Genomic DNA, 118,769 nt, shown 5'->3' with positions numbered 1-118,769 from the left:
AATAATCAAATACATTTATAACATTATAAATAATCAAATACATTTATAACATAAATAATCAAATACATTTATAACATTATAAATAATCAAATACATTTATAACATCAATAATCAAATACATTTATATCATTATAAATAATCAAATACATTTATAACATTATAAATAATCAAATACATTTATAACATTATAAATAATCAAATACATTTATAACATTATAAATAATTAAACACATTTATAACATTATAAATAATCAAATACATTTATAACATTATAAATAATCAAATACATTTACAACATTATAAATAATCAAATACATTTATAACATTATAAATAATCAAATACATTTATATCATTATAAATAATCAAATACATTTATAACATAAATAATCAAATACATTTACAACATTATAAATAATCAAATACATTTATAACATTATAAATAATCAAATACATTTATATCATTATAAATAATCAAATACATTTATAACATTATAAATAATACAATACATTTATAACATAAATAATCAAATACATTTATAACATTATAAATAATCAAATACATTTATAACATTATAAATAATCAAATACATTTATAACATAAATAATCAAATACATTTATAACATTATAAATAATCAAATACATTTATAACATAAATAATCAAATACATTTATAACATTATAAATAATCAAATACATTTATAACATAATAAATAATCAAATACATTTATAACATAAATAATCAAATACATTTATAACATTATAAATAATCAAATACATTTATAACATTATAAATAATCAAATACATTTATATCATTATAAATAATCAAATACATTTATAACATTATAAATAATCAAATACATTTATATCATTATAAATAATCAAATACATTTATATCATTATAAATAATCAAATACATTTATAACATTATAAATAATCAAATACATTTATAACATTATAAATAATCCAATACATTTATACCATTATAAATAATCCAATACATTTATAACATTATAAATAATCAAATACATTTATAACATTATAAATAATCAAATACATTTATAACATTATAAATAATCAAATACATTTATAACATAAATAATCAAATACATTTATAACATTATAAATAATCAAATACATTTATAACATTATAAATAATCAAATACATTTATAACATTATAAATAATCAAATACATTTATAACATTATAAATAATCAAATACATTTATAACATTATAAATAATCAAATACATTTATAACATTATAAATAATGAAATACATTTATAACATTATAAATATTAAATACATTTATAACATTATAAATAATCAAATACATTTATAACATTATAAATAATCAAATACATTTATAACATTATAAATAATCAAATACATTTATAACATTATAAATAATCAAATACACTTATAACATTATAAATAATCAAATACATTTATAACATTATAAATAATCATATACATTTATAACATTATAAATAATCAAATACACTTATAACATTATAAATAATCAAATACATTTATAACATTATAAATAATCATATACATTTATAACATTATAAATATTCAAATACATTTATAACATTATAAATATTCAAATACATTTATAACATTATAAATAATCAAATACATTTATAACATTATAAATAATCAAATACATTTATAACATTATAAATAATCAAATACATTTATAACATTATAAATAATCAAATACATTTATAACATTATAAATAATCAAATACATTTATAACATTATAAATAATCAAATACATTTATAACATTATAAATAATAAATACATTTATAACATTATAAATAATGAAATACATTTATAACATTATAAATAATAAATACATTTATAACATTATAAATAATCAAGTACATTTATAACATTATAAATAATCATATACATTTATAACATTATAAATAATCAAATACATTTATAACATTATAAATACTCAAATACATTTATAATATTATAAATAATAAATACATTTATAACATTATAAATAATCAAATACATTTATAACATTATAAATAATCAAATACATTTATAACATTATAAATAATCAAATACATTTATAACATTATAAATAATCAAATACATTTATAACATTATAAATACTCAAATACATTTATAATATTATAAATAATAAATACATTTATAACATTATAAATAATCAAATACATTTATAACATTATAAATAATCAAATACATTTATAACATTATAAATAATCAAATACATTTATAACATTATAAATAATCAAATACATTTATAACATTATAAATAATAAATACATTTATAACATTATAAATAATCAAATACATTTATAACATTATAAATAATAAATACATTTATAACATTATAAATAATCAAGTACATTTATAACATTATAAATAATCATATACATTTATAACATTATAAATAATCAAATACATTTATAACATTATAAATACTCAAATACATTTATAACATTATAAATAATCATATACATTTATAACATTATAAATAATCAAATACATTTATAACATTATAAATAATCAAATACATTTATAACATTATAAATAATCAAATACATTTATAACATTATAAATAATCAAATACATTTATAACATTATAAATAATCAAATACATTTATAACATTATAAATAATGAAATACATTTATAACATTATAAATAATCAATACATTTATAACATTATAAATAATGAAATACATTTATAACATTATAAATAATGAAATACATTTATAACATTATAAATAATAAATACATTTATAACATTATAAATAATCAAATACATTTATAACATTATAAATAATCATATACATTTATAACATTATAAATAATCAAATACATTTATAACATTATAAATAATCATATACATTTATAACATTATAAATAATCAAATACATTTATAACATTATAAATAATCAAATACATTTATAACATTATAAATAATCAAATACATTTATAACATTATAAATATTCAAATACATTTATAACATTATAAATAATCAAATACATTTATAACATTATAAATAATCAAATACATTTATAACATTATAAATAATCAAATACATTTATAACATTATAAATAATCAAATACATTTATAACATTATAAATATTCAAATACATTTATAACATTATAAATATTCAAATACATTTATAACATTATAAATAATCAAATACATTTATAACATTATAAATAATCAAATACATTTATAACATTATAAATAATCAAATACATTTATAACATTATAAATAATCATATACATTTATAACATTATAAATAATCAAATACATTTATAACATTATAAATACTAATATACATTTATAACATTATAAATAATCATATACATTTATAACATTATAAATAATCAAATACATTTATAACATTATAAATAATCAAATACATTTATAACATTATAAATAATCAAATACATTTATAACATTATAAATAATCAAATACATTTATAACATTATAAATAATCAAATACATTTATAACATTATAAATAATCAAATACATTTATAACATTATAAATATTCAAATACATTTATAACATTATAAATAATCAAATACATTTATAACATTATAAATATTCAAATACATTTATAACATTATAAATATTCAAATACATTTATAACATTATAAATAATCAAATACATTTATAACATTATAAATAATCAAATACATTTCTAAAATTTTTTACTCAAGATAAAAAATATCTTACTGAGTTCATCTTTATCTTCAGGTTCTTCCTTCTTCACAGGCTTCATCTGGAAACCTCCACACTGTTGGTCCTCTGGGGTGAGGTGTTCCTCAGAGGTGACGTGTTCCACAGGGATTAAAGATCCTTCACCTGAAATTCATCAATATGTGAAGAAGAAACTCAACAACTGGAGGAAACTGAAGGTTGTGGGTTTAGTTACCACAAATAAATACTACTTAGATTTAATCCAGACTGGAAGTATCAGCACTTCTCCACAGGACAGTACGGTACAGTACAGGTTCTAATCCCACTATCCACATTCTCTTATTATTTCTACTATACTAACCACACTGTACTGTACTAACATGGCTAATTGCTCCACATTTACTTACAGAAGTAACTTCCATCTTCTTCCTCCTCCTTTTTTATTAGTTTCTCTTGGAATCCTTCATTTTGTAGATCTATGGGGGTGACGTGTCCCTCTTCTGCTGACTGCATTATTAAAAGATCTGACAGACAGACAGACGGACAGATAGACAAATGTACTTTATTCCCTATTAAAGAGAAATCCAGGAAATTTCTTTTAGACTTTTAAACTGTTTATTTTTAATGCTGTGAGGCTGTAAACAGAGTGAAAATGTTGAAACTATTGTGGGACTGAGCAGCATCAGACAGAAAAGACTTCTAATAGAACTTTTTGGGTTGGTTTCACAGACAGGGATTAAGCCTAGTCCTAGACTACACAGCATTTTGAATGGAGATTCTCTATTTAAAGCTAAATGTAGTCCTGGACTATAAGCCTTAATCCCTGTCTGGGAAACAACCCTTTGAGTTTGGTGGAAGTGGTTTTGTGGCCCAAAGTGAAATGATGAAGTCTGATGTTCTTTACATCTAGTTTCTCATCCACTCCCAATAACAGTGCTGTACTAATACTTTTAACTTTTACTATAAACCTGTAAAACAACCTGTAAACAAAGCTACAAGAACTCGCTGTTTCTATCAAACATTACAAACTGTAAACAAAGCTGAAAATGTGACGCGTTTATATCAAAATGTGAGATTTAATAATGAATAAACTCTGAATCCGTTACAATCCACTGATTCATCGGTTCAATGAATCGGTTCATCAGTACTGAATCATGTGTGATGCTAACAGTTAGCGGAGCAGCTAATAGTTTGTGTGTTTAAATAAAACTGGAGTTAAAACTCCTCAAATCCTCACAGTGATGTTTTATTATGAACTCTAGTTTTATTATTAATTAGAATGTGGTTATAATGAAATATAAGGGTTATAATTAAATACATATTTTACTTACAGATGAGGCTCTACAGTACAAACACAGCAGCTTCTTGTTCTTCTTATGATGTTTAATGGCGGTTGGCAGAACAACTTAAGACGCACCAGCGCCACCAACTGGACTGGAGTTGAACAGCAGCTTAGCAGTAAAACATCTCCATTAGCCCTGTATCTCTGAGCTACAGTGTTGGGGGGAACGCGGTACAGTCACGTGATTACTTTTTATCTGTAACGAAGTCATGTAACGCGTTACAGTTACATATTTGTAATGACATTACAGTTACTGTGATGAGTCGTTCGCGAACGAACCGATTCTATTGAACGACTCTTTAAAATGAACTAAAGGAACCGAGTCGCTCCTCTAGTATAAGGACAAATAATTAAGGAATAAACTTGTTTAATGATGTTAAATCTGATTGGTTCATGGCGTGTATGTTTTAAAGCAGAAACAAACACAGGCACATCTCTGTACAAGAGAGGATTTTTTTAAAACTAAATAAATAAAGTAAATAAATGGAATTAGACGAACCGATTCTATTGAACGACTTGAACTAAAGGAACCGAGTCGCTCTTCACAGGAAAAAATGTACTGTAAAGTTTTACAGTAAAACTGTTAAGTTTACAGTTGAACCATAATAGTTAATAGTTCTACTGTCACTTTTACAGTTTGACCATGAGTACAACTGTGAACTCTCATGTTACCATGAAGTACATGGCCACATCTTTCAGTGTTTAATATTATTAATTGTGAAGTTTACAGTTCAACTGTAAACATGATATTGTTGAATTGTGAAATTCAGTCAACTTACAGTTTACAGTTCAACTAAGAATAGTTCATAGTCACCTCTTCTAATGTTTGATGTTTACAGTAATTTACAGTTTAACTATGATCATATAGGTAAATGACAATATACAAATATCAAGACAATAATAATGTATATAATATTTATGTATTATTTAAAGTAGGTATGTGAATGAAGGGTGTAAATGTATGTGTGTGGGGGTAAATTAATTACATGACATGAAAAACATGTCAAAAAGACATTATTTACATCTAAAAAAAATAGATGATTAACAATATTCCAATAAAAAAAGAATACAGCACAGATTTACATATTTATAATATTACAAAAATACAAATAACCTCATGCAGACAGGACAAATATTACATTACATCAATATTACATCAGACAGATGACTTTATAACCTTTTATTCTGCCTGTTCTGCGCAAACCTCTCTTCTACACACATCATGTCACATCATGTCAGTCTGGACATCTGGGCATGCGCACATGCGCACTTGATTTGAGACCGTTATCTCAACCAAGCGTCTCGAGCTTGGCGTCAGGTGAACCGCGGAAATACAAATTTAGTCTCAGTTTCAGTGATTTAATTCTCATAAACGAGTCTGTTAAAGTCCGCGCTGTGTATCTGCTTAAAGATAAAGTTCCTGCCACATGTGTTATTGAGTCAGAACTTATTAAAGGACAAGAATCTGACGACGGAAAATCTCATCAACGGTTAAACTGTTTATCTGGAAAGTGAGAAATGGATAAAAAGACGTTGGTGAAGCGGCGCGCGCTAAACCCTGAAGTTCGATGTTAAGTCATTAACTTAAACAGTTTATAATAATACACAATAATATATTTACTATGCCTAAAATGTTATTAAAAATAAATGGCCATTTTAGAAAGCCGAAGATAACACAGGTCTCAGAATTATATGTCTTCAAATGAGTTACTTGGGACGTTAGCTAAACCATTAGCATTAACAGTCTGTTATCTGACGGTAGTTGATTGTGCTCTTTTTAAATGTGTAGTAATACTTGTAACACGTTAAGACTGGTACAATTACTTAGTTTATAGTGTTGTTACAGTGCTAAACTGCACTATAATAAACCTATCACTTTTTACCATTCTAAGTGTACAGATAATATAAATGCTTTTAATATTTCCTACAAGACAATTCACCTTTTATGTCTTATTTATACACGTCTTAATTAAATGTGAACGTTAACCTGCAAGTTGCTCCTAAAATAGTGGAGGTCCAGCATTTTCTTTGGAATGATGGGTGATATGTGTGCTTTAAATTATTGCTGTGAAACTGGGGCAGTTGATCAAAGTTTATATGATTTATTCAGGAAATGTCTATTAACACACATTTCAGGTTTTCCTACTCTTTCCCTACTCCCTATAAAACCTGGGCACCACCTAAGCCCAAGCCCAGTGACCACACCACGTAAGGTCGCGGGTTCGATCCCCGTACGGGCCACACCCTTCCAACTCAAGGACGGATTAAGGATAGTCTGGGCCCCTGGGCAAAGTCTAAGTGCTATGTAGACATTTGGAAAGGTTGACTGTAAATTCAAATTTATCATGGTTTTGAGCATTTTACTAGGACATTTTTCTTTTTCTGTTATGAATGATTTGTATTGTATCAATTCATCTGCCAGGCTCATGTTCAGATCTGAAGGATATGCTGCAGCGAGTGAGTTAGCCTTTAAAGTGAGCTCACTGTTGGACATATTGTCAGGCATGAAAAGAACATCAAATAGCTCAGTTAAGTGTGTGTATGCATTCAAACGGTGGTTGAGACAGGACACAAGTTTGTCAATGACAACATTGAAAGTTTCGATCCGAAACTTGTCCTTTCCGTTAAATGCTACACCTGGCTCTGCACTATCATCAGACATAATTTTGTGCTTCTTTGTACGCTGGAGGTCATGCCTGTACTCTTGGGAGACAGCAGTGGTGACATTTAAAGCTGCCCCTTCAAACACCTCAAAGTTATTTCTCTGTGCTGCCACAAAGTCTCGTAAAGACAAGAGAAGTTGTGTAGCTGTATATATGTCAATATCATGCTTCTGCAGCTGCAGGCTTGTGGCTTGGAACCTCTGTAGTATTGTGTCCCAGAAGTATGCCATGAAGGCCATCTCCAACGTGTCCAATTTGTCACAGAGTGCAGAGGCTTCACTTCGAGTTACACATTTCTCCTCCATATCTTTAGACATATCATTCAATGCCTCTCTCAGTTGTGCATAATATTTCCAAAGAGCCTTAGTTGACTCAGCTCGTGCGCTCCATCGAGTACCTGACAGTGATTTCAGTGTGAGTTTGATATCAGTATCACGGAAAACCTTTCCCCACCTGTGTGTAGATGATGCACAAAATGTGTACATTGCCTGTACAAAGTCAAAAAAACGTCCAGCTTCTGGGCTACTGTCAACAGCATTGACACCAACTAAATTCAGTGAATGTGCTGCACAGGGGACATAACAAATCAAAGGGTTTCCAAAAGCATGGCTAGGGGCCCCAAAAGCATGGCTAGGGCCCCCAAGAGGCCCTGGGGTCAAAGTCCATAATAGTCAGAGGATCCTTAAAATGGAGGGCCCTCAGAAATAAAAAATATATTGTGTCATAAATGTTGATAGGCATCGCAAAATGTTTTGGGCCAGGGCCCCCCTGGGGCCTCCTGACCTCAAGGGCCCCTGGGCGCTGGCCCCACTGGCCCGGTCAGTAATCCAGCCATGTTCCAACTATTAAAGGTAGCATGACTGAAAGAGAGTCAGGTGAGCATGTGCTGTGTATCAGGACTTTCTAACCTGAGTAATTTAATCACTGTAAGTAAGAATACCACCCTGTTCTTCTGCCATCTTTAATTCTGGCTTCATTTTACCTAATGAACGTGACATGACCTTTATAAATGGTTACAATCAATTTTGTCAATGGCTGCAATCACTGCTGTGTAATTATGTGAATTCTTGCACTGCACATGGCAGAAGACTAAAATAAATTTAGAACGTGTAGAATAAAAGTATTAGGAAAGTATGAGGTTAAAAGCATCAGCTTTTATTTATTCTTAAAAGAAAAATACATGAACCTCAGTCATCTCACACGAAGATCTGTTCTGCTCAACAACAGTAAAGCTCTCCATCGTTTCTGTGTGGCAGCTCCATAACTGAAGGGCTGTCAGTGTAGAATCGGGTATGTGTGTATATGCCCTGCTCTTGTACATCGGCCGTTTAGCTCAGTTGGTTAGAGCGTGGTGCTAAAAACGCCAAGGTCGCGGGTTCGATCCCCGTACGTGCAACACCCACTTTTGGCTTCAAACGTTGTCTCTGACAAGTGTGAGATCTGTGTACTTTGGTCAGTGGAAGTAGTTTTATAGCTTCATAAAAACATTTTACTTACGTGTCCAGCCCTGCTACACAAACTGTCATTTTTGTTCCTGTTAAAAACTTTAGCTTAGTTAAAGCAAATAAAGACACATTTAAAATGTTCATCTTTTATTACAGGTTTAAAGTTGCATAAAACAAATGTTTGTACAAATAATATAAAACCAAAGTACAAAATAAACATTTCACTTATTTTAATTATCTCACAAATCACTTCTCAGTTTTAAAGGTCAAAGGCAGCAGCATCTTTTAGATCAGAACAGCTATTAACATTAAATATCACTAAAGAGGAAATCCTGAAGACAGCAATGTAAACCTACAGCAACAAACCCAACAGCAACAATTAATCATTATAACAATAAAATAAAAATAATAACAATAATAATAATTATAATAATATTGTCACAAATCTAGAAAATAACTGTCATAACTTTGTTTAACTCTTTTTGAAAATCAAATGTCTCCTTGTACTGAATTTATTATTAGCTAAACTTAAAAAAGCCAAATTAAAATCTTTACTGTTTAACTGACTTTTAAAGTGGAGTTTATAATCATGTGGAGATCATCATCCTCATCTAGTGGTACTAGAAATACATTACATCTTGTTCAATAGGTACAGATTTGTGACTTTATTATTATTAATGTATTTTTTTTTCTTTTTAATAGTATTTGCATTATTTTATTTGCATTTTTCATACTGTCCCAACTTTTTCTGATTTGGGGTTATAACAGACTTGGGAAGAAAGAAGTTTAAGGTGAAAATGATCACATTTACCATTTTGTAATGTACAGAAATCTTCTCTTTTATGTTTTTAAATATTCAGTTTGTCTTTTATTTAATTTAGTTTTAATATCTGAATCCATTTAGATGATAAATATTTAAGAAAAGAAGAAATCAGATTAGATTAGATTCAACTTTATTGTCATTGTGCAGAGTAAACAAGTACAGAGCCAATGAAATGCAGTAATACACGCGATGTACACGCGCCGCCATCTTGCCAAATGAGGAAAGGGGGTAAATACTTTTTCACAGCACTGAATAAATGGTGGTTAATAAATTGAAAAAGAAAATCTTCATAAATGTATCACTGCCTCACAGATTCTAAAATCACTCAAACAGTTTAATGTTACACTTTCATGTAAATTTTACATTTAATTTGTTCAATCTGACAGTTTTACTTTTGATCCTGAATGAACTCTAAACCCCGGGTAGAGGAGCTGAGTGAACGTGGTCTGAACTCTGTGGAGGAGCTTCATTCTATCAGAGACGCTGTAGAAGGACAGAGTTCCTGCTTCATAATCCACATACACTCCTATTCTAGAGGAACTCGGCATTATGGGAATTTCAGTCTCTTTGTTATTGTGCCAGAATGAAAATCTGGATGGAGAACAGAACAAACTCCAGGACTGATCATTACGTCCAAACACACACTCACCACCACGTCCCTTCCTGCTGATGCTTTTATATGACACTGCTATATAAACCCACTTATCCCCACTCAGCTCAACCTCCCAGTAACAGCGTCCACTCACACTCTCTCTACACACAACCTGAGGCCAAATATCAAATCTATCTGGATGATCAGGATACGACTGTAATGTTCTACTGCAGGTCACCACTTTGTTCTCCTCAGACAGACGGAGGAATTTATTTACTGTGTTTGGATCCAGTGTGAACCGACAAACATCTGGAGAGGAAACACAAAATAAACCAATTAACATAGAAGAGAGAGAGAGAGAGTGTACAGTGTGTGTGTGTGTGTGTGTGTGTGTGTGTGTGTGTGTGTGTGTGTGTAATTATACATAGCAACACACAATCCAAACACACACAAACCCTACACATACACACAATCACAAACACATTACACAACCACACAAACCCTACACAATCAAACAAACCCTACACAATCACACAAACCCTACACAATCAAACACTACACAATCAAACACTACACAATCACACAAACCCTACACAATTAAACACTACACAATCACACAAACCCTACACAATCAAACACTACACAATCAAACCCAACACAATCACACAAACCCTACACAAACACACACTACACAATCAAACACTACACAATCACACAAACCCTACACATCACACAAACCCTACACAATCACACAAACCCTACACAATCACACAAACCCTACACAATCACACAAACCCTACACAATCAAACAAACCCTACACAATCACACAAACCCTACACCATCACACAAACCCTACACAATCACACAAACCCTACACAATCAAACACTACACAATCACACAAACCCTACACATCACACAAACCCTACACAATCACACAAACCCTACACAATCAAACACTACACAATCACACAAACCCTACACAATCAAACACTACACAATCACACAAACCCTACACATCACACAAACCCTACACAATCACACAAACCCTACACAATCACACAAACCCTACACAATCACACAAACCCTACACAATCAAACACTACACAATCAAACACTACACGATCACAAGAACCCTACACAATCAAACACTACACAAACCCTACACAATCACACAAACCCTACACAATCAAACACTACACAATCAAAAACTACATAATCACACAAACCCTACACAATCACACAAACCCTACACAATCAAACACTACACGATCAAAATATACACAATCACACAAACCCTACACAATCACACAAGCCCTACACAATCACACAAACCCTACACAATCACACAAACCCTACACAATCAAACACTACACAATCACACAAACCCTACACAATTAAACACTACACAATCACACAAACCCTACACAATCAAACACTACACAATCAAACCCAACACAATCACACAAACCCTACACAATCAAATACTACACAATCACACAAAAACTACAAAATCACACACTACACAATCAAACACTACACAATAAAAAAAAACTACACAATCACACAAACCCTACACAAACACTACACAATCACACAAACCCTACACAATCACACGAACCCTACACAATCAAACACTACACGATCAAAATCTACACAATCACACAAACCCTACACAATCACACAAACCCTACACAATCAAACACTACACAATCACACACTACACAATCAAACACTACACAATCACACAAACCCTACACAATCACACAAACCCTACACAATCACACAAACCCTACACAATCACACAAACCCTACACAATCAAACAAACCCTACACAATCACACAAACCCTACACCATCACACAAACCCTACACAATCAAACACTACACGATCAAAATATACACAATCACACAAACCCTACACAATCACACAAGCCCTACACAATCACACAAACCCTACACAATCAAACAAACCCTACACAATCACACAAACCCTACACAATCAAACACTACACAATCAAACACTACACAATCACACAAACCCTACACAATTAAACACTACACAATCACACAAACCCTACACAATCAAACACTACACAATCAAACCCAACACAATCACACAAACCCTACACAATCACACAAACCCTACACAATCAAACAAACCCTACACAATCAAACCCTACACAATCAAACACTACACAAACACTACACAATCAAACCCTACACAATCACACAAACCCTACACAACCACACAAACCCTACACAATCACACAAACCCTACACAATCACACAAACCCTACACAATCAAACACTACACAATCAAAAACTACATAATCACACAAACCCTACACAATCACACAAACCCTACACAATCAAACACTACACGATCAAAATATACACAATCACACAAACCCTACACAATCACACAAACCCTACACAATCAAATACTACACAATCACACAAAAACTACACAATCACACACTACACAATCAAACACTACACAATAAAAAAAAACTACACAATCACACAAACCCTACACAAACACTACACAATCACACGAACCCTACACAATCAAACACTACACGATCAAAATCTACACAATCACACAAACCCTACACAATCACACAAACCCTACACAATCAAACACTACACAATCACACACTACACAATCAAACCCTACACAATCACACAAACCCTACACATCACACAAACCCTACACAATCACACAAACCCTACACAATCACACAAACCCTACACAATCACACAAACCCTACACAATCAAACAAACCCTACACAATCAAACACTACACGATCAAAATATACACAATCACACAAACCCTACACAATCACACAAACCCTACATAATCAAATACTACACAATCACACAAAAACTACACAATCACACACTACACAATCAAACACTACACAATAAAAAAAACTACACAATCACACAAACCCTACACAAACACTACACAATCACACAAACCCTACACAATCACACGAACCCTACACAATCAAACACTACACGATCAAAATCTACACAATCACACAAACCCTACACAATCACACAAACCCTACACAATCAAACACTACACAATCACACACTACACAATCAAACACTACACAATCACACAAACCCTACACATCACACAAACCCTACACAATCACACAAACCCTACACAATCACACAAACCCTACACAATCAAACAAACCCTACACAATCAAACACTACACGATCAAAATATACACAATCACACAAACCCTACACAATCACACAAACCCTACACAATCAAATACTACACAATCACACAAAAACTACACAATCACACACTACACAATCAAACACTACACAATAAAAAAAAACTACACAATCACACAAACCCTACACAAACACTACACAATCACACAAACCCTACACAATCACACGAACCCTACACAATCACACAAACCCTACACAATCAGACAAACCCTACACAATCAAACAAACCCTACACAATCACACATTCCCTACACAATCACACGAACCCTACACAATCACACAAACCCTACACAATCACACAAGCCCTACACAATCACACAAACCCTACACAATCAAACAAACCCTACACAATCACACAAACCCTACACAATCAAACACTACACAATCAAACACTACACAATCACACAAACCCTACACAATCAAACCCAACACAATCACACAAACCCTACACAATCAAACAAACCCTACACAATCACACAAACCCTACACAATCACACAAACCCTACACAAACACTGCACAATCACACAAATCCTACACAATCAAACACTACACAAACACTGCACAATCACACAAACCCTACACAATCACACAAACCCTACACAATCAAACCCTACACAAACACTACACGATCACACAAACCCTACACAATCAAACACTACACAAACCCTACACAATCACACAAACCCTACACAATCAAACAAACCCTACACAATCACACAAACCCTACACCATCACACAAACCCTACACAATCACACAAACCCTACACAATCACACAAACCCTACACAATCACACAAACTCTACACAATCACACAAACCCTACACAATCAAACACTACACAATCACACAAACCCTACACAATCAAACAAACCCTACACAATCACACAAACACTACACAATCAAACAAACCCTACACAATCACACAAACCCTACACAATCAAACAAACCCTACACAATCATACAAACCCTACACCATCAAACAAACCCTACACAATCACACAAACCCTACACGATCAAATATTACACAATCAAACATTACACAATCACACAAACCCAACACAATCACACAAACCCTACACAAACAAACACTACACAATCACACAAACCCTACACAATCACACAACCCTACACAATCAAACACTACACAATCAAGCAAACACTACATAATCACACAAACCCTACACAATCAAACCCTACACAATCGAACAAACCCTACACAATCAAACACTACACAATCACACAAACCCTACCCCATCACACAAACCCTACACAATCAAATAAACCCTACTCCATCACACAGACCCTACACAATCAAATAAACCCTACACCATCACACAAACCCTACACAATCAAATAAACCCTACACAATCACACAAACCCTACACAATCACACACTACACAATCAAGCAAACACTACATAATCACACAAACCCTACACAATCAAACCCTACACAATCGAACAAACCCTACACAATCAAACACTACACAATCACACAAACCCTACCCCATCACACAAACCCTACACAATCAAATAAACCCTACTCCATCACACAGACCCTACACAATCAAATAAACCCTACACAATCACACAAACCCTACACAATCACACAAACCCTACACAATCACACACTACACAATCAAACAAACCCTACACAATCACACAAACCCTACACAATCACACAACCCCTACACAGTCACACAAACACTACACAATCAAACAAACCCTACACAATCACACAAACCCTACACAATCAAACAAACCCTACACAATCACACAAACATTACACAATCACACAATCCCTACACAATCAAACACTACACAATCACACAAACCCTACACAATCAAACAAACCCTACACAACCACAAACCCTACATAATCACACACCCTACACAATCACACAAACACTACACAATCAAACACTACACAATCAAACAAACACTACATAATCACACACAAACCCTAAGCATACACACAGACACAATCACATGCATACACACAGACACAAACATTTAAACTCACACATACACACAAACACATTCATTACACAAATAATACACCATCACACAAACTCACTTACACACAAACACTACACAATCACACAGATACTACACAATCACACACATACATTACACACACACTACACAAACCCTACACAATCACACAAACACACACACATTACACAAACACTACACAAACACACACATACATCACATAAACACACAAACCCTACACATACACACAATCACACAAACACTACACAATCACACAAACACTACACAATCACACAAACACTACACAAACAGTCCACAATCACACACATACATTACACAAACACTACATAATCACACAAACACGACACAAACACACATAAATTACACAAACACTACACAATCACACACAAACCCTACACATGACAAGAAACACACACATACATTACACAAACACTACACAATCACACACAAACCCTACACATGACAAGAAACACAAACATACATTACACAAACAGTACACAAACACAAACATACATTACACAAACACACACATATATTACACAAACTACACAATCACATACAAACCCTACGCATACACACAAATACAACACAAACACACACATTAAACAAACACTACACAATCACACACAAACCATTCGCATACACACAAACCATTCGCATACACACAAACAATACACAAACACACATACATTACACAAAAACACAATCACATAAACTCACACATACATTACACAAACACTACACAAACACACACATTACACACACAATGCACAAATACACACAGAAACTACACATATACACAAATACTACAAAAAAACACATTACACAAACAGAACAAAAATGCATACAAACCCTACACAATAACACAAACACTACACAATCACATAGAAACCTTACACAATCACACAAACACTACACAATCACACAAACACACACACATTACACAAACACTACACAATCACACAAACACTACACAATCACATAGCAACCCTACACAATCACACACATACATTACACAAACACTACACAAACACACAAAAACCTTCGCATACACACAAAGACTACATAAACACACACATGCATTACACAAACACTACACAAACACACACAAACCTTACACATACACACAAACACTACACAAACACACACATACATTACCCAAACACTACACAAACACATACAAACCATACGCATACACACAAACACTACACAATCACACAAACACTACACACACACACATACATTACACAAACACACACAAACCCTACACATACACACAAACACATACAAACCATACGCAAACACACAAACACAATCACACAAACACAAAAACTCTTTTTTTTATGGCGCCCACCGTGGCAGACGTCTTTGTACCGTCCTCCTTACTCAAACACTATTTTTTTGTTTATTTTAGCTCTTTTGCTTGTATTAAACACAAAAAGTTTAGTCACGCACAAATTAGGTATAGCAGAGAAGCACTACTGGATATCGGTAAAGTTCATCATGAACTTTCATTAAGCATTTCGGACTTCGACTTTCTTTTACGTCCACACTCGTGGAATTCGAGCAGCATGGCCCAGCAGCACCGGTATTGGACGAGCGACGTAGACGGCGAACAGAGCGGCCAAAACGGAAGCATGGCAGGAGAGGTGGGCTTCATGCTAGGCTAAAGGCTAGGGCTACACGACCACCGCTACCTAGCCTGTTGCTGGCTAACGTTCGCTCCCTCGAAAACAAGCTGGATGAGCTGAGAACCAGGATAACAACACAACGTGAGATCAGAGACTGCTGTGCTGTAACTGGATACTAGATTTTCTATCTGACCGATCTCAGTCAGTCAGGATTGGCACGCGAACATCCAGCACAAAGACCATAAACATTGGGACACCTCAAGGCTGCGTGCTGAGCCCTCTTCTGTACTCGCTCTTCACACATAACTGTGTGGCCTCTTATAACACCACCAGTATTATTAAGTTTGCTGATGACACCACAGTCATTGGTCTTATTACTGGGGAGGATGAGACGGCGTACAGGAAGGAGGTAGCAGATGTTGTGGGCTGGTGTCAGAACAACAATCTTTCATTAAATATCAACAAGACAAAAGAACTGATTGTGGACCCCAGGAGGAGAAGAGAACAGCATACACCACTGTATATAGGTGGAACAGTAGTGGAGAAGGTGAAAACCTTCAAATTCCTGGGTGTGCACATCAGTGAGGATCTCACCTGGTCCTGCAACACACACCACATCATCAAAAAGTCACAACAGAGACTGTACTTCCTAAGAAGACTAAAAAAAGGCACTCCAGCGTGTAATAAAAACTGCACAAAGAATTTCTGGAACGTCCTTCCCTGCACTACAGGACATTTATCAGAACTGCCTTAGTTTATTTCTATTTTTATTACTTATAATATTATAACATTTTTTTATAGTTTAAATTTAAATATTTTTTTTATTGTGTTAGTTTAATTTTGTTTTATGTACAATACTTATTGATGTTTGGAGGATGAACAAAGTAAGAATTTCATTGTACATTGTAACTGCTGGTTCTTCTGTGCACATGACAGTAAAACTCTTGAATCTTGACTTCACCACACAAACATACATTACACAAACACACACAAACCCTACACTAACACACAAACACTACACAAATACACACAGACACTACACATACACACAAATACAACTCAAACACAAACATTACACAAACACTGCACAATCACACAGATACTACACATACACACATACATTACACAAACACACACAAACACAGACACAATCACACAATCATTAAATAATCACATACAAACCCTACGCATACACACAAACACTACACACACATACATCACACAAACCCTACACAATCACACAAACACACATACATCACACAAACATTACACAAACACATACAAACCCTACGCATACACACAAACCCTACGCATACACACAAACACTACACAATCACACACAAACATTACACAAACACTGCACAAACACTACATATACACACAGATACTACTCAAACACACATTACACAAACACTGCGCAATCACACAGACACTACACATACACACATACAGTATCTCACAAAAGTGAGTATGCCCCTCACATTTTTGCAAATATTTGATTATATCTTTTCATGGGACAAAACTATAGACATGAAACTTGGTTATAACTTAGAGTAGTCAGTGTACAGCTAATATAGCAGTGTAGATTTACTGTCTTCTGAAAATAACTCAACACACATCCATTAATGTCTAAATAGCTGCAACATAAGTGAGTACACCCCACAGTGAACATGTCCAAATTGTGCCAAAGTGTGTCGTTGTCCCTCCCTGGTGTCATGTGTCAAGGTCCCAGGTGTAAATGGGGAGCAGGGCTGTTAAATTTGGTGTTTTGGGTACAATTCTTTCATACTGGCCCCTGGATATTCAACATGGCACCTCATGGCAAAGAACTCTCTGAGGATGTGAGAAATAGAATTGTTGCTCTCCACAAAGATGGCCTAAGCTATAAGAAGATTGCTAACACCCTGAAAATAAGCAACAGCATGGTGGCCAAGGTCATACAGCGGTTTTCCAGGACAGGTTCCACTCGGAACAGGCTTCACCAGGGTCGACCAAAGAAGTTGAGTCCACGTGTTAAGCGTCATATCCAACACCGTCGTAGGAACATGATCAAAAACAAACCAGCAGAATCTTACAATCACATTTATGCTGTCCGTTTTACTTTAAAAATCACAATATTTCATAATGCTTTGCTATAGTTGCAAAATGAAAGCGTACCGTAAACAGCAGAACCGCGACCCAGATCAATCACACAACAGCAGAAAATCATAACCACTTATCTGCTTACCGATCTATATCCATGTGTTGTTCCATTAAATATATAATCCACTTTATATAAGACCATCTTGTATGTTTCCAGAATATATAAATCCATACCCACCTTATAAAAACTATTGTAGATCATTTATTCTCTCGGCTTTTCCAGTAAAAAGCTTACATTGGTTATTCGCTCACTAAACTGTCATTTATACAACAACCAATGAAGAGAGAGATTGAAATTCCACCTAGAATGTGAATTCGGAAGCTCTGATTGGTTTATACATCTGAATCTCTTCACCAAATGAACTGATTCATAGAGTTGTTTATGGATCTAACAGTTTAGCCACCACTGCTCTACATTTGCGCAGGTTTGATGTCGAGTTTTTTATTGTTTTCTTTTTTTTACTCAGTAATGAATGTTATTTAAAATGTAGCGAATTACAGTTCTTAATACAAAACATACTTAAGTAAAAGTAAAATTACTGGCTGTAAAATCTACTTTAAAAAGTACAAGTGCACAAAAAAACTCAATTATAGTAACGCCAGTAAATGTAATTTGTTACTTTCCACCTCTGGTAAAGGTGATGGACTAAATCCAATTGAGCACCTGTGGCGCATCCTCAAGTGGAAGGTTGAGGAGTTCAAGGTGTCTAACGTCCACCAGCTCCGTGATGTCATCATGGAGGAGTGGAAGAGGATTCCAGTAGCAACCTGTGCAGCTCTGGTGAATTCCATGTCCAGGAGGGTTAAGGCAGTGCTAGGTAATAATGGTGGTCACACAAAATATTGACACTTTGGGCACAATTTGGACATGTTCACTGTGGGGTGTACTCACATGTGTTGCAGCTATTTAGACATTAATGGCTGTGTGTTGAGTTATTTTCAGAAGTAAATCTATACTGCTATACAAGTTACATCCAAGTTTCATTTCTATAGTGTTGTCCCATGAAAAGATAAAATCAAATATTTGCAGAAATGTGTACTCACTTTTGTAAGATACTGTACATTACACAAACACTACACAAACAAACACACATATATTACACAAACTCATACAAACCCTACACATACACAAAGACACTACACAATCACACAAATACTACTACAACACAACTACTACTCAAACACAAACAAATGCTACACAAAAGCATGAACACTACACTGACATAGACACTACGCATAAGCACAAATATTACTCAAACACACACATACTACTCAAACACACACAAATACTGCACAAACACACAAATACTGCTCAAACACACACATACTACTCAAACACACACAAATACTGCACAAACACACACATACTACTCAAACACACAAATACTGCTCAAACACACACATACTACTCAAACACACACAAATAATTTTTTTGTTTATTTTAGCTCTTTTGCTTGTATTAAACACAAAAAGTTTAGTCACGCACAAATTAGGTATAGCAGAGAAGCACTACTGGATATCGGTAAAGTTCATCATGAACTTTCATTAAGCATTTCGGACTTCGACTTTCTTTTACGTCCACACTCGTGGAATTCGAGCAGCATGGCCCAGCAGCACCGGTATTGGACGAGCGACGTAGACGGCGAACAGAGCGGCCAAAACGGAAGCATGGCAGGAGAGGTGGGCTTCATGCTAGGCTAAAGGCTAGGGCTACACGACCACCGCTACCTAGCCTGTTGCTGGCTAACGTTCGCTCCCTCGAAAACAAGCTGGATGAGCTGAGAACCAGGATAACAACACAACATGAGATCAGAGACTGCTGTGCTGTAACTGGATACTAGATTTTCTATCTGACCGATCTCAGTCAGTCAGGATTGGCATGCGAACATCCAGCACAAAGACCATAAACATTGGGACACCTCAAGGCTGCATGCTGAGCCCTCTTCTGTACTCGCTCTTCACACATAACTGTGTGGCCTCTTATAACACCACCAGTATTATTAAGTTTGCTGATGACACCACAGTCATTGGTCTTATTACTGGGGAGGATGAGACGGCGTACAGGAAGGAGGTAGCAGATCTTGTGGGCTGGTGTCAGAACAACAATCTTTCATTAAATATCAACAAGACAAAGGAACTGATTGTGGACCCCAGGAGGAGAAGAGAACAGCATACACCACTGTATATAGGTGGAACAGTAGTGGAGAAGGTGAAAACCTTCAAATTCCTGGGTGTGCACATCAGTGAGGATCTCACCTGGTCCTGCAACACACACCACATCATCAAAAAGTCACAACAGAGACTGTACTTCCTAAGAAGACTAAAAAAAGGCACTCCAGCGTGTAATAAAAACTGCACAAAGAATTTCTGGAACGTCCTTCCCTGCACTACAGGACATTTATCAGAACTGCTTTAGTTTATTTCTATTTTTATTACTTATAATATTATAACATTTTTTTATAGTTTAAATTTAAATATTTTTTTTATTGTGTTAGTTTAATTTTGTTTTATGTACAATACTTATTGATGTTTGGAGGATGAACAAAGTAAGAATTTCATTGTACATTGTAACTGCTGGTTCTTCTGTGCACATGACAGTAAAACTCTTGAATCTTGACTTCACCACACAAACATACATTACACAAACACACACAAACCCTACACTAACACACAAACACTACACAAATACACACAGACACTACACATACACACAAATACAACTCAAACACAAACATTACACAAACACTGCACAATCACACAGATACTACACATACACACATACATTACACAAACACACACAAACACAGACACAATCACACAATCATTAAATAATCACATACAAACCCTACGCATACACACAAACACTACACACACATACATCACACAAACCCTACACAATCACACAAACACACATACATCACACAAACATTACACAAACACATACAAACCCTACGCATACACACAAACCCTACGCATACACACAAACACTACACAATCACACACAAACATTACACAAACACTGCACAAACACTACATATACACACAGATACTACTCAAACACACATTACACAAGCACTGCGCAATCACACAGACACTACACATACACACATACAGTATCTCACAAAAGTGAGTATGCCCCTCACATTTTTGCAAATATTTGATTATATCTTTTCATGGGACAAAACTATAGACATGAAACTTGGTTATAACTTAGAGTAGTCAGTGTACAGCTGATATAGCAGTGTAGATTTACTGTCTTCTGAAAATAACTCAACACACAGCCATTAATGTCTAAATAGCTGCAACATAAGTGAGTACACCCCACAGTGAACATGTCCAAATTGTGCCAAAGTGTGTCGTTGTCCCTCCCTGGTGTCATGTGTCAAGGTCCCAGGTGTAAATGGGGAGCAGGGCTGTTAAATTTGGTGTTTTGGGTACAATTCTTTCATACTGGCCCCTGGATATTCAACATGGCACCTCATGGCAAAGAACTCTCTGAGGATGTGAGAAATAGAATTGTTGCTCTCCACAAAGATGGCCTAAGCTATAAGAAGATTGCTAACACCCTGAAACTAAGCAACAGCATGGTGGCCAAGGTCATACAGCGGTTTTCCAGGACAGGTTCCACTCGGAACAGGCTTCACCAGGGTCGACCAAAGAAGTTGAGTCCACGTGTTAAGCGTCATATCCAACACCGTCGTAGGAACATGATCAAAAACAAACCAGCAGAATCTTACAATCACATTTATGCTGTCTGTTTTACTTTAAAAATCACAATATTTCATAATGCTTTGCTATAGTTGCAAAATGAAAGCGTACCGTAAACAGCAGAACCGCGACCTAGATCAATCACACAACAGCAGAAAATCATAACCACTTATCTGCTTACCGATCTATATCCATGTGTTGTTCCATTAAATATATAATCCACTTTATATGAGACCATCTTGTATGTTTCCAGAATATATAAATCCATACCCACCTTATAAAAACTATTGTAGATCATTTATTCTCTCGGCTTTCCCGGTAAAAAGCTTACATTGGTTATTCGCTCACTAAACTGTCATTTATACAACAACCAATGAAGAGAGAGATTGAAATTCCACCTAGAATGTGAATTCGGAAGCTCTGATTGGTTTATACATCTGAATCTCTTCACCAAATGAACTGATTCATAGAGTTGTTTATGGATCTAACAGTTTAGCCACCACTGCTCTACATTTGCGCAGGTTTGATGTCGAGTTTTTTATTGTTTTCTTTTTTTTACTCAGTAACGAATGTTATTTAAAATGTAGCGAATTACAGTTCTTAATACAAAACATACTTAACTAAAAGTAAAATTACTGGCTGTAAAATCTACTTTAAAAAGTACAAGTGCACAAAAAAACTCAATTATAGTAACGCCAGTAAATGTAATTTGTTACTTTCCACCTCTGGTAAAGGTGATGGACTAAATCCAATTGAGCACCTGTGGCGCATCCTCAAGTGGAAGGTTGAGGAGTTCAAGGTGTCTAACGTCCACCAGCTCCGTGATGTCATCATGGAGGAGTGGAAGAGGATTCCAGTAGCAACCTGTGCAGCTCTGGTGAATTCCATGTCCAGAAGGGTTAAGGCAGTGCTAGGTAATAATGGTGGTCACACAAAATATTGACACTTTGGGCACAATTTGGACATGTTCACTGTGGGGTGTACTCACATGTGTTGCAGCTATTTAGACATTAATGGCTGTGTGTTGATTTATTTTCAGAAGTAAATCTATACTGCTATACAAGTTACATCCAAGTTTCATTTCTATAGTGTTGTCCCATGAAAAGATAAAATCAAATATTTGCAGAAATGTGTACTCACTTTTGTAAGATACTGTACATTACACAAACACTACACAAACAAACACACATATATTACACAAATTCATACAAACCCTACACATACACAAAGACACTACACAATCACACAAATACTACTACAACACAACTACTACTCAAACACAAACAAATGCTACACAAAAGCATGAACACTACACTGACATAGACACTACGCATAAGCACAAATATTACTCAAACACACACATACTACTCAAACACACACAAATACTGGACAAACACACAAATACTGCTCAAACACACACATACTACTCAAACACACACAAATACTGCACAAACACACACATACTACTCAAACACACAAATACTGCTCAAACACACACATACTACTCAAACACACACAAATACTGCACAAACACACACATACTACTCAAACACACACAAATACTGCACAAACACACACATACTACTCAAACACACACAAATACTACTCAAACACACACATACTACTCAAACACACACAAATACTGCACAAACACACAAATACTGCTCAAACACACACATACTACTCAAACACACACAAATACTGCACAAACACACACATACTATTCAAACACACAAATACTGCTCAAACACACACATACTACTCAAACACACACAAATACTGCACAAACACACACATACTACTCAAACACACACAAATACTACTCAAACACACACATACTACTCAAACACACACAAATACTGCACAAACACACACATACTACTCAAACACACACAAATACTACTCAAACACACACATACTACTCAAACACACACAAATACTGCACAAACACACACATACTACTCAAACACACACAAATACTACTCAAACACACACATACTACTCAAACACACACAAATACTGCTCAAACACACACATACTACTCAAACACACACAAATACTGCACAAACACACACATACTACTCAAACACACAAATACTGCTCAAACACACACATACTACTCAAACACACACAAATACTGCACAAACACACACATACTACTCAAACACACACAAATACTACTCAAACACACACATACTACTCAAACACACAAATACTGCACAAACACACAAATACTGCTCAAACACACACATACTACTCAAACACACACAAATACTGCACAAACACACACATACTACTCAAACACACACAAATACTACTCAAACACACACATACTACTCAAACACACACAAATACTGCACAAACACACAAATACTGCTCAAACACACACATACTACTCAAACACACACAAATACTGCTCAAACACACACATACTACTCAAACACACACAAATACTGCACAAACACACACATACTACTCAAACACACACAAATACTACTCAAACACACACATACTACTCAAACACACACAAATACTGCACAAACACACAAATACTGCTCAAACACACACATACTACTCAAACACACACAAATACTGCACAAACACACACATACTATTCAAACACACAAATACTGCTCAAACACACACATACTACTCAAACACACACAAATACTGCACAAACACACACATACTACTCAAACACACACAAATACTACTCAAACACACACATACTACTCAAACACACACAAATACTGCACAAACACACACATACTACTCAAACACACACAAATACTACTCAAACACACACATACTACTCAAACACACACAAATACTGCACAAACACACACATACTACTCAAACACACACAAATACTACTCAAACACACACATACTACTCAAACACACACAAATACTGCACAAACACACACATACTACTCAAACACACACAAATACTGCACAAACACACATATACTACTCAAACACACACAAATACTGCACAAACACACACATACTACTCAAACACACACAAATACTACTCAAGCACACACATACTACTCAAACACACACAAATACTGCACAAACACAAACATACTACTCAAACACACACAAAGACTGCACAAACACACACATACTACTCAAACACACACAAATACTGCACAAACACACACATACTACTCAAACACACACAAATACTGCACAAACACACACATACTACTCAAACACACACAAATACTACTCAAACACACACATACTACTCAAAAACACACAAATACTGCACAAACACACACATACTACTCAAACACACACAAATACTGCACAAACACACACATACTACTCAAACACACACAAATACTGCACAAACACACACATACTACTCAAACACACACAAATACTACTCAAACACACACATACTACTCAAACACACACAAATACTGCACAAACACACACATACTACTCAAACACACACAAATACTGCACAAACACACACATACTACTCAAACACACACAAATACTGCACAAACACACACATACTACTCAAACACACACAAATACTACTCAAACACACACATACTACTCAAACACACACAAATACTGCACAAACACACACATACTACTCAAATACTGCACAAACACACACATACTACTCAAACACACACAAATACTACTCAAACACACACATACTACTCAAACACACACAAATACTGCACAAACACACACATACTACTCAAACACACACAAATACTGCACAAACACACACATACTACTCAAACACACACAAATACTGCACAAACACACACATACTACTCAAACACACACAAATACTACTCAAACACACACATACTACTCAAACACACACAAATACTGCACAAACACACACATACTACTCAAACACACACAAATACTGCACAAACACACACATATTACTCAAACACACACAAATACTACTCAAACACACACATACTACTCAAACACACACAAATACTGCACAAACACACACATACTACTCAAACACACACAAATACTGCACAAACACACACATACTACTCAAACACACAAATACTGCACAAACACACACATACTACTCAAACACACACAAATACTACTCAAACACACACATACTACTCAAACACACACAAATACTGCACAAACACACACATACTACTCAAACACACACAAATACTACTCAAACACACACAAATACTGCACAAACACACACATACTACTCAAACACACACAAATACTGCTCAAACACACACATACTACTCAAACACACAAATACTGCTCAAACACACACATACTACTCAAACACACAAATACTGCTCAAACACACACACATACTACTCAAACACACAAATACTGCACAAACACACACATACTACTCAAACACACACAAATACTGCACAAACACACACATACTACTCAAACACACACAAATACTGCACAAACACACACATACTACTCAAACACACACAAATACTGCTCAAACACACACATACTACTCAAACACACACAAATACTACTCAAACACACACATACTACTCAAACACACACAAATACTGCTCAAACACACACATACTACTCAAACACACACAAATACTGCTCAAACACACACATACTACTCAAACACACACATACTGCTCAAACACACACATACTACTCAAACACACACATACTACTCAAACACACACATACTACTCAAACACACACAAATACTGCACAAACACACACATACTATTCAAACACACAAATACTGCTCAAACACACACATACTACTCAAACACACAAATACTGCACAAACACACACATACTATTCAAACACACACATACTATTCAAACACACAAATACTGCTCAAACACACACATACTACTCAAACACACACATACTATTCAAACACACACATACTATTCAAACACACAAATACTGCTCAAACACACACATACTACTCAAACACACAAATACTGCTCAAACACAAATAATGCTCAAACACAAATAATACTCAACCCCCCCCCCCCCCCCCAATCCACTTTCCAGGAAACTGTTCATCTAGGAATGCTCGGACCTGACACCCATAATGTGGTGGTGCACCATCTTGCTGGAAAAACTCAGGGAACGTGCCAGCTTTCCTAGTGGATTGGTCGTCGTGGGCCAGTTGAATGGCCCCCAAGGTCTCCCGATCTGACCCCCTTAGACTTTTATCTTTGGGGTCATCTGAAGGCAATTGTCTATGCTGTGAAGATACGAGATGTGCAGCACCTGAAACTACGGATACTGGAAGCCTGTGCTAGCATTTCTTCTGCGGTGTTGCTATCAGTGTGTGAAGAGTGGGAGAAGAGGGTTGCATTGACAATCCAACACAATGGGCAGCACTTTGAACACATTTTATAAGTGGTCAGAAACTTGTAAACGTTAAAACCAAGCACACCATTGTTTTTCTTGTGAAATTCTCAATAAGTTTGATGTGTCACATGACCCTCTTCCCATTGAAAAAACTAAAGTTGGATACAAAATGGCCGACTTCAAAATGGCCGCCATGGTCACCACCCATCTGCAGGACATGCTGACCTCAATTTAGATCTGATTTAATGATTCCAGTATTAGAAGAAGACTGAGCACAAATAAAATCCATGGGAGAGTCACAGGGTAAAATCACTGTTAACTAAGAGGAACATAAAGCCTCGCCTCTCATTTACCAATATAAGAACCTTAATGACCCTCAAGCTTTTTGGTGATGATGTTCTGTGAACTGATGAGTCAGAATTCTTATACTTGCAATGAAGCTAAAACAGCACTTTACAATAAAAACATCTCACTTAACAGTCAGTCATGGTGGTGGTTGTGTGATGGTGTTTCAGAGTTAAAGAAGAACGTCTGGTCATCAGTTCATGATTTAAAGATTAAACACTCGTGTAAAACAAAAACACAACAATTCCAAATAACAAGAGCAGATCTTTGTTGAAATAAATCTGAGGAAATAAAGTTTAGGTTTTGGACTTAGACTTTGGATTTAGACTTAAACCAGACTGAGCTGCTGTAGCATCTGAACTAGTAACGTGTGACAAATATGTAAAAATACAGATAACTGGGGGGTGCAAATACTTTTTTACTGCACTGTGTATGTTTGTGTGTTTGGAAGAAACTTACATTGTAGAAAATCTTCTCTGATTTCAGGTTCAGCAGGTGAAGTAATCCAGACTTTCTTCACTGCAGAAAGAGTAACAGTACAATCACTAATCACAGTAAATAAATATTTGCACCAGAAATTGTCGCAGGTACCGCCAGTAAGAAGTTTGGCATGTTCTCCTAGTGTTTGTCTAAAGTGACCTTAATTCTAAGTTACTGACCAAGTGTGAGTGTATTTCATTCAACCCTGGACTCACTGTGACCATGACCAGTACTGGGTTAATGAGTAAATGAATGATGTTGTTAGATGTAAAATGTTCATGTTGGTGGATTTGATTGTTTTGTTTGATGTTTGAGTACTGAAGCATTTTGGAGACAATGGAACACTGAGGGCTTGAACTCACCTTCATCTGGTATCTTCTCACACTGATCTTTCCAGAATTCTTCTACTTTCTCTCTCAGCTGAGATACAGACTTTGTAACATCATCAAATGAGAGGAAAGGACTGATTGTGATGGCGGCTGATTCTGCAGATCCAGCAGGAGCCGAGAGAGACTGAAAATTCTACATCCAGACAGATAATGTTCACAGAATTAGATTAAACTAATAAAATAATAAACTTGTGCCTGTAAAACTGTTGAAAATAGTCGGTACAAGGACAAATTTAGACTACTGTGAAGATTGTAAAATGTTCCAAAAACATCTTAAATAGATAATCCAGCTGTGTTTGGGTATAAAAGAAGCATTCAGGTACAGACCAGTTTTTATGAGCAACGACTCTAAAATGCATTATTAAATAATCCTACAGTTTAAACACAACATTCTTCATCAAGCAACACAAGCCCTGTTATTTCACTACCTGTCCACTAGAGGCACCATTACCTAAATATTGAACCCAATCTTTTATTGTCTGCATCACGTGTTTCTAAAACCAGCAGATGTTTACAAGTCACAAAATACTATTTCTTATCTTTTTGATGTTACTGTCATCAAGTTTTTTAACATTCTGAACATATTTTATTACTTGGACTGGTGCAGCAATAATATAATTATTTTTAGTGCTGATACCTGGAGGAAATGGACGGGATCCTCTGTGTGTGAAAGCTGTTCCAGTTCAGCATCTTTCCTCTTCAGCTCTACAATCTGCTGCTCCAACTGGACTTTCAGGACTTTTTCAGCTTGACTTACTTCGGCTGTCTCTCGATCTCTGATCAGATCTTTTAGCTCAGAGCATCTTCTGTTAATTGAGTTGATTAGTTCAGTACAGATCCTCTCAATGTTCTTCACTGCTGTCTGTGCAGAACACTGTTAGAAGATTCAGAAAGAGGAAACGGTTCTCACTCAGATATTTGTCCATCCTTCACATTCACATGTAGCTACTGGCCAGACTAAGACTTTCATCACTCATAGCTTGGTGATGGTGCTAAATGCCTTGATTCTTCATACCCTTGAAAATGTTTCCATCATCATTATGTGCACATAATGCAATATTTGATACTCTACTTCCCAAATATAAGAAAGAGTTCCAGTCTTCTACCTTCCACCTTAAACTCCAGCACTTCTTCAGCGTTCATCATCACTTTAGTTTTTACTGCATTTATCAGCATGTTATATTTCCTCACAGATTTTGATATAACACACCTGCTCCTGTATGTCCTGAATTCAAAATAATATGTGTGGATTAAATCTAATAAAACCTAAAAACACCATATATACTGTAAAATGTGCTGGTGGTAGCATACTGTTACAGAAAACAGCAGCCTGGCCAGGACTGGGAAATTCAATGTAGTGATCTTCTCAAGTCTTTACCAGAAATCTTATACCATCATTTATGTTTAAGCATCTTGATCCAAAGCAACAATCAATAATCTTTTTGGGCGGCTCAGTCCTAATCTGATCTTATCACCCTTATAATTATTAGCACAACCTCAGAATTGTTGTACAGCATCAATTACCAACTAACCAGGCAGATTTTAAAGATTTTTTTAATTCATGAACAAAAATGCTCCATCACTTGCAAAGTTACCTGAGATATAAAATATCTCATTTTTAATGGAAATTGGTTTAATGGAGGAGAGTCGGACTGATCCTGAGAGCTTTTTGTTTATAAAACTTACCTTGTGAGACTCCACAGCGTTTATCAGCTCACAAAGTTCCTTCTCTCTGTTCTGGATTTTCTCCTGGAATTTTCTCTGGATCTCCAGCAGCTGCTTCTACACAGAATAACAATTCAGGATTTACTTGTATTGTGTACGAGCACCACATAAACAGCATCAGTGTAAATTCTAATGAAATGTTACTTGTTAAAGAGAGCTGTATAATATTTTTACCTGTTTCTCAGTTCTTTCTGCTGCAGCTGATATTGTATCATGTCCTTTATGATTGTCTAGCATACACAACGTGCAGATACACTGCTGATCAGTACGACAGTAAACCTCCAGCAGTTTATCATGCTGAGAGCAGATCTGATCCTGGAGTCGTCTGGAGGCTTCAACCAGCTTGTGATTCTTAAAAGTATTAGATTTATAGTGAGGCTGAAGGTGAGTTTCACAGAAAGAGGCCAAACACACCAGACAGGATTTAACTGCTTTGGATTTTCTCTGTACAGTAATCACACTCCACATCTTCAGGTCCAGCAGAACAGTGACCAGGATGTGGAGCTTGAAGTTCTGTTTTCTTCAGTTTCTCCACAACTCCAGCCAGCATAGTGTTTCTTTTCACAACAGGTCTTGGAGTGAAGGTTTGTCTACACTGTGGACAGCTGTATGTTCCCTTATCATCCTCCTGATCCCAGCAGTTATTAATACACACCATACAGAAACTGTGTCCACATGATGTAGTTACTGGATCCTTCAGTGTTTCCAGACAGACTGAACAGCTGAACTCATCCTGAGTTACTGAAATTTTGGATTCAGCCATTTTTCTACATGTAAACAGAAACACCAGTAAACACAGCAAGTTATTTACAGCAGCTCAGACTTCCTGGTTTAGTTCGTGATTATCTATTGTACTCATGCTGTGGGACTTTTAATTTGTAATGTTGTTGTAGTAAGTAGTATAAGTGACTAGTTAACTACTACAACCTTCGTCTTACCAAAACTTCAGTTTCTCGATTTTTGTTAATCTTCTATATTTTATTATTACTGTACCTTTACTGTAGTACATTTTATGATTCATTACTGTACCCATGTTGTAGAACTTTTATAATGTGGTTGTAGTAACTAGTACAAGTGACTAGTTAACTACTACATCTTTGGTTATAAAAATAAATAGTTTCTTTCTTTTTTTTTACTTTTAATTCTTTATTACTGTACCCATACTGTAGGGTTTGTTTCTGTAATGTAAGTGTAGTGGGTGGTACATGTCACTAGGTAACTATTGCATCGTTTATTATATTAAAATGATTGATTTTAGAATTTTTGACACTATATATTGTTACTGTACCCATACTGTAGGACTTTATACAGTTGTATTGAATGGTACATGCCACTGGGCGGCACGGTGGCTAAGTGGGTAGCGCTGTCACCTCACAGCAAGAAGGTGGGGAGGTCCGGGTCCTTTCTGTGTGAAGTTTGCATGTTCTCCCCGTGTCTGCGTGGGTTTACTCCGGGAGCTCCGGTTTCCTCCCACAGTCCAAAAACATGCAAGTGAGGTGAATTGGAGATACTAAATTGTCCATGACTGTGTTAAATATAAACTTGTGAACTGATGAACCTTGTGTGAAGATAAACTACCGTTTCCTGTCATGAATGTAACCAAAAGTGTAAAACATGACGTTAAAATCCTAATAAACATACAACAAACAAACATGCCACTGGGTAATAACTACACCTCAGCTTCATGCACTTTGTAGACGCTCCCTTAGCACTTCCTTAGCATTTCAACGCAGATGAACCTCACAGTTACAAAATAACAGAAAATAAACATTTACAGAAAAAACTTTTAAACATATTTGATTGTAGTTTGTTCCTTGTTTACTGCAGAATCAGTTAATGCAGTTTCACTCATTTTTGGATGTTTATTAGCCGAGAACGAGCCGAAAGAAACTCGAATGTCAGGCGAATGTCCAAGACTACCGTGGTAAAGTTAGTTTTATATTGGACATTCGCCTGACATTCGACTTTCTTTCGGCTCGTTCTCGGCTAATAAACATCCAAAAACTAATTAATTGCACGACCTGATACCTCAGTAAACAAGGAACAAACTACAAATAATTTTGTTTAAAAAGGTTTTTCTGTTAATTTTTATTTAACGTTATTTGGTAAATGTGAGGTGCATCCGCGCTGAAATGCTAAGGAAGTGCTAAGGGAGCGTCTATAAAGTTCCGAGGTGTAGTAATTACCCAGTGGCGTGTACCATCTAATACACCTGTATTAAATCCTACAGTATGCTTACAGTAAACAGCGAGAAACGCAAATTTTGAGGTTGAAATACTTAACTAGTCTCCTGTACTAGTTAATACAGCCACAATAATAATTAAAAGTCCCCCAGTTTGGGTGCATTACAAAAGTTTTTAAAAAAATTTAAACTAAATCAAGAAACACACATTTAAAAAAGACAAAGGTTGTAGTAGTTAACTAGGCCAGCTGTAGCCTAGTGGTTAAAGTACTGGACCAGTGATCAGAGGGTTGCTTGTTTAAGCCCCACCACTGCCAGGTGGCTGATGTTTGACCATTGAGCAAGGCCCTTAACCTTAAATTGTTCAAACTGTGTAGTGTAACAGTTCGGTAAGTCGCTTTTGATAAAGTGTCTGCTAAAGGCTGAAAATGTAGTCACTTTTACTACTTATAATAAATGCAATAAAGAAATTTTTTCATTTTATGAGTATAGTATGAGGTCATAAAATTGTTTTTCATATTATGATATATAAAATTTATTAGGTTCCACTAGTTACCTACTGGGATGAACTACATACTACTTACAATACACCTTTAAATCTCAGTGTTTTTTGCTAATAATACACTCACACAAATGCCAGAACGTTTAGTGTGTTTTAAATAGAATTTATTACATAAAAAAAAAAAATTATCAAAAAAATGTTGTGCTTTAATTGTTTAGCAAGTTTGCAATTCTAAGAAGAATTGAAAAAAAAAATACTAATAAATTATAAGTAATAACAATAAATGTTGCACATTACAGTCATTACAAATTAACAACAGATTAAAATAACAGCATTCCAATCACAAAAAGAATAAATAAGAAAATTAAATATATACAAGGTTACAGTAACATTTCTGTACAAATGCCACACAAGTTTTTATTTTTTACAAAGGTCACAGAGCCAGGATGTGTCCTTGTCAGGAAGATCTTCGTTTTTTATTCCCATGCACCCTGCATGATACCACCTCATGCATTTTTCACATTGCACCTAAGGTGTCACAAATGTAATTTTATTTAATAAAACAGATGTCACTTCTTTAAAAACAACATACTTATTCATTTATTTAAATAAGATTGTAATGGTAAATTACAGTCATAACATTTTTATGAGGTACTGCTTACCCAGACAATGTCTTTACTTCTTTGTTCCATAGTAGAAAGAGTCCATAAACCACAGAAAGAACAGTAATTGTCTTTGGAGTCTGATAAAAAAATTTTTTACAATCACTTACTAAATCTCAGCGTTTAGGCATAAATTTCTTTTTAAATAAGACTTACCAGATGAAACAATAATTTCTTGTGCCATTTCCTTTCTGAGACGTGCAATGTTGCTTCTTTTAGGGTCAATGTTGAATTGCTCTGGAATATCTGGAAATTTCTCAATCGTTTCTTTAGCCATCTGTATTAAAAAAATTAATAAATATGTATGTATATATATATATATGTGTGTGTGTGTGTGTGTGTGTGTGTGTGTGTGTGTGTGTGTGTGTGCGTGCATAAACATATCAAAAATTACTTCTTTTACATACATACATTTATCTTGTCTTTACATACTTTTGAATTTATTTTGTGAATAATTTTAACCAGAGTTGTGGCCTATTGAAATCTATAATTTTGTAGATACATTTTTGGCCAACTGTTTATTCTGTTTCAGTCAATGATCATACATATACAGATGATGAGTATTCACTTTTGTTAATTGACAAAAATTTACCATTAACACTTCTGTTTTGAAAGCATTCTTACTTTGCAACATTTAAAACTTCGGCTTGAACATTGCTGTGCAGTAGCCTCAAGGCCTTGATCTTGTATTTAATAGATATTTTTACCAACCAAAATGTTATGTCTCACCTGCATGACAAAAACTCCACAACTTGTGCTGTCTTTCTGAACTGTGTGGTTGATTCTGCTGGGTTTCCATTTTATGTTCAGCCAGTCTTTTTTCCCAAGCTTGTTAAAGCGAGTTCTGAAATATGTCCTGAGTGGTAAAAAAAATATATATTACTTTATTTTTATTTAACTACTTTTTAAGGTTTAACTATTTATTATACTTCTTTTTTTTCTTTTTTTTTTTTTACAAAAATGAAACTACCTGAATTTCTGTGCTGCATCCATGGAGTCCTCCATATCAGGTTGGTTGTTGGCAGGGTCAACTACAAATATCTGAGTAGTTAGGGCATGAAGATACTGCCAATCCAGATCAGCCCATGAGACAATACAAAAATAGAATACATATGTATCATAAAGTGTACACAGTCCCACACATCACAACAATAACATAAAAATCTAAAATATTTTAAGCACAGCAAATAATAATTTAATGGGTAAGGTTTTTCTAAGTTATTCTGTAATATGTATGTGAAATATACTTGTATTTTCTGTTTTCCACTGTGAAGTATTGACATATTTGCACTCTGCATGTTCTTTCATTTTCTTTAGTATCAATAAAGTATCTATCTATCTATCTATCTATCTATCTATCTATCTATCTATCTATCTATCTATCTATCTATCTATCTATCTATCTATCTATCTATCTATCTGTCTATCTATCTATCTATATTATAAGTTAATTGGTTAGCACTTTAAATACAATACTAATGTATAATTACCCACCACAAACTTCCAGTGACTGTTATTTACATTGACAAAGCCAACTGCTCCATCAAATGCATCAAAGTTGACCTGTTAAAAGAAATAATCAAAAAGCAAAACAATTAGTACATTTACACTCATACTCAAACCCCCCTTCCCTTCCCGACCCCCAAACACACACACACACTCAGCCCCCCCCCCCCCCCCCCCCCCAACACAAACACACTGTACTTACATTTTTTAAACCCTGACGTGCCATTTGTTCTCTTTGACCAAAGAGAATCACGCCCATGATGTAATGGTTAAACTGGTAGATTCGGCCAGCAGTGACATTGGCATTCATCGTTGCACGTATAAAACATTCAATTGTCTGAAATGTAATATTTTTATTAATTATCATAATATTTTGATGTACAATTATTTAAATACTATTTAAACAAAATATAATTTATATTTTATTAAAACATCAGAAAGGTGTGTGCACACTGTAAAAAATTATTCAGCTGTGTATAAAAAAAAAAATCAAAGAACACAACAAGATTACTTTTAACTATTTGTATTTACTTACCTCGCCATTTAGTAAATTGTGGGGCTTTAAACTCAGGAAGTCCAAATGCCTCAAAGTACAACAGCTGACTTTGTCACTGGATTTCAATACAGCAACTACAACTTCAGTTCCTTTCTTTTTCCATAGACTCTCCACCTGTAAACATGTCATTTGTGAAGCATAACATACATACATAAGCAATTAATTCTTATTTAATTCTTTATTATTACTTAACATTACATTTGAATGTTTATTCAGTATTTGTGAAAAAGAATAGGCACAGTAGCTTGGTAAGATTTTTTGTAAACAAGATATTATGTTTACTAATCTATTGTACATTATGGCTTATAATAATAATGTTTACATAGCTTTTGTTTAAAAAATACTTTTGAAAGGGTACCAAATTATGTTTTTACTTGTCTCTGCTGTGGTGCACCTAAAGGTACACCTAGGTACACCTATCTGCAATGTTATTGTTTTTCATTCAAACTGTAAATGAAGTGTTTTGTTTGTTTGTTTATTAGTATTTTAATGTCATGTTTTACACTTTGGTTACGTTTATGACAGGAACGGTAGTTACTCATTACACAAGATTCATTGGTTCACAAGGTTATATAGAGCACAGTTGTGAAATTTTTTTTGTCTCCAGTTCACCTCACTTGCACGTCTTTGTACTGTGGGAGGAAACCGGAACACCCGGAGGAAACACACACAGCCACGAGGAGAACATGCAAACTCCACACAGTAAGGACTCGGATCGCCCCACCTGGGGATCGAACCCAGGATGTTCTTGCTGTGAGGTGTCAGTGCTACCCACTTAGCCACCGTGCCGCCCAAATGAAGTGCACTTATTAAAGTTACAACAGTGGTCCTTAATTGCTTAAGAATAAACATTAAATACAATTTGAATTAAATTTCATGTTAGTAAATTTCATTTACAGCCTGTAGCAGGCACTTTTATATACAGGGCAACTTGCAGTGCAAGCAGTTAAAGGTGAAGGTCCTTGTTCAGAGCACCACAAGTGCCAACTTGGCCATGGTGGGGGTTCAACCAGTGACATATAGACTGAACTGCTGAACTACCACTGCCACAAGTTTTGGACGTTTTAGTATGTCCTGTATTTTGCACAAAAGTTAATGTTATAAAAGTATTTGTATTTAGCTACTTTGAGCAGATCTCGAATTTTATGGAACATACCTCTTTATGTATAATTTTCTGTTGTTCTGCAAGATCAGGTGTGGTGTGTCTAAGGACATCAGATGTCTTCAAACATTTCTCTGTTTTTTGTACTTTTTCTGAAGGACCCTGAGCACGTGTTGGTACTGTAAGCTCTTCATTGTTGTTTCCCTTTGTTGTATCCCTTGTTTCTTGACATTTCTGGATTTTTTTCTTCTCTTTTTTAGGACCAGGTACAGCTTTTGGCAGACTGTAAAATTTTGACTGAGAAACCTCTGTCCTGTTTGTCTCCTGACGTTTGGCCCACATTTCCTGAGACAGGCTGATGTCTTGTAATTTAAGTGGTTTTACAAGAAGGCCATCAGGGAAACTGTGGTTGACAATGTGCTCAGTGTACCTGCCCTGAAGAGAACTGTGCATTTTTCTCACAAACTGTCCTGGATGCAATCCTTTCTTTTTGTTTAGGATGTTATGTTTGACTATACCAAACCATGCCTCAACATGGCAATTAGTCTCTCTTGTTTTTTTGGAAAAAATGTCGTCAGTGTTTTCTGTTGTGTCAGAAGCGTATCTCCTAAGATTCCCCAACATAATTCCACTCCATAGAGGAAATATTGAAAGATAATTTTCGAAGAGTACCTTGATGACGCCTGGACAGTAGTATGGATTGTTATCTGGTGACTCTTCCTCTGTATTCATCTTTAACTTAACAGAATCAGAAATACGCCTGAAACAAGCAGAGAAGGGTGAACTTCCCACAATGGTTTTCGAAAATCTCTGCAATCCTTCATCCTGGTCGATTTCAGCTGCTCTGTCATCTGAAATCCTCTCAAGGTCACATATTTTGGCTGTGGCAATAAGATCTTCAAGTCTTGCAGTGTTTCTGAGAACATCATCATTCTTGTTCTTGTGTAACAGCACAGTACACAATGATTGAAAAATGTCACATGCATCATCCATACAGTGAGTGTTCTGTAGTCTTGCCAGAGCGTACGTACAAAAGTCTTTCAATCCTTTGTCACTGGTTTGTTTGCCAACGCCTTGTGCCAGAGCTTTGATTATATGTGCTGAGCAGAGATGTAACACTGTAAAGTTTTTAATGTGAGCCCAAGTCTTTCGTCTCTGACAGACTGTGTAACACCTTTCAAGGTATGCAGTGACATTTTCTTTATTAAATGCCAAAAGCACCCCTTGCATCAATGCCCAACTAAAGTCAGTCTCCACTTGTTGGACCCTCAATTTGCTAAATGTAGACAGTTTCAAAAGGAACTGCATTAACCAGAAGGTAATTGGTGGAACAGAATGCTCATTGGTGAGCATTTCACAAATCGGTAGTGGTGGAAAGTTTCGTCCTTGGCCTGGCAAAGTCAGCGAATAGTACAATACACGTCGCTTTTGAGCAGGGATTTTGGAAACAACACCTCCGGTTGCATCCAAAAACAAGGTCACTGGTGAATTCTTTCGCAGATGTTGTACCAGTATTCCGATCCCTTTTTCAGTATACAGGTGCACACCAAAAGGATCAACCTGAAAGTGTTGTACATATCCTGGTATACTGTAAAAGTGTAAGTCACACTCTCGTAGGATAGTTTGTGTAAGATGCATTTCAAGAAAAATATTGTCATGTAGTGTAGTAGATTTCTTGACCTCAGAAGAAATACATTTCAAGATATTTCTGTTTAGGCTTCTGGTAAAGTTTCCTGCCAGGATTTCTTCAACAGGTGTTGTGCTTAATCTTTTGTAGAACACTTGACTGATTCCTTGACTTAGTGATTTTGCAATTTTCCCTCGTCTTTGATTGGAGGCTGGTCTGAGTCTTTTTTCTTTTTTTAGATGAGAGATCTCCCCAATTCGACATACAGTTATTTTGACAGGATTTTTGCAGATCATTGGTTTCCTTTGTATTTTAAAAATGTACTTGGCTTTGCAAGATGGAAATGTGCAAACAGCTTTGATGTGCAGGTATGCACACTTCTTTTTTCTGCTGTACACAGTCCTTACATGCTGGTACTTGAATGAGAGTACACAACACGGGTTTTTTAATTTAAAGCTATCATACAAGTAGTGGGTCCATGGCATTCTGAGTTTCGTAGAACCTTGCAAAGGTGCAATGCTTTTCCACTTGTGAAAGTCAAGTTTTATTTTAAATTGTTTTGGTACAAAAGAGGTTTTTCTCCATTTGCTGTGTGCTTTGTGTGGCAACTTTTTATGTGATTGTGATGCTTTCTTTGGATGAACTGTTCCATGGTATCCCTCATTATGCAATGGTCTTTTTGCAGAATCTTCATCCCCATCAGTGTCATTCTCGGAAGATGTGACCTTTTTTTTGATGGTATCTTCTGCCTCACTCTCTAATACCTGCTCCTCTTTTGCCTCATATAAGAAGTACCTTCCTTCGGCAATGTCTCTTGCATCACTTTCAGATGAAGTGGGTTTTTTAGCTGTGACATCTGCTCCGTCTGACTCTGACACACTCTTTCTTGCTTCAGCCCCAACCTCAGATTCAGATGAGTTATAGTCTATTTCTTTGACGTCTTCTGTCTTATCATCTGATAAAGTGGTTTTACTGTCAAATCCAATTGTTTTTGTAGCTTCTTTTTCATCCGATGTGGGGAAACAACAATGTGCAAGCACTTTGTCCCTGAGTCTTCTGCGATTATAATTCCACATTACCCACAGCCAGTGTTTTTTTCTTTCTGAGTCCTCTTGAAAAATTGACAGAGATAATGTGGACCAGATTTCAGATTTGTATCCTCACTACGGCTTCCACTCCACCAGCCTCTTTCCAAATATCTTGTCTTCGTGCTTTCCTTTGCTTGAATTTTCTCATCTGGTAAATAAGTAATACATAATTAGTAAAAAGTATTTCAACTGTTTTATTATTTCAATTTACAAATAAATAATTATAATTAATGGCTGAAATAACTATTTGCAAACCCTAGCAACAAATTTTAACCATAAATATTTCATAAACTACATAAAATTAGCCTAGCTGTTGTTTTGACCCTGATAATTGTTCATATTTTACACACAAATACCAACTTCAAACACTATTCCCACTTTAGAAAACTTATGTTGTGAAAGAGAAAAGGTAAACAAAATGAAAAAAATTAAAAAGATAGTTTACTTTAACAAATAATGTTTGATTATAAATGAGTACATGTACTAGTCATTACACAGTTATTTAACCAACAGTTTACAAGATTCAAGTTGAGAGATGTGTGAGGGAGCAAACAAAGCTGTAAATGTGTCAATCATGGGAGGCCATAGGCCATCACCGTGGTGATGGGGTCAGGGAGAGGCTGTGGTGTTCAGGTGCACGAACTGAGAAATTAAAATGTTTGTATTATCAAAACTTACAAAAACTTCATCATGTAAAATAATTAAAAACTTGAAAGTCTTGCATTTCCAAAAACTATTAATGGAATAGGACTAAGTTCCATCAGAATATTAAGCTACAATGTGGATTTGACCAAACTTTATAAATAAAATGCAGCTGTATTGTAAGTGTAGTTAAAATATTCATGATTATATGTTAATATGCTAACTTAATGTTACATTAACATAATAATATAGAAATATCTATCTTCGATAATTATGCTTCACTGTTTTAACCATTTTAAATACTTTAACTTCAATCATAAATGAAATTAATTTAATTTAGGAATACATTTCAACTTTAAAATGGCAGCATGTAATGTAAAGTGCCCAAAATAACACATGTATTTCCAGGTCAATGTTTAATTAGATTTCATTACGAATACAATTAATATATGTTAATTACTGTTCTATATCACTAAAAGACAGCATAAAATTATTACATATAATCAGATTATTTGCCTTAAATTGACTGTAATTGAAAAAAAATTTCACAATTGAGGCTAATATGCCAGGAAAATGTTTATAACATTTATTACATGGTAATTACTATATAATTAAGAAACATTTAACAGATATACAAATATTATGTAAATAACAAATATTAATAATAACTCAATATTACAAAATGTCTACTAGAACCTACCTTATCCATTGAGAAAAATGCCAATATCCAGATTTTCCTTAATGATCGATTGTTGGCTCTGTGTCAGTTTGCCTGCCTGACAGCTACTAATGCTAATGACCTTAAGGTGTAGGGGTGTTTACAGTGGTAGCTGCGAGTTGATTGGTTAAATCTTGACAGGTCAGTCTTTCCTCTGTGATATATGGCTTGGTTTAGTGTCACCTTTTGGTTTGCTGCAACCTCTTTCTATGTATGTTATCTTGTCCATATAAAGTGTTTATGCTACTAAGGCAAACAGCATACACAATACATTTTGCAACAAATTTTCTTGGACTAATTAACTGATTTAAATTCTTCCAAACTTACTTTTTCTTAGCCCAATGCTGTAAATCAGAAACGTAAGATCCACTTTCCAATTGGTTAACAGCAAGGGCCTTACCAATTATGATGCCCTGGCACGTTGTGATTTTATCTTAAATATGCATTTAGTTTGTGAATGGTCAATAGCTTTATCGCAACTGTTTTATGCCTTTAGCGCCCAATATAATTTATGTTTATGCTGAAACATTACATTGTATTATAGGAAACATTCAATTAATTAAAATTAAAATTGACATTAACAAAGACTGGTAAAATTGTGAAAAGTTGTTTTTATTAAAGAGGATCTAATAAATAACACGGTATTGTTTAAGAGAGAGAGAAAAAAAGGTAATTATTAAGCAATACACCAGCAAATACATTTTGAAGAAATTAATACATGTACATTAATAAAAAAACTATCAGAAATATAAACTATAAAAACTATAAACTATAAAAATTCTGTAAAATCCATGCAAATAACAGCTAAATATCATATAAAATTTATTAACAGCGATATAACTTAAAATACTTAAACTCGGTAGCAGGCTTAAAAGAGCTCTTAAAAGTAATTCTGTCCACCACTTTGATATCGTCTCTATAAATTGTAAAGTTAGTGGTCTTTCCTGTTGTCATGACATTTGTGTACTTCATATCAAGTCCCATTGATTTACTCTGTTCTTTATCTTTCCTTACGAGAGCCTTCCAGATTTTGGTTATTGGTGTGTTTTCCACAAGTTTGACTCCTTGAGCAGTGTCCTTACATCTTGCTTCTCCTTTGTATGTTCAGCATACAGGTCATACTGCAATACATAAAAAAAAAAAGTTGGACACATGTTTAACACTATTAAAACAACTTTTGGAATATTAAAAATTGTAGATCATTATGTAACTAAGAATAGTAAATATTGCAATTTCTCAAGTGCAATTTTTAGTTCTAGTAAGTAGTTCACCACTTGGGTAGTCACCAAAATCTTAAATATATGAAAATATATTTTGACACCTTGACTTAATACTGTACTGTAGTAGGTAGTACAAGTGACTAAGTGACTACTATGACCTTTATCATAACAAAATTTTTGTTTAATAATTTGTAATTTTTTAATTTTTGGATCAACTACTACACCCATGATGTGGGACTTTTAATTTGTACTGTGGTTGTAGTAAGTAGTACAGGTGACTAGTTAACTACTACAACCTTTGTCTTATCAAAATTTGCGTTTCACGATTTTTGTTAATTTTTATAAAACTTTGATTCATTACTGTACCTTTGCTGGGGGACTTTTAATTTGTTCTGTGGTTGTAGTAACTAGCACAGGTGACTAGTTAACTACTACAACCTTTGTCTTATCAAAATTTGCGTTTCACGATTTTTGTTAATTTTTATAAAACTTTGACTCATTACTGTACCCTTGCTGGGCGACTTTTAATTTGAAACCTGGTTGTAGTAACTAGCACAGGTAACTAGTTAACTACTACAACCATTGTGTTATCAAAATTTGCGTTTCACGATTTTTGTTAATTTTTTAAAACATTTGATTCATTACTGCACCTATGCTGTAAAACTTTTAATTTGTTCTGTGGTTGTAGTAACTAGCACAGGTGACTAGTTAACTACTACAACCTTTGTCTTATCAAAATTTGCGTTTCACGATTTTTGTTAATTTTTATAAAACTTTGACTCATTACTGTACCCTTGCTGGGCGACTTTTAATTTGAAACCTGGTTGTAGTAACTAGCACAGGTAACTAGTTAACTACTACAACCATTGTGTTATCAAAATTTGCGTTTCACGATTTTTGTTAATTTTTATAAAACTTTGATTCATTACTGTACACTTGCTGAGGGACTTTTAATTTGAAACGTGGTTGTAGTAAGTAGTGCAGGTCACTAGTTAACTACTACAACCTTTGTCTTATAAAAATTTGCGTTTTACGATTTTTGTTAATTTTTATAAAACTTTGACTCATTACTGTACCTTTGCTGGGGGACTTTTAATTTGAAACGTGGTTGTAGTAAGTAGTGCAGGTCACTAGTTAACTACTACAACCTTTGTCTTATAAAAATTTGCGTTTTACGATTTTTGTTAATTTTTATAAAACTTTGACTCATTACTGTACCTTTGCTGGGGGACTTTTAATTTGAAACGTGGTTGTAGTAAGTAGTGCAGGTGACTAGTTAACTACTACAACCTTTGTCTTATCAAAATTTGCGTTTTACGATTTTTGTTAATTTTTTTAAACATTTGATTCATTACTGCACCTATGCTGTAAAACTTTTAATTTGTTCTGTGGTTGTAGTAACTAGCACAGGTGACTAGTTAACTACTACAACCTTTGTCTTATCAAAATTTGTGTTTCACGATTTTTGTTAATTTTTTTTACATTTTTAAATCGTTACTGTACTCATGCTGTGGGACTTATAATTTTTTTATGTGGTTGTAGTAACTAGTACAGGTGACTAGTTAACTACTACAATCCTCATCATATCAAAATTTGCGTTCCTCAATTTTTGTTAATTTTTTAAATATTTTGATTCATTACTGTACCTATACTGTGGAGCTTTTAACTTGTATTGTGGTTGTACTAACTAGTACATGGGACTAGTTAACTACTACAACCTTTGTCTTTTTGAAATGTGTGTTTCTTGATTTTTGTTAATTTTTTAAAAACTTTTGTAATGCACCCAAACTGGGGGACTTTTAATTATTATTGTGGTTTTATTAACTAGTACAGGAGACTAGTTAAGTATTTCAACCTCAAAATGTGCGTTTCTCGCTGTTTACTGTAAGCATACTGTAGGATTTAATACAGGTGTATTAGATGGTACACGCCACTGGGTAATTACTACACCTCGGAACTTTATAGACGCTCCCTTAGCACTTCCTTAGCATTTCAGCACGGATGCACCTCACATTTACCAAATAACGTTAAATAAAAATTAACAGAAAAACCTTTTTAAACAAAATTATTTGTAGTTTGTTCCTTGTTTACTGAGGTATCAGTTCGTGCAATTTAATTAATTTTTGGATGTTTATTAGCCGAGAACGAGCCGAAAGAAAGTCGAATGTCAGGCGAATGTCCAATATAAAACTAACTTTACCACGGTGTCCGTGTCGGCTCTGACTCTTTTTGAATGACTGCCCAGAATCGGGTCAAATACACTGGCCCAAATCCGGATACCAGATCTCCGCCGACTCTCCCATAACTGGGCCGGAATAGCCCCCGAAACACTGCGATACTATTTATTTACCAATTTCTTCTCCTTTCACATATCCTCATAGATAAAATAGTAGATTTATACTACAGATTAACTACAGATGCTACAGATTAACTACAGATTGTGCAGTAGAAAGTATTTTATTAAGATAATTGCAGCAAGTACTATAATAATAATAATCAGGATATTATAAATAAGACCAGTTATAAAAGTGAACCAAAATAACAGCTATATGAATACTATACATAGAAAATAACTATAATAATAATTATATCTTTTCATGGGACAGCACTATAGACATGAAACTTGGATATAACTTAGAGTAGTCAGTGTACAGCTTGTATAGCAGTGTAGATTTACTGTCTTCTGAAAATAACTCAACACACAGCCATTAATGTCTAAATAGCTGCAACATAAGTGAGTACACCCCACAGTGAACATGTCCAAATTGTGCCCAAATGTGTCGTTGTCCCTCCCTGGTGTCATGTGTCAAGGTCCCAGGTGTAAATGGGGAGCAGGGCTGTTAAATTTGGTGTTTTGGGTACAGTTCTCTCATACTGGCCACTGGATATTCAACATGGCACCTCATGGCAAAGAACTCTCTGAGGATGTGAGAAATAGAATTGTTGCTCTCCACAAAGATGGCCTGGGCTATAAGAAGATTGCTAACACCCTGAAACTGAGCTACAGCATGGTGGCCAAGGTCATACAGCGGTTTTCCAGGACAGGTTCCACTCGGAACAGGCTTCGCCAGGGTCGACCAAAGAAGTTGAGTCCACGTGTTCGGCGTCATATCCAGAGGTTGGCTTTAAAAAATAGACACATGAGTGCTGCCAGCATTGCTGCAGAGGTTGAAGACGTGGGAGGTCAGCCTGTCAGTGCTCAGACCATACGCCGCACACTGCATCAACTCGGTCTGCATGGTCGTCATCCCAGAAGGAAGCTGACGCACAAGAAAGCCAGCAAACAGTTTGCTGAAGACAAGCAGTCCTCGAATGGATTACTGGAATGCCCTGTGGTCTGACGAGACCAAGATAAACTTATTTGGCTCAGATGGTGTCCAGCATGTGTGGCGGCACCCTGGTGAGAAGTACCAAGACAACTGTATCTTGCCTACAGTCAAGCATGGTGATGGTAGCATCATGGTCTTGGGCTGCATGAGTGTTACTGGCACTGGGGAGCTGCGGTTCATTGAGGGAAACATGAATTCCAACATGTACTGTGACATTCTGAAACAGAGCATGATCCCCTCCCTTCGAAAACTGGGCCTCATGGCAGTTTTCCAACAGGATAACGACCCCAAACACAACCTCCAAGATGACAACTGCCTTGCTGAGGAAGCTGAAGGTAAAGGTGATGGACTAAACCCAATTGAGCACCTGTGGCGCATCCTCAAGTGGAAGGTGGAGGAGTTCAAGGTGTCTAACATCCACCAGCTCCGTGATGTCATCATGGAGGAGTGGAAGAGGATTCCAGTAGCAACCTGTGCAGCTCTGGTGAATTCCATGCCCAGGAGGGTTAAGGCAGTGCTGGATAATAATGGTGGTCACACAAAATATTGACACTTTGGGCACAATTTGGACATGTTCACTGTGGGGTGTACTCACTTATGTTGCCAGCCATTTAGACATTAATGGCTGTGTGTTGAGTTATTTTCAGAAGACAGTAAATCTACACTGCTATACAAGCTGTACACTGACTACTCTAAGTTATATCCAAGTTTTATTTCTATAGTGTTGTCCCATGAAAAGATATAATAAAATATTTGCAGAAATGTGAGGGGTGTACTCACTTTTGTGATACACTGTATATATATATATATATATATATATATATATATGTATATATACTGTATATAAACAATATAAAGAAGTAATGTTTGTTTGTTTATTAGGATTTTAACGTCATGTTTTACACTTTGGTTACATTCATGACAGGAACTGTAGTTACACCGGCTGTTAGATGCTGCAGAGTAGTGTTCATAGTTTTTACTCATGTATGAGAGGTGAAGAAGCAAATGTGGCTCAGTGATGGTAGTGGACACTTGAATATCTACAAAAAATACAAGGGACAATCTTTGGGTTATAAAATTATATACGATCAGCCATAACATTAAAACCACCTCCTTGTATGTATACACTTTTTCTATCTGCTCCACTAACCATATAGTTTACTAACCATTTACTGACTTTCCCTATGGGATTAATAAAGTTATCTATCTATAGAAGCACTTTGTAGCTCTACAGTTCCACTGTCGTCCATCAGTTCCACTGCATACTTTGTTACCCCCTTTTACCCTGTTCTTCAATAGTCAGGACCTCCACAGGACCACCTCAGAGCAGGTATTATTTAGGTGGTGGATCATTCTCAGCACTGCAGTGACACTGACATGGTGGTGGTGTGTTAGTGTGTGTTTTGCTGGTATGAGTGGATCAGACACAGCATCGCTGCTGGAGTTTTCAAATACCGTGTCCACTCACTGTCCACTCTTATATTATACACACCTGCTTTGTTGGTCCACCTTGTGGATGTAGTCAGAGATGGTAGGTCGTCTGTTGCTTATTATTGTATTACTATTATTGTTGTTGTTGTTCTTGTTGCTTATTGTAGCTTTTAAGTTTACGTTATCTACAGTATTCAGTGAGCTTCAATTATTTAGCAGCTGTTGTCTAATGCTAGAAACTGTTAGCCTTTTAGCTAACGTTACCTGAAGTGTTTCAGTTCAGACTACCAGTTAACCTGAAACTCACTAGATAACATTACCTAACAGTTTCCATTTCCAAATTGCTCTCTATCTTAATCCAGAACTCATTAATAGACATTGTGCTTACATTTTACTAAGTAAAAAGTTGTTAAGATTAAACGTTTATTTACCTCACACGAACGAACGATTCCTCTTTTTCAACGGCTCGCGTCGCACTGTTGCTATGGTGACGCTGTTCAACATGGGCCAGATGATTGTGCTAGCTGGGTTAACTTAGAAACCTTCTGGGAACGTTACTGGAACGTTACTTTATACACATAAGAAATAAAACCTTATACAAGCTTTAACTAACGTTCTCTGTTAGTTTTCATAAAACCATGAGAGAAGTTATGTTTCATAGTTTTATAGTTGGTACTTGTAAGTAAAGGTTGATCTACATGGACTGTCTCAAGCAAAAGGCTGCTTTTTTGTTTCTACTAAAAAACTTTAAAGATCATAAGAAAACCTTCCGGGAACGTTACTGGAACGTTACTTTAAACACATAAGAAAGAAAACCTTAAGGGAACTTTTAGATAACGTTCTTTTTCATAAAACCATGAGAGAACGTTAGGTTTCATAGTTCCCGGAACGTTCCGGGAACAGCGCTGATTTTTTTAACGAAAATAGAACGTCACCATAACGTTATGGGATGGTTCCCTAAAAATAACCATAGGGGAACCAAAATCTAACGTTACGGGAACGTTCTGTGTTAGCTGGGTCGTCCCTGGGTGGGCTCGAACCACCAACCTTCTGGTTAACAGCCGAACGCGCTAACCGATTGCGCCACAGAGACGCAGGCACAGCTGTTTCATTGGACGGTACACACGGGTCACATGACTTGCTAACTTTTACAGAAGGGCAATTAAGTTTGGCAAATAAAAATAATCACATGTTTCTGACCTGAATGAGAGGGGCATTAAAACGACCTCACACTTGTCAGAGACAACGTTTGAAGCACAGGTCAATAGGACCTGCTAGTTAGAGAAGGATCACTTGTTTGTTAGTTTAAGTCCTAAAGTGGGTTTACAGCGCCATCTACCGGCCAACTGAGTCCTGAACTTGGTGCAATTTTCCAACAGTGGAACGTTTTGTTGTGATTTTGATACCTGGGTGGCAATGTTTAACTAAAATTACTTTTATTTTGTGTTTAAAACTTCTAAATTACCTCAGTTTGTTCAATTGATTTCAGTCAATTATATCAGTCACGTAAGTTTAAATCACTTGAGATGTAAAAGTAAAGTCTGAAGTTGTGTAGTTTTGCTTTATTTACTCAGCAAATGGCGAATCATTACGTTTAGTTTTTGTGGCGTCAGTGTTCCATGGTGTAATGGTTAGCACTCTGGACTCTGAATCCAGTGATCCGAGTTCAAATCTCGGTGGGACCTTACTGCTTTTATTTGGGGCCCGGTGTGAGGTCCAAGATTGAGAAACATTAGCAGTTTCAGGATGGTAGCATTCAGCACATGTGCAGTACAACAGAGAGTTTAGAGTCACCTTAAATGACATGTTAATTTCCATCCATTCATCCAGCTTGAATATCATAATAGCACTAGTAGTGTTATAGTGTTCCACGCGACTGCTCCATCCCAAAATACAATCGCTAATCATTGTTTACAGCGCCATCTAACAGCCAACTTGCTCTTAAATGACTAATTATTCACTTTTGGGTTTAAGTAAGACCTCACTGTGTGGTTCCATGGTGTAATGGTTAGCACTCTGGACTTTGAATCCAGTGATCCGAGTTCAAATCTCGGTGAAACCTGGCTTTATTTAGGTAAAAACAGTGTTATCAATGCTGAGTAGAGAATAGTCTTCCACATGTGACTGTTCTATGCCCAATTGTAACACCAAAAGCAGTGGCGGCTGATGCTAAAAAATTTGAGGGGGTGCAAACAAAACAACAAATTAAAAACAAAACAATAAAAAAACAAGCCTTTAAAAGTAGCACTATTTGAACATGAATTTTGCCCTCCTTTCCTTCTGTCTTGCAAATTTCTCAATGACATTATGGTTAAAGTCAGTAATCTCAGTCACTAGTCTCTTCTCCATTGACAACATGGCCAATGCATTCAGGCTGTCCTGGGTCATAGAGTTTCTCAGAAAAGTTTTAATTTTTTTCAAGGTTGAGAAGCACCTTTCAGCTTCTGCTGTGGTCATGGGTGTGGTGATGAGGATCTTCAGGAGAGTGACAGTCTCTGAAAATACTTCTTCAAGATTATTTTCCATAAACATCTGGAATAGGCCCACAGCACCACAACAGGCTTTGAACTCTTCCTTGCTGTAGATAAGACTAAGCTCTGTCTTCAGCTTACCTTGATTGAGCACTGGATAGGCTTTTAAGGTGTTGCTCAGTGCATCTTCAGGAAATGCTGTCTTGTATTGTTCAAACCTGTCCCCCTGCAAGAGTGTGGCACTAACAAGGTGGTTTGTGAAGGAAAAGCGCTCACTGGTGTGTCCCAGTATGATATCACAGACCTAGAGAAGGATAAACATGAAAATTATGAAGTGATATTTTTCTATCACTGTTGAAATTTAGTCATAGATCAAGTCATAGAAATGAGTTTGCTGCCATTTTCAAGACAAAATGTGTTAAAGCATTTTTGGAACAGAATTTTTGTGGAACAGGTTTATAGAAAATTCAGGAACCAAATGTTATGAGAATTTGTTTTATTCCATATTACCCATATATTGCAGTACAGCAAGAATAATAACATATATTGCTGACAAGCATTACACCAACATACACTGATCATTCATGCATAGCATAGAAACAGCTCTAAACAAATCTAATCTAATTGGACTGTGACTTCCACAACTCACCTCTGCAGCAATCCTTTCATGGTCTTCTACACTGAGTGTCCGACGCTTCTTTACTGGCTGACCGCTACCTTCACTGCTTTGTCCAACCATGGAATGGAGAGAATTTCTGCAAAGGAAAAAAATTACAATACCAATAATAATAACAATAATACTAATAAACAAAGGAGGAAAATGCACAACTATTACCTGATCTTTTGAATGTCCTGCTGGAACTACTGAATGCTCTCCTTGATATAAACTGAATCTATGACCTTCTTCTGGAGTTTGGAATAGAGGAGGTCCACATGAGGCATGATATGGTGGAAAAGCTGCAGAAAGAACTTAAAATCCTGATCCTCCAGTAGCATGGCAAATGCACCTGCCTCTCTGACAGTAATGGGGTCAAAGTCACCAGAGTCTCGTATGCTTTCAAAACAGCGAATGAGGTCCTCTCTGTGTTCAAACACAGTATTGATGGTACGGCTGTGAAAGTTCCATCTGATATTGCTGGATGCTGGAAGTCTGTGCGCCACAACGTTATCAAGAATACTTGTGCGCTTGGGTGATCTGGAAAAAAAGCTGGCAAATCCACCAAGGTTAGAAAAAAAAAATCTCACTTTGGTTATGTGAGAAGTAGCCTGCTGCATTATCAGACTGAGCTGATGTGCGTAGCAGTGGATGTAGTGTGCATTTGGGTACATGTCTTGTATCTTCTTCTGAACACCTGCAGTGGCACCCCTCATCACGCTGGCTCCATCATATGCCTGGCAGATGAGCTTACCCTTTTGATCCTCAGGAAGGATAGTTGCAAGACGTTCTTTTAGGGCTGTAGCAATGGAATCAGCAGTGGCCGACTGCAAAGGGATGAACTCAAAAAATCTTTCCTGCACATTGTTTTTAGCATCAATATAGCGTAGTACAAGAACAAGCTGGCACTGCGTGGCAATATCCATTGTCTCATCTGCCTGGATTGAAAGAAAATCGCTGCCCTGGGCTTCTTTGATTATATGTTCCTTCAGAACAGACAACATACAGTCCAGTAGCTCATTCTGCACAGTTTTTGAAGTTCCCTTAAACACAGTGGCATTCTCAGTGTGCTCTTTCAGCACTCCATCAAGAGAAGAAACAAAGTCCACCAACCCTCGCATTTAGGGATGTGTTATGTGTCATTTTAGGACAGCCCATCTTATAAAACTTATATAACCACTGAAGTTGGCATTAATTGTAAATTCTATAGACCAGCCTTCTATTCATCACTAACAAACACCAAACAACATCATACTGCAAATCTCATAACTCAACACAAGTCAAGGTAGTAGTTTAAAAGTGACAGTAAGTCTGTGTCTGTTTCTGTTACTTATTCTGAATTGTGTTTGTTTGTAAACTGTGAATTAGTTCTTAATCTGGTCGTGATGTTAGTGAATTAAACCTACATCTCTCTGATGGTCTGACCGATGAGCTGTCTGTTCTAACATGCTGCTTAAGCCCGGCTAGCTCAGTCGGTAGAGCATGAGACTCTTAATCTCAGGGTCATGGGTTCGAGCCCCACGTTGGGCGAGTGTCTTCATTTAACATCTACGGAAACCAAAAGGACGTTCTTCCACTTTGGACAGCCGGTCTCCAGTGACTTATCAGGTGGATGTTTGTGCTTGTAGGACTGTTGTTTACTGGATGTTTTCAGTTACTTATTTCCACTGTTCTGTGGAGCTACACATTGTTGTTGTGTCTTATATCCGATGATCAACAGGCAGGTTGTGCAATAAAAGACACTCGTCCCCGGGTGGGCTCGAACCACCAACCTTTCGGTTAACAGCCAAACGCGCTAACCGATTGTGCCACAGAGACACATGCAGAGAAGTTTCATTGGACAGTACACATGAGTCACATGACTTGCTAACTTTTACAGAAGGGCAATTAAGTTTGGTAAATTGAAATAATGGCATGTTTCTGACCTGAATGAGAGGGGCAGTAAAAAGATCTCACACTTGTCAGAGACAACGTCTGAAGCCCAGGTTAATAGGACCTGGTAGTTAGAGAAGGATCACTTGTTTGTTAGTTTAAGTCCAAAAGTGGGTGTAGCCCATACAGGGATCTAACCCGCGACCTTGGCGTTATTAGCACCACGCTCTAACCAACTGAGCTAACCAGCCAGTTAATCTACACTGTTTATCTACACTCTTTAGATCTTTGCACATAATTCTACACTAACTCCATTCAAGCAGCTGCATGGCAGCACAAAAACCATTAGAGAGTCTGCACACTTTCAGTGAAGATCTGCAGAAATGAGCGGCTCCTAAACTGAATTTGGTTGTTATTGCACCAGAAATGCAGCAGTTTCGTGTTATTTTAATGATCCGAGATCTCCGTCCTATTTGAGACCATGCATTAATGCAGTAGGTCAGTATGCTCTCCACAGAGCAGTGGTAGAATGCCACCAAAAGCTCCATGTTCAGGTTGGTTTTCCTGAGTGTTTTCAGGTGGTGTTTGTGGTCCAGGTGAGGTCCTCTATGATGTGGCTTCCCAGAAACCTGAAGCTGGAGACTCTTTCCACTTCTTCTCCTTTGATGTTTAAGGGAGTGAGGTTCTCATGGACATGCTAAAGATTTTACTGGTGGGCACAGTCTCTGAGTTCTCTTCCTGGGATCCCATCAGGCCCTGCAGCCTTTCTGACATTCACAGATCTAAGGGTTCGTCTGTACAGTAAGAGAGTGCTCACTGGTAGCTGGTGTGGTTACAGCAGCTGGATCCATCCCTTGTGCCTCAAAGCGGGCAAAGAAATTATTTAGATCCTCTGCCAGCGAGACACTGTTAGCTGTTTGAAGATCTTTGCTCTGCTCTGTATCCTCTAGTGATGTTGGAATAGACACAGCACCAGGTATTATATAGAAGCACATGCCCTCTCTGTGACTCTTACCGGAGTCTTTGTTTATGTCTCTCTGGTGGATTGAGCAACCTACTAATTCAATAGCTGCATCTGGCACATCTGGATTAAGCTAAGATTCTGTGATTATCATCATACACGTTTTCTGTATAGATGTTGGCGATGGTAAACTTAGTCTCAGTTCATCCATCGTTTGAAAGCGACCTGAGGTTCGTGACAAACAGACTTGTTAGCGGTGGTTTGTAAGGGGCTCTTTAGCCTTGCTAAGACCGGCATCTTCGTTTTTGTCGTCTCTCCCTCCATTGTCTTCGTCACCTTCCGTTGGGTGTGGTCTCAAGTTCGTCTCGGCTGTAGGAGAGGAGACTTAATGAGTGAATTCAGTTTAAATATTAATTTAAAAAAACTTATCCATGATGATTTACCAGGTCGTTTGTTACAGTTTCCTTTCCAGTCGTACCTCCACAAAAACCAAAACACTTAATCTGTAAAAGAAAGACACGTGCATGAATGTGATGAGGTTCTAAGATCTCTGAATATAATCCTGATCATCCCTAATGAACCCAAATGTAATTCATACTGCACATTCACTGCACTATACTGCACACCCAACATACTGACACCCTTATACTGCACCTCTACCTGTTACTGCAACACAGTCAGTATACATACTGTAACCAAATTTATTCAGGTACTGTACACCACACACACACACACACATTTTCTAATGTTGTGCTCACTAATAAAAGTCAAAAAGTTTTAAGGGTTTTTTTCTGCTCTTAACCATAGTAGAGGGCCACCTTAGAACACACCAGGGTTGGGTAAATTGTCAAAGTGCATCTTTTACAGGGACTATAACAAAGTACATACATAACACATAAAAAACAGTTTAACGTAGAAAGCACTTACTAGTCTAGAGGTTCATGTCAAAGTGTCTGAATTGAGATTTGGCAAGTGGAGCAGTGAAATCCTCAATTTGTTTTGGATCATTTTTTCCAAGTGCATTTGTGATGGACCTGAGTAGGTCGAGCTTTTCATTATGTTGTTGTAGCAGCAGCTCTAATACAGTCAAAATTTCTCTCTCCATTACTGTTAGTAAAATATCATTTACAATATTCAGTTTCTAAATACACACACATACACACACACACACACCTTATACACACGTAATACACACACATCATACACACACCTTATACACACATGTAATACACACACACATCAGTACACAATCACACGTCATACACATGTATGAGGTGTCAATACCAGGGTGTGTCATGGTATGGGGGTGTGTCAGTACCAGGGTGTGTCATGGTATGGGGGTGTGTCAGTACCAGTACCATGATGTGTCATGGTATGGGGGTGTGTCAGTACCATGGTGTGTCATGGTATGGGGTGTGTCAGTACCAGGGTGTGTCATGGTATGGGGGTGTGTCAGTACCAGTACCAGGGTGTGTCATGGTATGGGGGTGTGTCAGTACAAGTACCAGGGTGTGTCATGGTATGGGGGTGTGTCAGTATCAGTACCAGGGTGTGTCATGGTATAGGGGTGTGTCAGTATCAGTACCAGGGTGTGTCATGGTATGGGGGGTGTGTCAGTACCAGGGTGTGTCATGGTATGGGGGTGTGTCAGTACAAGTACCAGGGTGTGTCATGGTATGGGGGTGTGTCAGTATCAGTACCAGGATGTGTCATGGTATGGGGGTGTGTCAGTACCATGGTGTGTCATGGTATGGGGTGTGTCAGTACCAGGGTGTGTCATGGTATGGGGGTGTGTCAGTACCAGTACCAGGGTGTGTCATGGTATGGGGGTGTGTCAGTACAAGTACCAGGGTGTGTCATGGTATGGGGGTGTGTCAGTATCAGTACCAGGGTGTGTCATGGTATAGGGGTGTGTCAGTATCAGTACCAGGGTGTGTCATGGTATGGGGGGTGTGTCAGTACCAGGGTGTGTCATGGTATGGGGGTGTGTCAGTACCAGTACCAGGATGTGTCATGGTATGGGGGTGTGTCAGTACTATGGTGTGTCATGGTATGGGGTGTGTCAGTACCACGGTGTGTCATGGTATGGGGGTGTGTCAGTACCAGGGTGTATCATGGTATGGGGGTGTGTCAGTACAAGTACCAGGGTGTGTCATGGTATGGGGGTGTGTCAGTACCAGGGTGTATCATGGTATGGGGGTGTGTCAGTACCAGGGTGTGTCATGGTATGGGGGTGTGTCAGTACCAGGGTGTGTCATGGTATGGGGTGTGATTCACTGGGTGGAATTAACAAACCACTCTGGACAGGTTGCCAGACAAACGTAAACAAACACACTTATACCTAGGGTACTCTGTTACCTCCAGGACATGGGGAGAACATGCAAACTTCACCCGGGAATCAAACCCAGGATCCTACAGAAGCCGTCCCACAGTGGAAATCAAGTTAGTATATGTGCAGTCACATGAATTCAGTCATGCCCATATATGGTAAAGGTAAATTCACTCTGCTCCCTCGGAACGCTGTGACATCACAATGTGGACCTGTGCTCTTCAGCAGCAGCATTTAGATTTTCTCCTCATTTACGATGGCTGCTTCTCTGAGACAGAGGTTTCTGCGTGTGCTGTGTTGCGGGGCGCCTCCCCGGGCGTCCTCCGGGGGCAACCCGGGTCACGGGGGCGGCGGGGAGGCCGAGGAAGCGCTCCTGATGGAGGGGTTTCTGTTTAAGAGGACCAGGAGTGTGTTTAAAACCTGGAACAGGTCTGTACACTGATGCTTAGTGTATATATTAGGATTTATATATATATATATATATATATATATATATACACACTCAATATTATATATATACACTCAATATTATATATATATATAAACGATGTGTTTGATCTCTGCAGGTGGTGGTTCATCATACACAACAATCAGCTTCTCTACAAGAAGAGGTTTAAGGTAGGTCACATGACTTTACATGATCTAAATCAGCTCTCTCCTGGACCCATAATGCACCCTCATCTTTTGGGCGCATCACAGCAGAGGTCGACTTCTGTGCCGGGCTGTGTCCCAAACCGCCCCGTCATGTTTAAGTCTGGGACGATTTCACCGACGTTTATATCATTGACTGTATAAATAAGAAGGTTTTATGTTCTATTCCCCCAGCGTGACTTCACGGTGCTGGCTGAAGACCTGCAGCACTGTTCAGTCCAGAGCTGTGAGGACGCCGGGCGACGCTTCTGCTTCCGTGTGGTCACGCCCACAAGGTAAGACAAGATCTATAGTCATCAGAGATAGACAGACAGACAGATGATCAATAGACAGACAGACAGGTAGATAGACAGACTATTTATCTGTCTATCCATCTGTCTGTCTGAATGTCTGTCTATCTATCTACTCAAACTGTCTATCTGTCTGCATCCTATATAATCTGTATCTATCACCGTGTGTGTACAGGAGCTGTACGTTCCAGGCCGACTGTGAGGCAGGTAGACGGGCGTGGATCAGCGCCATTCAGAACCTGACTGAGAGAGAAGAAACAGTCGAGAGCGAGGTGAATTATCATTACCACTATACTCCGGGAGGGGAGGGGTTCAGTTCTCGGCTCTGTAACACCAGTTTAATCCGTCTAAATCAGCAGGAATCAGACGGGTACGAGAATGATTCAGAATCAGGGTCACACCCACTTTAATGATTAAAGCTAGCATGGCTGAGAGTCAGGTGAGCATGTTCTGTGTATCAGGACTTTCTAACCTGAGTAATTTAATCACTGAAAGTAAGAATACCACCCTGTTCTTCTACCATCTTTAATCCTGGCTTCATTTCACCTAATGAACGTGGCATGATCTTTATAAATGGTTACAGTCAATTTTATCAATAAAATTTTGTCAATTTTGTCAATAAAAAAGGGAACTGCTGTGTAATTTAGTGAATTCTTGCACTGCACATGGCAGAGGACTAAAAGAAATTAAGACCGTGTAGAATAAAAGTATTAGTAAAGTATGAGGTTAAAAGCATCAGCTTTTATTTATTCCTAAAAGAAAAATACATGAACCTCAGTCATCTCACATGAAGATCTGTTCTGCTCAACAACAGTAAAGCTCTCCATCGTTTCTGTGTGGCAGCTCCATAACTGAAGGGCTGTCAGTGTAGAATCGGGTATGTGGGTATATGCCCTGCCCTTGTACACCGGCCGGTTAACTCAGTTGGTTAGTGCGTGGTGCTAATAACGCCAAGGTCGTGGGATCGATCCCCGTTTGGGCCACACCCACTTTTGGACTTAAACTAACAAACAAGTGAGGTCAATAGTACCTGCTATTTAGAGAAGGCCAGAGAAGGCTGGCCAAAAGTGACCAAACCCCTGGCCCTTTTGCCCAATTAGTTAGGTAAAGATTAAAACAGACAAGGGTGAAAGCAGGTTAAAAACGATGGTCAAGTGTGCTTCTAAAGCCGATGGTTTTAAGAACGGTCACTATCAAGCTGGCGTTCTGCTTGTTACTCTTGAACTTTAAGAATGTGCTCAGCTTCCAGTTGTTACTTTTGCACAAGAATGTTTTTTCAACTTTCTGCCAGTTGCCTAGAGAGGTGCGATGGCCAAGTGGTAAGGCGTCGGTCTCGTAAACCGAAGATCACCGTTCGTGCCTTTAACATGCATGCTCTTGTTTTAAAACATGACCAATATGCTCTAGTTCACATTTCCCCTAGGCTTATTTAAGAATCACAACTCTTTTCCTAATTTTCCTTGCAGGTGTTATTTACCACATTAATGCTGTGCTTCCACACCAGCACATTTCCTCTACATAGGGATGGCAGCTTAGAGGTACTGCATGCCGTGCCTGTATGAGCTCCAGAGTGTCACAATCCCTTGAAATATCCAGGTACTTAGTCAGTCTCAATCACAAGCCCGTTTTAAACTTCACCCAGCTGACTGAGCAAAGGTACAGGAGTTAGATGAAGTTTGGATGGGACTTTCTATTGGCTTGCATGACATGATGGAGCTTGTTAACCGAGTGTTTAATGTCTTTTGGAGCCAACCGGTTCAGAGAGCCAGTTCTTAACAGCTACCACAGAAGACTATGCAAGTGTGCTGTTAAATCTGCAATCCCTCACTTGACAGAGGCTAGAGATTCCTGCTCCTGGTTCTGCTTCTCTTTTTGCAAAGACTCTCGTACCCATTGGAGGTTTACAGTGGTGTATAGTAACGAAGTAATAATACTTCGTTACAGTACTTAAGTAGTTTTTTGGAGTATCTGTACTTTACTGGAGTATAAAAAAATTCGGCAACTTTCACTTTTACTCCACTACATTTCCTAAAGAAATTGTGTACTTTTACTCCGATACATTTGCTGTTTGCGAATTCGTTACTCGTTACTACAAAATAAAATGACAAGAATTTTTTAGCTAAACAATGTGAGATGTGTGACAGACTGCAGCAGGTTTGGTGAATCTGCGCTTGTAAATTACATCAGCGGTTAAACACATTAATGCGCAGATGCAAACGTTTTCTAAAAGCGCATCGTTCACTCAAAGATACGGAATAATCGTCATTTCAGAATCTCCCCGTCTAACACACTGATGTAAGTTAGGAATGATTAACAAAGTAAAGCCACAGCACCATTGTTTTTATTATTATTATTATTATTATTAGCATTAACATTGTTCAGATATTTAGCTACCGATTACATTCGAACCACAAATAAAACGTTTCACTACATTAGTTTGTAATTAATTCAGTGCAGACATGATGTCCCATCATTTTTAAAAACTCACCTACAGACAAATATTTCCTCAGATAACTTCTGTATTACACTGACAGAGGAAACATTCATGGTGCTGAGGAACATGCACGTCTTTAACCCTTTAATGCTCTCAACAAGAACTCAACTTTCAAAATTTTATGGATGATTTTTCAGCTGCTGTTTCAGGTTGACACATAATTTAGAAATGGTGTTTTCTTAAAGTAAGAATACCAATGTTTTTTACGTTTAACACACGCCAATCAGGGAGTAGATACAGCCAAAAAAAGATTATTTAAATACAGCTTATTTTACCCAGCTATTTACATTATACTAATGGTTGAGCAGATCATTAAAGGGTTAAAAGTGCCACACGTTTAGTTAAACTTGCCTGAGTTTTGCTTTTAAATTAATTCTGCCAAAATTCAGTTGTTTTAGGTTATTGGAATATATGGGCCAGTGATAGCTCAGTGGTTAAGGTACTGGACTAGTAAACAGAAGGTTGCCGGTTCAAGCCCCGCCACCACCAAGTTGCCACTGTTGGGTCCCTGAGCAAGGCCCTTAACCCTCAATTGCTCATCGTGTTCTGCTCATTGTGTAAGTCGCTTTGGATAAAAGCGTCTGCTAAATGCTGTAAATGTAAATATATACAGTATCTATAACTTGAATGTACTACCCAAATCAAAAAAATAAAACAGTATAGAAAATGCAAATAAAATAGATGCAGTGTTTTTTACATTTACATCGACTCTTATTCCATCTTTTATGAACTCAAAATATTTCATGTTTTGTCTGGTCAACTTCATTCTTAACATACACATACATGCATTTTAAGCTACAACACATTCTAAAAAAAGTTGGAACAGGGCAATTTAGTCCTCGTAATAAGGTTAAAAACAACTAAATAATGACGTGATTTCAAATAGGTGATGTGAACAGCTGATTATAATCACAAATTTGCACAGATCATGTTCAGATGGAAGGAAGAAAAAAGCTTGTTAAGTTGGTTTACAGGTTTAAAAGAACAATCTTATATTTTTCTAAATGACCGCTTCAGTTTATACTAACAGCATTTACTTTTACTTCTACTTTTAATACTTAAGTACATTTAATATCAAATTACTTTTAATACTTAAGTACATTAAACATCAGATACTTTTAGACTTTTACTCAAGTAATATTTTAAAAGGTGACTTTTACTTCTATCTAAGTAAATTTCTGGTAAGATACTTGTACTTTTACTCAAGTATGGCCTTCAGGTACTTTATACAGCACTGGAGGTTTACCCTGGGAAGCACGAGTCGGGGATGTAGCTCAGTGGTAGCGCGCATGCTTCGCATGTATGAGGTCCTGGGTTCAATCCCCAGCATCTCCATTCAAAAGCTTTTAATTAGGGACCATGTCTTACCTGGCGTTCTTATTCTGTACAATAGAGCTATAGAGCCATAGCAATCCTGCTGTGTAAGAAAAGGGGATGTAGCTCAGTGGTAGAGTGCATGCTTCGCATGTATGAGATCCAGGGTTCAATCCCCTGCATCTCCAGCTTGTTGTTTCATTCACTTGAAACAAACTTCAAGTTTGCTTCCACACCAGATAGCTTTAAGAATTAGCACTTTCAAGCACACATTCCAGTGCTTACTCGTGCACAGGGCCATTTTTCAGTTCGGGTAGTTGTTCCAGACCCATTCACAAATCAGTTTTAATCTTTACCTAACTAATTGGGCAAAAGGGCCAGGGGTTTGGTCATTTTTGGTTAGCTTTTCCATTTGCTTTATTGACACGGTGCAGCTTGTTAATTGAGTGTTTAATGTGTTTTGGAGCCAACTGGCTTGCAGAGCCAATTCTTAACAGCTACCACAGATTACTCTGCAAGTGTGCCTTTAAATTTTCAATCCCCTGCCTGCTAGAGGCTAGAGATACCTGGTCATGGGTCTCTTTTTGTTTTTGCAAAGAGTCCTGTACCTGTTGCATTGGTGCCAGTTCTGGGGGATGTAGCTCAGTGGTAGAGCGCATGCTTTGCATGTATGAGGCCCAGGGTTCAATCCCCTGCATCTCCAGTAGCTTGACGTTTCACTCTGCCAGAAAAAAGTTTCAAGTGTGTTTCTAAAGACGATGGTTTTAAGAACGGTCACTATCAAGCTGGCGTTCTGCTTGTTACTCTTGAACTTTAAGAAGGTGCTCAGCTTCCAGTTGTTACTTTTGCAGAAGAATGTTTTTTCAACTTTCTGCCAGTTACCTGGAGAGGTGCGATGGCCAAGTGGTAAGGCGTTGGTCTCGTAAACCAAAGATCACGGGTTCGATCCCCGTTCGTGCCTTTACTATGCATGTTCTCATTTTAAAACATGACCAATATGCTCTAGTTCACATTCCCCCTAGGCTAATTTAAGAATCACAACTCTTTTCCTAGTTTCCCTTGCAGGTCTTATTTACCACATTAATGCTGTGCTTCCACACCAGAACATTTCCTCTACATAGGGAAGGCAGCTTATAGGTACTGCATGTCGTGCCTGTATGAGCTCCAGAGTGTCACAATCCCTTGAAATATCCAGGTACTTAGTCAGACTCAATCACAAGCCCGTTTTAAACTTCACCCAGCTGACTGAGCAAAGGTACAGGAGTTAGATGAATTTTGGATGGGACTTTCTATTGGCTTGCATGACATGATGGAGCTTGTTAACCGAGTGTTTAATGTCTTTTGGAGCCAACCGGTTGAGAGAGCCAGTTCTTAACCGCTACCACAGAAGACTGTGTAAGTGTGCTGTTAAATCTGCAATCCCTCACTTGACAGAGGCTAGATATTCCTGCTCCTGGTTCTGCCTCTCTTTTTGCAAAGACTCTCGTACCCGTTGGAGGTTTACAGTGGTGTATAGTAACGAAGTAATAATACTTCGTTACAGTACTTAAGTAGTTTTTTGGAGTATCTGTACTTTACTGGAGTATAAAAAAATTCGGCAACTTTCACTTTTACTCCACTACATTTCCGAACCACAAATAAAACGTTTCACTAAATTAGCTTGTAATTAATTCAGTGCAGACATGATGTGTCCCATCATTTTTAAAAACTCACCTACAGACAAATATTTCCTCAGATTACTTCTGTATTACACTGTGTGATAAAGCGTGTTCCCAGACTACCACAAAACAAGTAGAAAAGGGCACTCTTTATGGGTAATGTAGGGTGAATGGTTGAAAGCACTGAAAAGAATTAGCAGGAGCACAGAAGTTGTTCTTTTTTTCCCGTCACCTTCATTTTTGGCCACAACAATCAAAATATTTACAAGCGCGCTATGAAAAAAAACAATAGAAAACTCAACCTCTACCACCCGAGGAAACATACTTGTGACTGCAAAGTCACTTAAGTCACATTCATTGATGTTTACAAGTCACAGGCCTAGCATAGCTTTTAGCCCATCTCCAAAAAAAAGAACCCCCTACACCTTTTCCAGAGCTGTATTTAAACAGGTAGCTCCTCCCCTGCATCATACCATACCTCAGACAGGTAAAGACAAAATATATAACAAAATAAATATCTAGTTCACAGAGCATCAAATATGGCAAAATGTTATGAGTTACAAACAATACTCAAAACCATTCAGTAACAACATTTCCAATATTTACAGCATATGCTTATCTAACATTTCTTCTCTTTTACAGGTTCTTCACCCCTCCCCTTCTTCAGAGGATGGACTCACCCAGGTAAGTAAAGCTAAGGAGTTTTCCAATAGTACTCTTTTAGGACCCCACTGGTGAGTGTGAGCAGTGTCAGAATACAACAGGTGAGTGTTTACACTACAGTCCATGTTGGTAATGTGTCAGGGTACCTTACATCATTACACACTGACAGAGGAAACATTCATGGTGCTGAGGAACATGCAGCACGTCTTTAACCCTTTAATGCTCTCAACAAGAACTCAACTTTCAAAGTTTTATGGATGATTTTTCAGCTGCTGCTTCAGGTTGACACATAAGTTAGAAATGGTGTTTTCTTAAAGTAAGAATACCAAAGTTTATTACATTTAACACACGCCAATCAGGGAGTAGATACAGCCCAAAAAAGATTATTTAAATGCAGCTTATTTTACCCAGCTATTTAGATTATACTAATGGTTGAGCAGATCATTAAAGGGTTAAAAGTGCCACACGTTTAGTTAAACTTGCTTGAGTTTTGCTTTTAAATTAATTCTGCCAAAATTCAGTTGTTTTAGGTTATTGGGATATGTACAGTATCTATAACTTGAATGTACTATCCAAATAAAAAAAATGGAACAGTATAGAAAATGCAAATAAAATAGATGCAGTGTCTTTTACATTTACATCGACTCTTATTCCATCTTTTATGAACCCAAAATATTTCATGTTTTGTCTGGTCAACTTCATTCTTAACATACACATACATGCATTTTAAGCTACAACACATTCTAAAAAAAGTTGGAACAGGGCAATTTAGTCCTCATAATAAGGTTAAAAAACAACTAAATAATGACGTGATTTCAAATAGGTGATGTGAACAGCTGATTATAATCACAAATTTGCACAGATCATGTTCAGATGGAAGAAAGAAAAAAGCTTGTTAAGTTGGTTTACAGGTTTAAAAGAACAATCTTATATTTTTCTAAATGACCGCTTCAGTTTATACTAACAGCATTTACTTTTACTTCTACTTTTAATACTTAAGTACATTTAATATCAAATTACTTTTAATACTTAAGTACATTAAACATCAGATACTTTTAGACTTTTACTCAAGTAATATTTTAAAAGGTGACTTTTTCTTCTATCTAAGTAAATTTCTGGTAAGATACTTGTACTTTTACTCAAATGGCCTTCAGGTACTTTATACAGCACTGGAGGTTTACCCTGGGAAGCACGAGTTGGGGATGTAGCTCAGTGGTAGAGAGCGTGCTTCGCATGTATGAGGTCCTGGGTTCAATCCCCAGCATCTCCATTCAGAAGCTTTTAATTAGGGACCATGTCTTACCTGGCGTTCTTATTCTCTACAATAGAGCTATAGAGCCACAGCAATCCAGCTGTATCAGAAAAGGGGATGTAGCTCAGTGGTAGAGCGCATGTATGAGGTCCAGGGTTCAATCCCCTGCATCTCCAGCTTGTTGTTTCACTCACTTGAAACAAACTTCAAGTTTGCTTCCACACCCGATAGCTTTAAGAATTAGCACTTTCAAGCACACATTCCAGTGCTTACTCGTGCACAGGGACATTTTTCAGTTCGGGTAGTTGTTCCAGACCCATTCACAAATCAGTTTTAATCTTTACCTAACTAATTGGGCAAAAGGGCCAGGGGTTTGGTCATTTTTGGTTAGCTTTTCCATTTGCTTTATTGACACGGTGCAGCTTGTTAACTGAGTGTTTATTGGTTTTTGGAGCCAACTGCCTTGCAGAGCCAATTCTTAACAGCTACCACAGATTACTCTGCAAGTGTGCCTTTAAATTTTCAATCCCCTGCCTGCTAGAGGCTAGAGATACCTGGTCATGGGTCTCTTTTTGTTTTTGCAAAGAGTCCTGTACCTGTTGCATTGGTACCTCTTCCGGGTGATGTAGCTCAGTGGTAGAGCGCATGCTTCGCATGTATGAGATCCAGGGTTCAATCCCCTGCATCTCCAGCTTGTTGTTTCACTCACTTGAAACAAACTTCAAGTTTGCTTCCACACCCGATAGCTTTAAGAATGAGCACTTTCAAGCACACATTCCAGTGCTTACTCGTGCACAGGAACATTTTTCAGTGTATGACCTTTCTTTGCTGTGCTGCCATGGCCATGGGCTAAGGCGTCGCTCTAGGAAACCAAAGCTCATGGCTCATTCCCAGAGTGTGTCTTATTCGTGCTTTGTTTTTGAAGTTACAGACAAAACGCTCCTTAAAACATACACTTGGCCGTTAAAGACCCAATCACAAGTGTTTTCTTTTGTAAACTTCACCTGGCTAAAAAGATCAACGGCTATAGGACAGCACAAGAGAACTTACCTAACACATCAAAGCTGTAATTCCACAGCAGCATCTTACTGCTACACAGGGATTGTAGCTTAGATTAAACTGTTCAAATATACGGGTAGTTGTTCCAGACCCATTCACAAATCAGTTTTAATCTTTACCTAACTAATTGGGCAAAAGGGCCAGGGGTTTGATCATTTTTGGCCAGCTTTTCCATTTGTTTTATTGACACGGTGCAGCTTGTTAACTGAGTGTTTAATGGTTTTTGGAGCCAACTTGCTTGCAGAGCCAATTCTTAACAGCTACCACAGATTACTCTGCAATTGTGCCTTTAAATTTGCAATCCCCTGCCTGCTAGAGGCTAAAGATACCTGGTCATGGGTCTCTTTTTGTTTTTGCAAAGAGTCCTGTACCTGTTGCATTGGCGCCCGTTCCGGGGGATGTAGCTCAGTGGTAGAGCGCATGCTTTGCATGTATGAGGCCCAGGGTTCAATCCCCTGCATCTCCAGTAGCTTGATGTTTCACTCTGCTAGAAAAAATCTTTAAGTGTGTTTCTAAAGCCTATGGCTTTAAGAACGGTCACTATCAAGCTGGCGTTCTGCTTGTTACTCTTGAACTTTAAGAATGTGCTCAGCTTTCAGTTGTTACTTTCACACAGAACGTTTTTTCAACTTTCTGCCAGCTACCTAGAGAGGCGCGATGGCCAAGTGGTGAGGCGTCGGTCTCGTAAACCGAAGATCACGGATTCAAACCCTGTTCGTGCCTTTAACATGCATGCTCTCGTTTTAAAACATGACCAATATGCTCTAGTTCACATTCCCCCTAGGCTAATTTAAGAAATACAACTCATTTCCTATTTTCCCTTGCAGGTCTTATTTACCACATTAATGCTGTGCTTCCACACCAGCACATTTCCTCTACATAGGGATGGCAGCTTAGAGGTACTGCATGCCGTGCCTGTATGAGCTCCAGAGTGTCACAATCCCTTGAAATATCCAGGTACTTAGTCAGACTCAATCACAAGCCTGTTTTAAACTTCACCCAGCTGACTGAGCAAAGGTACAGGAGTTAGATGAATTTTGGATTGGACTTTCTATTGGCTTGCATGACATGATGGAGCTTGTTAACCGAGTGTTTAATGTCTTTTGTAGCCAACCGGTTCAGAGAGCCAGTTCTTAACCGCTACCACAGAAGACTATGCAAGTGTGCTGTTAAATCTGCAATCCCTCACTTGATAGAGGTTAGAGATTCTTGCTCCTCTTTCTGCTTCTCTTTTTGCAAAGACTCTCGTACCTGTTGGAGGTTTACCCTAAAAGCACAAGTAGGGGATGTAGCTCAGTGGTAGAGCGTGTGCTTCGCATGTATAAGGTCCTGGGTTCAAGCCCCAGCATCTCCATTCAGTAGCTTTTTAATTAGGGATCATGTCTTGCCTGTCGGTCTTATTCTCTACAATAGCGCTATCGAGCCACAGCAATCCTGCCATGTTACAAAAGGGGATGTAGCTCAGTGGTAGAGTGCATGCTTTGCATGTATGAGGTCCAGGGTTCAATCCCCTGCATCCAGTTGTTACTTTTGCACAGGGACATATTTCAGTGTGTGACCTTTCTTTGCTGTGCTGCCATGGCCATGGGCTAAGGCGTCGCTCTCGTAAACCAAATCTCACAGCTCATTCACAGAGTGTGTCTTATTCGTGCTTTGTTTTTAATGTCACAGACAAAATGCTCCTTGAAACATACACTTGGCCATTAAAGACCCAATCACAAGTTTTTTCTTTTGTAAACTTCACCTGACTGAAAGATCAACGGCTATAGGACAGCACAAGAGAACTTAATACATCAAAGCTGTAATTCCACAGCAGCATCTTACTGCTACACAGGGATTGTAGCTTAGATTAAGCCATTTAAATATCCGGGTAGTTGTTTCAGACCCTGTTAGAACATCAAGTTCTTTTGAAGAAAATCTTGCTGCTCAGATCTTCTACTCCAGTGTCGTTTACTGAATATGAGAAAACACTTATAATAAGTCTTCCAATTTATTAGGTATATAAGCAGGCTTATATAGTCTGTGTCTGCGTGAGAAATGTGAGCCTATGCCTAAACTTAGTTGAATTTTAATGGTGAGATAGCTCGAAGCTAAGTTAATGGTTAGGGAGCTGGGATTAGAGAACACACAAAAAACCTATATAAATACAGTGGGGTCAAAAAGTATTTAGTCAGCCACTGATTGTGCATGTTCTCCTACTTAGAAAGATGAGAGAGGTCTGTAATTTTCATCATAGGTACACTTCAACTATGAGAGACAAAATGAGAAAAAAAACATCCAGGGAATCACACTGTAGGATTTTTAAAGAATTTATTTGTAGACTATGGTGGAAAATAAGTATTTGGTCAATAACAAAAGTTCAACTCAATACTTTGTAACATAACCTTTGTTGGCAATGACAGAGGTCAAACGTTTCCTGTAAGTCTTCACCAGGTTTGCACACACTGTAGCTGGTATTTTGGCCCATTCCTCCATGCAGATCTCCTCTAGAGCAGTGATGTTTTGGGGCTGTCGCTGGGCAACACGGACTCCACAAATTTTCTATGGGGTTGAGGTCTGGAGACTGGCTAGGCCACTCCAGGACCTTGAAATGCTTTTTATGGAGCCACTCCTTCATTGCCCGAGCGGTGTGTTTGGGATCATTGTCATGCTGGAAGACCCAGCCACGTTCCATCTTCAATGCTCTCACTGATGGAAGGAGGTTTTGGCTTAAAATCTCATGATACATGGCCCCGTTCATTCTTCCCTTAACACGGATCAGTCGTCCTGTCCCCTTTGCAGAAAAACAGCCCCAAAGCATGACGTTTCCACCCCCATGCTTCACAGTAGGTATGGTGTTCTTGGGTTCTTCTTCTTCCTCCAAATACGACGAGTTGAATTTTTACCAAAAAGTTCCATTTTGGTTTCATCTGACCACATGATATTCTCCCAATTCTCTTCTGGATCATCCATAAGCTCTCTGGCAAACTTCAGACGGGCCTGGACATGTACTGGCTTAAGCAGGGGGACAAGCCTGGCACTGCAGGATTTGAGTCCCTCTCGGCGTAGTGTGTTTACTGATGGTAGCCTTTGTTACTTTGGTCCCAGCTCTCTGCAGGTCATTCATCAGGTCCCTCCGTGTAGTTCTGGGATTTTTGCTCACCGTTCTCATGATCATTTTGACCCCACGGGATGAGATCTTGACCACAAGGGAGATTATCAATGGTCTTGTATGTCTTCCATTTTCTTACAATTGCTCCCACAGTTGATTTATTCACACCAACCTGCTTGCCTATTGTAGATTCACTCTTCCCAGCCTGGTGCAGGTCTACAGTTTTCTTCCTGGTGTCCTTCGACAGCTCTTTGGTCTTGGCCATGGTTGAGTTTGGAGTCTGACTGTTTGAGGCTGTGGACAGGTGTCTTTTATACAGATAATGAGGTCAAACAGGTGCCATTAATACAGGTAACGAGTGGAGGACAGAAGAGCTTCTTAAAGAAGAAGTTACAGGTGTGTGAGAGCCAGAAATCTTGCTTGTTTGTGGGTGACCAAATACTTATTTTCCACCATAATTTACAAATAAATTCTTTAAAAATCCTACAATGTGATTTCCTGGATTTTTTTTTCTCATTTTGTCTCTTATAGTTGAAGTGTACCTATGATGAAAATTACAGACCTCTCTCATCTTTCTAAGTAGGAGAACTTGCACAATCAGTGGCTGACTAAATACTTTTTGACCCCACTGTAGCTTTTTCTGTACATGCAGTAGTGGAGTATAATTTTATTTTCTCCTCTGAATGCGCTGGTGTTTTTCAAGACGACTTCAGTCACAGTAACTTCTGTGTGACCGTACTGGTGTCTATTAAAAATGCTGCTTCCAGTCAAATTTCATCCGCACTATAAGCAGCAATATGGGTCATCCTCTTATGTGAATGCGCTGGTGTGGTGTACTTAAAGAATATTCCTTTCACTAAAGTTCTCCTCAGACAAGGAACGGTGATATGACTTCTCTCCTGTGTGAATGCGCTGGTGTTGTTGGAGAACATAATATGCAATAAAATACTTCCCACACTCTTAACAGTGATGTAGTTTTTCTATGTGAATACGCTGATGCCGTTTGAGATTCTTTTCATGAGCAAAATCTTTCCACTCTCTGAGCAGTGATACGGCTTCTCTCCTGTGTGAACACGCTGGTGTACTTTAAGGGCACTACTTTGAGTAAAACTCTTTCCACACTCCGTGCAGTTATACGGTGTCTTTCCTGTGTGAATACGCTGGTGGTTTAGCACTAGCTTGACTGAAAATCTGAGATTCTGAGGACAAACCCCTCCTTCTACACAACCATTAGAGCGCTATCTGTCCTCTTGTCATGCAAATGATTGCAGATAACACACTGTTCAGCCCACCCCCAACGTTTATCCCAGCAAACCTGTGAGTTACCTTTTCCTAAGTAATTCCACTACAGGCTGGAAAGTCTCAATATGGCTAGATTACATGTGCCACAAAGGTGGTGGGAAACTAAGCCTTGTTATGGTCTGACCAAACTCTGAACTTTGAATTTGTGATCTTGAACTTGTGATGTACAGGAGAAAAATGTACACGGGACAAAACGTAATGGGTTCTGAACATGTTTATTTAGCACAGGATGCGTTACAGTTGATTTTCTGAAAACCCTGTTAATTTTTCCCATTGGAAATCGCGCTTAGACCCAGGTTTCCAAATATGGGCATAATGAGGACTACAGAATGACGCACGACTTCAGTGGTCTATTGATCTAAGAAAGCAATAAATAAGCAAATAACTTATGAGTTTAATGCAAATAACTAATAAAGTATAAAATTTCCTGTCACACTTCAGATCTCGGACTAACTACAGAATTTCTTTATTAATTTCTATATGAAATTGAGAAACCAAGGACACTAATTAGTGCATTTTTTCTAAGTAGAATTTTTCTCTGTTCTTGCTTGATACCAAATTTTAGCAGCTTAACAGTCACACACAGCACACACCCTATATTTCTGCACTCTATTGTCTCTAAAGTCCCAATATGCGCCCCTGCATCAATGGTAAACCAGACCAATTGGCATTATCACCTTTTTGCACTCATGCATTTTATTCACAGATTTAAATATTACAAATCTTTAATGAGTTTAGTCCAAAAATGTTGGCCTGCTGCATATGTATTACACAGAAGTGCCATACCTGTTTACACATGTTTGTATGCCACCTAATATAAGCTCAAAACAGCTCTGATTTGCGAATACATCAGCATTACAAGACATCTGATATATCAGTCTGTTATCTGTTAGCAGGACATTACCAGCAGGAATTTCTACCTCTGTATGTTGTGAAATCAATTGCCGTATGGTGCATTCCAGTACCATGTATTAAACAGAAAAGCAATGCACACATTGTTTGAGCCATAAAGGTGTGCGTATAAATAAATATCTACGCTGCACATGATGTCCCTGGTACACTGTAAACCCTAATAAGTTGAGTTTACTCAAATAATTTGAGGCAATTCGTTGCCTCAAATGAATTAAGTTTTCGAAACTCAGTTTTTTAAGTAATGTGTAATACTGTATTGAGTTGAACAAACTCATGTCTTTAAGTTCAACAGACATATCATAAGTACCTGACACTCAAAATGTACTGCACCTGTAACTTAACTTTTTAAGTCAAATTAACTATTGCACAACTGATCTAACTTGCTTGTTTAAGTTTATTGCAATGATAAAGTTGTTGTCACTCATCAAAATATGCATATTATACTGGCTTTATACCCAAAATATTCTAAATTAAGAAGGCACTGATATTACAACTGCAAAAAAATCCAAATGACATCAAATCAATGGTATCAAATCTTATTTATTGGAAAAAAGCAGCACAAAACAGTTTCACAAAACTGTGTAAAAAAAGTGACAACATTTTGACAGCAACTCACAAAGCTCCAAGTTATGCAAATATAAATCTTAAAAACATTTGCTTGATTGCACACTATACTTAAACTTCAAACTTTAAAGTGGAAAACAAATCAATTCTGGTGAATAGTCCATCTGTTTCTCTGCATGCTTTGTTAGCCCCCTGTCATGCAGTTCTTCAATGGTCAGGACTCCCAGGACCACTACAGAGCAGGTATTATTTGGGTGGTGGATCAATCTCAGCACTGCAGTGACACTGACATGATGGTGGTGTGTTAGTGTGTGTTGTGCTGGTATGAGTGAGTCAGACACAGCAGCGCTGCTGGAGTTTTTAAACACCTCACTGTCACTGCTGGACTGAGAATAGTCCACCAACCAAAAACATCCAGCCAACAGTGCCCCATGGGCAGCGTCCTGTGACCGCTGATGAAGGTCTAGAAGATGACCGACTCAAACAGCAGCAATAGATGAGCGATCATCTCTGACTTTACATCTACAAGGTGGACCAACTAAGTGTTGTTGTGTCTAATGGAGTGGACAGTGAGTGGACACGGCATTTTAAAACTTCAGCAGTGCTGCTGTGTCTGACCCACTCATACCAGCACAACACACACTAACACACCACCACCATGTCAGTGTCACTGCAGTGCTGAGAATAATCCACCACCCAAATAATACCTGCTCTGTAGTGGTCCTGACCATTGAAGAACAGAGTGAAAGCAGTATGAAAGTATAAAAAAAGCATGTAGAGAAACAGATGGACTACAGTCAATAATTGTAGAACTACAAAGTGCTTTTATATGGTAAGTGGAGCTGATAAAATAGACAGTATGTGTAGAAACAAGCAGGTGCCCTCCTTCATCACACGCCACTATGAGGATCCCAGTAGCAATACTGCTGAACATCTGCTCTTCATCAGCATCCTAAAAAATGTCAAAACATTACACTTCAGTCATTCAAACACAATGCATTAAGTTACAAAATGTGGAAAATGCAAATAAAAAAGAAAGCTTTCTAAAATGTAATTTGACTTCTATTATTGCAAACAGAATGAAATTGTATGTTTTCTCTGGCCAACATAATTTTATTCATAAATATACATGAATTTCTGACATTCAGGCATGCAACATATTTAAAAAAAAAAAAAAAAAAAAAAAAAAAGTTGACACCGGGCCATTTAGAGCTAGTAAAAAGGTAAAAATTTACTAATGAGGTGATTTGAAAGACGTGACTAATCATGATTTGGTACAAAAGCAACATCCAGGAAAGGTCTAGTCCTTCACAAAGCAAAGATAGGCAGATAATTGCCAGTTTAAGTTTACCCTCTACAGTGCATTAACATAATTAAAAGATTCCAAATTATGATTACAGTCACCTGTTCGCATCACCTGTTTCAAATCATATCATTATTTATTTTACCTCATTACTAGCCCTAAACTGCCCCATCCCAACTTTTTTAAAATGTGTTACAGTCCTAAATGGCAGAAATGGATGTACACGTATGAATTAAGTTGACCGGAGAAAAAAAAACATGACATCCAAGTCTGCAATAAAATTGTAGTAATCACACATAAAAAAAATCGGCCACAGTGCAAGGTTCAGTAAATTCACATTTCAGTGTTGAATGATAAACTACAAGATAGACAAACATGAATTAGCTAGTTGTTTAAACTGCCTTGCTATAAATCCACATGGAAATCTCGTAATATTATAAAGCAGACTACACAAGAATAGTTTAAAAAGGCACCCGAATATAACTGATGTACCAATTAAAATGGAACTTAGCTCCAAAATGTAACTGCAACACCAGTTAAGATTAACGGGTCGTCGAGATTCTAACCCGCTGGCTAGAATGCGTTTTTGAATGAGACACGTCTTGCTTGTCGTTAAAACTTGATTAAAATGACTGGACCAACGCATTTCTACAGATAATGTCTAGCAGTCATGTTAAATAAATACAAGCTTACTTTTCTCTGTGCGTGAGACTTCAACTTGGTATAGTGCGTCTAAACTTGGGAGTGAGGCGACATATGAATCACTCGGATGAATCGGTTGAATTAGATGGAACCGAGCACACAGTTTATTAAACGGACAAACACGAACAAACCGACTCAGAAAAATGAATTACATTTCTCAAGTAATCGCGAGCGCTATAGATTTAATTAACTGCATGTAAAATTATGTTTCCAAAACACCACTATTCAAGCTAACCTGATAAATATTGGCCAGTAAAATATTAATAGCTAACCGAGCTAGCAAATAAAGCAATACATAAAATACATTTGGTTGAGAAACCTTAACCAGTTCAGTCAAACCTCAGCAAAAGACAGAAAACTAGCTAGCTATTTTAACACTGCAGCTAATTTAGCTCCAACAGCTCTCTGGCTAGCTAGCTATCTTTTTAAAACTGTATGTTAATGCTTAGCCGATCAGTTTTTGAATATGAACTCAGAAAATGAACCAAAATACAAGTTTAAAAGGGAATACTTACTAAAAATGTGAAATGAAGTGAGGAAAATTTATATCTCCATCAGCCAACATGTCTTCACATCTCCAACATGAACAGTTTTCTTGGAATCAATCCCCGACATTTGGAAATGTTCTAGAACTCTGTGTTCACGTGACAGACAAGAAAGCTAAAACTTGGATTATTGAGTTAATTTTTCTTAAAACATTAAGTACACATGATCATTCGAAGAGAAAGTAGAAACTACTTATCAAGACTAAGTGATGTCCACTTTATGTAAGAAATTAAGTAATTTCAACTTAATTTTTTAAGTACATACAATGTTAGGGTTTACAGTGTATCCCCTTGGCCATATACAGTGGGGTCAAAAAGTATTTAGTCAGCCACTGATTGTGCAAGTTCTCCTACTTAGAAAGATGAGAGAGGTGAATTTTGTTTGTTTGTAAACTGTGAATTAGTTCTTAATCTGGTCGTGATGTTAGTGAATTAAACCTACATCTCTCTGATGTCTGATCGATGAGCTGTCTGTTCTGTCCTACTGCTTAAGCCTGGCTAGCTCAGTCGGTAGAGCATGAGACTCTTAATCTCAGGGTCGTGGGTTCGAGCCCCACGTTGGGTGAGTATCTTTATTTAACATCTACTGAAACCAAAAGGACGTTCTTCCACTTTGGACAGCTGGTCTCCAGTGACTTATCAGGGGCATATTTGTGCTTGTAGGACTGTTGTTTACTGGATGTTTTCAGTTACTTATTTCCACTATTCTGTGGAGCTACACATTATTGTTGTGTCTCATAGCCGTTTGATCAACAGGCAGGTTGTGCAATAAAAGACACTCGTCCCTGGGTGGGCTCAAACCACCAACCTTTAGGTTAACAGCCGAACGTGCTAACCGATTGCGCCACAGAGACGCAGGCACAGCTGTCTCACTGGACGGTACACACGGGTCACATGACTTGCTAACTTTTACAGCAGGGCAATTAAGTTTGGTAAATTAAAATAATCACATGTGTCTGACCTGAATGAGAGGGGCATTAAAACGACCTCACACTTGTCAGAGAAAACGTTTGAAGCTCAGGTCAATAGGATCTGCTAGTTAGAGAAGGATCACTTGTTTGTTAGTTTAAGTCCTAAAGTGGGTTTACAGCTCCATCTACCGGCCAACTGAGTCCTGAACTTGGTGCAATTTACCAACAGTGGAACGTTTTGTTGTGATTTTGATACCTGGGTAGCAATGTTTAACTAAAATTACTTTTATTTAGTTTTTAAAACTTCTAAATTACCTCAGTTTGTTCAATTGATTTCAGTCAATTATATCAATCACGTAAGTTTAAATCACTTGAGATGTAAAAGTAAAGTCTGAAGTTGTGTATTTTTGCTTTATTTACTTAGCAAATGGTGAATCATTACGTTTAGTTTTTGTGGTGTCAGGGTTTCATGGTGTAATGGTTAGCACTCTGGGCTCTGAATCCAGCGATCTTAGTTCAAATCTCGGTGGAACCTTACTGCTTTTATTTGGGGCCCGGTGTGAGGTCCAAGATTGAGAATCATTAGCAGTTTCAGGATGGTAGCATTCAGCACATGTGCAGTACAACAGAGCATCGCAATTGCTTGTGCTAGTTTAGAGTCACCTTAAATGACATGTTAATTTCCATCCATTCATCCAGCTTGAATATCATAATACCACTAGTAGTGTTATAGTGTTCCACATCCCAAAATATAATCGCAAATCATTGTTTACAGCGCCATCAAACAGCCAACCTGCTCTTAAATGACTAATTATTCGCTTTTGTGTGGTTCCATGGTGTAATGGTTAGCACTCTGGACTCTGAATCCAGTGATCCGAGTTCAAATCTTGGTGGAACCTGGTTTTATTTAGGTAAAAACACTGTTATCAATGCTGAGTAGAGAATAGTGTTCCACATATGACTGCTCTATGCTGAATTGTAACACCAAAAGCAGTGGCGGCTGGTGCTAAAAAAAAAGCAAATAAAAAAACTAGCCTTTAAAAATAGCACTATTTGAACATGAATTTTGCCCTCCTTTCCTTCTGTCTTGCAAATTTCTCAATGACATTATGGTTAAAGTCAGTAATCTCAGTCACTAGTCTCTTCTCCATTGACAACATGGCCGATGCATTCAGCCTGTCCTGGGTCATAGAGTTTCTCAGAAAAGTTTTAATTCTTTTCAAGGTTGAGAAGCACCTTTCAGCTTCTGCTGTGGTCATGGGTGTGGTGATGAGGATCTTCAGGAGAGTGACAGTCTCTGAAAATACTTCAAGATTATTTTCCATAAACAGCTGGAATAGGCCCACAGCACCACAACAGGCTTTGAACTCTTCCTTGCTGTAGATAAGACTAAGCTCTGTCTTCAGCTTACCTTGATTGAGCACTGGATAGGCTTTTAAGGTGTTGCTCAGTGCATCTTCAGGAAATGCTGTCTTGTATTGTTCAAACTTGTCCCCCTGCAAGAGTGTGGCACTAACAAGGTGGTTTGTGAAGGAAAAGCGCTCACTGGTGTGTCCCAGTATGATATCACAGACCTAGAGAAGGATAAACATGAAAATTATGAAGTGATCATAATTTATTTATTTCACATCTAAATAGTTATTTTTCTATCACTGTTGAAATTTAGTCATAGATCAAGTCATAGAAATGAGTTTGCTGCCATTTTCAAGACAAAATGTGTTAAAGCATTTTTGGAACAGAATTTTTGTGGAACAGGTTTATAGAAAATTCAGGAACCAAATGTTATGAGAATTTGTTTTATTCCATATTACCCATATATTGCAGTACAGCAAGAATAATAACATATATTGCTGACAAGCATTACACCAGCATACACTGATCATTCATGCATAGCATAGAAACAGCTCTAAACAAATCTAATCTAATTGGACTGTGACTTCCACAACTCACCTCTGCAGCAATCCTTTCATGGTCTTCTACACTGAGTGTCCGACGCTTCTTTACTGGCTGACCGCTACCTTCACTGCTTTGTCCAACCATGGAATGGAGAGAATTTCTGCAAAGGAAAAAAATTACAATAACAATAATAATAACAATAATACTAATAAACAAAAGAGGAAAATGCACAACTATTACCTGATCTTTTGAATGTCCTGCTGGAACTGCTGAATGCTCTCCTTGATATAAACTGAATCTATGACCTTCTTCTGGAGTTTGGAATAGAGGAGGTCCACATGAGGCATGATATGGTGGAAAAGCTGCAGAAAGAACTTAAAATCCTGATCCTCCAGTAGCATGGCAAACGCACCTGCCTCTCTGACAGTAATGGGGTCAAAGTCACCAGAGTCTCGTATGCTTTCAAAACAGCGAATGAGGTCCTCTCTGTGTTCAAGCACAGTATTGATGGTCCGGCTGTGAAAGTTCCATCTGATATTGCTGGATGCTGGTAGTCTGTGCGCCACAACGTTATCAAGAATACTTGTGCGCTTGGGTGATCTGGAAAAAAAGCTGGCAAATACAACAAGGTTAGAAAAAAAAATTCTCACTTTGGTTATGTGAGAAGTAGCCTGCTGCGTTATCAGATTGAGCTGATGTGTGTAGAAGTGGATGTAGTGTGCATTTGGGTACATGTCTTGTATCTTCTTCTGAACACCTGCAGTGGCACCCCTCATCACGCTGGCTCCATCATATGCCTGGCAGATGAGCTTACCCTTTTGATCCTCAGGAAGGATAGTTGCAAGACGTTCTTTTAGGGCTGTAGCAATGGAATCAGCAGTGGCCGACTGCAAAGGGATGAACTCAAAAAATCTTTCCTGCACATTGTTTTTAGCATCAATATAGCGTAGTACAAGAACAAGCTGGCACTGCGTGGCAATATCCATGGTCTCATCTGCCTGGATTGAAAGAAAATCGCTTCCCTGGGCTTCTTTGATTATATGTTCCTTCAGAACAGACAACATACAGTCCAGTAGCTCATTCTGCACAGTTTTTGAAGTTCCCTTAAACACAGTGGCATTCTCAATGTGCTCTCTCAGCACTCCATCAAGAGAAGCAACAAAATCCACCAACCCTCGAAAAATTCCGGGATTATCTGAGCTCTTACTTTCATCATGGCCACGCAAGGCCAGCTCAAAGGCTGCACAAAATTTCACACAGTCTATTAATCTAGACAGGATGTGCCGATTTTTTGTCACCTCTTCATTGTGCCTTCTAACAGCAATCCTGTAACCTCCTGTAATCCTGTAACCTTCATCTTACAACTAACTTCATCTGCAACTAACTGTTTAACGTGAACCAAGCTGATGAACCGCAGCTGATTGATCAGTTAATGAGTGGACTCGGGGATTGTCCAATCACACAGCGTTTAAAAAAAATAAGCCAATAGTGACACACTTCTAATAAGAGTGGGTGTATACGGGGCGCAGAGAGCTGCGCCCTGTGGAAAATTGAAAACAACCATTTAAAGAGCATCCTCAGACCACGTGCTTGCCAAAAGTTTATGCACGTACATAGACACTCGTTAGACCGGCGCCCCGCGCATGGGACGTGTGCACGATGTAAACAATTAAATACAAATATTTATTTATTTCAAAAATGCTATCATGACCATTAGATAAACAGTTAATTAGACAATTAGACAAACAGACTAATTAATTTCATAATTATTTTGCAGTATGTAATTTACTTATTTTAACATCTTAATAATTTGAAGGGGGGCGGTGCCCCTGCACCCCGTATTGGCCAGCCGCCACTGCATTTAGGGATGTGTAATGTGTCATTTTAGGACAGCCTATCTTATAAAACTTTTTTAAACTGTATAACCACTGAAGTTGGCATTAATTGTAAATTCTATAGACCAGCCTTCTATTCATCACTAACAAACACCAAACAACATCATACTGCAAATCTCATAACTCAACACAAGTCAAGGTAGTAGTTTATAAGTGACAGTAAGTCTGTGTCTGTTTCTGTTACTTATTCTGAATTGTGTTTGTTTGTAAACTGTGAATTAGTTCTTAATCTGGTCGTGATGTTAGTGAATTAAACCTACATCTCTCTGATGGTCTGACCGATGAGCTGTCTGTTCTTACATGCTGCTTAAGCCCGGCTAGCTCAGTCGGTAGAGCATGAGACTCTTAATCTCAGGGTCGTGGGTTCGAGCCCCACGTTGGGCGAGTATCTTCATTTAACATCTACAGAAACCAAAAGGACGTTCTTCCACTTTGGACAGCCGGTCTCCGGTGACTTATCAGGTGGATATTTGTGCTTGTAGGACTGTTGTTTACTGGATGTTTTCAGTTACTTATTTCCACTATTCTGTGGTACTACACATTGTTGTTGTGTCTCACATCCGTTTGATCAACAGGCAGGTTGTGCAATAAAAGGCACTCGTCCCTGGGTGGGCTCGAACCACCAACCTTTCGGTTAACAGCCGAACGCGCTAACCGATTGCGCCACAGAGACACACGCAGAGATGTTTCATTGGACAGTACAGATGAGTCACATGACTTGCTAACTTTTACAGAAGGGCAATTAAGTTTGGTAAATTGAAATAATGGCATGTTTCTGACCTGAATGAGAGGGGCAGTAAAAAGATCTCACACTTGTCAGAGACAACGTCTGAAGCCCAGGTTAATAGGACCTGGTAGTTAGAGAAGGATCACTTGTTTGTTAGTTTAAGTCCAAAAGTGGGTGTGGCCCATACAGGGATCGAACCCGCGACCTTGGCGTTATTAGCACCACGCTCTAACCAACTGAGCTAACCAGCCAGTTTAGCTACACTCTTTATCTACACTCTTTAGATCTTTGTACATAATTCTACACTAACTCCATTCAAGCAGCTGCATAGCAGCACAAAAACCATTAGAGAGTCTGCACACTTTCAGTGAAGATCTGCAGAAATGAGCGGCTCCTAAACTGAATTTGGTTGTTATTGCACCAGAAATGCAGCAGTTTCGTGTTATTTTAATGATCCGAGATCTCCGTCCTATTTGAGACCATGCATTAATGCAGTAGGTCAGTATGCTCTCCACAGAGCAGTGGTAGAATGCCACCAAAAGCTCCATGTTCAGGTTGGTTTTCCTGAGTATTTTCAGGTGGTGTTTGTGGTCCAGGTGAGGTCCTCTATGATGTGGCTTCCCAGAAACTTGAAGCTGGAGAACTTGAAGCTCTTTCCACTTCTTCTCCTTTGATGTTTAAGGGAGTGAGGTTCTCATGGACATGCTGAAGATTTTACTGGTGGGCACAGTCTCTGAGTTCTCTTCCTGGGATCCCATCAGGCCCTGCAGCCTTTCTGACATTCACAGATCTAAGGGTTCGTCTGTACAGTAAGAGAGTGCTCACTGGTAGCTGGTGTGGTTACAGCAGCTGGATCCATCCCTTATGCCTCAAAGCGGGCAAAGAAATTATTTAGATCCTCTGCCAGCGAGACGCTGTTAGCTGTTTGAAGATCTTTGCTCTGCTCTGTATCCTCTAGTGATGTTGGAATAGACACAGCACCAGGTATTATATAGAAGCACACGCCCTCTCTGTGACTCTTACCGGAGTCTTTGTTTCTGTCTCTCTGGTGGATTGAGCAGCCTACTAATTCAATAGCTGCATCTGGCACATCTGGATTAAGCTAAGATTCTGTGATTATCATCATACACGTTTTCTGTATAGATGTTGGCGATGTTAAACTTAGTCTAAGTTCATCCATCGTTTGAAAGCGACCTGAGGTTCATGACAAACAGACTTGTTAGCGGTGGTTTGTAAGGGGCTCTTTAGTCTTGCTAAGATAACGGACCGGCATCTTCGTTTTTGTCATCTCTTCCTCCGCCGTCTTCGTCACCTTCCGTTGGGTGTGGTCTCAAGTTCGTCTCGGCTGTAGGAAAGGAGACTTAATGAGTGAATTCAGTTTAAATATTAATTTATAAAAACTTACCCATGATGATTTACCAGGTCGTTTGTTACAGTTTCCTTTCCAGTCGTACCTCCACAAAAACCAAAACACTTAATCTGTAAAAGAAAGACACGTGCATGAATGTGATGAGGTTCTAAGATCTCTGAATATAATCCTGATCATCCCTAATGAACCCAAATGAAATTCATACTGCACATTCACTGCACTATACTGCACACCCAACATACTGACACCCTTATACTGCACCTCTACCTGTTACTGCAACACAGTCAGTATACATACTGTAACCAAACGTATTCACATACTTTACACCACACACACAATAATTTTCTAATGTTGTGCTCACGAATAAAAGTCAAGAAGTTTTAAGTTAAAAAATAGATCATTTATGGTTTTTTCTCTGCTCTTAAACATAGTAGAGGGCCACTTAAGAACACACCAGGATTAAGTAAATTGTCAAAGTGCATCTTTTAAAGGAACTATAACAAAGTACATACATAACACATAAAAAAAACAGTTTAAAGTAGAAAGCACTTACTAGTCTAGAGGTTAGCAAGTGGAGCAGTGAAATCCTCAATTTGTTTTGGATTATTTTTTCCAAGTGCATTTGTGATGGACCTGAGTAGGCCGAGCTTTTCATTATGTTGTTGTAGCAGCAGCTCTAATACAGTCAAAATTTCTCTCTCCATTACTGTTAGTAAAATATCATTTACAATATTCAGTTTCTAAATACACACACACACACAAACACACACACATCTTGTACACACGTAATATTTACATTTACATTTACATTTTCAGCATTTAGCAGACGCTCTTATCCAGAGCGACTTACAGAAGTGCTTCCACAGTGAACATTTCATTCTTTAAGTTTAGATAGACAACAGTCGAAGAACACAACTCTGCTAAAACCTGTTAGAACCAAAGTGCCTTTTTTTTTTTTTTTAAATGGAAAAGAATGGAATAAAGTGTTAGTAAATAAGTACAAATCAGCCTAAGTGTTTAGTAAAAAGGTGTGTTTTTAATCGTTTTTTAAAGACAGCAAGAGACTCAGCTGTTCGAACAGACAGAGGAAGTTCGTTCCACAATTTGGGCGCTAGAACAGAGAACAGCCTTGATGCTTGTCTTCCTTTAGTCCTGGATGGAGGCTCAAGTCGAGCTAGACTAGAGGCTCGGAGGTTGCGTGGTACAGAGCGGGGTTTGATTAGACCCCGAAGGTAGCTTGGGGCTGGTCCATTTTTGGCTTTGTAGGCGAGCGTCAGTGTTTTAAACTGAATGCGTGCAGCTACAGGAAGCCAGTGAAGAGAACGCAGCAGTGGGGTGATGTGGCAGTGTTTAGGTTGGTTAAAGACCAGACGGGCAGCTGCATTTTGAATGAGCTGTAAGGGTTTAATAGTGGCCATGGGAGCTCCTGCCAGGAGGGAGTTGCAGTAGTCCAACCGAGAGATTACAAGTGATTGCACCAGAATCTGGGTAGCTTCTCTGGAGAGAAATGGCCGAATCTTCCTGATGTTGTACAGGAGGAACCGGCACGATCTCGTCATGTTGGCTATATAAGGAGAAAAGGTCAGCTGGTTATCCAGGACAACACCAAGACTTCTTACCTTATCAGATGGTCTAATCTGGAAGTCATCCAGAGAAATGACTAGGTCCTGGGTTGGAGACTGATCTCCAGGAATGAGCAACATCTCTGTCTTGCTGGGATTAAGTTTTAGATGATGAGCCGACATCCATTGTGAGATATCTTGCAGACATGCTGAGATGCGAGCTGAGACTTGTGTGTCTGAAGGAGGAAATGACAGAACGAGCTGAGTGTCATCTGCATAGGAGTGGTAGGAGAAGCCATGGGAGGCTATGACCTTACCCAGAGAGCGGGTGTAGATAGAGAAGAGAAGTGGGCCAAGTACAGAGCCCTGAGGAACACCGGTTGAGAGAGTGCATGGGGTAGATATGGATCCCCTCCATGACACTTGGTAGGAGCGCCCTTCCAGGTAGGAGGCCATCCATTGCCATGCTGAACCTGTTACTCCAAGGTTGGAGAGAGTGGTCATGAGAATGCCGTGATTCACTGTGTCGAAGGCTGCAGAAAGGTCAAGAAGAATAAGAACAGATGACAGTTTGGCTGCTTTGGCTGCATAAAGCTTCTCAGTAACAGCTACCAGTGCTGTTTCCGTAGAATGCGCTGCCTTGAAGCCAGACTGGTACGGATCGTGGAGGTCATTCTGAGTAAGAAAGGCAGATAGTTGGTTATAGACAGCACGTTCAAGAATTTTGGATAGAAAAGAGAGGAGTGAGACAGGTCTGTAGTTGTTAATGTCTGTAGTGTCTAGTGTAGGTTTCTTAAGAAGGGGAATGACCTGAGCCTTCTTAAAAGCAGTAGGGACAACACCTGATGTCAGGGAGTTGTTGATGATGGGTGTGATGAAGGGGATTAGGTCCTGCGAGAGGTCTTTGAGGATGGTGGATGGTATAGGGTCAAGTGTGCATGTAGTGGGATTGCTGGATGAGAGGAGCTGTGTAACCTCATCCATGGTGAGTGGGGTGAAGCTGGTGAGTGTGTTGGTGGGTTGTACACACATCATACACACACCTTATACACACATGTAATACACACACACATCAGTACACAATCACACGTCATACACATGTATGAGGTGTCAGTACCAGGGTGTGTCATGGTATGGGGGTGTGTCAGTACCAGGGTGTGTCATGGTATGGGGTGTGATTCACTGGGTGGAATTAACAAACCACTCTGGACAGGTTGCCAGACAAACGTAAACAAACACACTTATACCTAGGGTACTCCGTTACCCCCAGGACATGGGGAGAACATGCAAACTCCACCCGACGTTTGGCATTGGCACGAGTGACCAAAGGTTTGGCTATAGCAGCCCGGCCGTGTATATTGACCCTGTGGAGCTCCCGACGGACAGTTCTGGTGGAAACAGGAGAGTTGAGGTGCACATTTAATTCTGCCGTGATTTGGGCAGCCGTGGTTTTATGTTTTTTGGATACAATCCGGGTTAGCACCCGAACATCCCTTTCAGACAGCTTCCTCTTGCGTCCACAGTTAATCCTGTCGGATGTGGTTTGTCCTTCTTGGTGGTATGCTGACATTACCCTGGATACCGTGGCTCTTGATACATCACAAAGACTTGCTGTCTTGGTCACAGATGCGCCAGCAAGACGTGCACCAACAATTTGTCCTCTTTTGAACTCTGGTATGTCACCCATAATGTTGTGTGCATTGCAATATTTTGAGCAAAACTGTGCTCTTACCCTGCTAATTGAACCTTCACACTCTGCTCTTACTGGTGCAATGTGCAATTAATGAAGATTGGCCACCAGACTGGTCCAATTTAGCCATGAAACCTCCCACACTAAAATGACAGGTGTTTCAGTTATTTTGTCCAACCCCTGTATATACACACTCAATATTATATTTATACACTCAATATTATATATATATAAACGATGCGTTTGATCTCTGCAGGTGGTGGTTCATCATACACAACAATCAGCTTCTCTACAAGAAGAGGTTTAAGGTAGGTCACATGACTTTACATGATCTAAATCAGCTCTCTCCTGGACCCATAATGCACCCTCATCTTTTGGGCGCATCACAGCAGAGGTCGACTTCTGTGCCGGGCTGTGTCCCACACTGCCCCGTCATGTTTAAGTCTGGGACGATTTCACCGGCGTTTATATCATTGACTGTATAAATAAGAAGGTTTTATGTTCTATTCCCCCAGCGTGACTTCACGGTACTGGCGGAAGACCTGCAGCGCTGTTCGGTCCAGAGCTGTGAGGACGCCGGGCGAAGCTTCTGCTTCCGTGTGGTCACGCCCACAAGGTAAGACCAGATCTATAATCATCAGAGATAGACAGACAGACAGATGATCAATAGACAGACAGACAGGTAGATAGACAGACTATTTATCTATCTGTCTATCCATCTGTCTGTCTGAATGTCTGTCTATCTATCTGTTTATCTATCTACTCAATCTGTCTATCTGTCTGCATCCTATATAATCTGTATCTATCACCGTGTGTGTACAGGAGCTGTACGTTCCAGGCCGACTGTGAGGCAGGTAGACGGGCGTGGATCAGCGCCATTCAGAACCTGACTGAGAGAGAAGGAACAGTCGAGAGCGAGGTGAATTATCATCACCACTATACTCCGGGAGGGGAGGGGTTCGGTTCTCGGCTCTGTAACACCAGTTTAATGCGTCTAAATCAGCAGGAATCAGACGGGTACGAGAATGATTCAGAATCAGGGTCACACCCACTTTAATGATTAAAGTTAGCATGGCTGAGAGTCAGGTGAGCATGTTCTGTGTATCAGGACTTTCTAACCTGAGTAATTTAATCACTGAAAGTAAGAATACCACCCTGTTCTTCTGCCATCTTTAATTCTGGCTTCATTTCACCTAATGAACGTGGCATCATCTTTATAAATGCTTACAATCAATTTTATCAATAAAATTGTGTCAATAAAAAAGAGAACTGCTGTGTAATTTAGTAAATTCTTGCACTGCACATGGCAGAGGACTAAAAGAAATGTAGAGCGTGTAGAATAAAAGTATTAGGAAAGTATGAGGTTAAAAGCATCAGCTTTTATTTATTCTTAAAAGAAAAATACATGAACCTCAGTCATCTCACACGAAGATCTGTTCTGCTCAACAACAGTAAAGCTCTCCACCGTTTCTGTGTGGCAGCTCCATAACTGAAGGGCTGTCAGTGTAGAATCGGGTATGTGGGTATATGCCCTGCCCTTTGTGCACAGGCTGGTTAACTCAGTTGGTTAGAGCGTGGTGCTAATAACGCCAAGGTCGCGGGTTCGATCCCCATATGGGCCACACCCACTTTTGGACTTAAACTAACCAACAAGTGAGGTCAATAGTACCTGCTAGTTAGAGAAGGCTGGCCAAAAGTGACCAAACCCCTGGCCCTTTTGCCCAATTAGTTAGGTAAAGATTAAAACAGACAAGGGTGAAAGCAGGTTAAAAACGATGGTCAAGTGTTTTTCTAAAGCCGATGACTTTAAGAACGGTCACTATCAAGCTGGCGTTCTGCTTGTTACTCTTGAACTTTAAGAATGTGCTCAGCTTCCAGTTGTTACTTTTGCACAAGAACGTTTTTTCAACTTTTTGCCAGCTACCTAGAAAGGCGCGATGGCCAAGTGGTAAGGCGTCGGTCTCGTAAACCGAAGATCACGGGTTCGATCCCCGTTCGTGCCTTTAACATGCATGCTCTCGTTTTAAAACATGACCAATATGCTCTAGTTCACATTCCCTCTAGGCTAATTTAAGAAATACAGGTCCTTCTCAAAAAATTAGCATATTGTGATAAAGTTCATTATTTTCCATAATGTAATGACAAAAATTAAACTTTCATATATTTTAGATTCATTGCACACCAACTGAAATATTTCAGGTCTTTTATTGTTTTAATACTGATGATTTTGGCATACAGCTCATGAAAACCCAAAATTCCTATCTCAAAAAATTAGCATATCATGAAAAGGTTCTCTAAACGAGCTATTAACCTAATCATCTGAATCAACGAATTAACTCTAAACACCTGCAAAAGATTCCTGAGGCTTTTAAAAACTCCCAGCCTGGTTCATTACTCAAAACTGCAATCATGGGTAAGACTGCCGACCTGACTGCTGTCCAGAAGGCCATCATTGACACCCTCAAGCAAGAGGGTAAGACACAGAAAGAAATTTCTGAACGAATAGGCTGTTCCCAGAGTGCTGTATCAAGGCACCTCAGTGGGAAGTCTGTGGGAAGGAAAAAGTGTGGCAGAAAACGCTGCACAACGAGAAGAGGTGACCGGACCCTGAGGAAGATTGTGGAGAAGGGCCGATTCCAGACCTTGGGGGACCTGCGGAAGCAGTGGACTGAGTCTGGAGTAGAAACATCCAGAGCCACCGTGCACAGGCGTGTGCAGGAAATGGGCTACAGGTGCCGCATTCCCCAGGTCAAGCCACTTTTGAACCAGAAACAGCGGCAGAAGCGCTTGACCTGGGCTACAGAGAAGCAGCACTGGACTGTTGCTCAGTGGTCCAAAGTACTGTTTTCGGAAATCAAGGTGCCAGAGTCTGGAGGAAGACTGGGGAGAAGGAAATGCCAAAATGCCTGAAGTCCAGTGTCAAGTACCCACAGTCAGTGATGGTCTGGGGTGCCATGTCAGCTGCTGGTGTTGGTCCACTGTGTTTTATCAAGGGCAGGGTCAATGCAGCTAGCTATCAGGAGATTTTGGAGCACTTCATGCTTCCATCTGCTGAAAAGCTTTATGGAGATGAAGATTTCATTTTTCAGCATGACCTGGCACCTGCTTACAGTGCCAAAACCACTGGTGAATGGTTTACTGACCATGGTATTACTGTGCTCAATTGGCCTGCCAACTCTCCTGACCTGAACCCCATAGAGAATCTGTGGGATATTGTGAAGAGAAAGTTGAGAGACACAAGACCCAACACTCTGGATGAGCTTAAGGCCGCTATCGAAGCATCCTGGGCCTCCATAACACCTCAGCAGTGCCACAGGCTGATTGCCTCCATGCCACGCCGCATTGAAGCAGTCATTTCTGCAAAAGGATTCCCGACCAAGTATTGAGTGCATAACTGAACATAATTATTTGAAGGTTGACTTTTTTTGTATTAAAAACACTTTTCTTTTATTGGTCGGATGAAATATGCTAATTTTTTGAGATAGGAATTTTGGGTTTTCATGAGCTGTATGCCAAAATCATCAGTATTAAAACAATAAAAGACCTGAAATATTTCAGTTGGTGTGCAATGAATCTAAAATATATGAAAGTTTAATTTTTATCATTACATTATGGAAAATAATGAACTTTATCACAATATGCTAATTTTTTGAGAAGGACCTGTACAACTCATTTCCTAATTTCCCTTGCAGGTCTTATTTACCACATTAATACTGTGCTTCCACACCAGCACATTTCCTCTACATAGGGATGGCAGCTTAGAGGTACTGCATACCGTGCCTGTATGAGCTCCAGTGTCACAATCCCTTGAAATATCCAGGTACTTAGTCAGACTCAATCACAAGCCCGTTTTAAACTTCACCCAGCTGACTGAGCAAAGGTACAGGAGTTAGATGAGTTTTGGATTGGACTTTCTATTGGCTTGCATGACATGATGGAGCTTGTTAACCGAGTGTTTAATGTCTTTTGGAGCCAACCGGTTGAGAGAGCCAGTTCTTAACAGCTACCACAGAAGACTATGCAAGTGTGCTGTTAAATCTGCAATCCCTCACTTGACAGAGGCTAGAGATTCCTGCTCCTGGTTCTGCTTCTCTTTTTGCAAAGACTCTCGTACCTGTTGGAGGTTTACAGTGGTGTATAGTAACGAAGTAATAATACTTCGTTACAGTACTTAAGTAGTTTTTTGGAGTATCTGTACTTTACTGGAGTATAAAAAAATTCGGCAACTTTCACTTTTACTCCACTACATTTCCTAAAGAAATTGTGTACTTTTACTCCGATACATTTGCTGTATGCGAATTCGTTACTCGTTACTACAAAATAAAATGACAAGAATTTTTTAGCTAAACAATGTGAGATGTGTGACAGACTGCAGCAGGTTTGGCGAATCTGTGCTTGTAAATTACATCAGCGGTTAAACACAATGCGCAGATGCAAAAGTTTTCTAAAAGCGCATCGTTCACTCAAAGATACAGAATAATCGTCATTTCAGAATCTCCCCGTCTAACACACTGATGTAAGTTAGGAATGATTAACAAAGTAAAGCCACAGCACCATTGTTTTTATTATTATTATTAGCATTAACATTGTTCAGATATTTAGCTACCGATTACATTCGAACCACAAATAAAACGTTTCACTACATTAGTTTGTAATTAATTCAGTGCAGACATGATGTGTCCCATCATTTTTAAAAACTCACCTACAGACAAATATTTCCTCAGATTACTTCTGTATTACACTGTGTGATAAAGCGTGTTCCCAGACTACCACAAAACAAGTAGAAAAGGGCACTCTTTATGGGTAATGTAGGGCGAATGGTTGAAAGCACTGAAAAGAATTAGCAGGAGCACAGAAGTTGTTCTTTTTCCCCGTCACCTTCATTTTTGGCCACAACAATCAAAATATTTACAAGCGCGCTATGAAAAAAAAATAGAAAACTCAACCTCTACCACCAGAGGAAACAGACTTGTGACTGCAAAGTCACTTAAGTCACATTCATTGATGTTTACAAGTCACAGGCCTAGCATAGCTTCTAGCCCTTCTCCAGAAAAAAGAACCCCTTACCCCTTTTCCAGAGCTGTATTTAAACAGGTAGCTCCTCCCCTGGATCATACCATACCTCATACAGGTAAAGACAAAATATATAACAAAATAAATATCTAGTTCACAGAGCATCAAATATGGCAAAATGTTATGAGTTACAAACAATACTCAAAACCATTCAGTAACAACATTTCCAATATTTACAGCATATGCTTATCTAAGTTTTCTTCTTTCTTACAGGTTCTTCACCCCTCCCCTTCTACAGAGGATGGACTCACCCAGGTAAGTAAAGCTAAGGAGTTTTCCAATAGTACTCTTTTAGGACCCCACTGGTGAGTGTGAGCAGTGCCAGAATACAACAGGTGAGTGTTTACACTACAGTCCATGTTGGTAATGTGTCAGGGTACCTTACATCATTACACACTGACAGAGGAAACATTCATGGTGCTGAGGAACATGCAGCATGTCTTTAACCCTTTAATGCTCTCAACAAGAACTCAACTTTCAAAATTTTATGGATGATTTTTCAGCTGCTGCTTCAGGTTGACACATAAGTTAGAAATGGTGTTTTCTTAAAGTAAGAATACCAATGTTTTTTACGTTTAACACAGGCCAATCAGGGAGTAGATACAGCCCAAAAAAGATTATTTAAATACAGCTTATTTTACCCAGCTATTTACATTATACTAATGGTTGAGCAGATCATTAAAGGGTTAAAAGTGCCACACGTTTAGTTAAACTTGCTTGAGTTTTGCTTTTAAATTAATTCTGCCAAAATTCAGTTGTTTTAGGTTATTGGGATATATACAGTATCTATAACTTGAATGTACTACCCAAATCAAAAAAATGGAACAGTATAGAAAATGCAAATAAAATAGATGCAGTGTTTTTTACATTTACATCGACTCTTATTCCATCTTTTATAAACCCAAAATATTTCATGTTTTGTCTGGTCAACTTCTTTCTTAATATACACATACATGCATTTTAAGCTACAACACATTCTAAAAAAAGTTGGAACAGGGCAATTTAGTCCTCGTAATAAGGTTAAAAAACAACTAAATAATGACGTGATTTCAAATAGGTGATGTGAACAGCTGATTATAATCATGAATTGGCACAGATCATGTTCAGATGGAAGGAAGAAAAAAGCTTGTTAAGGTGGTTTACAGGCTTAAAAGAACAATCTTATATTTTTCTAAATGACCGCTTCAGTTTATACTAACAGCATTTACTTTTACTTCTACTTTTAATACTTAAGTACATTTAATATCAAATTACTTTTAATACTTAAGTACATTAAACATCAGATACTTTTAGACTTTTACTCAAGTAATATTTTAAAAGGTGACTTTTACTTCTATCTAAGTAAATTTCTGGTAAGATACTTGTTCTTTTACTCAAGTATGGCCTTCAGGTACTTTATACACCACTGGAGGTTTACCCTGGGCAGCACAAGTTGGGGATGTAGCTCAGTGGTAGAGCGCATGCTTTGCATGTATGAGGTCCTGGGTTCAATCCCCAGCATCTCCATTCAAAAGCTTTTTTTATTAGGGACCATGTCTTGCCTGCCGGTCTAATTCTCTACAATAGAGCTATAGAGCCACAGCAATCCTGCCGTGTCGGAAAAGGGGATGTAGCTCAGTGGTAGAGCGCATGCTTTGCATGTATGAGGTCCAGGGTTCAATCCCCTGCATCTCCAGCTTGTTGTTTCACTCACTTGAAACAAACTTCAAGTTTGCTTCCACACCCGATAGCTTTAAGAATGAGCACTTTCAAGCACACATTCCAGTGCTTACTCGTGCACAGGGACATTTTTCAGTGTGTGACCTTTCTTTGCTGTGCTGCCATGGCCTTGGGCTAAGGTGTCGCTCTAGGAAACCAAAGCTCACGGCTCATTCCCAGAGTGTGTCTTATTCGTGCTTTGTTTTTGAAGTCACAGACAAAACGCTCCTTGAAACATACACTTGGCCGTTAAAGACCCAATCACAAGTGTTTTCTGTTGTAAACTTTACCTGGCTAAAAAGATCAACGGCTATAGGACAGCACAAGAGAACTTACCTAACACATCAAAGCTGTAATTCCACAGCAGCATCTTACTGCTACACAGGGATTGTAGCTTAGATTAAACTGTTCAAATATACGGGTAGTTGATCCAGACCCATTCACAAATCAGTTTTAATCTTTACCTAACTAATTGGGCAAAAGGGCCAGGGGTTTGGTCATTTTTGGCCAGCTTTTCCATTTGCTTTATTGACACGGTGCAGCTTGTTAACTGAGTGTTTAATGGTTTTTGGAGCCAACTGGCTTGCAGAGCCAATTCTTAACAGCTACCACAGATTACTCTGCAAGTGTGCCTTTAAATTTGCAATCCCCTGCCTGCTAGAGGCTAAAGATACCTGGTCATGGGTCTCTTTTTGTTTTTGCAAAGAGTCCTGTACCTGTTGCATTGGCACCAGTTCTGGGGGATGTAGCTCAGTGGTAGAGCGCATGCTTTGCATGTATGAGGCCCAGGGTTCAATCCCCTGCATCTCCAGTAGCTTGACGTTTCACTCTGCTAGAAAAAAGTTTCAAGTGTGTTTCTAAAGCCAATGGTTTTAAGAACGGTCACTATCAAGCTGGCGTTCTGCTTGTTACTCTTGAACTTTGAGAATGTGCTCAGCTTCCAGTTGTTACTTTTGCAGAAGAATGTTTTTTCAACTTTCTGCCAGTTACCAGGAGAGGTGCGATGGCCAAGTGGTAAGGCGTCAGTCTCGTAAACCGAAGATCACAGGTTCAATCCCCGTTCGTGCCTTTAACATGCATGCTCTCGTTTTAAAACATGACAAATATGATCTAGTTCACATTCCCCCTAGGCTAATTTAAGAATCACAACTCTTTTCCTAGTTTCCCTTGCAGGTCTTATTTACCACATTAATGCTGTGCTTCCACACCAGCACATTTCCTCTACATAGGGAAGGCAGCTTATAGGTACTGCATGCCGTGCCTGTATGAGCTCCAGAGTGTCACAATCCCTTGAAATATCCAGGTACTTAGTCAGACTCAATCACAAGCCCGTTTTAAACTTTACCCAGCTGACTGAGCAAAGGTACAGGAGTTAGATGAATTTTGGATTGGACTTTCTATTGGCTTGCATGACATGATGGAGCTTGTTAACCGAGTGTTTAATGTCTTTTGGAGCCAACCGGTTGAGAGAGCCAGTTCTTAACAGCTACCACAGAAGACTATGCAAGTGTGCTGTTAAATCTGCAATCCCTCACTTGACAGAGGCTAGAGATTCCTGCTCCTGGTTCTGCTTCTCTTTTTGCAAAGACTCTCGTACCCGTTGGAGGTTTACAGTGGTGTATAGTAACGAAGTAATAATACTTCGTTACAGTACTTAAGTAGTTTTTTGGAGTATCTGTACTTTACTGGAGTATAAAAAAATTCGGCAACTTTCACTTTTACTCCACTACATTTCCGAACCACAAATAAAACGTTTCACTACATTAGCTTGTAATTAATTCAGTGCAGACATGATGTGTCCCATCATTTTTAAAAACTCACCTACAGACAAATATTTCCTCAGATAACTTCTGTATTACACTGTGTGATAAAGGCGTGTTCCCAGACTACCACAAAACAAGTAGAAAAGGGCACTCTTTATGGGTAATGTAGGGCGAATGCTTGAAAGCACTGAAAAGAATTAGCAGGAGCACAGAAGTTGTTCTTTTTCCCCGTCACCTTTATTTTTGGCCACAACAATCAAAATATTTACAAGCGCGCTATGAAAAAAAAATAGAAAACTCAACCTCTACCACCAGAGGAAACAGACTTGTGACTGCAAAGCCACTTAAGTCACATTCATTGATGTTTACAAGTCACAGGCCTAGCATAGCTTCTAGCCCTTCTCCAGAAAAAAGAACCCCTTACCCCTTTTCCAGAGCTGTATTTAAACAGGTAGCTCCTCGTCTGGATCATACCATACCTCATACAGGTAAAGACAAAATATATAACAAAATAAATATCTAGTTCACAGAGCATCAAATATGGCAAAATGTTATGAGTTACAAACAATACTCAAAACCATTCAGTAACAACATTTCCAATATTTACAGCATATGCTTATCTAACATTTCTTCTCTTTTACAGGTTCTTCACCCCTCCCCTTCTACAGAGGATGGACTCACCCAGGTAAGTAAAGCTAAGGAGTTTTCCAATAGTACTCTTTTAGGACCCCACTGGTGAGTGTGAGCAGTGCCAGAATACAACAGGTGAGTGTTTACACTACAGTCCATGTTGGTAATGTGTCAGGGTACCTTACATCATTACACACTGACAGAGGAAACATTCATGGTGCTGAGGAACATGCACGTCTTTAACCCTTTAATGCTCTCAACAAGAACTCAACTTTCAAAATTTTATGGATGATTTTTCAGCTGCTGCTTCAGGTTGACACATAAGTTAGAAATGGTGTTTTCTTAAAGTAAGAATACCAATGTTTTTTACGTTTAACACAGGCCAATCAGGGAGTAGATACAGCCCAAAAAAGATTATTTAAATACAGCTTATTTTACCCAGCTATTTACATTATACTAATGGTTGAGCAGATCATTAAAGGGTTAAAAGTGCCACACGTTTAGTTAAACTTGCTTGAGTTTTGCTTTTAAATTAGTTCTGCCAAAATTCAGTTGTTTTAGGTTATTGGGATATATACAGTATCTATAACTTGAATGTACTACCCAAATTAAAAAAATGGAACAATATAGAAAATGCAAATAAAATAGATGCAGTGTTTTTTACATTTACATCGACTCTTATTCCATCTTTTATGAACCCAAAATATTTCATGTTTTGTCTGGTCAACTTCTTTCTTAATATACACATACATGCATTTTAAGCTACAACACATTCTAAAAAAAGTTGGAACGGGGCAATTTAGTCCTCGTAATAAGGTTAAAAAACAACTAAACAATGACGTGATTTCAAATAGGTGATGTGAACAGCTGATTATAATCACAAATTGGCACAGATCATGTTCAGATGGAAGGAAGAAAAAAGCTTGTTAAGGTGGTTTACAGGCTTAAAAGAACAATCTTATATTTTTCTAAATGACCGCTTCAGTTTATACTCACAGCATTTACTTTTACTTCTACTTAAGAACATTTAATATCAAATTACTTTTAATACTTAAGTACATTAAACATCAGATACTTTTAGACTTCTACTCAAGTAATATTTTAAAAGGTGACTTTTACTTCTATCTAAGTAAATGTCTGGTAAGATACTTGTACTTTTACTCAAGTATGGCCTTCAGGTACTTTATACACCACTGGAGGTTTACCCTGGGCAGCACAAGTTGGGGATGTAGCTCAGTGGTAGAGCGCATGCTTCGCATGTATGAGGTCCTGGGTTCAATCCCCAGCATCTCCATTCAGAAGCTTTTAATTAGGGACCATGTCTTGCCTTGCGATCTTATTCTCCACATTAGAGCTATAGAGCCACAGCAATCCTGTTGTGTCAGAAAAGGGGATGTAGCTCAGTGGTCGAGCGTGTGCTTCGCCTGTATGAGGTCCTGCGTTCAAGCCCCAGCATCTCCATTCAAAAGTTTTTAATTAGGGACCATGTCTTGCCTGTCTGTCTTATTCTCTACAAGAGCGCTATCGAGCCACAGCAATCCTGCCTTGTTATGAAAGGGGATGTAGCTCAGTGGTAGAGCGCATGCTTTGCATGTATGAGGTCCAGGGTTCAATCCCCTGCATCTCCAGTAGCTTGTTGTTTCACTCTGCTATAAAAAAGCTTCAAGTGTGCTTCTAAAGGCTACGGCTTTAACGGTCACTATCAAGCTGGCCTTCTGCTTGTTACTCTTGAACTTTAAGAATGTGCTCAGCTTCCAGTTGTTACTTTTGCACAAGAAAGTTTTTTCAACTTTTTGCCAGCTACCTGGAGAGGTGCGATGGCCAAGTGGTAAGGTGTCGGTCTCGTAAACCGAAGATCACAGGTTCAATCCCCGTTCGTGCCTTTACTATGCATGTTCTCATTTTAAAACATTACCAATATGCTCTAGTTCACATTCCCTCTAGGCTAATTTAAGAATCACAACTCTTTTCCTATTTTCCCTTGCAGGTCTTATTTACCACATTAATGCTGTGCTTCCACACCAGCACATTTCCTCTACATAGGGATGGCAGCTTATAGGTACTGCATGCCGTGCCTGTATGAGCTCCAGAGTGTCACAATCCCTTGAAATATTCAGGTACTTAGTCAGACTCAATCACAAGCTTGTTTTAAACTTTACCCAGCTGACTGAGCAAAGGTACAGGAGTTAGATGAATTTTGGATTGGACTTTCTATTGGCTTGCATGACATGATGGAGCTTGTTAACCGAGTGTTTAATGTCTTTTGGAGCCAACCGGTTCAGAGAGCCAGTTCTTAACCGCTACCACAGAAGACTATGCAAGTGTGCTGTTAAATCTGCAATCCCTCACTTGAAAGAGGCTAGAGATTCCTGCTCCTGGTTCTGCTTCTCTTTTTGCAAAGACTCTCGTACCCGTTGGAGGTTTACAGTGGTGTATAGTAACGAAGTAATAATACTTCGTTACTGTACTTTACTGGAGTATAAAAAAATTCGGCAACTTTCACTTTTACTCCACTACATTTCCTAAAGAAATTGTGTACTTTTACTCTGATACATTTGCTGTATGCGAATTCGTTACTCGTTAATACAAAATAAAACGACAAGAATTTTTTAGCTAAACAATGTGAGATGTGTGACAGACTGCAGAAGGTTTGCCGAATCTGCACTTGTAAATTACATCAGCGGTTAAACACATTAATGCGCAGATGCCAATGTTTTGTTAAAGCGCATCGTTCACTCAAAGATACAGAATAATCATCATTTCAGAATCTTCCCGTCTAACACACTGATGTAAGTTAGGAATGATTAACAAAGTAAGGCCACAGCACCATTGTTTTTATTATTATTATTATTATTAGCATTAACATTGTTCAGATATCTAGCTACCAATTACATTCGAACCACAAATAAAACGTTTCACTACATTAATTCAGTGTAGACATGATGTGTCCCATCATTTTTAAAAACTCACCTACAGACAAATATTTCCTCAGATAACTTCTGTATTACACTGACAGAGGAAACATTCATGGTGCTGAAAAACATACAGCATGTCTTTAACCCTTTAATGCTCTCAACAAGAACTCAACTTTCAAAATTTTATGGATGATTTTTCAGCTGCTGCTTCAGGTTGACACATAGGTTAGAAATGGTGTTTTCTTAAAGTAATAATACCAATGTTTTTTACGTTTAACACAGGCCAATCAGGGAGTAGATACAGCCCAAAAAAGATTATTTAAATACAGCTTATTATACCCAGCTATTTAGATTATATTAATGGTTGAGCAGATCATTAAAGGGTTAAAAGTGCCACACGTTTAGTTAAACTTGCTTGAGTCTTGCTTTTAAATTAATTCTGCCAAAATTCTGTTGTTTTAGGTTATTGGGATGCATATAGTATCTATAACTTGAATGTTCTACCCAAATAAAAAAAATAAAACAGTATAGAAAATGCAAATAAAATAGATGCAGTGTTTTTTACATTTACATCGACTCTTATTCCATCTTTTATAAACCCAAAATATTTCATGTTTTGTCTGGTCAACTTCATTCTTAACATACACATACATGCATTTTAAGCTACAACACATTCTAAAAAAAGTTGGAACAGGGCAATTTAGTCCTCGTAATAAGGTTAAAAAACAACTAAATAATGACGTGATTTCAAATAGGTGATGTGAACAGCTGATTATAATCATAAATTTGCACAGATCATGTTCAGATGGAAGGAAGAAAAAAGCTTGTTAAGGTGGTTTACAGGCTTAAAAGAACAATCTTATATTTTTCTAAATGACCGCTTCAGTTTATACTAACAGCATTTACTTTTACTTCTACTTTTAATACTTAAGTACATTTAATATCAAATTACTTTTAATACTTAAGTACATTAAACATCACATACTTTTAGACTTTTACTCAAGTAATATTTTAAAAGGTGACTTACTTCTATCTAAGTAAATTTCTGGTGAGATACTTGTACTTTTACTCAAGTATGGCCTTCAGGTACTTTATACACCACTGGAGGTTTACCCTGGGCAGCACAAGTCGGCAATGTAGCTCAGTGGTAGAGCGTGTGCTTTGCATGTATGAGGTTCTAGGTTCAATCCCCAGCATCTCCATTCAAAATCTTTTTAATTAGGGACCATGTCTTGCCTGCCGGTCTTATTCTCTACAATAGAGCTATAGAGCCACAGCAATCCTGCCATGTCAGAAAAGTGAATGTAGCTCAGTGCTAGAGCGCATGCTTTGCATGTATGAGGTCCAGGGTTCAATCCCCTGCATCTCCAGCTTGTTGTTTCACTCACTTGAAACAAACTTCAAGTTTGCTTCCACACCCGATAGCTTTAAGAATTAGCACTTTCAAGCACACGTTCCAGTGCTTACTCGTGCACAGGGACATTTTTCAGTGTGTGACCTTTCTTTGCTGTGCTGCCATGGCCTTGGGCTAAGGCGTCGCTCTAGGAAACCAAAGCTCACGGCTCATTCCCAGAGTGTGTCTTATTCGTGCTTTGTTTTTGAAGTCACAGACAAAACGCTCCTTGAAACAAACACTTGGCCGTTAAAGACCCAATCACAAGTGTTTTCTGTTGTAAACTTTACCTGGCTAAAAAGATCAACGGCTATAGGACAGCACAATAGAACTTACCTAACACATCAAAGCTGTAAATCCACAGCAGCATCTTACTGCTACACAGGGATTGTAGCTTAGATTAAACCGTTCAAATATCCGGGTAGTTGATCCAGACCCATTCACAAATCAGTTTTAATCTTTACCTAACTAATTGGGCAAAAGGGCCAGGGGTTTGGTTGTTTTTGGCCAGCCTTTCCATTTGTTTTATTGACACGGTGCAGCTTGTTAACTGAGTGTTTAATGGTTTTTGGAGCCAACTGGCTTGCAGAGCCAATTCTTAACAGCTACCACAGATTACTCTGCAAGTGTGCCTTTAAATTTTCAATCCCCTGCCTGCTAGAGGCTAAAGATACCTGGTCATGGGTCTCTTTTTGTTTTTGCAAAGAGTCCTGTACCTGCATTGGCGCCAGTTCCGGGGGATGTAGCTCAGTGGTAGAGCGCATGCTTTGCATGTATGAGGCCCAGGGTTCAATCCCCTACATTTCCAGTAGCTTGTTGTTTCACTCTGCTAGAAAAAAGCTTCAAGTGTGCTTCTAAAGCCGACGGCTTTAAGAACGGTCACTATCAAGCTGGCGTTCTGCTTGTTACTCTTGAACTTTAAGAAGGTGCTCAGCTTCCAGTTGTTACTTTTGCACAAGAATGTGTTTTCAACTTTCTGCCAGCTACCTAGAAAGGCGTGATGGCCAAGTGGTAAGGCGTTGGTCTCGTAAACCAAAGATTACGGGTTCAATCCCCGTTCGTGCCTATAACATGCATGCTCTCATTTTAAAACATGACAAATATGCTCTAGTTCACATTCCCTCTAGGCTTATTTAAGAAATACAACTCATTTCCTATTTTCCCTTGCAGGTCTTATTTACCACATTAATGCTGTGCTTCCACACCAGCACATTTCCTCTACATAGGGATGGCAGCTTAGAGGTACTGCATGCCGTGCCTGTATGAGCTCCAGAGTGTCACAATCCCTTGAAATATCCAGGTACTTCCAGGTCAGACTCAATCACAAGCCTGTTTTAAACTTCACCCAGCTGACTGAGCAAAGGTACAGGAGTTAGATGAGTTTTGGATTGGACTTTCTATTGGCTTGCATGACATGATGGAGCTTGTTAACCGAGTGTTTAATGTCTTTTGCAGCCAACCGGTTGAGAGAGCCAGTTCTTAACCGCTACCACAGAAGACTATGCAAGTGTGCTGTTAAATCTGCAATCCCTCACTTGACAGAGGCTAGATATTCCTGCTCCTGCTCCTGGTTCTGCTTCTTTTTTTGCAAAGACTCTCGTACCTGTTGGAGGTTTACCCTGGGATGCACAACTCGGGGATGTAGCTCAGTGGTAGAGCGTGTGCTTTGCATGTATGAGGTCCTGGGTTCAAGCCCCAGCATCTCCATTCAAAAGCTTTTTAATTAGGGACCATGTCTTTCCAGGCGTTCTTATTCTCCTGCCGTGTCACAAAAGGGGATGAAGCTCAGTGGTAGAGCACGTGCTTTGCATGTATGAGGTCCAGGGTTCAGTTCCCTGCATTCAGTTGTTACTTTTGCACAGGGACATTTTTCAGTGTGTGACCTTTCTTTGCTGTGCTACCACTGCCATGGGCTAAGGCGTTGCTCTCGTAAACCAAATCTCACAGCTCATTCCCAGAGTGTGTTTTATTCGTGCTTTGTATTTAATGTCACAGACAAAATTCTCCTTGAAACATACACCTGGCCGTTAAAGACCCAATCACAAGTTTTTTCTTTTGTAAACTTCACCTGACTGAAACGGCTATAGGACAGCACAAGAGAACTTAATACATCAAAGCTGTAATTCCACAGCAGCATCTTACTGCTACACAGGGATTGTAACTTAGATTAAACCGTTCAAATATCCGGGTAGTTGTTTCAGACCCTGTTAGAACATCAAGTTTTTTTGAAGAAAATCTTGCTGCTCAGATCTTCTACTCCAGTGTCGTTTACTGAATATGAGAAAACAAGCCTTTGAATTCTTAAGTGTACACTGGGAGAGACTTAAACACACACACACTTATAATAAGTCTCCCAATTTATTAGGTATATGAAGCAAGCTTATATAGTCTGTGTCTGCGTGAGAAATGTGAGCCTATGCCTAAACTTAGTTGAATTTTAATGGTGAGATAGCCCGAAGCTAAGTTGATGGTTAGGGAGCTGGGATTAGAGAACACACAAAAAACCTATATAAATAGGTGCTATGGTTAACTATTGCTGGGATGTGTAACTCTGTTGCAACACAGAGGTCAAAGGAGAAGGACAAATGCCAAAAGTTTATGAACACTTTTTTATTCTATCTATCAGTTCCCCCTTTTCAGGCCCAAAAGGCCTGATCCAAATAATAAAATTGTTTCTGGGCCTGGGAATGAGATTCTGTGAATGGAAATTTAATATTTTATTAGTTATTTGCATTAAACTTATAAGTTTCTGCTTTCTTAGTTCAATTAGCAGAGGTAGAAGAGACTTTTGGAAGGTTTCTTAGGTCCAGAGATATGTTGACCTTGGCATGGGCATCTTGCTTCTGTGGGAATGCATGGGTGTCAGGACTGTGTGTGCGGGGGTGCACGCGGGGTTTTGATACGGGTGCATTCTTGTGGAGGTACGCCATGTTTCTAACAAACTGACTGTTCTTGTATGATGATAAACAAGTTTGGTTTGGGAAGTTGACCTTGAGCTGGGTTGCTGAGCAGAGTTAGCCTGAAGGGGCAGTAAGCGGGGTATAAATACTGTGATAGGGCAGACAGAGTCGCCCTTTCTCTCCTGTAAAGGCATGTGTGCGTTTGCATTGAGATTGGCCCTCAGCTGAGTAATAAATTGATTATTTGCTTTTATCATTATCCCGGTTGTCTGTGTCAATCTTTAAGGGTTATTTTGAATTCCCACAACACATTCAGGTCAGAAACATGTGATTATTTTAATTAGCCAAACTTAATTTCCCTGCTGTGAAAGTTAGCAAGTCATGTGACCCATGTGTACCATCCAATGAAACACCTGTGCGTGTGTCTCTGTGGAGCAATCGGTTAGTGCGTTCGGCTGTTAACCGAAAGGTTGGTGGTTCGAGCCCACCACGACGAGTGTCTTTTATTGCACAACCTGCCTGTTGATCAAATGGATATGAGACACAACAACAATGTGTAGTCCCAATAGTAGAAATAAGTAACTGAAAAACATGCAGTAAACAACAGTCCTACAAACACAAATATACCCCTGATAAGTCACTGGAGACCAGCTGTCCAAAGTGGAAGAACGTCCACTTGGTTTCCGTAAATGAAGAAATTCGCCCAACGTGGGGCTCGAACCCACGACCCTGAGATTGAGAGACTTGATGAGAGAGGACATGCTCAACTGGAGCTCCTGAAGTTATACAATTTACATTGTTTTAAACGGGATAAAGCAGAATAAAAAAGAAAAATTTTAATTATAAAACAAGGTAGGAGGACAACAACATAAAAGAACAAAATAAGAAAATTGGAGGACAAACATTTGGAATAATCATCGGATAAACCACACTAAAGGAAAAGGACTATCCTAAAGCAAGGACAAAGTGCAAAAGGGACTTCAATTTAGACAAACTTTTTCAAGGATTACTTCAAGGATTACTACAATTTCAAACCCAATAAGGACAAACTGACTAAAAAGCAGTTATAAAGTGCAGAGGTAAGAACCTGCAAGATAAATTATTTTTAGTCAAATAGTCAAATAAGCAAACATCTGGGATAAATTAATCAGCATGGACATGGCATCTACTGGAAAACTACTTTCTCTTGCCATCAACTATCCAAAAGAACTAAAAAGTGCACAGGCAAAGAAAACATACAAGCAGAACTATCTGAAAGACAATCCTGAAGTTCTAACAGCAGATTGGACACTAACAGGAGAAAATGTGACCATCACCAGTCTTCAGTTCTACACAGAGCTATCCAATACATGGCACAGAGTTCTATGCACACATTACAAACACCATAAAAAACAAGGTCTGACCAATGGAAGACAAATTGTAGTGAAAGAAAAGGACAGTGAAATTGGATTTCTGAGCATTAATATACTTCACAGTGGCATAATACATTTACATTTTCAGCATTTAGCAGACGCTTTTATCCAAAGCGACTTACACAATGAGCTGAACACAATGAGCAATTGAGGGTTAAGGGCCTTGCTCAGGGACCCAACAGTGGCAACTTGGTGGTGGCGGGGCTTGAACCGGCAACCTTGTGTTTACTAGTCCAGTACCTTAACCACTGAGCTATCACTGGCCCTAATACAATACAATACAATAATATTGTATTTCAAGGGATACTTGAATTGTGATACTTGAATATTGTATTTCAATAATACAATTTCAAGGGAATGAAGCCAGTCTCAGCACTGTACAAGAGGACTTTTACACATTAAAAGCAACAGTGGAGACCGAGGTGAACAGCGATGAGGGGGCTGTTAACACCTCCAGCAGAAGGGCCATCAGCAAGAAAAGGGCAGACAACCAGCCATCAGGTGAGGTGGAATTAACAATGAGGAGCCATACATCCAACAAAAGACTGATTGACTGCACCTTCGACGAGACACAAGAGAAGGGGTGCGAAAAGGAACCCCATCAAACAACAAGCTGCACAATACACACCAAAGAACTGTCCCAGCTCAGACAGTGTCTGTCACTAAGTGATGGACAGGACCACGGACAGCTATGAATCTTCTCAATGCATTTACAAAGCTTGAGGAAGACAGAGATTCAAGCACTTCAATGTGCACAGCTCTTGAGACTAGGCATGTGAAGATGCCCAGCGTTTATCCTCTGCAATGCCACCTCGAATTCGTCTTGCACTGATGATCCATGGGCCAAATACGTCGACACCTACATTTGTGAATGGAGGACCTGGGCTGAGTCGTTCAGCAGGTAAGTTTGACATTTTTTGTTCTTCCATTCTTCCTCTTAACTTATTACAGATCACACATTTATGTATGAAGTTTGACACTAGCCTTTTGCCTCCAATCATCCACAGACCAGCAGAACGGACTGCACCTTCTGTCAGATGCCTCCCCTGATGTGCGACCTGCTCATGGTAATGCCTTACCAATAATGTAGCTGTGTGGTGCTTCTTGGGAACGATTATCGGGTGTTTCTCTTCCCAGGGTATGTCAGCCAATGGGATGCGCCCTCCAACTCTCAGCAGGCCATCTGCGTCCACAATGGGGTTTAGCTTCCTCAGAGGACTGGACTTAGGGATGACATCACCCCTGGAAAGACTTTTAAACTCTTCTGCAAACACATCATGTTGGGCATTTCTTATTATTACCAGTTTTGCTTGCGTCAGTGCATCAGTTTTGCTGTTCAAACTTTCCAGACAGCTTCTGACCTTGAGTATGAGCTTGGCTATAGCCCTACCGAGTGTCCTCCAACTGGAGAAGTGTTCAAATCGGTGTGACCCCAACTCACTTTCAGAAGCATTGGTTGTGAAAGCTGTAACCTGCTGTGGGTGTATATCTTTGTCTGCGTCAGGGTCTATGAGCTCAAAAGTCTCTCGTTGTGAGCAGGTGTCTCTGGACAAGAAAGCTGGGCCTTTAAACCAGTTGGTGTCTTTCAACACAGCTGCTGGCACTGAGCGGGTCCCATGGTCTGCAGGGTTGTGTTCTGAGCTGACAAAGTGCCACTGTTCAGGGCTTGTGGACCTCTTGATGCGGGCAACTCTGTTGGCTATGTATACATAACATTTTCTACTTGTGTTGTGAATGTAGCCCAAAACAATCCGACTGTCAGTGTAGAATGTGGTCTTGTGGATGTCTATGTCCAGTTCGTCAGTGATCAAGTCTGCCATTTCAGTGGCCAAGACAGCAGCACAAAGTTCCAATCGTGGAATGGTGTGCGGAGGATGTGGGGCCAGCTTTGACTTGCCCATGAGGAATCCAATGTAACTGTTTCCCTCCATGTCTGTTGCTTTGAGGTAGGCCACTGCTGATATGGCCATAGTGGATGCATCAGAGAAGACACAGAGTTCTCTGTGTCTTGCGGAGTGAAGAGAAATGGGCACATAGGCTCTGTTTATCTGAAGCTGTTCAAGATCACAGAGTGAGTCAGTCCACAGTCTCCACTGTTCTTCCTTCGCCGCTGGTAGAGGATCATCCCATTCAGCTTGTTCGGTAGACAGCTCTCTGACCAAAGCCTTCCCTTGGTTAGTTACAGGTGACTTGTATCCCAGGGGATCATAAAGGCCATTAACAGTAGACAAGATTCCCCTTCTAGTGAATGGCTTCCGTTCTCTGGAAACATGGAAGGTGAAAGTGTCAGACTGTAGATTCCAGATAAGACCTAGACTCCGTTGTAGTGGCAAGGAGTCTACGGTTAACTCCAAATCCACTAGGTTTTTGGCCCTCTCTTCAGGGGGAAAGGCATCCATCACAGCCCGGCTGTTGGATGCTATTTTGTGTAACTTGATGCTTGACTCTGCTAACATTTCCTTTGTTCTTTTCAGGACCGAGATGGCTTCACCTTCAGTGGGAAAAGAGGAAAGCCCATCATCAACGTAGAAGTTCCTCATGATGAATTCTTTAGCTTCAGCACCATGTTCTTTCTTACCATGCAAGGCTGCTTTTCTCAGGCCATATATGGCTACTACAGGGGAGGGAGAATTTCCAAACACATGCACTTTCATGTGATACTCAGTGATACGTTCTTCCTGGACGATGAAGCAATAAAACATCTGTTGAATATCGGCTGTCACGGCTATGGCCTCTTTGCGGAAACGCATGAGGACACCCAGTAGGGTATTGTTCATGTCAGGCCCTCGTAGAAGAACATCGTTGAGGGAAAGGCCCTCGTGTTTGGCGCTAGAGTCAAACACCACACAGATCTGGTCTTTTTTCTGTGGGTGATAGACACTGAAGACCGGTAAGTACCAGCGTTCTTATTGTGGTGTCAGCACTGGAGCAGGCTCTGCTTGGTCTGCGTTAAACATAGAAAGATATCCTTTATTTGTCATATATACATATACAGGTGTACAGTACAATGAAATTCTTTCTTCGCATATCCCAGCTGGTGTTGGAAGCTGGGGTCAGAGCGCAGGGTCAGCCAACTTACGGCGCCCCTGGAGCAGACAGGGTTAAGGGCCTTGCTCAAGGACCCAACAGTGGCTACATAGCAGAGCCTGGATTTGAACCGCCAATCTTCCAATTTAGCCAATTTAGCCAATTTAGCCAATTTAGCTTGCATAAATTTGAAGAAATGTTCCTTCATGCCTTGTTTCTTTTCCAGCATACGGCACAGGGACGTGAGACGATTGATGGCGTGTTGTATGTTGTTGGGTAGACGGGGCCTGTTTGGCCTGAAGGGCAGAGGTGCTACCCAACAGTTTGCTTCATCCAAGTAAACCTCTCTTTCCATGAGGTCAAGGAAAAGCTCATCTTCAATAGACATGCCAAGCCTGTCATCATGCTGTGTTTTTTGAAACACATTTCTGCTCAGGCTGTCTACCTCGTTACTGTGACAATGCAGAGACACTTGGGAAGCTGTGAGGAGGCTCAAGGCCTCCAATCTTTTCTTTTACGACTAAGCTGCTGGTGCATGGGCTGAGAATGGAGTGCCGCCCACACAGCAGCACACTGGTTCTGAAGACGCTGACACCGGTTGTCCTGTGAGTTCGTCCCAGGCACACGTCTCCGATAATCACCCATCCAGGTGCACAAGGTTTGTCACTGTTACACTCCTTGCACTGCACAGACTTGTCACAGTCTTTGGCCACATGAGTAGATGATGCACAGCACTTGAAACAGATGTGTTTTTCCTTCAGATATGCTTTTCTTTCATCCAGTGTTTTGTTTCTGAAGCCGCGACACTTTCTTAGTGGATGTGGCTTGTTATGTAAAGGGCACTGTTTGTCAGGATTATCAGGTTGGGTTGCTGTGGTGCCGCCACTGTCGTTGCTGTCAGCTGAGACTTCAGTCTTTTTTACAGCTACTGATGTTCTCACCTGATTACTGGTTAGGCTACTCTTTTCTGTCTTGGCTACGCACCATGATCCTGTTATGCTGGCGAAGCTGGGGTCATTGCGTGTTTTTGCTTGTTCACAGATGAAGTTTACGAATGGTGGGTATGGAATCCTGTGTTGTTCTTTGTAACGTGATCCAACAGTAATCCACTTTTCTTGTAGGGTGTGCAGGAGTTTCTGGACTATGGGACTGACTCTGCGGGAGGTGTTAAGATATGAGAGGCCAGGTAAGTATCCATCTGTCCTAGCTGCTTCGAGCTCCATGAGAATGTCTCCAAGTTCCATTAGCTTGTGATTATCCCTGACTGAGATTTTGGGGAAATCTTCAACCTTTTTGAGGAGGGCGTTCTCAATCACCTCCGGTGAGCCGTAAACATCTTCCAGTCTCTGCCACAACATCCTGAGTCCTGAAGGTGGATTGTGAATGTGTACTGCTCTGATTCTTTTAGCTTGCTTGGACGATGATGGCCCAAGCCATTTGCACAGCAGATCGAGTTCCTCTCTAGAAGAGAGCTTTTAGTCATCATCAACTAAGCCGAGGACAGATGTCTTCCAGGCCCAATAGTTCTCCAGCTTGTCATCAAACTTTAGCAGGCCTGAACTCACTAACTCACATCGCATCAGGTACTTCCCTAGGTCAGTTGTAGCTGCTGCACTGAATGGGCTGGTGTTGTACATAGGGAATGAATGTGTTTGATATGGCTGGGGAGGCCTGTATTCATTGTTGATATGGTTAATGTTATGGGAGAATTCCCTGTAGCTGTATGGTCTGTTCTGTGCAGTGCTAGTGTGCTGTTGTGAAGTCCAGGTGGCTTGTCCTTGTGACGAGTGATGTGGGGCTAATTCAGTAAACTCATGATCACTGATTTCACTTGATGGCATACCACTCTGATTCCTGCAGCTCTGAACACCATTGTCCATGGTAGGCTGGCGCACTGGTGAATGTGAGGTCATAGGTGGTTTTACATCAGGAGGCGAGGCTGTGAATGAGTTTAATGTGTTGGCTGTTACACTCTGATAGAACTGGCGACCCGGCTGTTGAACAGGCACCTGCACTGCAGCATTTTCACCATGTAGTTCAGCTGGGGTCTGAGGCAGCATGCTGTTTTTTCTCTGCTGAGGTGGGCTCATTTGTTCATATTCTTCGGCAGCTGCCTCTAGTATTTCAGCTTTTGCTTGCACAGCTGCAGCCGCTTTTTCCATTCTCAATTCATGCAAGTTAGCTTGAATTATAGCTTGCTGCTTTAACATCTCTGCTTCTTGTTTAGCGAACGCCAGCTCTGCACGTGTAGCTTCGGCTTTAGCATGTGCTTTCAAGGCGAGAGAGCTAGCTACAGAAAGTTTGCTGGTTCGTGAGCAGCTGGATATTTGTGATCACATTTCCAGTTCCTCAAAATCCATATCTTTCTTGTTCTGTGTCATGATGATTGCTTGAGTTCATTTTCTACTCACAGGTTGGAGGATCGATGGCCGTTGGAAAACATTTGCCTTTTTACTATTCTGCCCCTGCTCGTGTGTGTGTGGCTACAAGCTCGACAGATAGACAACAGGTTTCCCAAGAAAAGCCGGACGCCGAAATTCTCCTCAAAGCTTTACTTAAGACTCACTGTTAAACTGTAAAGCAGACATACAAAATATGTCTTAGTTACATTTGTTTCCTGAGTGCATTTACATGACACTGTACATTAAAATGAATGAAACCCAAATCATTAGCTATTAGCTAACTACTATGGAAAAAACCATATAGATGCTAGTGGTTAGCATTTACAAATTACTCAAGAGATTTAGAACTTATTTTCATCCATTAACCAAGGTTTACATCAGAGATAGTCTAAGTATAAAGTTATACAGCAACTGAACATAAAAACACTCACAGGCAAATGTTTTCTTGGCCATATAGACCTTTTCAAATGAATATTCATGAGTCCAGGAAGTGACGTAGATGTTCCTAAGATGCTTCCGCTTGGTGGTAAACAGCGCTCAGAACAATAGCGATTGAGCACAACTGCTTCAATTCTTTTGCGTTAGTTCAGTTGTGATTTATTGACAGTATGTCTAAATTTAAGTTAGGACCATGTTGTTCGGTTGGCGGATGTTCCCTCAGGCCAGGTACAAACTTGCTTTCAGAAATTAAGGTGAACAGATTTCCAAAAGAATGCACAGCGAAACGCTTGGATTGCTGCTATACGTAAATAGAGACGGCTGGATACCCACCATCAACTCTTATAATAAATGTAATATATATTATTTCATAATAAAATATTGTAAACAAATGTACTCAGTTGAACGCTGTTCTTATGGTGTCTTGTCCCTGACGTTTAGCTTAAGTGTATTAAAATACGCAGGCGCTTAATATTTGTATTAATAGAACAGTAAACATAAACCTAACAAAAGTTTACATTTTCCTTAGAATACGATGTAAAAGCCATAACTTTATAGGACTATGTTTTGGGAAAATTTCACTATATGGAATTATATTAACTAGGGCTGTCGAAGTTAACGCGATAATAACGCATTAACGCGATCTCAATTTAATGCAATTTTTAAAAAATAGTGCCGTTAACGCAAATTCTATTTGGCCCTGCGAGTCATCCGTAGTTCATGTTGAGACTTGACCGTGCACGGCATCTCTCATTAAGACAGCGTTTCTCAAATGTAACCGAGCGTCGTAGCACTTGCTTAATAAAGAAATAAATACACGGTATATTCACAAGTTGTCGGGAGCAAAACACTTTTATTACTTTTTCTGTTATGGTACCGAATAGCAGACAGCTAGAGTCGTTAGCCAAGCATGCTATTGCATGAACTATGGAAGCCTCAAAGGGTCAAAACACACTCACTTCGTGTAGAAACATCCATCAAACCATTGTCACGATACAACCACAGAAAAGTCTGTTACAATAACTACGCCTTATCCCAACTAAAGCACAGCTGATCTACAATGTTTGCTGATGGAGAAATTTTAATTTACAATCTGACATATATACGAAGTCAAGGGTCTCTGCTGGATAGTATTACTGCCTAGTATGTGAGTGAATAAAACTCCCTTACAGTTTTCTCTTGTCCCAGCAGTTTTTAACATAAGTACATTTAGCATAAAATGTGTTCACCATTTTAATTGTAACATTTCACTTAAAAATCCTTGTTTTCTATAACATTTACACAGATTTTTTTTAATGCGATTAATCACGATTAACTATGAAATTCTGAGATGAATCGCGATTACAAATTTTAATCGTTTGACAGCCTTAATATTAACAGCTTAATTAGCTGTATTAATGAGCTTAGCTTAATTAGTAAATGACACGCAGACCTGTAAAGAAACATGGTTCTACTTTTGTAATACAAAAAGTAAACATACTACAGTATTTATGAATACATTGTGCTTACTGTAAAATATTTCATGTATTTCCAGTTAGGCTATAAAAAAATCATTTTAGCATTAGCTAATATGTTCTAATTCAGATGATAAGTAATTCACTGTGGTTTGTCATATTTGTATCATATTATAATGGCTCTTAGCTCAACAAACACAAAAGGGGAGATGACACAATAATTATTTTAATAATTAATTGTATGTGTCCAAACTGTGGTGTGCTTTCACTGCCTCTCTGGTGTAAACACACTCCGTTTCAACAGGGTAGTGATACACGGCTGGGTATGTTACCTCAGGCAAACGTTTTAGGTCAGCGGAAAAACACCGACTTCTTAAATTCTTCTCAAAAAAGGCTGGTAAAGATACTTGATGATCTATCATTCATTTCTGCTAATATCGCGTTTGTTCCGCGTTCGGGAGACTCGCAAAGTACGAGCTCGTCATGTTGACAGCTGGATTGATGTTTAAAAATGGCGCTACCGGAAAAGCGAAAGGAACAGATATGCGCAGTAGCGTTGTTATTGTTTACCCTCAATGAAACGGTCTATAATGCAGAGCAAGAAAACCACAACTGATCAGTCTCCTCATACAGTCCAAAACTACCCACGGGAACAGTGAAGGTACAAATGAACTCTACTGCGATAAATCCTGACCACTAGGGGTCTCCCTTGCCCAATGTAAATAACAGAACATCACAAATAGTTTAACCTAAAGATTTATACTTTTATTATTACTATTTACTTATTAATGTTTACTGTGTAATTATTTACCTATTAATTACACAGTATAATTCATTCATGGTTAACCATTTCTCCCAAACACTCACTATATTTGATATTTTTATGTTTTAGCTTGTTGGTACAATCTGATGAGTCACACTTGTGTCTAAGTGCTGATAAATGACCAAAGCGGCTCCAAAACTGTGAGCATCATTTCTGTAAAATGTGAATGCGCTAAAGTTTTTTGAGATTACTCTGTCTATTAAAACTCTTTCCACACTGTGAGCACTGATATGGTTTATCTTCAGTGTGAATGCACTGGTGTATTTTAAGCTCACTCTTTGTATTAAAACTCTTTCCACATTGTGAGCACTGATACGGTTTCTCTCCAGTGTGAATGCGCTGGTGTATTTTGAGATGACTCTGTGTATTAAAACTCTTTCCACACTGTGAGCACTGATATGGTCTCTCCAGTGTGAATGCGCTGGTGTATTTTAAGCTCACTCTTCTTATTAAAACTCTTTCCAAACTGTGAACCAGGGTTATTATCGTTAACGAAAACGAACGAAATAACGAAAACTGAAATTGAAATTTTTTTTTCGTTAACTGAAATAAATAAAAACGGTAATTAAAAGAAAAAACGATAACTAACTGAAACTGTATTTTGCGTTTACAAAACTAACTAAAACGTACTAAAATTATAGATAAAATAGCCTTCGTTTTCGTGTTTGTCTATTTATGAGCATTGTGAACTGATATGAAATCGATTATTTCCACTCGAGCAGTTCTACGTTAGCTACCGGTCTTTCCCAATCCGCTCCCTCCTCACTAACACTTCCACTACAGAGGGACACTCCACGTGAACGCGCAAACGGAGGCGGAGTGGAGAGGGGGAGTGAGTAGGGAGCGGATTGAGATTGGGGAGATGCTCCCTGACGGCACTTCATGTTTACAAAAAGACTGTTTCTTTTTCTGCTCACCACGCTGCAAAATGACCACAGCAAAAGTTAAGTTCATGTTTTTCTCAGATTGAGCTCCCTAATGTGTGTCTCATTAATTATTTTATTTTATATTATTATTAGGGCTGTCATAATCGCGATTAACGCGTTACATTTTTAATCGCGATTAAAAACAAATTCTGAAGATAAAACATTTTAATCAAACTAGTTTTTATTGGGCTCTTTGTGCCACGTAAATGTGTGTCTCTGTGGTTAATTGCATTTCTTAAAAGTGCATGAAGCAGAACGCTGATTAAGAACAATATAATGGCCAGTGATAGCTCAGTGGTTAAGGTACTGGACTAGTAAACAGAAGGCTGCCGGTTCAAGCCACCACCAAGTTGTCACTGTTGGGTCCTTGAGCAAGGCCCTTAACCCTCAATTGCTCATTGTGTTCTGCTCATCGTGTAAGTTGCTTTGTATAAAAGCGTCTGCTAAATGCTGAAAATATAAAAATAAGCACAGGCGGACACGGTCAATTCTGAGACCTTCCCTACACACTTGCTCCCTGTGCCCTATAGTACACTTAACATTCTTAAAAGACCAGAAAATATATTTGTAATTCACATTACATGACCAGTGAGACGTTAGAAAACAACATTCATTTTCTTAGAATAGCCCTTTTTTTAAGAAAAAATTGTTCTTGTGTAAATTACAAGTGCAGGAAAAACTAGGGCAGGTGCACTGGGGCCCATGGCAGGGGGGCCTCCACAACATGAACTCAACCACTCACCTCACTGCCCCCCCACTGGCTGCACTCGCCAGGTCGTTGTTATTATATTACAATATTTTCGTTAAGTAAAATTAAAAGAACTGAAACTGTGCATTAAAAATACCAGAGGCAGGAATTTGGACCTGAAGTGTAACTTCTGAGTGACTTTTAATTCATTCTGATCAGCTATCAGCATCTGCAATTTGTTAAGGGGGCCCAACATTATTTATCGCGTGACAGCACTAATTATTATGTTCATGTGTGTCCTTTTCAGCAGCAGTATTGCATACATTTTGCACCTAAGGCTGCTATCTTGTGGACTGTTACAGTTTTTGTGGACAGTTGGTTGTTCAACAGTAATTGAATACATTTTTTAAATGGTATCTTTTGTTGAGTTTTTATTACACAATACTTACTCTGCCCTTTTTGAATCCTGCACCTGAAAAATAACACAAAGTATAAAAAAACTAAAACTAATACTAGAACTAATAAAAACTAAACTAAAACTAAGCATTAAACAAATAATAAAAACTAATAAAAACTAGCAAAGCCACTCTAAAAACTAATTAAAACTAACTGAATTAGAGAAAAAAAAAGTCAAAACAAAATAAAACTAAACTATAATGAAAAATCCAAAACTATTATAACCTTGCTGTGAACACTGATACAATTTATCTCTAGTGTGAATGCGCTGGTGTCTTTTCAGAACACTTTGATAATTAAAACTCTTCCCACACTGTAAGCACTGATATGGTTTTTCTCCAGTGTGAATGCGCTGGTGTATTTTGAGATAACTCTGTATTTTAAAACTCTTTCCACACTGTGAGCACTGATACGGTTTCTCTCCAGTGTGAATGCGCTGATGTATTTTAAGCTCACTCTTTGTATTAAAACTCTTTCCACACTGTAAGCACTGATACGGTTTTTCTCCAGTGTGAATGCGCTTGTGTATTTTGAGATGACTCTGTGTATTAAAACTCTTTCCACACTGTGAACACTGATACAGTTTCTCTCCAGTGTGAATGCGCTGGTGTATTTTGAGATGACTCTGTGTATTAAACCTCTTTCCACACTGTGAGCACTGATACGGTTTCTCTCCAGTGTGAATGCGCTGGTGGATTTTAAGCCCACTCTTTGTATTAAAACTATTTCCACACTGTGAGCACTGATACGGTTTCTCTCCAGTGTAAATGCGCTGGTGTATTTTGAGATGACTCGGTCTATTAAAACTCTTTCCACACTGTGAGCAATGATACGGTTTCTCTCCAGTGTGAATGCGCTGGTGGATTTTGAGACTAGACTGTGTATAAAAACTATTTCCACACTGTGAGCACTGGTACGGTTTCTCTCCAGTGTGAATGCGCTGGTGTCTTTTGAGAGCACTCGGGAACCTGAAGCTCTTTCCACACTGTGAGCAGACGTTTCCTTCTTCCTGTGTGGGACTGAGAGAGGTGTTAATGCTGACAGTACCAAAGGATGTTTGCTGATTACTGGAGCTTCTGGTGGGCGTCAGATCCTCATGTTCAGTCTTAATCTTCACCAGACTCTCATATTTATCATGGTTGCAGCTCTTGATGTGATTGTGGAGCTGATTTTGGGTTGTAGAGGAACGTGGACACGAGGAGCAGCAGAAATCCTTGTTCAGTTCTGAAGCAGAAAATAATCAAATACATTTATAACATTATAAATAATAAATACATTTATAACATTATAAATAATCAAATACATTTATAACATTATAAATAATAAATACATTTATAACATTATAAATAATCAAATACATTTACAACATTATAAATAATCAGATACATTTATAACATTATAAATAATCAAATACATTTATAACATTATAAATAATAAATACATTTATAACATAAATAATCAAATACATTTATAACGTTATAAATAATCAAATACATTTATAACGTTATGAATAATAAATACATTTATAACATTTTTATAATCAAATACATTTATAACATTATAAATAATCAAATACATTTATAACATTATAAATAATCAAATACATTTAAAACATTATAAATAATAAATACATTTATAACATAAATAATCAAATACATTTATAAAATTATGAATAATCAAATACATTTATAACATAATAAATAATCAAATACATTTATAACATTATAAATAATCAAATACATTTATAACATTACAAATAGTAAAATACATTTATAACATTATAAATAATAAATACATTTATAACATTATTATAATCAAATACTTTTATAACGTTATAAATAATCAAATACATTTATAACATTATAAATAATAAATACATTTATAACATTATTATAATCAAATACTTTTATAACATTATAAAAATTCAAATGCATTTATAACATTATAAATAATCAAATACATTTATAACATTATAAATAATCAAATACATTTATAACATTATAAATAATCAAATACATTTATATCATTATAAATAATCAAATACATTTATAACATTATAAATAATCAGATACATTTATAACATTATAAATAATCAAATACATTTATAACATTATAAATAATCAAATAAATTTATAACATTATAATCAAATACATTTATAACATTATAAATAATCAAATACATTTATAACATTATAAATAATCAAATACATTTATAACATTATAAATAATCAAATACATTTATATCATTATAAATAATCAAATACATTTATAACATAAATAATCAAATACATTTATAACATTATAAATAATCAAATACATTTATAACGTTATGAATAATAAATACATTTATAACATTTTTATAATCAAATACATTTATAACATTATAAATAATCAAATACATTTATAACATTATAAATAATCAAATACATTTAAAACATTATAAATAATCAAATACATTTATAACATTATAAATAATCAAATACATTTATAACATTACAAATAGTAAATTACATTTATAACATTATAAATAATAAATACATTTATAACATTATAAATAATAAATACATTTATAACATTATTATAATCAAATACTTTTATAACATTATAAAAATTCAAATGCATTTATAACATTATAAATAATCAAATACATTTACAACATTATAAATAATCAAATACATTTATAACATTATAAATAATCAAATACATTTATATCATTATAAATAATCAAATACATTTATAACATTATAAATAATCAGATACATTTATAACATTATAAATAATCAAATACATTTATAACATTATAAATAATCAAATACATTTATAACATTATAAATAATCAAATACATTTATAACATTATAAATAATCAAATACATTTATATCATTATAAATAATCAAATACATTTATAACATAAATAATCAAATACATTTATAACATTATAAATAATCAAATACATTTATAACGTTATGAATAATAAATACATTTATAACATTTTTATAATCAAATACATTTATAACATTATAAATAATCAAATACATTTATAACATTATAAATAATCAAATACATTTAAAACATTATAAATAATCAAATACATTTATAACATTATAAATAATAAATACATTTATAACATTATTATAATCAAATACTTTTATAACATTATAAAAATTCAAATGCATTTATAACATTATAAATAATCAAATACATTTACAACATTATAAATAATCAAATACATTTATAACATTATAAATAATCAAATACATTTAAAACATTATAAATAATCAAATACATTTATAACATTATAAATAATCAAATACATTTATAACATTACAAATAGTAAATTACATTTATAACATTATAAATAATAAATACATTTATAACATTATAAATAATAAATACATTTATAACATTATTATAATCAAATACTTTTATAACGTTATAAATAATCAAATACATTTATAACATTATAAATAATAAATACATTTATAACATTATTATAATCAAATACTTTTATAACATTATAAAAATTCAAATGCATTTATAACATTATAAATAATCAAATACATTTACAACATTATAAATAATCAAATACATTTATAACATTATAAATAATCAAATACATTTATATCATTATAAATAATCAAATACATTTATAACATTATAAATAATCAGATACATTTATAACATTATAAATAATCAAATACATTTATAACATTATAAATAATCAAATACATTTATAACATTATAAATAATCAAATACATTTATAACATTATAAATAATCAAATACATTTATAACATTATAAATAATCAAATACATTTATAACATTATAAATAATCAAATACATTTATAACATTATAAATAATCAAATACATTTATAACATTATAAATAATCAAATACATTTATAACATTATAAATAATCAAATACATTTATATCATTATAAATAATCAAATACATTTATAACATTATAAATAATCAGATACATTTATAACATTATAAATAATCAAATACATTTATAACATTATAAATAATCAAATACATTTATAACATTATAATCAAATGCATTTATAACATTATAAATAATCAAATACATTTATAACATTATAAATAATCAAATACATTTATAACATTATAAATAATCAAATACATTTATAACATTATAAATAATCAAATACATTTATAACATTATAATCAAATGCATTTATAACATTATAAATAATCAAATACATTTATAACATTATAAATAATCAAATACATTTATAACATTATAAATAATCAAATACATTTATAACATTATAATCAAATGCATTTATAACATTATAAATAATCAAATACATTTATAACATTATAAATAATCAAATATATTTATAACATTATAAATAATCAGATACATTTATAACATTATAAATAATCAAATACATTTATAACATTATAAATAATCAAATACATTTATAACATTATAAATAATCAAATACATTTATATCATTATAAATAATCAAATACATTTATAACATTATAAATAATCAGATACATTTATAACATTATAAATAATCAAATACATTTATAACATTATAAATAATCAAATACATTTATAACATTATAATCAAATGCATTTATAACATTATAAATAATCAAATACATTTATAACATTATAAATAATCAAATACATTTATAACATTATAAATAATCAAATACATTTATATCATTATAAATAATCAAATACATTTATAACATTATAAATAATCAGATACATTTATAACATTATAAATAATCAAATACATTTATAACATTATAAATAATCAAATACATTTATAACATTATAATCAAATACATTTATAACATTATAAATAATCAAATACATTTATAACATTATAAATAATCAAATACATTTATAACATTATAAATAATCAGATACATTTATAACATTATAAATAATCAAATACATTTATAACATTATAAATAATCAAATACATTTATAACATTATAAATAATCAAATACATTTATAACATTATAAATAATCAGATACATTTATAACATTATAATCAAATACATTTATAACATTATAAATAATCAAATACATTTATAACATTATAAATAATCAAATACATTTATAACATTATAAATAATCAAATACATTTATACCATTATAAATAATCAAATACATTTATAACATTATAAATAATCAAATACATTTATAACATTATAAATAATCAGATACATTTATAACATTATAATCAAATACATTTATAACATTATAAATAATCAAATACATTTATAACATTATAAATAATAAATACATTTAAAACATTATAAATAATCAAATACATTTATAACATTATAAATTATCAAATACATTTATAACATTATAAATAATCAAATATATTTATAACATTATAAATAATCAAATACATTTATAACGTTATAAATAATCAAATACATTTATAACATTATAAATAATCAAATACATTTATAACATTATAAATAATCAAAAAAATGCATAACATTATAAATAATAAATACATTTACAAAATTATAAATAATCAAATACATTTATAACATTATAAATAGTCAAATACATTTATAACATTAAAAATAATCAAATACATTTATAACATTATAAATAATCAATTACATTTATAACATTATAAATAATCAAATACATTTATACATTATAAATAATCAATTACATTTATAACATTATAAATAATCAAATACATTTATACATTATAAATAATAATATACATTTATAACATTATAAATAATCAAATACATTTATAACATTATAAATAATCAAATATATTTATAACATTATAAATAATCAAATACATTTATAACGTTATAAATAATCAAATACATTTATAACATCATAAATAATAAATACATTTATAACATTATAAATAATCAAATACATTTATAACATTATAAATAATCAAATAAATGCATAACATTATAAATAATAAATACATTTACAACATTATAAATAATCAAATACATTTATAACATTATAAATAGTCAAATACATTTATAACATTAAAAATAATAAAATACATTTATAACATTATAAATAATCAAATACATTTATAACATTATAAATAATCAAATACATTTATAACATTAAAAATAATCAAATACATTTATAACATTATAAATAATCAATTACATTTATAACATTATAAATAATCAAATACATTTATACATTATAAATAATAATATACATTTATAACATCATGAATAATCAAATACATTTATAAAATTATAAATAATAAATACATTTATAACATTATAAATAATAAATACATTTATAACATTATTAAAATCAAATACTTTTATAACGTTAAAAATAATAAATACATTTATAACATTATTATAATCAAATACTTTTATAACATTATAAATAATCAAATGCATTTATAACATTACAAATAATCAAATACATTTATAACATTATAAATAATCAAATACATTTATAA

At 37.2% G+C, this 118,769-nt stretch overlaps 1 protein-coding gene, 29 non-coding genes and 1 pseudogene across 30 annotated transcripts; 27 read left to right on the top strand and 4 right to left on the bottom strand.

Annotated features, from left to right (window-relative positions):
• The first annotated feature begins 9,038 nt into the window (after positions 1–9,038).
• trnaf-aaa (transfer RNA phenylalanine (anticodon AAA)) lies at positions 9,039–9,110 on the top strand. The gene has a single exon. It is a non-coding gene; the product is annotated as a tRNA-Phe (tRNA).
• Positions 9,111–10,093: 983 nt separating this feature from the next.
• Positions 10,094–32,363, bottom strand: LOC134326614 (tripartite motif-containing protein 16-like; annotated as a pseudogene).
• A 2,260-nt stretch (positions 32,364–34,623) lies between these two features.
• LOC134326938 (uncharacterized) lies at positions 34,624–36,727 on the bottom strand. Its single transcript, XM_063009031.1, has 7 exons — positions 36,655–36,727; positions 36,441–36,509; positions 35,917–36,011; positions 35,676–35,802; positions 35,103–35,223; positions 34,947–35,026; positions 34,624–34,812 (listed from the first exon to the last, which is right to left on the bottom strand). The coding sequence occupies exons 1-7, from the start codon at positions 36,709–36,711 to the stop codon at positions 34,702–34,704; spliced, it is 660 nt and encodes a 219-aa protein (XP_062865101.1). The 5' UTR covers positions 36,712–36,727; the 3' UTR covers positions 34,624–34,701.
• Positions 36,728–49,778: 13,051 nt separating this feature from the next.
• trnaq-cug (transfer RNA glutamine (anticodon CUG)) lies at positions 49,779–49,850 on the top strand. Its single transcript has one exon. It is a non-coding gene; the product is annotated as a tRNA-Gln (tRNA).
• A 305-nt stretch (positions 49,851–50,155) lies between these two features.
• On the top strand, positions 50,156–50,227 carry trnaq-uug (transfer RNA glutamine (anticodon UUG)). The gene has a single exon. It is a non-coding gene; the product is annotated as a tRNA-Gln (tRNA).
• A 2,521-nt stretch (positions 50,228–52,748) lies between these two features.
• Positions 52,749–52,821, top strand: trnak-cuu (transfer RNA lysine (anticodon CUU)). Its single transcript has one exon. It is a non-coding gene; the product is annotated as a tRNA-Lys (tRNA).
• An 8,330-nt stretch (positions 52,822–61,151) lies between these two features.
• Positions 61,152–61,223, top strand: trnaa-cgc (transfer RNA alanine (anticodon CGC)). Its single transcript has one exon. It is a non-coding gene; the product is annotated as a tRNA-Ala (tRNA).
• A 95-nt stretch (positions 61,224–61,318) lies between these two features.
• Positions 61,319–61,390, top strand: trnaa-cgc (transfer RNA alanine (anticodon CGC)). Its single transcript has one exon. It is a non-coding gene; the product is annotated as a tRNA-Ala (tRNA).
• A 443-nt stretch (positions 61,391–61,833) lies between these two features.
• On the top strand, positions 61,834–61,905 carry trnaa-ugc (transfer RNA alanine (anticodon UGC)). Its single transcript has one exon. It is a non-coding gene; the product is annotated as a tRNA-Ala (tRNA).
• A 186-nt stretch (positions 61,906–62,091) lies between these two features.
• trnat-cgu (transfer RNA threonine (anticodon CGU)) lies at positions 62,092–62,163 on the top strand. The gene has a single exon. It is a non-coding gene; the product is annotated as a tRNA-Thr (tRNA).
• A 2,558-nt stretch (positions 62,164–64,721) lies between these two features.
• Positions 64,722–64,793, top strand: trnaa-cgc (transfer RNA alanine (anticodon CGC)). Its single transcript has one exon. It is a non-coding gene; the product is annotated as a tRNA-Ala (tRNA).
• Positions 64,794–65,394: 601 nt separating this feature from the next.
• On the top strand, positions 65,395–65,466 carry trnaa-cgc (transfer RNA alanine (anticodon CGC)). Its single transcript has one exon. It is a non-coding gene; the product is annotated as a tRNA-Ala (tRNA).
• A 762-nt stretch (positions 65,467–66,228) lies between these two features.
• On the top strand, positions 66,229–66,300 carry trnaa-ugc (transfer RNA alanine (anticodon UGC)). Its single transcript has one exon. It is a non-coding gene; the product is annotated as a tRNA-Ala (tRNA).
• An 816-nt stretch (positions 66,301–67,116) lies between these two features.
• Positions 67,117–67,188, top strand: trnaa-cgc (transfer RNA alanine (anticodon CGC)). Its single transcript has one exon. It is a non-coding gene; the product is annotated as a tRNA-Ala (tRNA).
• Positions 67,189–67,284: 96 nt separating this feature from the next.
• On the top strand, positions 67,285–67,358 carry trnaa-ugc (transfer RNA alanine (anticodon UGC)). Its single transcript has one exon. It is a non-coding gene; the product is annotated as a tRNA-Ala (tRNA).
• A 7,387-nt stretch (positions 67,359–74,745) lies between these two features.
• Positions 74,746–74,818, top strand: trnak-cuu (transfer RNA lysine (anticodon CUU)). The gene has a single exon. It is a non-coding gene; the product is annotated as a tRNA-Lys (tRNA).
• Positions 74,819–75,991: 1,173 nt separating this feature from the next.
• Positions 75,992–76,063, top strand: trnaq-cug (transfer RNA glutamine (anticodon CUG)). The gene has a single exon. It is a non-coding gene; the product is annotated as a tRNA-Gln (tRNA).
• A 3,203-nt stretch (positions 76,064–79,266) lies between these two features.
• trnak-cuu (transfer RNA lysine (anticodon CUU)) lies at positions 79,267–79,339 on the top strand. The gene has a single exon. It is a non-coding gene; the product is annotated as a tRNA-Lys (tRNA).
• A 215-nt stretch (positions 79,340–79,554) lies between these two features.
• trnan-guu (transfer RNA asparagine (anticodon GUU)) lies at positions 79,555–79,628 on the bottom strand. Its single transcript has one exon. It is a non-coding gene; the product is annotated as a tRNA-Asn (tRNA).
• Positions 79,629–79,859: 231 nt separating this feature from the next.
• On the bottom strand, positions 79,860–79,933 carry trnai-aau (transfer RNA isoleucine (anticodon AAU)). Its single transcript has one exon. It is a non-coding gene; the product is annotated as a tRNA-Ile (tRNA).
• Positions 79,934–86,234: 6,301 nt separating this feature from the next.
• trnat-cgu (transfer RNA threonine (anticodon CGU)) lies at positions 86,235–86,306 on the top strand. The gene has a single exon. It is a non-coding gene; the product is annotated as a tRNA-Thr (tRNA).
• A 4,504-nt stretch (positions 86,307–90,810) lies between these two features.
• Positions 90,811–90,882, top strand: trnaa-ugc (transfer RNA alanine (anticodon UGC)). Its single transcript has one exon. It is a non-coding gene; the product is annotated as a tRNA-Ala (tRNA).
• Positions 90,883–90,979: 97 nt separating this feature from the next.
• On the top strand, positions 90,980–91,051 carry trnaa-ugc (transfer RNA alanine (anticodon UGC)). The gene has a single exon. It is a non-coding gene; the product is annotated as a tRNA-Ala (tRNA).
• Positions 91,052–91,813: 762 nt separating this feature from the next.
• Positions 91,814–91,885, top strand: trnaa-ugc (transfer RNA alanine (anticodon UGC)). Its single transcript has one exon. It is a non-coding gene; the product is annotated as a tRNA-Ala (tRNA).
• Positions 91,886–92,071: 186 nt separating this feature from the next.
• trnat-cgu (transfer RNA threonine (anticodon CGU)) lies at positions 92,072–92,143 on the top strand. The gene has a single exon. It is a non-coding gene; the product is annotated as a tRNA-Thr (tRNA).
• A 2,546-nt stretch (positions 92,144–94,689) lies between these two features.
• On the top strand, positions 94,690–94,761 carry trnaa-cgc (transfer RNA alanine (anticodon CGC)). Its single transcript has one exon. It is a non-coding gene; the product is annotated as a tRNA-Ala (tRNA).
• A 262-nt stretch (positions 94,762–95,023) lies between these two features.
• trnaa-ugc (transfer RNA alanine (anticodon UGC)) lies at positions 95,024–95,095 on the top strand. The gene has a single exon. It is a non-coding gene; the product is annotated as a tRNA-Ala (tRNA).
• Positions 95,096–95,278: 183 nt separating this feature from the next.
• On the top strand, positions 95,279–95,350 carry trnat-cgu (transfer RNA threonine (anticodon CGU)). The gene has a single exon. It is a non-coding gene; the product is annotated as a tRNA-Thr (tRNA).
• Positions 95,351–98,511: 3,161 nt separating this feature from the next.
• trnaa-ugc (transfer RNA alanine (anticodon UGC)) lies at positions 98,512–98,583 on the top strand. The gene has a single exon. It is a non-coding gene; the product is annotated as a tRNA-Ala (tRNA).
• A 186-nt stretch (positions 98,584–98,769) lies between these two features.
• On the top strand, positions 98,770–98,841 carry trnat-cgu (transfer RNA threonine (anticodon CGU)). The gene has a single exon. It is a non-coding gene; the product is annotated as a tRNA-Thr (tRNA).
• A 569-nt stretch (positions 98,842–99,410) lies between these two features.
• trnaa-ugc (transfer RNA alanine (anticodon UGC)) lies at positions 99,411–99,482 on the top strand. Its single transcript has one exon. It is a non-coding gene; the product is annotated as a tRNA-Ala (tRNA).
• Positions 99,483–118,769: the final 19,287 nt, after the last annotated feature.

Source organism: Trichomycterus rosablanca, chromosome 14 (assembly GCF_030014385.1).
Source record: "Trichomycterus rosablanca isolate fTriRos1 chromosome 14, fTriRos1.hap1, whole genome shotgun sequence".
NCBI classification, from domain to species: Eukaryota; Metazoa; Chordata; class Actinopteri; order Siluriformes; family Trichomycteridae; genus Trichomycterus; species Trichomycterus rosablanca.
Note: the sequence above shows the minus strand (reverse complement) of the source record. Positions and strands in the feature narration are given on the sequence as shown.

Bases quoted from the DNA above. Each gene is read 5' to 3' on its own strand.
- LOC134326938 (XM_063009031.1), bottom strand. From the start codon at position 36,711: ATGGGCGTGATTCTCTTTGGTCAAAGAGAACAAATGGCACGTCAGGGT. The intron at 35,224-35,675 runs GTGAGACATAAC...TTTTTAATACAG, and splicing joins GTGGAGTTTTTGTCATGCAG to ATGGCTAAAGAAACGATTGA. The intron at 34,813-34,946 runs GTAAGCAGTACC...GTGACACCTTAG, and splicing joins GAAGTAAAGACATTGTCTGG to GTGCAATGTGAAAAATGCAT.